Consider the following 136733-nt stretch of genomic DNA (forward strand, 5'->3'; position numbering starts at 1 on the left):
GTCCGCCTGCCAATGCAGGGGACACGGGTTCGTGCCCCGGTCTGGGAAGATCCCACATGCCGCGGAGCGGCTGGGCCCGTGAACCGTGGCCGCTGAGCCTGCTTGTTGGGAGCCTGTGCTCCGCAACGGGAGAGGCCACAACGGTGAGAGGCCCGCGTACCGCAAAAAAAAAAAAAAAAAAGACTCCTTGCAGCCGTGTTGGAAGGGACCATATCAGGCCTCTCCTGAATGAACTGAAACTCGCTTTTGTTCTTTTTAATACATTTACTTATTTATTTTTGGCTGCGTTGGGTCTTCGTTGCTACACGCGGGCGTTCTCTAGCTGTGGCGAGTGCCACAGCTAGAGCGGTGCGCCGGCTTCTCATTGCGATGGCTTCTCTTGTTGCAGAGCACGGGCTCTAGAGCACAGGCTCAGTAGTTGTGATGCATGGGCTTAGTTGCTCCATGGCATGTGGGATCTTCCTGGACCGGGGCTCGAGCCCGAGTCCCCAGTATTGGCAGGCGGATTCTTAACCACTGCACCACCAGAGAAGCCCTGGCAGGTAGATTATTAACCATTGCATCACCAGGAAGCCCAGTGAGACCCCCTTTGACCAGCTAATTAATGCTGCCTGTTCTGGCCATAAATAATCCTTTATATTAGATGTTGAGTATCAGGTAGCTCCTAACGGGAACCAGTGGATTTATGGAACAAGTTTATGACCTTGGCTGTCCCCAGTAGGGAGATTCACAATTGGTTTCCCTTGGTCACTTACTTACAGGCAGCCTTGGAAATAGTTCCTGCCAAGCTGTCAGTCTGCCTTTAGTGCAGGCACACTGGTTTCTATCAGTTTTCCAATGGTACTACCATTTGGCCGTGATATTTAATTCACCTCATGACCCATGAGGAGTCAAACTTTTGCTCTGAACAACCCTCTCTCCCAGTTCAGAGGAAGTATTGATACTACGAAAATGGTTTGGTCCAGAATTTTGGCTTGAACTTTTGCTAATAACATTGTTCCTCCTCCTAGCAATTTAAATGAGTTTGTGGAACTTACAAGGTGATAGTTTCTTGCCTTTCACACTGTGTCATTTGCTCCTACTAAGATAATGATGTTTGAATGACTTGGAACTATAGGTCACATCTATAGTTTTCTATAAAATTATGGACATACACAATGTACATGCAAGGAAAACTGGCTTAAGTACCTTTTTGGACAACTTGGAATTGGCTGTCAATCCTTGACAAATATTCTGCCAGTATAACCCTCTAAAAGAGAGAACCGGGCTACTAGGAGCCGGCATCAAGGGACATGATAGACACTGAGGCGGGCAAGCAGCCCCCTAGCTTTGAGGGACCAAACATTTGGTCACCTAATGCTTTCTGTCAAAAGATTAATGATCAACAGGGGCAAACTGTAAGATACACATTTTATGGCAAGACAAGAAAAATTTAAACAAAAAATCTGTGCGCTTTGGCCTCCTCTCTCCCACCACTGTGTGCTGTGTTATCTGCGTTATGCATTGACCAAACCTTCCCCATCAGCAGAAATTTCCACTCAACCATAAAGAGAAACGTTCTCCTAAGACAACAATTCCTTAAGGGTAAAATTCCTTCTTGATAAGGGGTCACATGGTGCTCAAGTCTGGATTATGTAAATTGTCAATTATATGTCATTTGATGTACAACCCTCCTCTGTCTCAAAAAGCTTATACAACTGTGTCTTGACTTCTAATGGGCAGAACAGTTCTCAGGGCTTTGTGAGATGCTCCTCGTGGGTTATAATCCTCAAATTTGGCTCGAATAAAATTTTGTTTCTTTTTTAGATCAACTGATTAAAGGCACAGGGGCTCAGCAATCTACCATGTTAATAGGAAACACCCACTGGCTTGAAGGGAAAAAAGCCACCTTGGTAAGCCTTGGTCTTCCACAGGGCACAGAACCAGAGGACACTAGCAAGGTCAGAGCCCAAGTGACCAATCCTGGTAGAGCAGGACTTCTTCACATAAGATGCCTGGGTCCCTGAGAAAGATCTACCAACACCCTACACTTCCAAGAAAAAAACCGGAGTGTATGCATGTTTGTTTTCCTGGGGAAAGGGTCCTTCCCTTCGCATAGATCCAAGACTCGGTTAAAATCCTGAGCTAGCGAAAAGCACTAAGCCAGCTGCAAAGATGATAATAAGGAAGCTACCAGATACACCCAGAGCCAGCCAGTCGGAGAGCTCACTAAGCCGTCACGGAAGTTAGAACACAGACTCACAGCAGACAACAGGGCATTGTTTTTGTGCGCTTCTTTCTAATTGTATTTCAAGTTCTTTCTAAAACAAGGCCCTTGGATACCCCAGGTTCAATATGCCCCTGGGCCTGGTCCACTGCTGTCTTGTATTCATATGTGGGTATTTGTTCGTTCACCAACACTAAATCCCAGGATAGGTGTGATAAAACAGGACTCCCTCCTCCATGGCACAAGTCCTTTGCTGGTTTGAGGTGGACGGCGGTCTTCGCAGAAAACACACAGGAACTTTTTCTTGGAACTGAAGTGGGATGAAAAGTGCCTGCCCTGAACATCACCATCTTTTCCCTGACCCTTCCCCTCCAGTTTCTGAAGATACAGCAGAAAATAATCTTGCTTGAAGATACTGGGTAACAATTCCATAAAACAAAAACACATGCTTCCAATGCACTGTGCTTTCAGATGTGCTGAGGAAGAAAAACACAATTTCATTAATTCAAATGCAACTTGGCACCTAAGAGTAATCACAATAAAGAGCAATTTCCAAGAATTAACATTCCTTCAACAAGTGATGATTTAGATCTTCAGGTCCTTTTTGAAATTAGTTTTCAATATTATTCTCTCTCCACCTCCAGCTAAATGACCACAGCAACACAGAAGGTTTTCTGGTTAGTCAGTGTTTTCTATCCTGTAACTCTTGGGGTACACAAAACCCCATGCCCTAGCCAGGCATTCACTGTTCCAAGTATCTCCATCCATTAGACTTGGGAATACCAGCCCCCCTACCCCGAGTTATTCTCATACATTCGTAAATGCAAAAAGATCTTTTAAGAGGCAAGGCATAGCCCATCCAAAGTCAGCCCAAGGGCAGTTTTCAGCCCTGCCTTACCTGGGTTTAGTTCAGCTGCCGGATGAGCTGATTGATGCGTTCACCTCGATAGCCAGGTGAGCCCACTTCCTTGAGGAAGCCCACTCTATTCTTGGTAGCGTGACGGGCTACTGAGAGTTGGAAAGGGCGCAAGAATCCTGAGACCACCTGAAAATTCTTCCCCGGAAAGGCAATTTCGTGAATGAGGTCTTCCAAGCAAATGACACCAAACTTCCCTAAGAAACAGAAAGTTCAGATTCCTTTATTCATTTTCCCAGCACACACAGTGAGGCTCTTATATGCCAGAGCTCGGCACTCTGGCAGGTTCTTGGGACTCTTTCTGCTCCAACTCCTAAGGTGTTCACTTACCCAGGTGCTCCTCAATCACCGTGTTGTCTGTCAAAGGGATGATTTTATTCTTGACCTTGGCTTGTCCACGTTTCAAGATGAGTTCCCGAACTGACTTCAAATTTGGAAATCTATGTGTGGCAGAGTAAAATACAACCTCAGCCACCTCCCCACGGCCACCAGGCACACTGTATTAACTGGCCACACAGTCCAGCAGCCTGGCTAAGGATTCTACCAACCCCCCTCCCCAACGTGTCCTGCAACATGCTGCAGCTGGGATGCCTGGAAATTCACCTGAAGGAGGTGAAAAACCCAAGCGGCCCTATGTAATTAGAAATTAAAATTTATGCATACAAACGCTCACCAAATAAAGATTTAGTTTCCAGGCAAAAATACGTCCTGGCTTATCGTCTAGGACTTTGGCCTTAAGTGACCCTATTCAAGAGTTTGAAATGAAATCCAAGGCTTTTTTGGGTTTTACTGTTTGAAGGAATACTACCTAGCTCTGCTTCAAGATTCCAAGAATTAATCTGTCCTCTACTCGTCTTACTCAGCCTTAGCCTACAGCTGACCAAGCCCTGCCACAGCCCTGTTCAGACCATTATCAGCCGCTCTGGGAACCCCCGCTCTACCCGCCCCGTGTTCTGAGACTCTCAAGGCTGGCAGCTGATTCCTGGTGACTATGGTCACAGCAAAACGTCCCCTGGACACGGCAACATGAGCACTGGAGGACAGCACCCTGTGCCTCCCAATGTTCTCAACCTTCTCAAACATGTGAATTCACACAAAAATCCATACTCACCCCCAGGTCACATAAGGTTCCACTATACGAAGCGTTTTTATGGTCCGAGGAGTTACTTGCATAAAGACACCACTGAAAATCTTACTCAGGCGAAGTCTTGCGATGGTCCTCTGCACCAGTAAACTCACCCCATTAATCCTGAAATGAACACCAGAGCAAGTCAGGCTCTGTCCAGCAAGCACCCATGAAATGTCTGCCACTACTGGGCACCCAGAGGGTAGGACACAGACTGTGACTTACAAAGTGCAACTGAATGGGAAGCAGCTATGTAAACAGGTCATTTCCATGCTATGTGGAGCAATACCCGAGGTGCTAAGGGAACAGAAATGATCCCTGAATTTGTGTGTGTGTGGGGTTGAACACATCAAGCTAAGGAAGCCAGGCTTGCTTCTGTGAGCATTAAAAGCTATGGAAGATTTTAAGGACTTCCCTGGTGGTCCAGTGGTTAGGACTCCAAGCTCTCACTGCCGAGGGTCTGGGTTCAGTCCTGGTCAGGGAACTAAGATCCTACAAACCACACAGCAGGGCCAAAAAAAAAAAAAAAAAAAAAACCCAGAAAAAACCAAACTATGGAAGATTTTAAATAAAGGAGACATGATCAGATTTGTTTGGCCATCACTGAGGGAGCATATAAAACAAAATAGTGCATGACACCAGAGTCCGGGAAACCCAGCTAGAAAGCTGATGTGATAGTCCAGGAAAGAGATTATGGCAGTGGTAGGAGACTCATACATATTTAAAACCCACGGGTGACTGGGTAGGGAAACAGAGGCAGAGCTGTATGTGCTGATAGGAATAAGTAAGGTATCACTAAACGTGGAAAAAGCTTTCTGTACTCTCCCCAGCACTGAACATGCTCCATCCACTCGACCCTGGTTCAGTTCCTAGAAGATGCCTTGATCCCCCACTTCAGGACTTTTTCCATCTGTGCCTGGAAAGCCTTCTCCCAACCCTTTCATGTTTGTAGGTCTCACCTTCAAGTTCCTGCTTCCCAGTGTCCCAAACCATGACACACCACACCGAGGGCCCCTTGTCCCCACATCCAGCACTTTACCCTCAAAGCAGTCAGTGTATTCTCATGTCTGTTTGCTTAAGCTCAGTCTCCCTAATCTTGAAGACAAAATCTATGTTTTGCTCAACCCTGAATTCCTAGCATAACTTCCATTAATGGCTTAAGGCCTACTATCTCATGTCTCTAAAAAGGGCCTAAAGCTGAACCAATAGTTTGCCCCAGCCTCATGAAATCCAGCAAGTTCCCTACCTTTCGATGCGTAAAACAAAGGCCAAGGAATGTTTATCTGGCACTTCCAAGCCATGAGGTTTCACTTCTAGTCGTCTGAGTCGCACCTTGTCACGTAGTTGCCGCCAGGAATCATGTAGGAACCATTCTAGTCGCTTAAACTTGATCTCTTTTCCTTTCCTCTGCTACAGAGAAGGCAAACCATCACCGTTTTATGCCTCTGGTCATCTTTACTTCCACAACAGTAATTCATTAGTCACTACTGATAAAGCTTATTTCCCCCTATGTTCTGGAAAGGGGCGCAGACAAACATTCTCTATTCCTATATAGTGGGAAAACCAAAATACCCGAGTGAAGGTGATGTTGAGAAAACTTGGGAACTTATTGGGAAAAGTCCCTGCTAAATAAACAAAAACCCAATTAATTTACGTGCTGTCAGCCAATGTTTACCAGCAAGTGTTTATGGAACCTAACACTATGTTAGGCATCATAAAGCTCACACTTCTTTTGTTACCTGCCTCCAATATACGTATTTCTCCAAAAACATTTAGCAAATAGCAAAAATCGTTTGGTATATTAAAAAAGTTTTCTTTCAGGTACACAAGCATGTTTGGTCTCTCAAGTCACTTGGTATGAACCTGGAACTCTCCATTCACTTTTTCCTTAACAACTTTATGCCAGTATTTTGTTCGCTGAAAGTGATACATATTTGCTAAGCAAAGACAAGAACCCTATACCTTGCATAATCCAACCGATGGGAGAAGAGACTGTCAGTACCAAATCTAGTTCAACACATGCTGGATAAAACTCATCAAATACAAATTCTAATTCCCTCCACCTGGTTCTCCACCATTACCTCCTTCCTTTGCAAAAGCGCCTGCTTTGCCTGGGTGGCTTTCAGGGCCTGATAAGCCTTCCTCTTTTTCAGGAGATTTTCTGGAACCAAAGGGATCTTTTTTCTTGGCCTGACACAGAAAATGGAGACAAACGATAGTATTAAGTAAACAAATCTTCAGTGGATTTCCGAAACATATCCTGGGCTTCGGGAAACATTACTGTCTTCAAATTACTAAGGACTGAGGCGCCTCTTAAATCTGTGGTTTCTGGCTCCAGTCTTCAAAATGGACCTCTCACATTCCCTCGTCTCCAAAACCTTTTAAAAAGTCATGAACCCCTTAACCACTGGTCCTCATATACGTCAACAGAGCTTTTAGTGCCACAGCTTTACAGACACCATCAGCGATGAGATTCGGCCCCGTGGGGCTGGGACGGGTGCAGACCCATCTGTAGGGGTAACACTTAAGCCAGGCTGGAGTAACCCACTCTTCAGCCCCGCTGCCTAAAAGTCAATCCTCTCCCCTTGAGGTAACCCGAACTCGACCGCAGCCCCCTCCGCCCGCCCACCCACCCAACCCCTACGGCTCCTTACTCCTCCCTCTGTAATCTGGAACCTTTCCTATTCTCTCCCTTCAGTCCACAATTATCCTTATTTTCCGCCACCGAGAAATAAACACTGTGGATGGCACCGGCTGCTCGAGACGCCAAGCCAGCGGCTCACAGCCCCCAAAACTTACTCTCCCTCCGCCATCTTTCCAACTCTGCGACTATTGCTCATGCGCAGCCCCACCGCGTGGGGAAGAGAGAAACTTCTCTGTTTACTCGACCATAGAGACGTCTACTCTAGCCCATGGAGGGGCGGTCCGGGCCGTTTTAGCGGCAGTGAACAGCTGCGGTTTTGCTAATCCCGATTCCCGCCAAAAGTTGCACAAAAATTCCTTCGCACCGCTTCGAAGCTTTTTAGAGCCGTGTTATCTTCAAAACACAGCCTTTTTTATTCCAGCTGTACTCTCATAATGCTGGAGGCCACAGTGTAAACAAACAACGAAACGCTTCCCACAATGCACCGACTTCCGGTGGGGGGTGGGAGCTGCTCCTCCAATTTCCGCTCGCTGGGCTGCACGTTTCCTTTTCTGGGTGGGGAGAGCTGGGGCTATGGTTTTGCCTCTCACGTGTGGGTGGAGCTGTGTATGGACTACCTAGGACGGTGAAAAAAGGCAACTCTGATTCTGTCGGCCTGGCTCCGTCAGTGGGTCCCTGAGCAAGTTCTTTAATCCCTCTGTCCCTTAGTTTCCTTTACCCATTAAATTGACATAATGATGGATCTTGCTATAGCCTTAGGCGAGTTATATGAGCTACTCCATATAAAGCGTTTAGCACAAAGTCTGGCAGTAAGCAGTTAACACTTTGTTAATTATTATTGAACCGAAAACTAGAAATTCCAACTTACCAAGTCAGGACCTTCCCTCATATAGTTCTTAACCACCTGCCATATGCTTCCTTCTTTCCCGGTCTTCATAAAACAATGAAAAGTCCCCTCCTGTGTTTTTCTGAAACCTCTAGAGCAGGCGCGTCTCAAGCATTAATGTGCATAGGAGTAACCTGAGGATCTTGTTAAAACGCACATTTTTTATTCAGGAGGGGGCGGGGTCGCTATTCTGCACTTTAAACATGCTTCAAAGTGATGGGGATACTTCACGTCTGTGACCAGCAGAGTTCTTGAGTAGGCTCTATCCTTCTGAATTCCTTCAGCAAGTTGTTATATTTTTAACATTTCTTCGCCATGATACTAGGAGAGCAGAGATCATGCCTGCCTTGCTCATCACTGATCCTAAGAGTCTAGCACAGGTTTTTCAGTCTCGGCACTATTGGCATTTGGGGCGAGACAATTCTTTGTAACGGAGGCTGTCCTGTGCATTGTAGGATGTTTAGCAGCATCCCAAGCTTCTACCCACTGCATGCCAGTAGCATCCCCACCCCAGTGGTGACAACAAAACTGTTTCCAGGCATTGCCAAATGTCTAGCACAGTATGTATATTTCTCTTAAGGTCTAAGGCAATGTCATATTTTGACAGTGCTTACAGGCATATCCACAGACTTTATCCTGTATTGTTTGGCTTGTTTTTCCTGATTAGACTGGCTTCTCTGGAGGCTGAGAAGTTGTCACATACTTCTCTGAATCTTCTACAGCACCTCTGACAACAATGGGCACCTGCAGGGGCTTGTTAACCATCTTAAGCGCAAGGCATCGTATTGGTATGTGCTATGTAATTAGTTCAACCAGAAAGACAGTACCTTGCGCAGAGCGCAGTAGCTGATGAATAAACGTCAAAGGTCTACATAGTCTTCAGAGTCACAGGCTATGGCGTGAGCCTCATTTTTACTCGCTCTTTCAGCACCTCACCATGTGTCTTACTTTGTGGAAAGGCAAAAACAGAAAGGTTGGCAAACTGTAAAGTGTCCATTAAATAGTAAACAAGAAACAAAAAAAGTAAACATTTTGTAACTTCCCTGTCTACAGATAAAAGGTAGGTTCTGTGCTACTGAAGGTATTTCAGAGTTATGAACAATACAATACTCCTGGCTGAAAGACTCGGAGGCGGGGATTCAGGAAAGGCTTTCCAGTGCCAGCAGATGGTGCTAGAAGAGCACTTATTCTCAGTGTGGAAGCCATCGTTCCACCAGACTGATCCAAAGAAAAAAGAGACAGAGTCCTCCTGAACCCAAACATGTTCACTAACTGAAAACATGCTTACTGATCATTGAGCATATGCCCTGGGCCCTGGGCAAGACATGAGATTTTTAACTGACATTCCCGAATGAGGATGGGGCAGGGCCATTTACAGCCTCAAGAATCTTATTCTTTTTAGCCTGTCCTCATAGGCCTCTGTTCTCTTTTTTCTTGACCATTTCAGTTGTCCATCATTAGGGAATAGTTAAAAAATGTATGGAAGACCATGCAATTATACGGAGTGAGGTAGGTCTTTGTGTCCCGAAATCTCGATGGGGAGTATTTTTTATTTTTTTGCCCACCGACATCCATCCATTTCTCTTTTGGACTGATCGCTCCCTCATTGAATAGTCTTTGGAGGGTGGGGTATCTAATCCAAACACACTTGCCCTCCCAGTACATAAACTGAAGGGGTCTTTGGAAAATCTTTTCAACTCCTCCCACTTCTCCATAAGACCCTCTCTTCCAGGTTTTGAATCTTCAGCAGAGTGACGTTGGAAGAAGAGGAGGAGACTTCGGTTTTGTTTTTTTTTTTGCGGTATGCGGGCCTCTCACTGTTGTGGCCTCTCCCGTTGCAGAGCACAGGCTCCGGACGCGCAGACTCAGCGGCCATGTCTCACGGGCCCAGCAGCTCCGTGGCACGTGGGATCTTCCCGGACTGGGGCACGAACCCGTGTCCCCTGCATCGGCAGGCGGACCCTCAACTACTGCGCCACCAGGGAAGCCCAAAGGAGGAGACTTTTAAGGATTTCCACCTACTAAGACCTCTTGGAGTTTTCTTATTCCTATCTTTCTCAAGCCCTTTTTTTTTTTTTAATATTTATTTATTTAGGCTGTGCTGGGTCTTAGATGTGGCACGCAGGATCTTTGTTGTGGCATGTGGGATCTTTAGTTGCAGCATGCATGCAGGATCTAGTTCCCCAACCAGGGATCAAACCCGGGTACCCTGCATTGGGAGCTTGGACTCTTACCCACTGGACCACCAGGGAAGTCCCTCTCAAGCCTTTAAGTTCTTCAATCTTCCCTTTAATTTTTATCCTTCCTATAAAACTCCTTTATGCTGGTTAACCAAGCAGACTGGTCTCTGATGCTTAAAACCAAAGAATCCTGACTATAAAACTGCAGATATTTGGTTACATTTGAAAACGCAAGATACAGAAGAGAATAGGGTGTTAAGAGAGTGGTTCCCAGTTGTTTTGTTGTTTTTGTTTCTTGGCTATAGATGTACTTGTATATAACAGTTTTGGAAGGATGTACAAGAAAGAGTTGATGGGGGTTATTTTTGGGAAATGGGAGTGGGTCCTGGAATGGGAGGAAGACTTACAGTTGTGCTTTGCCTTTGTTTATCACTTACGTATTAGTTTAAGAAAGCGTTCTCTGGGTAATTAGGTTCTTGTGATTTGCCTGTTTTAGAAACCACTTGACTATACTTTTTTTTTAAAGACTCCTTTCAGGACCAACATTTTGTGGTTCTTTGAATTGACTCCAGGATCCCTTTCCTAACATATCCCACAATAAGTTATTTCAGTATTGTCTGCATTTGGGGATTATTTGGAATCCATGCCTTCTCGGTAAGGCAAAACCACCACACCCCACACACCGAAAAGGGGGCTCAATTTGCAATTTCCCATCTGCCCCAAACCTCTTTCTTGGATTATGACCCTTCTTGCAGTTGACTTCGTTTTGCTTCAAGTTTTCCTTGTTGCTTCCTCAGAGAGTGATGTGGGTTACCAGGAGGCAAGTGGGAAGAGCAGCCAGATGAGCCTGGAGTCAGGGAAGACAACATGGACAACAGCTTTTGATCCTGATGCAAAACGAGCAAAGGGAGCAAAAGTGAGAAGGAAAAGGAGAGAACAGCTGGAGGGCAGCAGCCTTCTGAGGGTCGAGGGTAGACACAGGAGAGCTAGGGTAGGAAGGAGACAGTGTGCAGTAGGTAAGAATAAATGCAAAATGGAAAAAACCCAAACCTCTTCTCAATTATTTCGGGGATAATGGAACATTAGCTTTTCCTACCTTCCACACTTCTTCAGTAAGACTTCATTTTACACCCTAAGAAGTAGAGGGTCGGGACAAGTCTTCCTAGTTTATCTGCAAGGAAGCTGAGGCTGAGAGTAACTTGCACAAAGGTGTCTGATGATGGGTTAGGTGAAGTCCTGGGACCTGTTTCCAGATTCTGCTGCCAAAGGCACCTTCTGCACCCGCCCGCCTCCCACCCCCCATTGTACTGCTTTCCTTGACCTTCACAGACACGATTTTTCCCTAAGGATCTCACCTTTGAAAGTGTTTTCAAAGGCCAGGCTCCAGCACATGCCTAAAAGGAATATAGATGAGGGACTCATACAGGCCTTTTACCCGCAGCGGTGTACATACAGGCTGTTTACAATACAGAATCCACTTTATACTGCAAATGTGCTTCTACAATTTGTGTGTCCGCTGAACCAGTTTTCTCCACGTAGTTAACACTATAAAATTCCTCTATCTTCATTCCTGTGAAAAGTGTCATACTTTTTTTCTCAAACATACCTCAGGAAGTTTCACTAAGAACCATGGAACTAAGCGGGGCACAGGAATAGAGGTCACAGCTCTCTACCAACTGGCAATCTGGAAGAATTTTAGCCCCAGTTTCTTCTCTCTTGAAATGTAGTTAGTTATGTGCTTGTTTCCTCTCTAGACTGAGCTGAGAGTAGAAATCATACCTGAATGATCTGTAGACTCCTAGTGTCTAGCACAGCGCCTGTAAACTGCTCAATAGTTCAGTGCTTAATGCCAGACACCCAGGAATCCTCCGCCTCAGAGCACAAAGGCTGAAGCAGAGCCAGAGCCCAGATCCAGGGCTCAGCCCTCCTGAGGACAGCAGAGCTCGAGTCCTGCCTGAGCAATGCTGTTTCAGCGTCCCCAGACACTGGAGTTTCTTTCTTTTCCCATTCCTTTCCCCCCAGTAAAACCCTGGCTACTCTCTCCACACCAGGCAGTGCTAGGGCCCCTCTCCTGGGACATGGCCTCCTGTACACAGGCCTGAGGGCTTTAACCATCCTAGGAGAAGGTGCCTGGTCTTTCCTCTGGGCGTGCCTCTGCGGAACACACAGACTCTGATCCCCATCGAGCGGTCAGATGATCCTTCTAACTCTTTGTTCATGGGGCACACCCACTGCAAATGGCCTGAAGAGGGGCGAGACAAATGTGTGTCATGTTGGACACACATCTGTCCTTAGCAAGGAGAGAAGCTTGACAGCAGGACACCACTGTAAAAGACATTAAGGGATCCATCCACTGATGTAATTATTCTAGCCATAATTATTCTAACTTCTGTTAGTTATATGAGGACAACTTCCACTTTATGTATCGATTACTGAAGAATCTTGATATCCTGACTGCTACTACCTTATTGGTGGTAGTGGAGAGCAATTAAACCATAAAGTAGGGAGTCTAAAAAAATAAAAAATAAAAAAATAAAAAATAAAAATAAAATAAAATAAAGCAGGGAGTCTAAGTATAAATTCTAGGCCCCGAAGGAAAATTTAAGGAGTCTTATACCCTTACCCCAGGAAGTTACCCCTCTGTTAGTTTCCCTAACAATTTGCGTAGAGTCACACTTGTGAGGGCAGGAACTCAAACGGGCTCAGTGGGGCTGATTTTACAGATAAGGTTACAATTTGGTCAAACGTGTGAATCCAAAGAGAAACATGTTAATTCTGGAATAAGTTTTATGTAAAATAGGTTTTTATTTTTTTCATTTCTTACCTATCCCTTAGCCTTCTCGTTCCTGCAGAAACAAAAGAAATGTAACGATTAAAGAAAAATTCCTGCAGATTGAGGCACATTTATCTAACTTTTAAATGACCTCATTTTTCCTTCCTCAGTTAAGGGCCCATGTGAGGGGAGCAGGGAGGGAGGGCGGAGATGTTCGTGACTAAACTTTCTCCTTGACCAATTTTGTTTAACTTGTAATTCAGAAAGGCTGATCAGTTAAAATCCTACCCCCTCACTGGCAGGGGTATTCTTTGGTAATGGTATTTGATAACAGAACTCCCACTGGACATTTACTTACCCTTTTCTTCTGGGAAAAGCAGCCATTCCTCTTTGCAAAATCAAGACAATCACAGTTGCACATTTTCCCAAATCTTTGGCTGTATTGCAATGGTTGTTTCATTTTGTAATCTCCAACTAAACATTTCCTAACCATGGATTAACAATATAGTTACTGACTGGTTTCTTTTAACAGTATTTATCCAACATAACAAAATAAACTGCAATTTGTTATACTTTTTTTTTACAAAACATTTTATAAATATTTTTACAAAATGTATACAAAGCAATTTCAAGTGAGACATACTATACAAATGAAGGTATTTAAGCAAATAAAGCCCACACCACACTGACAGTGAGTGACGCGTCCTCTTTAAGTCAAGTCAGTCTGTAAGGCCTCCCTAATCTAACAAAGTCTGCTAAATTCTTCAGCGCTAAAATAGTTCTTTTTCGTAATTGCCAGTTTAAAATTTGCTTTATCTTTAGGCAGTACTTAAGGACACAGAAAATCAAATGCTTAATAACAAATTCACACTTTTCCACAACAGGAAAAAAAAAAAAAAAAAAGAAAAGAAAATGATTTTTGTTACTGAGTATGAGTAGCTCTAAAACTTAACTTTGACTAATGAATCTGAACAACTGAATGTTGGCCATCCGAGGCTGAGCTCTCACCCTCCACCAGAGGGGCCTCGACATGCGAGTTATGACCTAATCACAGGAGTAAAATACATTTCATAATCGTCATTTGTCATTATCTAGAATCTTTCCTCCATAAAAAGTAAACTTACATACAAGGACACAAAAATTTACAAGTTTCATTTTGGTAAATTAGGCTCTCCGTTTTCTAGACAAGTGTCAAGGCTTAAAAAACCCTTTAAGATGGTATATCGAAAAGTTGGGACTGGGGTAGCAGGGCAGGGTAGGGAAGAAAGAGAGGTGACAAACGTACATGGAGCTTATCTTGTCTCTTAAGCATTCCACTGATTCAGTAATTAGTGTAACTCATTAGTAGCCTCCGTGAAGGCTTCTACGTATAAATTTCCACAATGAGAAGAATTTGATCAGGAGGGACCATCTTTAAGTCTCGCTAGGAATTAGGGGAGCATGAGCCCTAAGAGAAGAGCCTATGAAATCATGGGGTTCAGGGCAGGGTGTTACCCCAGGGCTACCCAAACAGAAAGTTCCAACTGGCAATACCAACTTATCTTTCTAATATGTTACAATACAGGAAGAAGGGGAAATCTGCAACTTGGACATTGGCACAAATAAGGAAAACATGGTCACCGTAAAATGGCCCAGATTTTCCAATTTCTATTGGCTCAGGGGTGGGAGTGGGGAGAAGGTATTTTGCTTTTGTGAAGACTGGCTGTCTCACAGGGTTTCTTTGTTTGGGGGACTAAGGAGCAGGGAGAGTCTAGGTCTTCTGTTACTGTGTTTTCTAGTAATCAGAAGCCTTCCTTTCCATTGCAGGCCAACCTGGAAGAGAAATGCCCAACATGACGACAGGGGGGTCATCCCCATTCTGGGGATGGCCAGAAGCGGATCTTGGCAACATGTTAGAGTGGCGCAACATGGGTTGTGCCTCTAAAGCCAGAGAGATGGACAGAATAAATGAGAGCCCGTGCACATAACAGGGAGGGTGAGCGTGTACACACTGTCGCCAAAATGACCTCTGGATCTGAACAGCCCAGACACACGCACGCACACATGTATGTAAGAGGGTACATACAAAATACCATATGTAGCTTTCCCAATGCTAGGAGATACTGATGGTTACAATGACATTGAGAATGAAAGTGTCAACAGAAACGGGATGACCTGGGGCAGGTATACAAGAAAGGAAACTGGGGAAAGCTCCCTGAAAAGAAATATAAATAAATAAAGCAATAAATCACGTTCACGAACATGAACGTGGGCCAAACACAAACTATGGCAGGGAATGTCCTTTGGCTCTCAAGTGGGAATCCCGGGTCTCAGATCTTTCCTCTCAGTGGTGGGCTGGCTGGTTACCTTTGGTTTGTCTGTGTTTTGGTAATGATTGCTGCCAGGGGTGACTACTGTTCTCAGACAACAAGAAGCAGAAACAAGGCCAAAGTCCCCTTAACGTTTAAACTGAAAAATTACAACATAGTTTTCAAATGAAAATACTTTTGACGCTTGCCTATTTGTTGTGGGAGGGGTGCAAAGAGAGGTTAAATGCAACAAAACCCAGCAACCAACAAAAACATACATTGTATGCTGCCTAGATCCAATTATAGAACGCAAAACCCTTGTTTTTTCTCAATAGTTAACATATATATGCTTTTACATATATACATATTATAAACCTCATGGCTCTATCCTGGCCTCCCCTGTACACTGTGCCACTTAACTGGTTTCCATTTTCTTTTATTTCGCCTGGTGAGATTATCTCAAGTCGTGCTGTCGCAACTCAAAACAAAGTATTCCCTAGATGAAACTCAACGCAGATATGCTGAAGAGGTGAGGTTTTGCTCCGGGAACATCAGAAAAGCACTTGAACGATGAACAGGAAGCCCTGCTTGTGCGCTACAGGTGCTCACGCCAGGGCCGTGGGTCCTGGCAGAGCAGCCAGGACTAACTGCTCGGAGGCGGCCAAGGGGAGAGCCATGTGGTCTCCCGGCCCATGACACCCCAAGAACCCCCCAAAGCCAAAATTTGGAGATGCAGTGGGATTTCTTTAGAAAGTATCTTCTATCAGTCCTGTTTGATTTCCTTTAATAAGTCTGTTCTTTTCAAATGACTTATGATTGTCAGAATTTTACCCAGGGCCTAGTGTACTGTGATCTCATTGAGTTACAGTGTTTAAAAAAAATAAAACAGATAAACAAAAACAAACAAAAAAATGACTATAAGCACTTTCAAAACACTTGAAATGTGTAGGGCCCATCAGACTGCTTTCTAACAAGGATCAGTTTTACTGAAGGATCTCCCTGTAACCACGACGAGTATTGCTCTTAAACAAAGAATGGGATTGAGATTAGAAAGAATAAGCTGTGATGAAAGATCAAGCAGGCTGGAGACAGGAGACCATTTCCATTGCTTTTGCCAGGAAAGAATGTAACTTGTCCGGGGCAGGGTCTCAGGGGCAGGTGGGGGAGGACTGCGGCTATTAACACTCTAGGATACTATTTACAGCTGCTTCTAAAATGGAGTCAGTTTCTACAATGCCTTCACTGTGGTCCGGGATGAACTTTTCCAGGCAGTTTTCCTGCGAAGCCATTGGAGAAAAGTTGGGGAAATCTAACTCAACAGAGCCGCTAACCGTGGGGTCACTCTGGGGCTGCCGCCCCGCCTTTTTGAGTTCCAAGATGTTCTTAAACGTTGTTTCTAAACTCTTAGTGAGCTGGAGATCAGGCTGGGGCTCGGCTGACCCTTTCATGATGTCTGTGTGTAAAACTTCATTCTTTGGAGAATTCCGCAGAGTCTTGTCCTGGAAGGAGCTATTACACGTCATCTCCAGGTGCGAATCTACTAGGAGGCTTGAGAGTTTGCTCTCAGGACCGTGATCTGGTCTGGACGAGTTCTTCCGGTGCCCTTCAGGGCCGGGAGAGCACTCACTGCCTTTCACGGAGTCCTTCCGGCTGGTTTTCTCTTCAGACGCACTCCGGTACTGAACTGAGCCCATTTTGTCAAATTTCAGTGCTCTGCCGAGGCATTCGGTTTTTTTAGCAATGTTTCCTTCTGCGGAGACCACGATGTGATTAGGCACTAGATGAAACTGGTCGTGATTTGTGGGTTCTGCCGCGCCTGCTTTGGCTCTGTCTCTGCTCTGGGCCTTGGCCGTCAGATGCACGGAACTGGCTGTTTTACTGCCGTGCTGGTCACTCCTGCCAAACTGCGTCTCATGAGCAGCTTTATCGAGTTTGAAGGAACAACAGAAATCAGCCTGAAAGCCCTCTGGAAATGGGAACAAAAAGAACGTTAATGAAAGAATGAGACAGGACTAGACAGTGGCCCCTCAGTGGGTCAGGTGCAAACCCACCCCACCCCACCCCACCACACCGGGTCAGCTGTTCATGGCCAGGAACGTGCAGAAGCACAGTACTTGAGGGGCGTCCTTGAAAAGGAACTGAGGCTGCGGGGCTGCAGCTTCCGGAGGAGCTTAAACCTCTTTGAAAAAGGAGCTGCTGGATGACAAATGGGAAAACCCAATGGGCAAAAAGCTCCACTTTGTCTTGGTCTCTCACTGTAGTTTTGGATCAGTTTTTTATTAACGACTGCTTTGAAACAGTCGGAAAACAGCAATCAGATGTTAGTATCAGCCTCGTTTCTTCCTTGGAGCAGAAGGCCCTGAACAGAGGCTCTGGCGGGGGGCCGGGGAGGACACAACTACTTGTCTGTGGGTGATCGCACTTCAGTCCCTCTAAACGCGTGGCAGGGGACCTGGCATAACTGGTGGCACTTTGCCAGGAACACAAAACGAACGATCAACATGCACCTTAAATGGCATCTGCTTGGAAGGGCGGTGGGGTATGGAGGAACCGGGTCTGAGGGTGAGTGCTGACCTGTGCCAGGCTTGAAGAGCCAAGGATGGCGAGAGGAGTGTTAGTGAGGATTTAGCGGGTGGGGGGTACGGAGGGAGGGAAGCAGGTTGCTGTTATGCAAGGGCAAAGAAAGTGTTCACTCTGGAAGTAATGAAAGTGAAATAGAGCTTTGGTGATACCTATAAAGCCACAAACGTGGATTTGTTCACTAAATCCCAAAATATGAGATCTAGGGGACACAGCCTTGAAATCAAAAAAGGCGATTCCCCCCAACAAACACTGTGCACGTACAATACAGAGGAGGACGGAGCATGCCCCTGCCCACGTGACACCAGGCCTGAGGGGCTGTGACAAAAGAGGAGGGTTTATCCCCAAAGCCCAATTCACCCAGTGGCAATAGGGGATTTCACGTTCTAAGAGAGAGGGGCAGAAATATATCTCACATTGTTCTCTTGTTTTTTGGAAAGATTTGAGGATCCTCCTAGGTATACAGCAATTCCTTAGGACTCTCCCTCTACACTGAGTATAAGGATCATGTATTCTCTTGGAAAACTTCTTAAGCCCCATCAAACACAAGGCTGAACCTTAATATTTAAGTATCAGAAAAGATGTTAGAAAAATAGAAGTAAAGCCAGAGGAAAATAATATTCCAATAGGAGGGGAATGGATTAGCCAAATTATCGAATTAGTATATTAAAAATTTATTAAATATTATTTTGAAGACTATAGCAACAGGATAAAAACTTCAGATGTGTTAAATGGAAGAAAATTAGAATAACAAAATCACATCTAGCACATGACATATGATTATAATTATATTATAAGTGATGTATGCAAATGGGAACCATAACTGGAAGAAACCTTGGAGAAATAAAAACATTCCTTTTCTAGGATGGTAAAAGTCTGGGTAAAAATTGATATTCCACAAATTGTTATGTTATTCGATTTAAGAAATTTTAGACGCTAGAAAGAAGTACAGAGAATTCATTTTTAAACGGCAGAATGTGGGTTGAATCTAGCACAGATGCAAATGGCAGGAAGCTGATGGGGTGCGGGAAGAGTACCAACAAGGAGCACTACAATCTACTAGAGCCTGTGGGCAGGGACCATGTTTCACTGATTCCCCCCCAACAATGCATTGCACATAGTGAGAAAACTCAATCATTTGCTGAGGTTTAGTTGCTTCTGGGAAGGCTTCTGACTTACTTTAGTTCTCAAAAACTAGGGAAAGATTGATAAGTTTGAGTTTACAATGGGGAAGAAGAATCACTTAACTGAATGTAAAATTCCAGTTTGGATTTTGCAGAACAACCTTTTCAGAGTATTCATATCCTGCTCTCAACTCTGGATTTTTTTTCTCCCCAGAATTCAGGATCTACCTTCAGGTTTCAAACTCCAAGGTCACTTCAGACAGTCTCCGCAAAGCCATAGTCCCTGAACCCTGGCGGTAGCTCTCCTCTGCTTTTACTCTGGCGTTTCTTACCGGGGTCTACAAGTGCCAGACGCTTGTCCCGGGACAGAGAAGCTCTTTCCTCTTGGTTGAACATTCTGTCGATCATCACCATCTCAGCGGAGGGATTGATCCGCTGAAAATGAGAAAGCCTAGTCATTTCAAATGCCCTTTAACAAGTGCAAACAGCTCGCTGTGTTTTGGGGACAAAGGAAGCAATCAGAAAGGAGAATATGTTTATCCTTGACATACTTTTTTGAATCGTGTTTTTTGGGGAAAGGTAATTTACCACATTGGTACAAACTTCAGAAGGTACTAGAGGGGATGTGGAAAGTCAGCCTTCCTTCTTCGCCTCCCCTGTGCACTGCCTTCCTCACCCACCCAGGGCCCTCCCTGCAGGAACCCTCGTGCCAAGCAGTTTAATAAACTCTTCCAGAGATAGTTTATGCACACACACAAATTTACGTTCTTCGTTCTTTATTTTTGCACACAAATGGCAGCAACTATACACACTGTTCTGTACTTTTCTTATTTCCTCCTCTGCTTAATATGTGGGAAATCTTTTCATTAGGATAACCTTTTACTTTATATTCTGCTATGCTATAATTGTGTTGTGTTTTGACCATGCTGCATGGCTTGTGGGATCTTAGTTCCCCAACCAGGGACTGAACCCATATCCTCAGCAGTGAAAGCACAAGAGTCCTAACCATTGGACCTCCAGGGAATTCCCTATAATTATGTTTTGTATTAAGGCTTTCCTTAGAATTATTTTTTGCTGTACAGAATCAAATCTTAAATTATATTTCTGGGTCTTATTTAACATAAAAATTCATGGCAGATATAATTTGTCCAAGTAATTAGTCCATTTGTCCAAGTCTGTCCAAATGGTCCTTTTCTCACAAATGATAGAGTTAGTCTTTTTGATATCACAGAGTTTAGTTTCAGAAATGACTGTCAATATAAGAACAACTATTTCAGACTTTGGTGGCACAGTTTTAATATACATAAGTATAGGCATATCTCATTTCACTGCGCTTTGCAGGTATTGCATTTTTTTTTTACACATTGAAGGCTGTAAGCAACCCTGCATCGAGAAAGTCTATTGGCACCACTTTTCCAACAACATTTGCTCACTTCATGTCTCTGTGTCACGTTTTGGTAATTCTCCCAATATTTCAAACCCTCCACCAGCAAAAAGACTACAACTCACTGGAGGCTCAGATGATGGTTAGCATTTTTTAGCAATAAAGTATTTTAAAATTAAGCTATGCACATTGTTGTTTTAGACACAACGCTACTGCACACTTAATAGACTGCAGTATAGTGTAAACATAACTTTTATTTGCACCAGAAAACGAAAAAGTTCATGTGAATTGATTTATTGCGATATTCACTTTATTGAGTGGTCTAGAACTGAACCCCCACTGTTTCTGAGGTATGCCTGTAAATATATACACGTTAGTTAAACACAAACACACACACATACATATTTATACTATATTGCGTACGTGTATAATGTAGTTCAGCTAATCTCTCAAGGTACATTTTCAAAGCTGATCTCAGATTAAAAGCCACTGGTAAGAGACCAATTTATTAAAGTCTGTATGATCTTAGAACTGCTTCTAAAATCTCAGCTAGGTTTGGTCTTTCCATCATTTTCTGAGATACCTTACTCCTTTCTCTAATTATCTGGTGTTTTAAAATTAATTTTAGGGGAGTTCCTCAGCGGTCCAGTGGTTAGGACTCAGCGCTTTCACTGCTGTGGGCTGGGGTTCAATCCCTGGTTGGGGAACTAAGATCCTGCAAGCCATGCGGTGCGGCCAAAGGGAAAAACAACAACTAATTTTCGTTTCTATTTGGGGTGCTGAAAATGCTCTGGAATTAACGAGTGGTGCTGCTTGCACAGCCTTGTGAATATACTAAAATCCATCAGGTTGTACGTTTTAAAATTAAGCGTGATTTTTTTGGGGGGAAATTATTATTGTAATATATGACAAAAGAGTCATATTTATTTATTTTTTTATTTTACAGTTATTGGAGTATAATTGCTTGTTGTGTTAGTTTCTGCTGTACTACGAAGCGAATCAGTTATATGTATACATACATCCCCATAACCCCTCCCTCTTGAGCCTCCCTCCCACCCTCCCTGTCCCACCCCTCTAGGTGGTCACAAAGCATCAAGCTGATCTCCCTGTTAAGCATGATTTTTATGACATGCTAGTGATCTCTCAATTGAAAACAAGACAAAACTAACATTTTTTTTTTTTTTGGCTGCACCACGTGGCTTGCAGGATCTTAGTTCCCAGACCGGGGTGAAAACCCGAGTCCTCGGCAGTGAGAGCACAGAGTCCTAACCACTGGACAGCCAGGGAATTCCCAAGACAAAACTAATTTTAACACCTGTCACCACCTCATCTTTTCAGATATTATTCTGAACAATATTCAGCAGAAGTGTTGCTGGTCCTCTCCCACGTCTTCTGGTTGGTGAGAGGCAGTGGACAGCATCGGAGTGCGGATGGGGGTCAGGTGGTCCTGGTCTGTATTCTAGCTCTGCTAATTACACTGCAAACTTACTGGCTGTATGATGTTGGGCAAATTACGTAACCAAAGCCCTAGTTCCTCATTTGGAACCAGGAAAACAATAGCACTGACTCAGTGCGATCAACCATGGAAAGCATAGCAGATATAGCTGCTGTTAGTAGAAGATTCAGTCAAAGGTAAGTTTTTCTACAACTTTAAGTATCTGTGCCTTTTAAACTATGTTGGCAAAATGTAATTTCTTGAAGTTTTTCTCTCTGAATTAGTAGCTGTGACCTGTGGAATTTAAGAAACAAACATGCTTGGTAGTGGAACTTTACCATGGCATCTTCCAGGAGCAGGCATCTGTACTTGTTAAGCATAGCTTGGGTCCTTTTTAGGAGCTGAGTGGCAACTGTTTCAAATTCATTGTCAACTTTAAAAAGAGAGAGAGAGAAAAAAAAAAAAGTAAGAGTGCAAATCACTCACTAGGTCCTTTTTTCCTTAGGACTGAAATGAATTATTCCTCCATTTTCTCTTCTTAGTTTAGTTCTCCCTTGGTTAAACATCATCCTTCTGCACTCCTGTCCCTCACTATTCACTGGAATGTGATCACAGAAACTCATTTTAATACTAGCTTATTTTCACTCTAATCAGGAAACTAAAAACATAATGCCTTTAATTAAGATCATTTATAAAAGAAAACCACGTTAACACAGACCAGCAGCAAATATCAATGAACGGAGAACGATCTACTAGTAGGTGACCTAAGCCTCCACTTCCTTCCAACAGCATGAAAAACTGAAACCGCTGAGACAATGAAGTCCTACTGTCCGGGCTGGGCAGACCAGTTTCACGTAACGACACCAACTCGTCCGTGGCATCTCGCAGGTCATGGTCCTGTGGCTCTGTCCTTTGTCTCTCTGTCTCCAAAGGTCTCACGTTTTCCACTTCACTCTTCTTAGAACCTCCACATCCCTGTTTAATGCTGGATGTGGACACTCTTCCCTGGTCCTCCCAGGGAAGCTCACAGTGGATTGACTGCTGCACTCCCCTCAGAGACCCTGCTCTGGACTCACTTTGGAACCTCAAAGAATGCCTTTTGGGAACTACAGGATCTATCTAATTCATAAAAGTGATGGCAGCAGCTCAGGGTACCTATGCATTCTATCTAAACGCAAGGACTGTGCTTGAATCACCGTGCACAGCACCTCGTCCAGGGCCGTCCTGTCTGCAGCCAGCGTCCACACAGTGCTCTGGATTCACTGCCCTCAAATGCGTCCATAAAATATTCGGACATCTGGGTATCCCTCCAAAGAATGCTGAGAAAAATAAGTCACAACCCTCAACGTGGACTGGGAAATCAAGTAAATTGGGAAGAAGGTAGGTCTGCAATGAAAAACAGTAACCTGGCTACCATCTGGGGGTGACGAGGCTCTGGTTCTCCTGTGGGGTGAGTCCCCAGGAGGGCGTCCCTAGGAGGGTGTCTGGTGTCAAGGTGGCACTCTGGGGGTCCAGCCTGCTTACCTTTCTTCAGGTCTTCCTCCGTGGGCATGGAGCCCTGGCACACATGGTAGGAGAGCAGCCTTTGCACTGCGTCGCTGAGTGATCGGAACTGACTTTTATCAGGTGTCACCGTGTGGGTTTGGTCCCTCTGTAACTGCTGGAGAATGCTGTTAAAGAGAAATCACCAATGGCAGTGTTGAGTCATGTGAAGAAATCTAATCACGATGGTTATTTGCATGCAAAGACAATGAGAGACACAGGAATGTTATTATCCAGAGTATAGCAGGTCTTTTTTCCCCTCAGTTTTTTTGGTTTTTTTGCGGTACGCGGGCCTCTCACTGTTGTGGCCTCTCCCGTTGCGGAGCACAGGCGCCGGAAGCGCAGGCTCAGCGGCCATGGCTCATGAGCCCAGCTGCTCCGCGGCATGTGGGATCTTCCCAGACCGGGGCACGAACCCGTGTCCCCTGCATCGGCAGGAGGACTCTCAACCGCTGCGCCACCAGGGAAGCCCTCCCCTCAGTTTTATACTTCATACATCATGGTGGGTTTAGAGTTTAGTCTAACCATCAACACAGGGGACTCAAACTATGCCCCTGGCCTCAAAAGCATGGTGTTCCCCCCAGCCATTCAAGTGTGGGCGCTCACACAGACCTTGGCAATGCCTGACCACTGGCCAGCTAAGCTTATGGTAATATTTCTGTTCTGAACATAGAAGTTTATTTTTTTTTATTTTTTGGACTAATAAACATCATTGATAGAACTTATTATAGACGAATAACCAAACAAAGTCTGTGTCTCAAAACCAGTGTTAAATCAATCTCAGGGCTGAGAGGAAGAAAAGGGGAGCCTAAAATCACAAGAAGTGCAGACATCTCCTAGGATCCCTGTCCTTCTGGATCCACGCTCCCTTCAGGGTCTTCACCATCATCCATGTTCTCTGCCACTGGACAAGCTTGCATGATATTGTCTTCTGATACAGAACAAATCATCCAAGGTTCACTGGGATTTCAGGAGAAATCAGATAGCTTGGCAGTGTGACCACCATGAATAAACAACAGCTCTGCTGGCCCATCTTCTGCATCGTCCTGGGATTGTTCCTCTCCAATTTTACTTAAATCCCAGACATTTAGCCTGTGATCAGTATAACTGCAAGCCAAAATGGTCTCATTGTGAGGCGACCACTGAACCTGGAATATTTCATCCTTATGTGATTCAAAGGAATGCAACTTAAGTTTCGGATTTCTCAGATCCCACAAGGCAACAGTCTTGTCAGCTGATCCTGTGGCAAGAAGGAACTCACTAGAAGGACTGAAAGAAAGGCAGTTCACTTCAGCAGTGTGAGTACCAACTGCGCGGCTTGGTTGGACATAGGACTTCATTAAACCTTGCTTCTCCTCAGAGACCCTCAGGCCAATCAAAGGGTATGTGGTTGCTAAAAAAGACAAAGAACTATTCTCCTTAAGAACAAAAGGGTGAACGGTAGGCTCAAACTACATTTGAGATAGATATAGATATCTCCTAGCAGAAATAAACTATAGGGAAAGATTTCCAAAGTATACTTTAAAAAATATGTAGTATCATAACCTGACTGTTGTTGTATATTTGTTGAAGGTTAGGAACCTAGAAAAATGTTCAAAATGGGTCATTTCCGAAGGTAACTCACAAAGCTCCTTTCGTTAGCTGTTTTGCAGCAGGCCTCTTTTGTCCTCCCGAATGACTGTCCACCTAAAGACAAAACACACCTCTTATTATTCCCTTTTGTAGAATAAGCAAAATACAGTTATACATAAGGGTCACTGTGTTTCCAATATTTTCAAATCCTTATCAAGAGCAGACTCTAAGCATGTAGCATTTGCTATAATTTGCCAGTGTTGAAAAATGAAACAAAGAAACCCACAGACCCATGTAGCGAAGTTGCACTGTGTCAAGATTATAGAAAGCTGTACTATCAGCTCCTTGGAAGGACTTAGCTGTACCCTAAAGCCTGATTTCCCAACTCCCTCTACAAAGCTTCATTATATTTTTGAAGAAATATATTTTAAGTAACAACTCCATCAACATCTGAAAATTCAGTAGACGGTCCTTAATTCATCCTCTCAGTGGTAAATAAGGGAGCAAACACGTCTGAGCTCCTGTCACATACAGTCCAGGTGTGTGACCTAGCAGAGGGCATTTCTTGGATCACGGTAAGGAACAGATACGCCTTACATCAGAACCTGAGAGCTGAACCAGATCCTTCGCTGAGTATTCCAGGCAGGCCCAGACCACCACAGATTTCATTAAGCTATTATAAGTTTGATGGAGAAGAGACTAAGGCCTTAGAAAACTGAAAACAAAAATTTTTTTTCTTCTTTTTCAGACAAGTATGGGTTAAAAGACCATAGGGACTGACTACTTCATACACTCCTGCAGGAAAAAAAAATCTCTAGTATAACTAAGAGGAACAGATTCACTTTTGATAGGATAACAATCATTATCATTCAACAGTAAACTACATTTTTTGAGTGCCTATGATGTGTTGGCTGCTGGTATACTATTAATTCATGAGGAAATGAAAGAACTGTAAACATGTGAGAAATAGAACAGACACATTCATCCTATAAACATTAACATTACAAGGCATGGCTCTCGGGGAAGGTCTTCAGTGAGCACTTTTGTGGGCACACAGGGTGACAAGGCTGACTGTGCAGGTGATGCCAGACAGCCACTAGCAAACAGAAGGCGACGCGACCACATTTTCTGTCAGTCGTGCTGAACATTGAGAAGAAGCTGTGCAAACTGTTTTCTACCTGCACAACTGGCTGGCCAGGAGATGATCCAACGACTTTTTCCTGCTGTGGTTGTGTGGTTCCTAAGGACACCGGTATAGCTTTGCTTCCAGAATCCTGTCCTATTAGAATGAACACATGAGACGACGTTCAACAGAAACAGTAAATCAGGCCCATTGTGTAACCCCTAGAGTCCAATGTACACAGATTACTGAACATTCTGAAAGGGATTTGTTTATCATGGGTGCTGGCTGTGAGGAAGGAGAGCAGGAAGTACACTTATCTACCAAAGCTCTAAAGACAGAGGTAAGGATTATTAAAGCTTATTTAGGTAATAAATAGAAATAAACACATAAATAAATGGTAATAAATAAAAGCTGTCAATGCTACAGTTTCAAATTATCTAAGGTCTAAGGAATAGGCCTCAAAGCAGTGATCTGTCAGTATTACAGAACCCCCGAATACTCACAACTTAAGAAAGGGAGGCCCAAATAGAAGACTGGCTAGGAGTGTTCATGCCGTCATCTTTTCTAGTACTTATTGAACAGTGCGGGTGTTCAAAGCTTTAGAAGAAATGGAAGACACGGCCCACCGTATTTTTTGTTTTTGGCTGGGGTGGGGGAGTGTGGGGGGGAGATTCTAAATATACAAATACAGGATAGTCACAGAGTCGCATGTGCCGTATGATACTAGGTTTCATTGTTTCTAAGCAGCACATTTTTTTCACATAATTTAATGTGTTGTAATTTAAACAGAAGTGCTTTTCTTTTCCTCATTAGTATATAAGATACTACAGATGCAACATGGTACATTATTTGGGTGGAAAGGATACGGAAAGAAGGAAGGATCAGAGCGGAGGTGAGGCTGAGTGGAAGAGATGCAGGATGAGGGATGCGTGAAGAGTGTGCCCTGGTGCTGGGAGGACTGGGACAGACCAAGGAGAGCTCACAACAGGGGCTCCTGACCTGGCAGTGCTGTGCTCAAGAGGCCTGGGATGGGCGCTTGTCTCAGGCCATCTGCAGTCTTGGAAGCAGAAATGGGGGAAGTCTGATTCAAACTTTTTTTTTGAGCCTGTGAAAAAACATTGCCAAGATGGAAAAATTAATATCATGATAAAAGCTTTAATCGCTTAAAGTGCCAACCAAGTCTGTTAACGAGTCTCCCGCATCACCTTCGGTTTAGCTTACAAAAGTTTAAAAACATTATTCTCCTATCGCATCGGGAGAACTGCAAAGAGTACCCTTTAAAGTCTACAAGCCTGCTGAATTTTCTTGACGCCATTCAGGAGGGATGACTGATCCCAGCTGAGCTGATTGATAGCCTCTGCTTTCTCACTCCTGGAACTCCTGTGTTCATGGTGCTCAGATGCAAAGCTGAGCCTGAAACCAGTCTCTACCCCCAACAGTTTCTATCCTCAGTAATGCAATGTCACGCCTGCAAGGATTATGACCCTGAGTATCAGTTCCCATGTGGGGTCTGCAGGGATGCTGAGCACCCGGTCAGGGCCCAAGCACCAATCCCAAATCTACTGTCAACATTCGCTGTCCACTGTGTGGATGATCTAAAGGAAATCTCACCCCTGCCGTCTGGGATGTCTCTAGTTCATGTCATGATAACCTCAGGTGCCATGTAATTGGGAAATGTAAATTCAACTGAATATTAGTCTGAGCAAAATATTATTAGAAAATTTAATCTAATGTTTAAACTGTTGCGTGCTTCCTTTCTATAAATAAGGAAGATGAACTGGATGATGTTTAAGGACTAACAAATTCCTTTTAGCTCTAAAAAAATCTGTTATCTCTATAATGCATTTAGAGTAAGATGATAAAGGGTTTCTAAACTACTCCCAAATTTTAATCCTTTATGTCATTACTACTTCACAGTGCAGTAAGTTTTCAGTTTTTCCTTCAGTTTTATATTTTGTATACCAGCAGGTGATTTAGAGTCTAGTTTAACCATCTCCTGTGACCTTGGCCTAAGCAAAATGTTCCCACCAACCATTCACATGTCGCCGCTCACACAGACCTTGGCAATACCTGGCCATTGGTCAACTAAACTCATGTTAATATTTCTGTTCTAAACAATGAATTATTCTAAACAATTAATTATCTATTTGGTCCTTTTTTCTAATACAGAAATGGAGATGGATTTGACATCAACCAAGAAAGACTGGAGGAGGTCTTTGCAAAGTTGGAAACAGTCACTTTGCTCATCCTTCCATTAGCAGGGAAGGTCGGACCTGCATCTCTTAGTGAGAACACCACGGGGGAAAATCTCCCGGTCTTCACAGCATTTGCCCTAGAAGATAACTCCACACTTTCCTACTGTAGGGAAGCTCTTCACAAGAAGGACACCCGTGTTGTGAGGAGGCCTGGGGTGAACAGTGAGCACAGGCCTTCCTCACAAATATTTCCAAGGGACGAACACTAAGGGCCACCTTGACCTAGTGGTTAGCATTCCGGGCTTTCACTGCCATGGCCCGGGTTCAATCCTTGGTCGGGGAACTGAGATCCCGCAAGCCGCTCGGTGCAGCCAAAAAGTAAATAAATAAAAACAAAACTAAGGGCCACCTTGAATAAAAAAACAAACAGGTAAAAGTTGGAAGAACGTGGTCTAACAGGGCAAGGCTATATTCTAGATGGGACTCTGAAATAACGAGATCAACAGATGAATAGATGAACCAGAATGAATATGTTCAAATGACCAAAATCCTCATAGCAGTGTTGCAGGGACACAACATTTTTGGAATTTCTTTCAATATGCCTAGTTCACATGAAACAGAAGAGTATCATCCTAATTGCTTAAGAGCACACAAGTTTGTTTTTTTTAAAATAAATAAATGTCATTACCCAGCCTGATCTCCCACCTTATTTATCAGATATCACCTTGAATGATTCCTAGCTATTGAACAGACAGATAAAACAAAATCCATGCATACAGAAGTAGTAAAACTGTAAGAACAGCAAGGAAGAAATCACCATAAAAGTCAGGAGAGGGGCTAGGTTAGGAAGGTACATGGAAGGGGGTACGTTCTGGGGTACCGATAATCTATTTCTTGAGTGGTTACCTGCATGGGTATTTGCTTTATAATTATTTGTTAACTGTACATTTATGTTTTCTGTATTTTTCTATGTGTTTCTTCATAATACAGAAGAGTAAAGAGAAAAAAAAATACTCTGAACAATGTAATCTAATGTCAAAGCTTGAAAAATTGCCATCATTTAAGGGTATAAAGTACTGTTGTGTCTGAAAACAAGGTTACTAACTGTAGGGACACCTCTTGTTTGAGCAGGTTTTTTGTTTTTTGTTTTTTTTGGCTGCAAGGTGGTCTTTCTCTAGTTGCAGCGAGCGGGGAGCTACTCTTTGTTGCGGTGCGCGGGCTTCTCATTGTGGTGGCTTCTCTTATGGCAAAGCATGGGCTCTAGGCGTGTGGGCTTCAGTAGCTGCGGCACGCGGGCTCAGTAGTTGTGGCTCGTGGGCTCTAGAGTGCAGGCTCAGTAGTTGTGGTGCACACGCTTAGTTGCTCTGAGGCTCGTGGGATCTTCCCGGACCAGGGCTTGAACCCGTGTCCCCTGCATTGGCAGGAGGATTCTTAACCACTGCGCCACCAGGGGAAGTCCTGAGCAGGTTTTGGTGTAAGTGTTTTACAGTCCCCTTGCCCACACCCATGTGGGGGTTGAACACTGGCATCAGTGCATTTTCATCTTTCAGCTACTGCCAGTACCCCTCACTGTGTCCCTCCCCTTGGGACTGGAATGATCTCCCCACCTCTTATGCTATGAGGGTAACACAGGTTGGGCGGGGCGGGTAGGGCCAGGATGGTGGTAGCATTGTAATCCACTGGGAACTTGGTTTGGTGTCCCCACTGGAATCTCCTCCATTCACTAGGTCTGTATGTTTGGAAAGCGCTGCTGCCCGAGGGATCTGCTCTGTGCCCAGATGTTCGCTGGTCACTGGTCACTCCCAGTCCCCTGATTTCAGAGCAGGACTTTTGTGTGTCTGGTTCACTGCTGTATCCCCAGCACCAGAAGAGGGCCTGACACCATAGTGAGCGCACAGTAAATCATTGTTAAATGAAAATAAGTGAGTGAATTCCACTGCGGCATTAAGTCATAGGGGTCTGTACTTCCTCCTAGTCCAATGCCCCTGCCCAGGAGCCAGCAACTTTCTCTCATTCCCCCCAAATTTAGGTTGCCCCCGAACTGACAATCTTTTCCAGAAAGAAAATATATCATTCAGGTTTTTTTTTTTCTGAACTCTTAGAGAAGACTTTTAAAAAATTTTATTTATTTATTGCGCCGGGTCTTAGTTGAGGCAGGCAGGCTCCTTAGTTGCGGCATTTGAACTCTTGGTTGCGGCATGCATGTGGGATCTAGTTCCCTGAACAGGGATCAAACCTGGGCCCCCTGCTTTGGGAGCATGGAGTCCTACCCACTGTGCCACCAGGGAAGTCCCTCTTAGAGAAGACTTGCTCTTGAAATATATTTTCTTCACAAATAGAGAAGTTATTTAAGGATATTTTGTTGAGAACTTGGCTCCAAGAACTCTGCTCATATCAATGTACAATTTTAACTCTTTAGACCCTGTATTATCTTGATACCACGTGAATATACAGAAATCCACCAATGGATCAGAATACTCAATATATCCCTATCCCCCTCTGTGGTACACTTTGTAAGAAGCCAACGACAAACTAGGAAGATGATATTCGTCAACTGACAGGCATTTGCTGGGTGAAGGAGGCCATCTGGGATCTTCCCAGCCCATAGTCTCCTCTGGGAATTGCCCCACTGCCATAGCAATGGGTTGGAGCCAGCACAGTTCGACACACAAAGGTCTGTTACCTGCTAGAGGGCATTAAGAGCTAGAATCCAGGGAACGAGCACCTTTTCTTCCCATGGAAAGTGCCAAGCCTGTCAGTGAGCAGCTTCTCTACCCAGAGGGGTGCTTTTTTCTATTTTGGCTCAGAGGGGCACTTTTTCCTAATTTGAACAAAGGCTCCATATAGAGCATCAGCTCTATATGTATAGAGCTCCGTATAGAGGCCCTGCGTGGCCACTTCCTCATGTTCCCCACGACTGGCTCCTCTGGTCAAGGGTGACTGAACCACGGGTGGGCCAATCAGACTCTCTCTCCTTGGAACTGAGAATTGGGGGAGGGGGAGGGATACCTAAGGGCCGCGGTTCTCAAATGCAGGTTTATAGCCTAATTGCATCAAGATCACCTGGGGGAGCATCTGAAAGACAAAGTTTCTGGGTTCATTCCACAAAGATCGATTCAGAAATCCAATGTGGGGCTTAGGAATCTATAAATTTCAGAAGCTTTCCAGTTAATTCTGATACATTGCTAAGTTTTGGAAACCACTGCACTTGCCAGTCTGTTTTTGTTTTTTTGTTTGTTTTGTTTTTGCCAGTTTCTGTTAAACGCTTGGAAGAGTGAGAGAGGACCATGAAGGAGAGAGGTGAGGCCATGCTATCTTGAAGAGGCCAAGGGAGGAGCAGAGAGCCTGGTTCTGACTCTTATAAAGAAGCTCCACTACACGAGACGTTCTCCTTTTTGCTAAATGTGTTAGGGTGAGCTTCTAGAGAGCTGCAGCCCGAAGTACCTTGACTAAGACATTCGGGTGTTCACTGTATGCACAGCACCATGGTAATCACAGAGAAGGCAGCTGAAGGATACCACACACAGTCTTTGCCCTCTGAAAGTTTACCATCCAGAAAAAAACCAGGCCCACCCAAACACAGTGTACCATATTATGGTGTCCGACCTCAGGCCCTCATGCATGACCAGCAATCCTCTTTTTCCCCTGGCGAGCTCCTTGCTTATTTTCCACTGAAGCCTATTTCATTATCTTCAAACCTGTAAGCCAGGTGAGAATTCATTCAACTTTCTACCACCAAAGCTACGACATCACCTGCAACCCCATTCATCCCTTCCCGCTTCTCTGTTACAGTGGAAGAAGCATCCCCCAATGCTTTTATAAAAAGAATCCCACCAACGTTCTGGAATTCATATCCTTCTCCTTCACATGAGCTTGGAAAAGAGCTCAAGCCTTTCCCGTTTCTTATAAAAACCACACCCTGACTCCACACATCCGTGGAGCTACTGCAGTGTCAGTTACTGTCATTTTTCTGGAAGTTGTCTGTGCTTATCACCACACTCCCCTACTCCCCTTAATCTATTGCAACTGGCTTCTGCACATATCACTCCATGGAGACAAATCTTACCAAGGTCAACAACTGCCTCATTGTTGCTACATGTGTCAGAAACATTCCCATCCTGACTTCCACCCACTTCCCAGCAACACTCCACTCTGTGGACACCATCCCTCCCGTCTGCCTCATTTTCCTTTCTTAGCTTCCAAAACTAAGGGTTTTACACCTCCTCTCTGGAATATTCTGAGTCTTACCTGTGGACCCCTCTTTCTGTGTCCACCCCCTAAGTGTGTTGGTGCTTTGGGGTTCTCTCCCGGCTGCTCCTCCTCTCCTGACACACTCTTCCTGATCCGTTTCATCCACTCCCACCGCTTCCATCACGATATATATGCTGGTCAATCCCACTTCAGCTCACAATTCACTCTCTGCTTCAGCACATGTAGCTGTTGCCCATACAACTTGGTTGTCCCAAAGGTACCTCACCCTTGACAAACAACCTAAATTGAACTCAGAACTTCCCTTCAAATCATGATTTCTTCCCATGTTCTCTATTTCGGTGAACCTGGGTGTCACTGCCAGAAACTTCTGTGTCACCCTTATTCCTCCACTATAGCCAATCAATCAGAAGTTCTATCTAACCTGCCTCAAATCCATTCACTTCTCTCCATTTCTTCTGCCACTAGGCTCAAGTGGGTCTGCACTATTTCATGCTTACGTTACGACACTGGCTCCTGCGCCCGGCATCAGCGTCCTGTAGCGTTTAGGGCTCGCTTACCTTTCCCACCTAAATCTTCACATCTCACTTGAACTTGTTTTCCTTCTCCTGCAGAACCACGTTCTCTTCTCTCTGCAAGGCTCTGCACTTGCTGATTCCACTGCCTGAACATTCTTTACTCAGACCCTCTCTTGCTGGATAACCTCCTTCTCCTACAGTAGGGCTCAGTCAGAAACCACTATTTCGTGGAAACCTGCTCAAACCATCCCATCTTGGTGAGAGGCTCCTTTTCGGAGCCTGGTGCCCTGGGCTGCTTCCACCAGAGCACTTAGAATACTGTCTTGTGGCTGTCGGCTTATCTGCTGCCTCCTGCTCTGCAAAAGACTGTTGCATCCCTGGGACTTGGCCCAGGGCTGGCCCCGGCAGCTACTGATACACTGTTGAATGAATGAATCAGTGAAGGAAATATTGTACCTGGTGGGCAGTATAAATAAAAAGTGCGGAGGGGAGATCAGTGGAGGGTCCGAAAAAGGCTTCATTCTTTTAGGGGCTTTGGGTGCCCTGAGGGAGGAGAAGCATCTAGGCCAGATAGGAAAGGACATTCAGTGAATGCCCATCAGCAAAGGCTTGAGGCTCACGATGAGTCTGGCCTGTTCAGGGAGCCATGAGGGGTCCTGCCTGGCTAACCCGGAGCAGCAGTTCAGCTTGAGAACCTTAGCGGCCAGGCTGGGGGTTGGTACTTTCTCCCGTGCAATGGGAGGCTCCCAGATGATTTGGTTCAGGTCACCAAGCAAATGTTTTAGGAAGATAAATGTGGTGGAAGCCAGACTTTAGGGAGAGTCTGAAGGCAGATTAATCACCCCGACAACTGTTACAGCTGTCTAATTACAGTACAAATGGGCCTTGGAAAACATCTACCCAGCGGTCCATTCTTCCTCGTTTACACTTCAGAATCACTTGGGGAGCTTTTGAAAAATGCTGCTGCCTAGAGCCTTTAGTCTAGACCATGTAAATCAGAATTTATGAAGGTGAGGCCCAAGCATCCATGTTTTTCCAAAGCTCCCCAGATGGTTCTATTGCATTGCTAGGGTTCCTCACTTTCAAGAGAAAACTAGGGCTCAGAATGTAAGATAGGAACTTAGATCACAAAACCAGTCACTGGCAGAGGAGGACCTGCAAGTGAGCTCTGACTCCTATTCCAACTCTTGTTTTCCCCATTATACTGCTGTCCCTCTTAAAGTCTAGCTCAGGGTATAGATGTAGAAAAGAGAGAAATGGGAAGCAGTGTGGTAGAGACAGCTAGCTGGTGGAGTCTGCCTTTACAGCAATTTGCCCATGCTCTGAACCTCCATCTCCTTGACTGTGAAATGGGAACAGTAATGCTACTTGTAGCCCCAAAGAAAGGATTAGAAATAATACAGATAGCCCCTGCATGTACCAGTTGTTAATAATATGATCATTATTTTCATTATTATTGGGAAGAATGGATATAAGACATTCAAAGAAGAATTTGTAGGATTTGTAACTTATTAAAGGTACAGAGGAAGAGGAAAAAACAAGAACATCTAGATTATGAAGTCTGGGCGTCTGAAAATACAGTGCCTCCACAGTAAGGTAGGCAGGCTGAGCTGGATGGGGAAAATTAGGGAGGGGCAGGGCAGGCTGGAGACTTCAGTGGTAATTGCTTTGGAAATCTCACACGGCAAAGCGCCGCAAAGCACCAGTAGGTGCTGCTCTCAAGGAATTTAAAATCTAAAACTTTTAGTGATCTAAAGAGATTTGGACTTAAAATAATTTGTTTACTTTTGTTTGATAGGCTAAACTCTTGCAAACTGCCTTCTTTGTCACTAACTTTTGAAATATTAATCCATTTAAAAGAGAGTTTAAATCCTGGAAATGACTCCCTGCATTAAGAGGTTTAAATTCACAGGGCTCCTCAGAGACACGGCTGATTCTAGGTCTGTGGCGAGGTAATCACAAGACATGCCTACAATATCCTGTGCTTCAAAGTGCTCAAAGGAGGTGGGGATGTGTCAGAAGTGTAGAAGTCAGCTTAAGTAGGCCTCCACTGACCAAACTTGGGACAATATAAGCATCAAAAAGAATAATGAAAGCAATAAATTGCAATGTTAACTTTAAAGAGAATACATGGCCTTTTGGAGATATACACTAAAAAATTACAGATGAACTTATATGTCTGGTTTAGCTTCAGAGTAATACTGGGGAGGGGAGACTGAGTGGGGGTATGGATGAAACAGGAATAGCCATGAGCTGGTAAGCACTGGAGCTGATTGAGCATGGGGGCTCATTATACTAACTTGTCTTTGTTCGTGTTTAAAATTCCCTGTAATAAAGTTTTTAAATTAATGCAAAAAAACAACTATGATTTCATAGTGTTAAACACACACACAATGTGAGAAGAAAAACCTCTTTTTTTATGGAAAAATCCCAGTCAATAACAGTAGATAGGATAATATAACTAGAAAGTCATTTTGCAACCACTAATGCAATATATACCAATGGATTCAAATCACTGGGTGAGAGGCCGGGAAACAGGAGAGTCACGTGGTCCCAAAGCACCATCCTAGAGATCATTTCTTCCTTATGTGGGAACAAGATACCTTTGAATACCTTGAGGAGAAACCTGGCAGGGGGCCACCATAACCAAGTGCTCACATCGGAATCACCCATAATGGGAAAAATCGACATTATGTGCCAACCATTCAGCCAGAATCTAATCACGAGGAAACAATCAGACGACACACTGAGGGCACCCTACCAGACAACTGGTCCAGGCTGCTGTAGCCTGAAGAGATGTGACAATAAATGAAATCAGTGTTCTCTGCTTTCTAGAGGGAGGCATTGTCATAAAGGACATTACTGGGTCAGCTGGAAGAAATGTGATATAATGTTATTATGTTAATGTTAAATTTCTTGGCGGTGATAGTAATACTGAGATTGTGTTGAAGAAGGTCTTTGTTCTTGGGAGATACCTGCTGAAGAATTTAGGGGTCAAGGGTCATACCATTTGCAAGTTACTTTCAAAAGGTTCAGAGAAAAGAGTGTGTGTGTATGTGTGTGTGTGTGTGTGTGTGTGTGTGTGTAGAGAGAGACACACAGAGACACACACAGAGCAAATGTTGCAAAACATAAACAACTGGTGAATCTAGGTGAATAGGTTCACGGTACTCTTCCAACTTTTCTGTGGTTCTGAAAGTTTTCATAATGGAAAATGTGGGGTGGGGACTTAAGTTCGCTCTTCAAGAAGCTGGTTACACTGGTTGCCTGCAGGCAACTGCGTGCCTGGGGAGCAGGAGGAAGGAAATTTTTCACTGTAGTATACACCTTTCTGCACCTTTTGAATTCTGAACCAAATAAGTGTATTATCTATACCAAAAATAAAGTTGATATTTAAAAACTCATTGTTCTCTAATATTAATGCTTTATAGTATCAAAACTTGACATATTAAATTTCTCCAAATAGATAAACACTGTAGGCCCCTGATAATGGTATTTTTGTTCATTACAATGTTCTATAAAGTAACTTATACAGAAATTATAAAAAGAGTCACTGCAAATGTCTCTGGATGTCCTAGGAGTTTAAATGTTAGATGACACCTCAGCACTATTTTTCCAACTTGTGTTGCCTCCAAGGCTGTGTCTTCCTTACTCCAAAACACCTGATGCTTTAATTGTTCTGGAAAACCTGCAGCAGAACACACAGGACATAATGCAACTGATCTAGTTCCCAATACTCTTTGGCATTCAAAGTCACAAAAACTACTTTGGAGCTGCCAGTGTAGGCTTCTTGTTACCTTGGATAGTTGAAACTTTGGGGAGTCAGAAAGACAGATTTTTTTTTTCCCCCTCATTGAAAAAAAAAAAAAGGAAAAAGAAAGGAAATGACCATGCTGTGGCTGATTATGTATAATTGATTAAAATAAACATAAAGCAGATCAATATATATAGATATAAAGTAATCCTCAAGTTCTATAATTAAGTAAAAACAGGTATGGTGTGTTGCAGAGATAAGTATATATGGGACGTTTGTGCTGTATATGCAGAGGACATATCTGGGGCAAGAGAAAGAACCTAGAAACAGTGGTGGCCTCTGGAAGAGGAAGGCTTACTTTTCATTCTGAACTATTTTGGAACTGTTTCTAGTGATTACCAATGGCATGTTTTACTTATTTTTGAAAAATGCATCACTATGTTGATAAATGCTGTCCAGGTATCACCTCCTCTACCTGGGGTAAGTTTTTAAAACTAGAAGAAAACAAGAGTATCTGTAATTCCACCACCCAGAGAACTGCTGTTAAGGGAGCAGTACATTTCCTCCTAATCAAGTTTCTGGTTGTTTTGTAAGCAAGAGGGTTTTCTATTTTCTAGCTCACCATATTGTCTTTTAACATTTTTCTAAAAGAGAAAACAAATTGCTTATTAAATATTTTACAGTTAAATGTGCATTTTAAATATTTCACATTTAAAATGTCACTTAAAATGACTTTGTAAGCCTTCCCCCAAATCTTTAATTATTTTTCAGAAACATTTAAAATGGCTCCATAATACTTCATTATATCCAATAATCCTCCTACTATTGGAGAATTATTATATTGGGTTTAGAACACTTTTTTGCACCCAAAGTATAGAAGAATATCTATCTATAGTATGCTATATTTGAGTAAGAAAGGAGGGGAAATAAGAAAATATATATGTAAGGAAATAAGAAAATATACATGTATCTGCTTATCTGTGTGAAAAAAAACAGAGGATAAATAAAGGAGAAACTCGGGCTTCCCTGGTGGCTCAGTGGTTGAGAGTCCGCCTGCCGATGCAGGGGACACGGGTTCGTGCCCCGGTCCGGGAAGATCCCACATGCCGCGGAGCAGCTGGGCCCGTGAGCCATGGCCGCTGAGCCTGCGCGTCCGGAGCCTATGCTCCGCAATGGGAGAGGCCACGACAGTGAAAGGCCCGCGTACCGCAAAAAAAAAAAAAAAAAAAAGGAGAAACTAATGATATTGCTGAAAATAGGGGATGGATGAGAACTGGCAGGAAAGGATGGAGGGAGGGGTGGGAGCAGGGAGAAAGGCCAGGGAGGAGGGAGACTGCCCGGCACACTTTCTGCATAGCCCTGACTTTTGGGACCATGCTAATGGTTCACTCATTCAAAAGAAATTAAATAGATAAAATCAACAAGGGTAGTGGGAAAAGAATTCTAAAATGAAACACAAACAGAAACAAGCAAAAGTATAGTTCAAAAGAATAGCATAACCATACCAAGGGAGGAAAAAAAAAGTACTAACTCTAGTAACTTTTGAATACAGTATTTTTAAAAAAATTTTTATTGGAGTATAGTTGATTTATAATGTTGTGGTATTTTCAGGTGTTGAACACAGTATTTTGACTATACACCTTTAGGTTAAAGACAGAATGTAAACCAATACTGGAGTCTGAAGTAGGTTTGTTTTTCACAGTGCTATGAATTAGCAATTCTAAAACTATTTTCTTTGTTTTCTAGGATTGGGCAAATAAGCAAATATATTGTGGGGCAGGCTTTCTCACTGTTAGAAAAGAGAGCTACAAATATGGAAAAGGAGACTTGAATAATGAACCTGGTGGTACTGGATTAGAATTGAAAGTATCAGTATGAACCCATGGTTTTTAATATAGATAGATGGACAGCTATAGATGTTGAGTATGTGTAAATACATATAAGTCCCAGCTGAGACAACCTCAGTAGCAATGAATATGTAGTGCTCAGATCTTGCTTCTAAATATTGTTCTCCACTAGAAGGAACAAGGTCCCTCAAGTGGTTGATTCCAGGGCAGGGGCAGGGAAAGTGAAAGACGAACGTGGAACATCATGTTTTGCCAGAAATTAAAGGAAGTGCTCAAAGCACGATGGAAACATGTCAGAAGGACCAGCAGCCAATACGGAGGGGTGCCCAATGGCATCAAAGCAATTTGAGCATCAAAATAAATGATTGTAACAATTTTTAACACATTAAATAAAATAAGAATCTATGTGTCCATACTGGCATAAGTAAAAGGGGGAGACAGAAAAACTCTTCCTTAGAGTAGAATGCCAACAATTAATGTAGAATAAACAATGGAATTAGAAAGTCTCTATTTGGTGACTGTCACAGTAACAGCTGATTTAGTAATAACTGATTCAGTCAGGAATTATCAATGAAAGCTTAAACTAGTGTGTTCAAGTTTGACAAGAAATTGGATATCTACATAATCTCCATGTAACTCCCCGAAGAAACTTATTAACTATGCATCAGACACCACATGAAGCAGACACCATCTTAAGCAAGTGTTCAAAGTTAACATCACCAGGAATGCGACAAGTTCACATCGTGAGGACACATCCATCACCTCTGTGGCAATCCTACCAAAAATGTATAACCTGAATCTAATCATGAGGAAACAACAGAGAAACCCAAATTGAGGGACACTCCACAAAAAAGTTGGTTTGACTCTTCAAAACAAATCAAGGTCGGGCTTCCCTGGTGGTACAGTGCTTAAGAATCTGCCTGCCAAGGCAGGGGTCACGGGTTTGAGCCCTGGTCCGGGAAGATCCCACATGCCATGGAGCAACTAAACCTGTGTGCCACAACTACTGAGCCTGTGCTCTAGAGCCCGAGAGCCACAACTACTGAGCCCACATGCCACAACTACTGAAGCTCACGTGCCTAGAGCCTGTGCTCCGCAGCAAGAGAAGCCACTGTAGTGAGAAGCCTGTGCACCGCAATGAAGAGTAGCCCCCACTTGCTGCAACTAGAGAAAGCCTGTGCGCAGCAACGAAGACCCAACACAGCCAAAAATAAATAAATAAATAAATAAATAAATAAATAAATAAATAAATAAATAAATAAATAATCAAGGTCATGAAAGACAGCAAGATGAAGAAACTGTTTCCAGGACTTCCCTGATGGTCCAGTGGTTAAGACTCCACGCTTCCACTGCAGGGGGCGTGGGTTCGATCCCTAGTTGGGGAAATAAGATCCTGCATGCTGCGCGGTGTGGCCAAAAATTAAAAAAAAGAAAGAAAGAAAAGAAAACCTGTTTCCAATTTAAAGACATGACAACAGAATTAGGCAGTGATCCTGGGTTGGATCCTAGACCATAAAAACAAAACAAAATATAATTTATTCTCTCTTGCTATAAGGGACATTATTGGGAAAATGGACTAAATCAGAATAAGGTCTGTAGATTAGATGATAATACTGTAATAATGCTGTTTTTCTTGGTTTTGATGACTGTACTGTGGTTATGTAGGGGAATGTCCCTGTTCTTAAGAGATACACACTGAAGTCTGAAGTATGTAGGGGTCAAGAGGCATCATGCCTGCAATTTACTCTCAAAACTATGTGTGTGTGTGTGTTTGTGTGTGTATGTGTGTGTGTGTGAAAGAGAGAGAGAAGGATAAAACAAATGGGGTAAAAAGTTAACATCTGGGGAATCTTGGTGAAGGATATATGAGAATTGTTTACACTAGTCTTGAAACTTTAACTTTTCTATAAGCCTGACGTTATTTCAAAACACAAAGACACACACACACCTTTAACACCAAAAGTAATACAATGAACAGCCTTGATCATAAATAATCTTTGTTTCCTTAGGATTCTTAGTGGAATTACTAAGTCAAAGGTATACAGTTTTAAAAATATTGATATACATGGTAGAGAGAAGTTTCTGAATTCTTCTAAATGTGGAGAAGAAAGGCAGGGAAAATGGAGGAGTAAGGAGGGTAGACCACCGGCAGGGGGTTGGTGGGGAATTGGGTATGGAGCTGGAACTACAGAACATGCTAAGAATGAGTGAGAACCAAAAGCCAGAGGAGTTCAAAGATCGGCAGATGGGGTGAAGGACCAAAGCTGATGACCCTTTGAAATGCTTTTCAGAAACATAATCCTTGACAGATTGCCCGCAGTCATTTACCGGCACAATGCTCTGGTAAGAGTAGGCTCAGGTACTTGGTCAAATCCATTGCCCTGGATCCCTCCCTCCATATGCATCCCTCTGTGCAGGCCAGTTACCCACTGCTGAGTCTCACTGAGTCCCGGAGCCTTTCCAGTTGGCACCCAAGAAACAGCTGCGACTTCCTACCCAGTCCATCCAAAACAAGCTTTCCTTTTAAATGCCTATAATACATTCCATCAAGTATATGTCTTAATATTGGCTCTTATTAAGTATTTGTCATTTGCCAGGGACTTTGCTAAGTGCTTTATATAGATTATCTCATTTAATTCTCCCAATAATTCCATGGGATAGTAGTATTACTATGTCCACTTTACTGATGAAAAAACTTAACCTCTAGAGAGGTTAGTTAAGGTAAGACTTGCTCCACGTCATTAAGCTTAGATTCAAATCCATGAGTCTCCACTCTAGACCACAACACTATCCTGGATAAAACATTTTAGTTAAGAAGAAAAAAGGCAATCAATAGTACGTTGAACATCTTAAGATAATAAATTGGGAGCCTAGGATGAAAATTATATTCTATCAGATACTCATTCCACTCTTCCATTCCGTAATCAACCGAACATTTGTTTGATATTATCATTTGTTTGATAATATTACCTGACAGAAGAACTGTTGCTGGCTTCCTGCTCCAGGTGTGTTATTGAAGGTGCTAGTAGATTTGGAAGAAGGAACTGGAAGACGATGAGACACACTGACCGGTACTGGAGTCCTGTTTGGCTGGGTCAGCTGATCTCCCGTAAAGTTTGATCCTGATGCACCAGACTGAACCGCAGCCCCAAGACTAGGATGGGCAGTGCTGGATGAGCTGACAACAGGGAACCGACTAGGTCCTGACATGCTTGTCACCGAGGGCATGGCGGCGAAGCCAGGTCTTCCTTGGGAGACGCTGCTCTGCCCAGGGGACAGGTGCAAGACGGTTGGCGATGCCTGCTGCAAGGGCATCTGCCCACCAACGATCTGAGGAGAGGCATGATTGACTATCACTGGACTTCCAGAGGCGGCGAACGTCTGCCCAGACACTAACTGGACGGCAGTATTCTGGTTGTTCAGCATCTGTCCAGAATATGGTTGGTTGGTCCTGAGCATGCTGGAAGAGTTTCTGTTCAACATGACATGCTCTGAGGTCACTTGGCCAGAAATGAGCTGAGAGGGTTGAGTCTGAAGAAGTTGCCCATTTATGGTCTGGACGTGGTGTACCGAGTTGGAACTGACGGAAAGGCTTGTAGGTATGAGGAACTGACTCTGGGGTGTGTGAGGCTGGCCCATGGGAGAATGAATAACGATACTGCCCCCAGCGCTGCTCACGGCCTGCGAGGTGACTGGCTTCCTTGTGTTCTGTTGGTTTACAATGTTCACCGACATGTGCGGACCAACCACTGAGCCCTGGGGTGAGCTCGCAGAGGCGAACGAGATCCCTGGCTGAACATGGTGCTGCTGTATTCCCAAATTGTTCACATTGTATGTGTTTTGCTGACCCATTTGGATAGGCTTTGGCTGGATATTAATTGGGACTTTATTTGAATTTGGTGCAAGACCCCTTTGTATGATGATGTTATGCACAGGTAAAGATGTTTGGAAATTTGTGCTATTAAATGGAACGGTAACAGGCTGTGCTGCTGGGCTGGAACTGGAGCTCCCAAACAAGGAGCTGCCATTAGGAGTCTGTCTGTGGACCAGAAGCCCTCCACTCACATCTGATGGGGCTTGTTGCCCACTACCCTTTAATATGATTTGAGATCCATCTAGGTTATTAATAGTCATCATGGAAGGTTGACTACCAAATGACCCAATTAACTGTATTTGACCAGAACCACTAATCTGACTGTTATTAGACAAATGCTGGCTGGGCACACTGATCCCCACGTGGTGCATAAAGCCATGGTGCACACCCACTGTATTGCTTGCAAACGATGTGCCAACAGGCACATGAGTCACCCCTATAGGCTGCAGCGTCTGACCTGAGTAATTAGAAATATTAGAAGCCTGAGTAAAGGATGCTGATGAAGAGGGATGAAGCTGAGCTTGTGCAAACTGTTGGCTTGAACCTATACTGGCGTCCAGATATGCCTCTTCTGCCAATGTCTGTTCAGTGATATTGGCCTCCTGCAAGGATTTCTGAAGAATGTCGAAAGGTTGGTCCTCACTGAGATCAGGAAGAGGAGAAGACTCAAGTTCATCTTCAAGAAACTGAAGGCTACTTGAAAGTGGCAGTCCATCACTGGGCCCTTCTCCAAGCTGGCTGCTTACAGCTTTGAGGGATGACTTAGGATCAGCATTCTAAAAAAATAAGCAGGATGTTACATGGCATATCTAACCTTGGAAAGAGATTCTTAAACAAAAATCTCATCTCACTTTTGAATATGAATAAAGCATAACAGTCTGCTTTTCAGGCACAACTCTCCAAACTGCTCACCTCATTCTCTTTTTTTAAAATAAATTTATTTTTATTTATTTATTACTTTTGGCTGCGTTGGGTCTTTGTTGCTGCGCACGGGCTTTCTCTAGTTGCGGCGAGCGGGGGCCACTCCTCATCGCTGAGCGCAGGCCTCTCACTGCCGCGGCCTCTCTCGTCGCGGAGCACAGGCTCCAGACGCACAGGCTCCGCAGCTGCGGCTCGTGGGCCCAGCTGCCCCGCGGCATGTGGGATCCTCCCGGACCAGGGCCCGAACCTGTGTCCCCTGCATTGGCAGGCGGATTCTCAACCACTGCGCCACCAGGGAAGCCCTGCTCACCTTATTCTGATACTTGATTTCCTTAGGAATGATGTTTAATGTTGTTTTTGTAAGTATATGCATTCACTGCTCTGATAAAATTATTATAGGAAACAGATCAATGATGCCAACATACTCATGGCTACCTGGAGTTTAGCTTTATTTTTTAGATAGTGGCATGGCTTAATTTTTTTCAGGATTGCTCCCAAGTCCAAAGCTTGAGTGGGACTCAGCCTAGGGTATGTGCGTATCCAGGACACAGCGATGTCTAGTTTTTTGTACCACAGGAGTAGATGTGAGTTTTGAGAGTTCCGAGTGTGGTTCTACTAGAGGTCCAGAAGGTATCCCAGATCCAGGCTTGACTTTAAAGGTTTCTCGGAACTCCCCTAGTTCTAACCTGCCCCACTCCAGGCAAAATCGGCCTGGATAAAAACAAGCTTCCCATATGAAATGAGTGAATAGTTATTTGATTTCTTAGAAGTTATCAGCTTATTATGATGCTTTAAAAACCATTTCAATGTCCTATTCAAGAGTAAAAGTTGGTCAACATTTGTCAAGCGCTCACTTCTGCGTTTGTGTCTGTCCGTAACGAGTCCTTAAGGACTGCGCATTCCAACTAGAGACAACAACACAGGCAAATGAAGGGAACTGAACACAGTCACTGACAAATAAGAGACACGATGCTGGCCAGCAGTTTATCATGGGATACGTCAAAATTATAAAAGAAAAAAAAAATGGAATCAGTCGTTATTTAACATAAGGTGAAGACAATGTGAATATCCTTAACACTACTGAACTGTACACTTAAAATGGTTACGATGGTACATTTGTTGTTATATATATTTTTAACACAATTAAAAATTTTAAAAAGATGAAGAAAAAAATCAAAAATAGATCAATCAAGTATAAACAGTCCAGGACTTCCCTGGTGGTGCAGTGGTTAAGAATCTGCCTGCCAATGCAGGGGACACAGGTTTGATCCCTGGTCTGGGAAGATCCCACATGCCGCAGAGCAACTAAGCCCGTGCGCCACAACCACTGAGCCCACGCGCCGCAACTACTGAAGCCCACGCACCTAGAGCTCGTGCTCCGCGAAAAGAGAAGCCGCCACAACGAGAAGCCCGTGCACCGCAACGAAGAGTAGCCCCCACTTGCCGCAACTAGAGAAAGCCCGTGAGCAGCAACAAAGACCCAACGCAGCCAAAAGTAATAAATAAATAAAAATTAAAAAAAAAAAAAAGAAAACAGTCCAGGGAATTCTTGGGGGTCCAGTGGTTAGAACTTGGCGCTTTAGCTGCCAGGGCCTGGGTTCAATCCCTGGTTGGGGAACTAAGATCCCACAAGCTGCATGGCGCAGCCAAAAAAAAAAAAAGAATGAAGAGTCCAACTTTCAAAACTATACAGATTCTCAGCCCTAGGTTAATAAGGTGTGTTGGGGGCTAGATGATGGGAAGACCCAGGTAGAAAAGCCAAGACTAGTTCACTTGACACCCAATCAACAGTTGAAACGGGACTAATGTGGCCTCAGTTAGGTGGACACCACCTTAGGACTTGAAGAGTCATTTGAAAGGAAGTGGGAAAAAGCAACTGAAAGCAAGGAGGTTTGTTTGTTTTTGCAGAGAAATATCAAGGCAACAGTGGATTATCTCCTGAGTGGTGGTACACAGTTTAATGTTTTTACAATGCACAAATTAACAGACCACAGGTTTAAAATTCCATATTTTTAAAAGCTTTTAAAATGTTTTACTGACATGATGCAACTCAAGTTTACAATAAATACACCCTGAATGAAGCAGCCTGAAGAGTTAGAATTAATACTTACGTGGAAGTGGGAGAGCTGGTAAGTAAAAATCATTAGTGTTGGCAAACAGGCTCAGTATCTACTTTATGGGTTTAATGGCATCACATGCAGTTATTGCCCACGCAGAATGAATTTCAGCATTGCTACTAATTCATAAGCCTTACAGGAAATCAGTGCTGTGACTTTAAAGCCACCCCTAGCATGTGGAGGAGTCTTGCATGTTATGATCTGACATACTTTACACATACTCAAATACTTTAAAGAATTGTGCATTCCCAAGGACTTTCTGAATACTATTCCATTTTATGGATGAAGAAAATAAAGACCCTGACGATGACGATAAGTTGACATTAACTGAGCACTGTGTCAACTGATTTCCATGGACTAGTCCATTCATCTTAACCACCCTATGAGGTAGATTTATCATTCTCCTGGATTCACAAATAAGGAAACTGAGTCTTAGAGATTTAGTGATAGATGCAAGGTTATAAAGCTAGTAAGTGGCAGAGCAAGGATTCAAACTTGGGTGGTTGGACTCTGGACTCCCATCCATGGCAGAACAAAGCAGTTGAAAAGATTAAAGTAACATAGGCTTAAACACAACAATCCGGATATAGTTTCCAGGCAGGACTTCCCTGCCCTCAGGTCAGATTTCTTGTCTAGATGTTCCTAGAGCTTAAGAACCTGCGCTCTGGAACCTGGTGGCCTGGGTTCGATTCCTAGCTTGCGACTCCTGGCTGTGTAATACTGGGTAAATACCAACCTTTAGTTCTCTCATCTTTAAATATGGATAATGATAGAACCTACTTCACGGAATTATTGTAAGGTTAACGAGGTTAATATGTGTTAAGCTCTGAGTGCCAAGAACATACCGAGCGCTCAGTAGGTGTCAGCTACTTGATCTTTCTCCTTGTTTAAGATGAAAATGATTAGAAAGTAACCACAATACAGAATGATTTTTTTAAAGCTTATGTAACAACATTCAAAAGACTCTAATATAAGTTTCTCAGGCTATAACGTTTCTGAGGCATTTTAGAAAGAAAGTTGAAACCTTAGGAAAATGGCAAAGTAAAAATCTTAATAGACTAAGTTAAAAGTAGAAAATGTCAACAAAATTCAATAGATTTTCCTTTGTGTCAATTACAAAAGACAAAGTAGGGATTCCCATTATGATACAAAGGCAATTAAAGCTTCAATTCACTAGGCATCAATGAGACAAACATTTGATCATTGCATTCAGTTTCCAATACTCACACTAGAGTTGGCGAAAATTGAATTTGAATTGGCTGCAGAATATCCTGCATTAGTCAAGTCCTCATTGCTCTGCAAAAGTACAAATTCAAAAAAGTGATCACTTTGACTCTCAGGAAGAAACAAAATGTATGCCTACGATGGTCTGAGTATTACTTACCGATTTATTACTAGGTCCATGTAGAAAATAGTTCAATGCCTGTGGGTCTCTAGAAAACAACAGCCAAAAAGAGAAAACAGCAAATAAATACATTACTTATATTTAGGGTTCATTTTTACAGGGGAAAAAGAAAGTGATGTATTAGTTTGAGTAAAATCCTCTCCCTGTTTTAAAACTATTAGTAGTTTTTTTTGTTGGTTTTGTTTTGTTTCATTTTGATGTTCCATTTCCTATCATCACTCATTTCTGCCTCCTAGGATTTTTTATAAAATAAATTTAATAAAGGATTACCTAATTATGACCCCTATGTTAATCCATGTCACTTCGTCTCCCTTCTATATCTATGATGATTATTTAATCTTTATTTTAAAAACCCACTTGGTTTTAATATGCTTATTAGGTTGTTTTAGTACAGCAAACCTCACACATTTGATTTACCCTTATTTTGGAATGAGCATCTTACCCAATAAGATCAAGGAGACACGAGTCATCATCATCATCCATGACAACTATAAAGAAAAGGAATAAGAAAGCACTGTTTCAGCAAAGCAGATTAAAGTCAGTAGCATCAATGCAACACAAAAATATACCTTATACTTTCCTAGATAAATAACTAATTCATGTGACTTTTCCCTCTAATTGCTTATTATGAATGTGACTTTTAAATTTTTGTGGTCATTCAAGAGATGAAGTATTCAATTTACATTGTTTTTATTGAACACAAATCCTTAACTTACAAGTCAAAAAGCAATCTAGACAAATCAAGGAGAGTTGGCAGCAACCACTCACACACAGATTCCTCAAAGGGGCGGTAAACCATGAACAGTAACTTCCTCAAAACGTACACAGTGAACAAGAGGAGAAATCGTATTTTTGTTTTAGAAAAAAATCTCATGCATACAGAGGTCTTTGAATTTTGCGACTGGATATTTCCAAACCTGGTGAGCAATCTGGATTTCTAGCCATATTCTGGCTATCTTTAGGAAAACAGAAAAGTCAGTTGTCCCTACTTTTTGAGACAGAAGAGGCACCATCGCCCCAGGCAGTACTGCAACAGGCTCTGCCCTGAAGGTCCCAAGTTCCTCCCTCTGCAGCAGTAACGCCAACTGTTCAATTCCAAACAGTCTGCATCCCAACACTGGAATCTTTAAAGTAGAAACCCTCAACCCCAAATTCACCCCAGCTCCAAGCCCAAATCTCTCTCTCTCCCCAGCCATCGACAGCATCCAGCCTAACCAGCGCAATCACTGTGCTCTGGCTGAAACAATAACAACTGTATAAATTCCAAGAGCAGCTCTCCCCCTTTCTTTCTCCTCCCTCCCCCCGAGATCCAGCAAACTTACACTAGTGATCCGACACCTGGCAACACTGCTTCGCACCCATTTCGAGCCATGCAGTGGAATAATTTACATCACGGAATGCCAAGGCCAAGAGTTCTGGAGCCGTTGGAAAGGGCAGTTGTGAACGGCAGTTGGACGGAGGAATGAAATCCTGAAGAGATGCCCAGAAGAGGGACACGCCCGAAGAAGGCAGAGGCAGAGTTTCTACTAAGTTTTTTTTCTCCGTTAAAACTGCCATCTCCTCTCCACTTCCCCTCAGCTTCCCATCCTATCAGTCACAAGGCCAAACAAATATAAAATGTACTCCTGCCACATGGAAGGAAACTTGCTCTCTTCAGGAAGGGTCTGGAAGGGGTAAGTATCCCCCCATGTGGGACCTTCCCGTTGATGGGAGAATTGGTTCAGCTGCTGAATGATCCGGACGATTACAATCCATTTGAGTGGATCATCAGTGGAGAGGAGAGGTGATGGGTGAGACAGGAGGAGGTCAGAGTGGGGAAAGCCTGTCAAAAGGTAACATCCATGGCCAAAACTGTGAAAGGCACAGCAGGCTAAGTGAAGTCTGCATCTAGCCCTCAGATGTCCAGGTGCCCAGGGGCATGCGAGGACGACTCTACTAATATGACTTTGAGGAGTGAAAAGGGACAGGAAAGAGAAAGAGGAAAACTATCATTAAGTAGATATGTAGACATCAGTGTGAAGAGCTTCCCTTAAATCATGATAGTTAATATGTAGAACTGCACTAGCTGTTGTTGCTCATTACCGTATCCTGGGCTTATCTCCCAGACAGCACACTCGCATGGACTAAATTAGCCAAATATGACGTATAATTAAGCCTATAAAGTGGATATTATTTCTTTACTTCAACGTGACCATTTAAATGGAGTTCCACTGTATCCTTTGTAAATTTATTTTTTTTAAGTGTCTAACAGTCTCTGGAACAAACTAATTAATAAAAACGTACGTGAAAAATAGCTTACACCAAAGCAGAACACTTTCATGCCTCTCCCACTTCCCTCACTGCTTTACACCTGTACCCAGCTCCTCCAGTGGATGAGATGCCCAAGGGTTAACACACACTGAGGGAGGGAGGCAGCGTCAGTCACTCCTCCGAGGAGGTGTCACTGCCACTGGGACTTTCAAGCACAGAGAACATTTGTTACCCCAAAGCTCAAAGTGACAAGCTACTCCTTGAGTAGCCCAAATAAAAGAACAATTTTACAATACTGAATGAAATTAAAAGCCATTGCACATCCCCCACAGCAAACCAAGCAGACCGCTCAAATGCTTGACGAAACGCTCCTGGGGGACATCTGCCCTACTCGGGGGCATCAGTCCTAACAGACAGACCTCCTCCTCCAGGCCTCCTTGGGTAGAACTCTACGAGCCTTTATCCTCAGGGGTACCCCAAGAATTCTGCTTTTTAAAGGGCCGCACTCTTTTCTGACTATAAACAGTTTCAAATTAGAAGAGATGACTCTTATCCCTACATGCCCAGCTCTACAGGGTGCCAAAACACAGTCCTATTACAGCCCGAGCCAGTAGTCCTTTCCCAGGAGGACACACGGCCCACCAAAGCAAATCTACCAAAGTAAAACTGTAGAAATTGACTACGATTCTAAAGTGGGAAGACAGCCTGAGGATCAGAAATGGACTCAAAAGTGAAGAGCTTAGTTTTTTTGGAAAAGATTCGCCCATTACTTCTGGACTCTTGTTGAGGCTCTTTTCTCATTAAAGTAACAACCCTGGATTCACTAGATGGGCCTCTGGCCACAGGTGAAACCTATAAGGCTGTGTGAAAGTTAAGTCCCCCCTCTAAGGGGTTAAAAACTACTTCTTGGTTCAGCACACTTGAGCAAGACACATCCCCTAAGTAAGAGCAGTTTACAGCAGTAGAATTTGTCAGGGAGAGAAGGGGATTGCAGTTCTTACAGAATCCTCATAGGCACCCCAAGAGATCAGAAATCACTGCCCCAGACACCTGACTACCACTCTCAAAAAGTTAAATCTAATATTTAAAATGGCTCTTACTATTCTTAGTCAAGAGGCACTATGAAAGTGACATTTCCAATCAGTGGGGGAAAGATGTTAGCCTTCTAGAGAAAAGAAGGTGGAGCCGTACCTCACATCTTACACAAAAATAAATTCCAGGTGGATCTAAGAGTTAAATGGGAGGGAGGAGGAGAGCTTCAAGTACTAGAATAACATATGGGAGAATTTTGTTTTTATAATCTTGGAGTAGGGAAAGGCTAAGTATGTCACAAGACGCAGAAGTCATAAAAGAAGATTGCCAAATGTGATGACAAAACATTTTTAAATTCTGCATGATAAAAGAAAAAAAAAAACATGAATAAAGTCAAAGACTAAAAAACCCCCAAAAAACATAGGACGGGAAAATACTTTCAATTCATATCACAAACAGCTTTTCTCCTTAATACATAATTCCTATTTTTAAAAAGTCAGCTACCCTGCAGAAAATCAAAGGGTATGAAAAATCAGTTCATAAAAAAAGGAAAGACAAGTAGCTCCTAAACATGTAAAAGTAATCACCCTCACTTAGAATAAGAGAAATGAAATTAACGTTACAATGAGATACTATTATTTGTCAGATTGGCAAAGATAAAGAAGTTTGGTTAAGGACTATGCTAGTCAGGAAATGGGAAATAGGGACTTTTATACCCTGGTAGTGAGAGTGTAAACTCACGTGAGCTCTGGAGAGGGCAATTTAGCAGTCGCTTTCAAAGTTTTAAGGGCACACATCACTTCACCTAGCAAATATTTGCAGGTACTCGTCCCGCAGATATTCTCCTACATGTGTGAAATGATATGTGTATAAGCATCTCCAGTGCAGCATGATTGGTTTTAGCAAAAGACTAAAAACCTCGATGTCAGGGGTAGGGGGTTTCTTCTTAAGGTGATGGAAATGTTGTGTAATTAAACCACTGAATTGTACACTTTACAGGGTACATTTTATGGTATTTAAATTCTATTTAAAGCATTTTTAAAAACTCTATGTCCATAATGAAAGAGGTGTGTACCTTTCTTGTTCCTTTGATCATATATCTTTCTAAGTCAGTCTGTATAAATATGCCTCATTTTTCTTTGTATTTTATTTTTTACACTGCAGGTTCTTATTAGTTATCTGTTTTATACATATTAGTGTATACATGTCAATCCCAATCTCCCAATTCATCCCACCACCACCCTCCACCCCCGCCACTTTCCCCCCCTTGGTGTCCATATGTTTGTTTTCTACATCTGTGTCTCTATTTCTGCCCTGCAAACCAGTTCATCTGTACCACTTTTCTAGGTTCCACATATATGCATTAATATACGATATTTGTTTTTCTCTTTCTGACTTACTTCACTCGGTATGACAGTCTCTAGATCCATCCACATCTCTACAAATGACCCAATTTCATTCCTTTTTATGGCTGAGTAATATTCCACTGTATATATGTACCACAACTTCTTTATCCATTCATCTGTCGAGAGGCATTTCGGTTGCTTCCATGACCTGGCTATTGTAAATAGTGCTGCAATGAACACTAGGGTGCATGTGCCTTTTTGAATTATGGTTTTCTCTGGGTATATGCCCAGTAGTGGGATTGCTGGATCATATGGTAATTCTATTTTTAGTTTTTTAAAGGAACCTCCATACTGTTCTCCACAGTGGCTATATCAATTTACATTCCCAACAACAGTGCAAGAGGGTTCCCTTTTCTCCACACCCTCTGCAGCATTTGTTGTTTTTAGATTTTCTGATGATGCCCATTCTAACTGGTGTGAGGTGATACCTCATTGTAGTTTTGATTTGCATTTCTGTAATAATTAGTGATGTTGAGCAGCTTTTCATGTGCTTCTTGGCCATCTGTATGTCTTCTTTGGAGAAATGTCTGTTTAGGTCTTCTGCCCATTTTAGGATTGGGTTGTTTCTTTCTTTAATACTGAGCTGCATGAGCTGTTTATATATTTTGGAGATTAATCCTTTGTCCATTGATTCGGTTGTGAATATTTTCTCTCATTCTGAGGGTTGTCTTTTTGTCTTGTTTATGTTTTCCTTTGCTGTGCAAAAGCTTTTAAGTTTCATTAGGTCCCATTTGTTTATTTCTGTTTTTATTTCCATTACTCTAGGAGGTGGATCAAAAAAGATCTTGCTGTGATTTATGTCAAAGGGTGTTCCTCCTATGTTTTCCTTTAAGAGTTTTATAGTGTCCAGTCTTACATTTAGGTCTTGAATCCATTCTGAGTTTATTTTTGTGTATGGTGTTAGGGAGTGTTCTAATTTCATTCTTTTACATGTAGCCGTCCAGTTTTCCCAGCATCACTTATTAAAGAGACTGTCTTTTCTCCATTGTACATCCTTGCCTTCTTTGTCATAGCTTAGTTGACCACAGGTGTGTGGGTTTATCTCTGGGCTTTCTATCTTGTTCTATTGATTTATGTTTCTGTTTTTGTGCCAGTACCATACTGTCTTGATTACTGTAGCTTTGTAGTATAGTCTGAAGTCAGGGAGTCTGATTCCTCCAGCTCCGTTTTTTACCCTCAAGACTGCTTTGGCTATTCGGGGTCTTTTGTGTCTCCATACAAATTTTAAGATTTTTTGTTCTAGCTCTGTAAAAAATGCCATTGGTAGTTTGATAGGGATTGCATTGAATCTGTAGATTGCTTTGGGTAGTATAGTCATTTTCACAATATTGATTCTTCCAATCCAAGAACATGGTATAGCTCTCCATCTGTTGGTATCATCTTTAATTTCTTTCATCAGTGTCTTACAGTTTTCTGCATACAGGTCTTTTGTTTCCCTAGGTAGGTTTATTCCTAGGTATTTTATTCTTTTTATTGCAGTGGTAAATGGGAATGTTTCCTTAATTTCTCTTTCAGATTTTTCATCATTAGTGTAGAGGGATACAAGAGATTTCTGTGCATTAATTTTGTATCCTGCAACTTTACCAAATTCATTGATTAGCTCTAGTAGTTTTCTGGTGGCATTTTTAGGATTCTCTATGTATAGTACCATGTCATCTGCAAACAGAGACAGTTTTACTTGTTCTTTTCCAGTTTGTATTCCTTTTATTTCTTTTTCTTCTCTGATTGCTGTGGCTAGGACGTCCAAAACTATGCTGAATAATAGTGGTGAGAGTGGACATCCTTGTCTTGTTCCTGATCTTAGAGGAAATGCTTTCAGTTTTTCACCATTGAGAATGATGTTTGCTGTGGGTTTGTCATATATGGCCTTTATTATGTTGAGGTAGGTTCCCTCTATGCCCACTTTCTGGAGAGTTTTTATCATAAATGGGTGTTGAATTTTGTCAAAAGCTTTTTCTGCATCTATTGAGATGATCATATGGTTTTTATCCTTCAATTTGTTAATATGGAATATCACATTGATTGATTTGCGTATATTGAAGAATCCTTGCATCCCTGGGATAAATCCCACTTGATCATGGTGTATGATCCTTTTAATGTGTTGTTGGATTCTGTTTGCTGGTATTTTGTTGAGGATTTTTGCATCTATTTTCATCAGTGATATTGGTCTGTAATTTTCTTTTTTTGTAGTATCTTTGTCTGGTTTTGGTATCAGGGTGATGGTGGCCTCATAGAATGAGTTTGGGAGTGTTCCTTCCTCTGCAATTTTTGGGAAGAGTTTGAGAAGGATGGGTGTTAGCTCTTCTATAAATGTTTGCTAGAATTCACCTGTGAAGTCTTCTGGTCCTGGACTTTGTTTGTTGGAAGATTTTTTATCACAGTTTCAATTTCATTACTCGTGATTGGTCTGTTCATATTTTCTATTTCTTCCTGGTTCAGTCCTGGAAGGTTATATCTTTCTAAGAATTTGTCCATTTCTTCCAGGTTGTCTGTTTTATTGGCATAGAGTTGCTTGTAGTAGTCTCTTAGGATGCTTTGTATTTCTACGGTGTCTGTTGTAACTTCTCCTTTTTCATTTCTAATTGTATTGATTTGAGTCCTCTCCCTCTTTTTCTTGATGAGTCTGCCTAATGGTTTATCAATTTTGTTTATCTTCTCAAAGAACCAGCTTTTAGTTTTATTGATCTTTGCTATTGTTTTCTTTGTTTCTATTTCATTTATTTCTGCTCTGATCTTTATGATTTCTTTCCTTCTACTAACTTTGGGTTTTGTTTGTTCTTCTTTCTCTAGTTTGTTTAGGTGTAAGGTTAGATTGTTTATTTGAGATTTTTCTTGTTTCTTGAGGTAGGCTTGTATAGCTATAAACTTCCCTCTTAGAACTGCTTTTGCTGCATCCCATAGGTTTTGGATCGTAGTGTTTTCATCGTCATTTGTCTCTAAGTATTTTTTGATTTCCTCTTTGATTTCTTCAGTGATCTCTTGGTTATTTAGTAACGTATTGTTTAGCCTCCATGTGTTTGTGTTTTTTACGTTTTTTCCCCTGTAATTTATTTCTAATCTCATAGTGTTGTGGTCAGAAAAGATGCTTGATATGATTTCATATTTCTTAAATTTACTGAGGCTTGATTTGGGACCCAAGATGTAATCTATCCTGGAGAATGTTCCGTGCGCACTTGAGAGGAAAGTATAATCTGTTGTTTTTGGATGGAATGTCCTATAAATATCAATAAAATCTAACTGGTCTATTGTGCCATTTAAAGCTTGTGTTTCCTTATTAATTTTCTGTCTGGATGATCTGTCCATTGGTGTAAGTGAGGTGTTAAATTCCCCCGCCATTATTGTGTTACTGTCAATTTCCTCTTTTTAGTTGTTAGCAGTTGCCTTATGTATTGAGGTGCTCCTATGTTGGGTGCGTATATATTTATAATTGCTGTATCTTCTTCTTGGATTGATCCCTTGATCATTATGTAGTGTCCTTCCTTGTCTCTTGTGACATTCTTTATTTTAAAGTCTATTTTCTCTGATATGAGTATTGCTACTCCAGCTTTCTTTTTTTTTTTTTGCGGTATGTGGGCCTCTCACTGTTGTGGCCTCTCCCGCTGTGAAGCACAGGCTCCGGACGCGCAGGCTCAGCGGCCACGGCTCACGGGCCCAGCCGCTCCGCAGCATGTGGGATCCTCCCGGACCGGGGCACGAACCCATGTCCCCCGCATCGGCAGGCGGACTCCCAACCACTGCGCCACCAGGGAAGCCCCCAGCTTTCTTTTGATTTCCATTTGCATGGAATGTCTTTTTCCATCCCCTCACTTTCAGTCTGTATGTGTCCCTAGGTCTGAAGTGGGTCTCTTGTAGACAGCATATATACGGGTCTTGTTTTTGTATCCATTCAGAGAGCCTGTGTCTTTTGGTTGGAGCATTTAATCTATTCACGTTTAAGGTAATTATTGATATGTATGTTCCTATGACCATTTTCTTAATTGTTATGGGTTTGTTTTTGTAGGTCCTTTTCTCCTCTTGTGTTTCCCACTTAGAGAAGTTACTTTAGCATTTGCTGTACAGCTGGTTTGGTGGTGCTTAATTCTCTCGGCTTTTGCTTGTCTGTAAAGCTTTTAGTTTCTCCATCAAATCTGAATGAGATCCTTGCCAGGTAGAGTAATCTTGGTTGTAAGTTCTTCCCTTTCATCACTTTAAATATATCATGCCACTCCCTTCTGGCTTGTAGAGTTTCTGCTGAGAAATCAGCTGTTAACCTTATGGGAGTTCCCTTGTACGTTATTTGTCATTTTTCCCTTGTTGCTTTGAATAATTTTTCTTTGTCTTTAATTTTTGTCAGTTTGATTACTATGTGTCTCGGCGTGTTTCTCCTTGGGTTTATTCTGCCTGGGACTCTCTGCGCTTCCTGGACTTGGATGGCTATTTGCTTTCCCATGTTAGGGAAGTCTTCGACTATAATCTCTTCAAATATTTTCTTGGGTCCTTTCTCTCTCTCTTCTCCTTCTGGGACCCCTATAATGCGAATGTTGTTGTGTTTAATGTTGTCCCAGAGGTCTCTTAGGCTGTCTTCATTTCTTTTAATTCTTTTTTTCTTTATTCTGTTCTGTGGCAGTGAATTCCACCACTCTGTCTTCCATGTCACCTATCCGTTCTTCTGCCTCAGTTATTCTGCTATTGATTCCTTCTAGTGTATTTTTCATTTCAGTTATTGTATTGTTCATCTCTGTTTGTTTGTTCTTTAATTCTTCTAGGTGTTTGTTAAGCATTTATTGCATCTTCTTGATCTTTGCCTCTATTCTTTTGAGGTCCTGCATCATCTTCACTGTCATTATTCTGAATTCTTTTCCTGGAAGGTTGCCTATCTCCACTTCAGTTAGTTGTTTTTCTGGGGTTTTATCTTTTTCCTTCATCTGGTACATAGTCCTCTGCCTTTTCATTTTGTCTATCTTTCTGTGAATGTGCTTTTCGTTCCACAGGCTGCAGAACTGTCTGTCTCATTATTTTTAACGGCTGTGTAATATTCCAGTGTGCATGAATCATGATTTATGCTCCCAAGTGCTGAGTGGAGGCAGAATATATACATGTGTTTGTAAATATTCAGACCCTGAAATGAGGCACAAATAACCAGCAACACCAGCTGCTTCTGTGAGGGAATCTGGGTGGCTGGAAACACAGAGGAAGGTATACACTTCACTTATATGTCCTTTTGTACCTCTTGAATGTTATGCCACATGTGTGAAAGGCTTATTTTAAGAAATAAATACAATTAATATGGGAATTTCCTGGCAGTCCAGTGGTTAGGATTCTGGGTTTTCACTGCCTGGGGCCCAGGGTTTGATTCCTGGTTGGAGAACTAAGGTCCTGCAAGCCACACGGTGCCCCCCACACCAAATACAATTAATAAAACAAAGAGGATGGGGGAGACCCATGAAACACAAGAATCTCAAATCAGTCTCACTCTAGGTAAGCATACCAGAGATCAAATACCTGGAAAATTTTCAAGCAGCCTAGTGGCCTCAAGAATAATCTACATCAGCTATCTGTAAGAAATATCTTCCAGACAGTCTGATTTTCATTAAGATCACAGAAAGATTTTAAAGACCTCTAAGACAGGGATAAAAAGGAAGATGACAGGCTATTTAAAATGTTTTTCATACAGTGGGAACAGTCTGAGCTCTCATATCAAGAAATGTATTGGTTTCAAGAACAGCTATTTCAGGAAAGCTAGCTAAGCAAATCAATTCTACTGATTTAAGATATTATAATCTAGCAGCAGTAGAAGAAAATTTTTAAAGTCATACACAGGATTTCAAATACTTCACAAAATGAAATTTGGTATGTGACTGCTATAACGAATGATTCTCTTCTCTTCCTTATATGCCTCTCTGTTCTTTTTCTTCTTCCAAAAACATTACATAGTGAAAATGACTAGGAAGCTAAAACTTTAAAAGATCACCAAGAGTCAATATAATAGGCTATCTTACCAACATACAAAAAATTACTGACATTTGCTTTATTTGCACTAATTTGGTATAGCATCAGTATATGCCATAATTTCCCAATCATTTACAAACAAATTTACCTTTAAAAGGTGCTGAGGCTAGCAGAGGGATCATTGGGAAACTTTATTTAAGCAATCATGAGCTGTGGAATGGTTGCAGTGTTCTCATGTGATCTGTGCCTGAGCTATTCAAGGTATAACGAGCTGTAGTCACTTTTATTTTTACCCACATATTTACCAGTTCCAGTGCTGTTCGTTCCTTTGAGTAAATCCAATTTTCATCTGGTATCATTTTCTCCCTTCTGAAGGATTTCTTTTTTTAAAAAAATTAATTAATTTATTTATTTTTGGCTGGGTTGGGTCTTCGTTGCTGTGTGCGGGCTTTCTCTAGTTGTGGCAAGCGGGAGTTACCCTTCGTTGTGGTGCATGGGCTTCCCACTGCGGTAGCTTCTCTTTGCTGCAGAGCACGGGCTCTAGGCATGAGGGCTTCAGTAGTTGTAGCACGCGGGCTCAGTAGTTGTGGCTTGTGGGCTCTAGAACACAGGCTCAGTAGTTGTGGTGCATGGGTTTAGCTGCTCCGCAGCATGTGGGATCTTCCCAGGCCAGGGCTCAAACCCTTGTCCCCTGCATTGGCAGGGGGATTCTTAACCACTGTACCACGAGGGAAGCCCCTGGAGGATTTCTTTTAATATTTTTATAGTACAGATCTGGTGATGAATTCTTTCAGTTTTCGTATGTCTTTAAAAAAAGTGTTTATTCTGCCTTCATTTTTGAAATGTGTTTCATGGGACATATAGTTCTAGACTGAGTTTTTTCTTCTCTTTTGGATCTTTAAAGATATTGCTACACTGTTTCTTGCTTGCATTGTTTCCAAATAGAATTCTGCTGTCATTCTTACTTTTGTCTTTTTGTACATGATAGGTCTCCCCTCCCCACCCCACCCCCACTCCAATGCTTTAAACTTTTTCTCTTTATCACTGGTTTTAAGCAATCTGATTCTGATATGCCTTGGCATCATTTTCTTCATGCTTCTTGTGCTTGGGGTTCATTAAACTTCTAGGATCTGTAGGTTTATAGTTTTCCTCCAATTTAGAACAATTTCAGCCATTCCTTCATATATTTTGTGTCCCTACCCCTCCTTCAGGGACTCCAATTACCTACGATTATGCTGCTTGAAGTGGTTCCACAGTTCACTGGTGCTCTTTAAAAAAAATTTTTTTAAGTGTCCTTTTATCTCTCTGGCTTTCATTTAGGATAGTTTCTATTGCTATGTCTTCAAGCACACTAATTTTTTCTTCTGCAGTGTCTAATCTGCTTGTTAATTGCATCCAATGTATTTTTTATTTTCAAACATTGTAGTTTTCATCTCTAGAAGTTGGGTTTTTTTTAATATCTTCCATTTCTTTATTTAATATGTTCAATCTTTCCTCTACCTTCTTGAAATTATGCAGAATAGTGACAGCTTTTTAATGTCCTTCTCTACTAATTCTATCATTTATATCATTTCTGGGTCTTTTTCTACTGATTGATTTTTGTCCTCCTCATAGTGGGTGGTATTTTTCTCCTTCTTTGTATGCCTGGTACTTTTTTATTGGATTCCAGACATTGCTGATTTTACATTATTGAGTACTGGATATTTTTGTATTCCTATAGATACTTTTGAACTTTGTCTAGGACACAATTAAGTTACGTGTAAATGGTTTGATTCTCTTGAGGTCTGCTTTTAAGCTTTGTCAGTCTTTAGTCTAGGGCTAATTTTGCCCTATAGTGAGGCAATACCCTTCCGAGTACTTCACTTGATGTCCCATGAATTACAAGGATTTTTGCAGTCTTGCAGGTGGGAACACAAACTCTTCTCTGCCCTGTGTGAGCTCCAAGTGTTATTTCCTATAATGTTTTTGGTTGATTCTTTCCCATGACTTGGGTAGTTTCCCCACACACATGTACCGATCAGGTTACCAGCTGAAGACTCAAGAGAGACTCTCTGCAGCTCTCCAGGGTTTTATCTTCATGTAGCTCTCTCCTCTGGTGCTCTGCCCAATGAGTTTTAGCCACTTTTACCCCCCAGCTGCATCAGCTCAACTCAGGAAGATTACTAGACTCCATCTGGATTCCCCTTCCCTGCGCTATGGCCTGAAAACTCCCCAGACAGAAGCTGGGGCAGTTACAGGGCTTACCTTATCTGTTTTCTATTTCTCATGAATCCCTGTCCTGTGCTGCCTGATATTCAATGTCTAAAAACCATTGTTTAATATATTTAATCTAATTTTTAACTGTTTTATGCAGGAAGGTCAATCCAATCCCTGTCATTGCATCTTGGTCCTATAGCGATTTTTAAGGTTTTGGAAGAAATCACTTTAGGAGGTAAGAACAGCTTATATGAGTTCATTAGCATGAATTATAGAATCAGAGCATCCTCAAAGGAGGAAAGGAGAAAGGGAGGACAGTAAATTGTAGTTTTATCCCCTGCCTCCTTCTGTTTTCTACCCTGAAGAATAGCTTAGGGAATGGGGAAAGCCGCTTCACTAATTACTACCTTTAATGAACTTGTTCAGTGGTTGAAAAGAATAAGCATTTAGACAACATTTAGCACCCACTATGTGCCAGGTCCTCTGTTAAGGACTGGGAATATCAAATGAGTATGACATAAAATGCAATAATAAATGTAAATACCCTTAACATTTTTGTAGGACTGTAAAAGCAAGGCCAAGAAGTAAATTATTATGTTTAAGCAAACAATATTCTGATAAGTGTCATGATGAAAAAGTTACACCATAAAACAGTCACTTACCCAGGGCAAGTAACTGTTTACGTCATCTAAGATATAAAGTATTTTCATCTTATTCCTTTTACTATATTGTCACTGTTATGGACTGTTAAATTTTATTTTTATTATTTTTTGGCTGCACCGTGCAGCACACGGAATCTTAGTTCACCAACCAGGGATCAAACTTGTGCCCCCTGCAGTGCAAGCATAGAGTCTTAACCACTGGACCACCAGGAAAGTCCCCGGACTGTTAAATTTTGTAATTGCAAGGCTGTGTCAAACTTCCTGGCACAGTTCCTGATTGTAAGGAACTCCCTTTCTTTGGGGAGAGAGATGCAACAATTCATCACAACGCAAGGTAAGAAGTGCTAGAGCTTTTGGCGGGGGTTCCCAAGCTTTTTCAGGTGAAGTCGCTGGTCATTTTTTTTTGTGAAATAATATGACATTTTACTAGGAGAAAACACTAGTATATTTTCACAATTATGCCCATTTGTAAGAAAAAGAAGCTGTCAAACTCAACAAGATGGGCTCTGAGTTTTTCCTTTGTTATTCAACCAAGACCTTCATTCTTTTTGTAACTAGCTAGAGCATACTAACAGCAAGGAAGAAAGGTGGAAAAAACTAAGAACATTATTAGGAGAAAAACTTAGGAATCAAAAAAAAAAAATTCCAGGCCTTAAAGCTGCTTTAATTCCAACTTGGAATGAGGTGGAATAGAAACAAACCTAATATATTAAGCAATCCAGCTGGCTAAACAATGCACTAGAACATGGCGGGAAAGAGTGACCAACCTTGGGGGGTCAGGAAGAAGTCTGGCCAGGCTTTACAGGGGCTGGGGACATGTACAGGTCGGGGCGGGTGGGACACGGAATTTGGAAAGGGCTTGTTCTGGATACTGACATTGACTAGGCTTGTGATTACTGACAAATTCCAATCTCTCAGGGCCTGTTTTCTCATCTTTAAATGAAATTAATAGCCACATCAGTGATTTAAAAACTTTGATCCCCGGGGACCTAGGATTCTCTGAGGGGTCCAGGAGCTGTCTTGGAGGCCTAAAGGTTGGTGGTAGAGGCACTGTAATGCTCCACTTCTCCCCTTTAACTCAGTGATAGAACTCTTAACTGGGAGAAAAAAGTTTGAAAATCATTTAACTTATCCAACTCCAGAACTCAGTGATTTGTTGTGTGCTGTAAAGGAATGACCTTTAATGGTGGTCAAACTGAACATGGAAACACAAGGATCCACAGAAAGCAAGACATTCATGATTATTTTAGCAAGAGAACAGTGATGAATATATCAAACTTCTTTAAGATAAATTCCAACATAGTGCTAACGATCCTAAGTTTACTGACTATAGAACCATTAATCGTACACAGATTGGTGTTTCTCAAACTGGGATTTGCAGAAGTAATCTTGGGTGGTCTGAGTTCTCAAGTTGGAGAAACATCAACAGATTTTAAAACCAGCCAGAAACACACATGCTGAAAATTTTCAGGGCTGATAAAATTTCTGCTTAACATGTTTACTAAAAGCCTCTCAAAATCTTGAGATCTAATGGGAATCTACTGACAGAAGACCTGTGTATGCATTGTCTGACTGATGCAAAGATGGTCCTGGGGAAAACATTTCCAGGTCTCTCTTTATCCTCCTTTAATCTCAACTGCCAATGCTGTGCCAGGCTGGGTAGAGGAGGTCTAAACAAAGGATGGCATCAAAAGAGACTGTGGGTTGGGTCTCAAAAGTCTTTGAGGTGGTTCAAGAGATACCCAACTCTGGAAGTAACAAAGCCCTGCAGCGTGGAAGGATGCACTTAACTGCCTACTCTCTCCCACTGCACAGCTAGTGGTGGTAAAGAACTCTGGGTATTAAGTTATGGCTCAAGTATAGTGGACTAAAAGACTGACTTCAAATCTAAATGTTACTAACAGACTACCTTCTAGAAGCTTACAGTAAAAAACATATTACAGTGCTACCATCAAAAGTAGGAATCTTGTCATATTCATCTTCATATCCCCAGCAAATAGCACATAAACAGGTATAATAAATACTTAATAAATATCCCGGGTTTAGATGTAGGGCAGCTGTGGAGAAAGAGCCACCTGAGTGCTGGGCGAGAGCCTTCCAGGGTTCTTTGGGGCTAGAGGAATCTTGAAACCATGGATCACCTATATATGTTTTGAGACATGCTTTAGATGTTTTTTTCTGGAAGCCCTGCAACTACCGTAAAAATTGAATGTATTGTTGAAAAGACATATGGCCAATGGTGGCAGAGTCTGCATAGAACCATGCTTCGTGGTGTTCCAGGAAAAACCTTTCGGCTTGTTGGTTATATTATTCAGTCTGGCTGTATAACTCATTGTGTTTTTGAATACTCTGGTGGTGTTGTCATGTGTTCTGAACCATCAATAGAGCTTAAAATTCAGAATTCAGATATTGTCTTTGCAGAAAATTTTAGTCGACATTTTTATGGTATCCAAAGAGGTGACACTGTGATTGCAAAAAGCCCGAGTGATCCAAAATCAAATATTTGTAAAAGAGTAATTGGTTTGGAAGGAGACAAAATTCTTATCAATAGTCCATCAGGTTTATTTAAAAGCACAGTTATGTGCCAACGGGTCATGTTTGGTTAGAAGGTGATAATCTATAGAATTCTACAGATTCCAGGTACTGTGGACCTGTTCCATATGGACTAATAAGAGGATGTATCTTCATTAAGATTTGGACTCAATGATTTTGGATTTCTACATGACAGCCCTAATGGCCACAGATTTTCTGATTGGCAAGCATTTATTCTTTTGATTTGATTACTGTCTTCTGTTCAAGTGAATTTATTATTGTCACTAAAACCACGTACTTGCTAATAAACTATTTGCTATTCTAAATAAATAAATAAATAAATAAATAAATGTAGGGCAGCTGCATTTTATGCAAATATTGTGTTCCCAAAGGCCTTGCCTTAAAAACTCACATAATTCTACTTTAATCCTGAAAAAGAAATTTATAATTTCCCAAAGTCCATCAGCATTGAAAATTTGCTATTACATTCTGTTAAAATTTTTTTTAAGGGTTTCCCTGGTGGCGCAGTGGTTGAGAGTCCACCTGCCTATGCAGGGGACGCGGGTTCGTGCCCTGGTCCAGGAGGATCCCACATGCCGCGGAGCGGCTGGGCCCGTGAGCCATGGCCGCTGAGCCTGCGCGTCCGGAGCCTGTGCTCCGCAACGGGAGAGGCCACAGCAGTGAGAGGCCCGCGTACCGCAAAAAAGAAAAAAAAAATTTTAAGGTGTAACAATGAAACTTGGGTTACATTTTTAAAAATAACTCATATCTTTTAGAGATCCCATACTGAAATAGGTATGAATGAAGTAATACAATGTCTGGGATTTGCTTCAAAATAATATGGACTGGGGAATTCCCTGGTGGTCCAGTGTTAGGACTCCACGCTTTCACTGCCAAGGGCATGGGTTCGAATCCTGGTTGGGGAACTAAGATTCTGCAAGCTGCGTGACATGGCAAATAAATAAATAAAATGAAATATAATAATAATAATAATATGGACTGGAGTTAGTTATTAAAAACAGGGAAATCCGTCTCCCCTGCCCCCTCCAGAGATTCTGATTCACCAGCAATCTGGGGTTACTATGGGGTTTTCTCCCTGACCCCCTGAGGTTGGTCACTCTTTCTCCCCCCATGTTACAGCACACACTTGGGCACATTTCAGGCAAACTGGGGAAACTGTCCCCAACTGCAGGCAGATGGGACCTGCAAACAATGGCCTCTGGTCAGCTCAGAGACCCAAATCTAGGCTGCCAACTTTCCAAACTCAGGGGAAAGGTAGCTTCTTGGTAATCTGACTAAAGGAAATGCTGTAGGAGAAACTTTATTTGAGGATTCATCACTCTCAACCACCTTCAGTACCAGTCCCTTTCCACTACTTCCCCTCAAATAATTTATTTCTCCCTTCCTCTCTGTACTGTATTTATTCATATTTACATTACGATGTCAGCTCCACCAGGGCAGAGGTTTGTCTGTTCACCGATGAACCTCAGAATAGTGTCTGGCACGTGACAGGAGCTCAATGAACATGCCCGCCAGTTTTATTGAGATATAATTGACAAATAAGATTGTTTAAGTTTAAGGTGTACAATTTGATGATTTGATATATATCTATATTGTGAAATGATTACCACAAACACATCCATCCCCTCATATAGTTAATTTTTTTTTTTTTTTGGTGTAGTGAGTACATTTAAAATCTACTCTCTCAAGAAATTCCAGGTATACAATATAGTATTGGTAACTATAGTCACCATGTTATACATTAGATCCCCAGAAATTATTCATCTTATAACTGAAAGTTTGTACCCTTTGACCAACATCTCCCCATTTCCCCCACCCCCCAGTCCCTGGCAACTACCAATCTACTCTGCTTCTACAAGTTCAATTTTTTAGATTCCACATATAAATGAGATCATACAGTATCTGTCTATCTTTGTCCAACTTATTTCACTTAGCTTCTGTTTCATCCATTTAGTCACAAACAGCAGGATTTCCTTCTTTTTTATGGTTGAATACTATTCCACTGTACGTATGTATATATCCAACTATCTATATATTTGTATTTATATATAACAATTTCTTTATCCATTCATCCAACAACAGACATTTAGGTGGTTTCCATATCTTGGCTATTGTGAATAATGCTGCAATGAATCTGAGGGTGCAGATATCTCTTCAAGATAGTGATTTAATTTCCTTCAAATATACATATAGAAGTGGGGTTACTGGATCATATGGTAGCTCTATTTCTAATTTTTTGAGGACCCTCCATACTGTTTTCCATAGTGGCTGCATCAATTTACATTCCCACCAACAGTGCACAAGGGCTCCCTTTTGTCCATATCCTTGCCAACACTTGTCATCTCTTGTCTTTTTGATGATAGCCATTCTAACAGGTGCGAGGCGGTATCGCACTGTGGTCAATGAACATTTTTTGAAATGAACTTATCACCCTTTCCAATATGTTGGTCACATGATGGCAAGACCTGCAACAGGATCAGGCATACCAGGGAAAGTGTGCTTATTCCCTTTTTCTTGAAACTTACTTCAGTTTTCCAAGAAAGCATGCTTACTTTGGACACCAGGTTATTCCTATGGGAGAGCAATCTAAAGTGGAAAACAAAGAATTATATTTAAACCTAGAACATACAGTGGTGCTAAAGTTACTTCCCACTATTCCCCTGCACACTATTCTAGCCAAACTGCCACTCTCCTAGCCCCCAAACACAATGCACACTTTCCCAGCATCTGCCCTGGTTCAGGTGACAATTTTATCTGAAATGCTCTTCTTTCTCTCCTACATCTACTGAAATTCCATCCGTTATTCAAAACTTAGTTTGAATCTACCTCTCTGAGTCTTTCTCTGACAACCTTGGGCTGTCTTTTGGATTTTCTACCGAGAATTCTAAAAGCACCAACCATGTCTTTTGACATTGATCAGCCACTGTTCTGTGTGATTAGCTTCATTATACCTATCTTCTGTACCCAACTAAAGCAGAGCCCAAATTTAAACAAAAACAGTATAAAGTGCTACAAGAGTACAATGAATTCTCCCATCCTAAGGCCAAGCAACTTTTAGACTGCATGGCTTTTCGGCATTAGCGAACTTAAAATTCTGGCCCATTACAATAGGCTCTGGCCTCATTTTGTACCTTAACCCACCTCACCCTCCCCTATATGGAACGCTTGTTTCTTCGCCATCTTGACCATTTGATGTCCCCCAAACTTATCATGCCACTTTTTCTATTCTTTGGCTTTGCACTTGTCCCTTTACTTAGAAGACAAAAGATCTTCCCGCCCATCTCCAAGTGGTCAACTGAGAATACCTCCTTATCTTTTAAGGCTTTGAGTAAAATGATTTTGCCTTTCATTTTTAAAAAAAATCCTGGGACCTCCTTATCTTTTAAGACTTTGAGTAAAATGATTTTGCCTTTCATTTTTTTTTCTTTTTTTTGTGGTACGCGGGCCTCTCACTGCTGTGGCCTCTCCCGTTGCGGAGCACAGGCTCCGGATGCGCAGGCTCAGCGGCCATGGCTCACGGGCCCAGCCGCTCCGCGGCATGTGGGATCTTCCCAAACCGGGACACGACCCGTATCCCCTGCATTGGCAGGCGGACTCTCAACCACTGCGCCACCAGGGAAGCCCTGCCTTTCATTTTTAAAAAAAATCCTGGGACTTCCCTGGTGGCACAGTGGTTAATAATCCACCTGCCAATGCAGGGGACACAGGTTCGAGCCCTAGTCCAGGAAGATCCCACATGTGGCGGAGCAACTAAGCCCGTGCACCACAACTACTGAACCTGCACTCTAGAGCCCACAACTACTGAGCCTGTGCTCTAGAGCCCACAAGCCACAACTACTGAGCCTGCGTGCCTAGAGCCTGTGCTCCACAACAAGAGAAGCCACTGCAATGAGAAGCCCGCGCACCGCAACGAAGAGTAGCCCCCGGTCGCCACAACGAGAGAAAGCCCACGTGCAGCAATGAAGACCCAATGCAGCCAAAAATAAAATTAACTAATTAATTTAAAGAAAATCCTGAAGCAAAATTAATTGCTCATTTATTTGTATCCCTAGAGCACGTCTGACATGTTACTAGATCTGACATGTGTGTGACAAAACTTTGCTTTTCTGACTCCCTCATTAGCTTACAAGTTCCATGAAAGCTGGGTCAATTTTGTTCCATCTTCATGTTACCAGAGTTTAGTGCAATGCCTGATACAAATGTGCCAAATAAACATGTTTTACTCTGTACTTAAGTAAAATTTTGGTCTTAAAACTAACTTTTTCAGGAGTGATGTCAGTTCCTTATCATTTGGTTTCCAAGAATATTCAGCTAGGCTACACAGGAGCACTTTAGCACAATCATAAAACACAGGATTCGGATGCAGGCTGGTCATCCATTGTCCAGGATCCACCAGCTTATGCTGGGCCCTTATGTATTTAGCCAGGCATTCCTGCCAGGGAGAAAAAGGCTTTCAAGGTCAACTGATTCCCCATCTGATCAGACAGTTCAGCTCTCTGAGGCATATGAAAATGTCATTTTTTTAAGATCCATATGACAAAAAAATTGTGTATCCTTCCATAATAACCTAATTAATATTTAATAAACCTCCTTAAAACAGGGATTTATGCACTGAACATAAACACAAAATAACTCCTGGAGTCCCAAAATCTTGAGCAGTAATTTATATTAATAATAGTTGTGTTCAGGGACTTCCCTGGTGGTCCAGTGGTTAAGAATGCGCCTTCCAATGCAGGGGGACGCGGGTTCGATCCCTGGTTGGGGAACTAAGATCCCACATGCTGCAGGGCAACTAAGCCCGCGCGCTGCAACTACTGAGCCCACCCGTCACAACTAGACAGAAGCCTGTGCGCGGCAAGGAAGAGCCTGCACGCCCTAATGAAAAGATCCCACGTGCTGCAACTAAGACCCGACACAGCCAAAAAAAAAAAAAAGTTGTGTTCATCAAAAGACTCAGAAGTAAAAGTCTAAGATGAAATCTCTGTCACAGCCATGTATGGCTTTGTGAGGGCATCAACACTAGACCTTTAAAGAAAAGAAAAAAACTCTGCAGTACAGGAAAAACAGATGCTCTGCCAAAAATGTTTTCATAATTTCTTTACTGTGTTTTATAAGAGACAAGATTTTAATGACTATGGAAAACAGTAAACAGGAAATGACTGAGAAATGACCAAGAAATACTGCTGTCCTGATTGCTATTAAATGTTAAATAAAATTAAGTTAAAACTATCTTTGTGATAATTCACAATACTGCACTACATAGAATAATAAGTACTAAAAAGATGAGTCAGTTCTTTTCAGTTACACTACTCAATTTCAAAGAACTCTTGTATTATACTTCCAAATAAAAGGTGAGTTTCTGTTTTAATCAGTGATTGCCATATTTATTACTTTCTTCCACTAAAAATAAACAATCATTCAGAGAATTGGCTCCCATGACAAGCTGACTTAGCAAAAGGAAGCAATGCCAACATTGAAATAAACACTCATGAAGATGAACCTGGTCATGCATCAACCAAAAACACATTAAGCCAAAATTTTAGGAATAGGAATTAAAAACTAGAAAGCCAAAAGTAAGTCTTACTTGCATCCTCTCCATAAAAACAAACTACCTAAATATTAAACACAAACGGCTCTTGACACTTTTTAAATTTTTAGTTTCATTCAGAAAAAAGATATCTTTTATTAAATGGAGATTTAATGAGTCATTTGTGTTTTTTTTCTAATTGAAAGGGATTTCTTTTAGAGAGCATTTTAAATGAAGTAAAAGAACAATCCTCCCAATGCGTTTTTTTCCTGCTTTTAAAAACAATGGATATTATTGCACAATACCGGTCATAAACAGAAAAAGGACTGCTGTTTGCATTTCCATCTTACAATCACAAAATTTACTAGAGTACAGTATGGTAATAATTAAGCTATTAAAAAATAAAAACTGCCTGATCTTTCTCTATATTTCCTCAAATGCAATAGGACACCATTGCTCTGTGTTAGTGCAGTTTGTACATGTTATTGTTTCTATGTATGGAACTGCTTTAAAAAATACTTGGAAATGGCAGTAATTATAAATAAAAAATCTTTTTCTTTTATTGAGCTTTAGTATTAGCAATCTGGTTAAAGTTATCATGCAAACTCTTGACTCTCACTGCTCTCTGTCAATGAGTAACATTCAAAATATTTTGGTTTTACGGTATGTTCCAAGAAAAACAAGCCCTATAAAAACAACTAACAATATTAAACAAAATTCCATTTTACAAAGTCAACGATGTTACCAAGGAAGAGATGCTGAGGATTCTCTTTTATAAAAGCAGGCTCAAAAGGAAGATGTGTGCATGAGTCAATTTTTTAAGGAGAAGAAAATAAAAGGAAACTTTTAAAGCTTAAAAACGATTTAAGAAAGAATACGGGCAAATATATATGTAGCATATTACTCCAAGAAAGATTTCCCAGTTTCCACAAAAATTTTAAAGAAGCTGAATTAATCTCACTCTTCTAAACTCCGTTTAAGAAATATAAACTTCTATCTAGTGTGAAATCTTTTACAAACTTTAAGAAATGCCATGTGGACTGGAATTTAAATTGATAGTTTTTTCTATCAAAAGACCATAAGATACAGAGTTTCAGTTGAGGAAGATGAAAAAGTTCTGGGGAAAAACGGTGGTGACGGTTATACAACAAAGTGAATGTACTCAATGCCACAGAACTGTACTTAAAATGGCTAAAGGGCTTCCCCGCTGGTGCAATGGTTGAGAATCCACCCACCAATGCAGGGGACATGGGTTCAAGTCCTGGTCCAAGAAGATCCCACAGACCGCAGAGCAACTAAACCCGTGTGCCACAACTACTGAATCTGTGCTCTAGAGCCCGCGAGCCACAATTACTGAGCCCGCACACCACAACTACTGAGCCTGTGCACCACAACTACTGAAGCCCACACATCTACAGCCCATGCTCCGCAACAAGAGAAGCCACCACAATGAGAAGCCCACGCACCGCAATGAAGAGTAGCCCCTGCTCGCCACAACTAGAGAAAGCCCTCGCACAGCAACGATGACCCAACACAGCTAAAATTTTTAAATAAATAAACAAACAAATAAATAAAATGGCTAAAATGGTAAATTTTATGTTATGTATATTTTACCACAAAAAAAGAAGAAAGCATCTCTGAATATTCCGACTTAAAAAAATACCCAAAAGGGTTTATTTGAAAATAACTACCTGTACATCTATGATTAAAAATCTTAAAAAATTGCAGAGGAAGGAACATTCCCAAACTCATTCTATGAGGCCACCATCACCCTGATACCAAAACCAGACAAAGATTTCACAAAAAAAGAAAATTACAGACCAATATCACTGATGAATATAGATGCAAAATCCTCAACAAAATACCAGCAAACAGAATCCAACAACACATTAAAAGGATCATACACCATGATCAAGTGGGATTTATCCCAGGGATGCAAGGATTCTTCAATATACGCAAATCAATCAATGTGATATTCCATATTAACAAATTGAAGGATAAAAACCATATGATCATCTCAATAGATGCAGAAAAAGCTTTTGACAAAATTCAACACCCATTTATGATAAAAACTCTCCAGAAAGTGGGCATAGAGGGAACCTACCTCAACATAATAAAGGCCATATATGACAAACCCACAGCAAACATCATTCTCAATGGTGAAAAACTGAAAGCATTTCCTCTAAGATCAGGAACAAGACAAGGATGTCCACTCTCACCACTATTATTCAGCATAGTTTTGGACGTCCTAGCCACAGCAATCAGAGAAGAAAAAGAAATAAAAGGAATACAAACTGGAAAAGAACAAGTAAAACTGTCTCTGTTTGCAGATGACATGGTACTATACATAGAGAATCCTAAAAATGCCACCAGAAAACTACTAGAGCTAATCAATGAATTTGGTAAAGTTGCAGGATACAAAATTAATGCACAGAAATCTCTTGTATCCCTCTACACTAATGATGAAAAATCTGAAAGAGAAATTATGGAAACACTCCCATTTACCATCGCAACAAAAAGAATAAAATACCTAGGAATAAACCTACCTAGGGAGACAAAAGACCTGTATGCAGAAGACTATAAGACACTGATGAAAGAAATTAAAGATGATACCAACAGATGGAGAGCTATACCATGTTCTTGGATTGGAAGAATCAATATTGTGAAAATGACTATACCACCCAAAGCAATCTACAGATTCAATGCATTCCTATTAAATTACCAGTGGCATTTATTACAGAGCTAGAACAAATCATCTTAAAATTTGTATGAAGACACAAAAGGCCCCAAATAGCCAAAGCAGTCTTGAGGGAAAAAAACGGAGCTGGAGGAATCAGGCTCCCTGACTTCAGACTATACTACAAAGCTACAGTAATCAAGACAGTATGGTACTGGCACAAAAACAGAAACATAGATCAATGGAACAAGATAGAAAGCCCAGAGATAAACCCACACACCTGCGGTCAACTAATCTATGACAAAGGAGGCAAGGATATACAATGGAGAAAAGACAGTCTCTTTAATAAGTGGTGCTGGGAAAACTGGACAGCTACATGTAAAAGAATGAAATTAGAACACTCCCTAACACCATACACAAAAATAAACTCAGAATGGATTCAAGACCTAAATGTAGGACTGGACATTATAAAACTCTTAGAGGAAAACATAGGAGGAACACTCTTTGACATAAATCACAGCAAGATCTTTTTTGATCCACCTCCTAGAGTAATGGAAATAAAAACAAAAATAAACAAATGGAACCTAATGAAACTTAAAAGCTTTTGCACAGCAAAGGAAACTATAAACAAGACAAAAAGACAACCCTCAGAATGAGAGAAAATATTCGCAACCGAATCAATGGACAAAGGATTAATCTCCAAAATATATAAACAGCTCATGCAGCTCAATATTAAAGAAACAAACAACCCAATCCAAAAATGGGCAGAAGACCTAAATAGACATTTCTCCAAAGAAGACATACAGATGGCCAAGAAGCACATGAAAAGCTGCTCAACATCACTAATTATTAGAGAAATGCAAATCAAAACTACAATGAAGTATCACCTCACACCAGTTAGAATGGGCATCATCGGAAAATCTACAAACAAATGCTGCAGAGGGTGTGGAGAAAAGGGAACCCTCTTACACTGTTGGTGGGAATGTAAATTGATACAGCCACTATGGAGAACAGTATGGAGGTTCCTTAAAAAACTAAAAATAGAATTACCATATGATCCAGCAATCCCACTACTGGGCATATACCCAGAGAAAACCATAATTCAAAAAGACATATGCACCCTAATGTTCATTGCAGCACTATTTACAATAGCCAGGTCATGGAAGCAATCTAAATGCCCATCAACAGACGAATGGATAAAGAAGAGGTGGTACATATATATAATGGAATATTACTCAGCCATAGATAGGAATGAAATTGAGTCATTTCTTGAGACGTGGATGGATCTAGAGATTGTCATACAGAGTGAAGTAAGTCAGAAAGAGAAAAACAAATATCATATATTAACGCATGTATGTGGAACCTAGAAAAATGGTACAGATGAACTGGTTTGCAGGGCAGAAGTTGAGACACAGATGTAGAGAACAAATGTATGGACACCAAGGGGGGAAAAAACCTTGGTGGGGTGGGGATGGTGGTGTGCTGAATTGGGCGATTGGGATTGACATGTATACACTGATGTGTATAAAATTGATGACTAATAAGAACCTGCAGTATAAAAAAACAAACAAACACAAAAACTAATAGTAAACTTTCTTTGGGTTATTTGTATGGAAATATGTTAATATAAATGTTTCAGACATTACATGAAATTTCTAAAAATCTTATATGTTCTGGTATAATGTTATAAGTCATAATTCTAGTTATTACTTTAAAATGTGTAACTCAGAAATAACTAAATTTCCTTGTCAATTGCATTATTATGAACTTTCATCAAATCTTTAACCGTGGTCATCTTTAAGTCTTTTGTCATTTACAGACAGTTCTGGACTCTGATGCTTTCGCAAAAATGTTCCTATAAAAGGGTTTCATCTTCAAGGAATTCATGGAAAATACTCTGACAAGTACAGGTTTCTGGTAACTGACTAAACTGCTCAACTGAATGAATAAGCATTTTCAGAACTCTAATGGAAAACTGATGAATTCATAAAAGTCTAACAAAAGATCAAGATGAAAAAAAAATTAATTACATGGGACTGAGTGAACTGATGAGGATGATTATAATTTTTGTGACTTTGTTTGAATAAAAAAAAAAAATCCCCCCGCCCCAAAAAAATCTTTCTATTTCTGGAAAAGTATTCTCTCCCTCAAGCTGGAAGCTTCAGGACACATGCTCACTGAGGGAAAATGAGGGACCTATGGCACATCAGTTAAAATTAACCTCAGCAAACAGTGGGGTGAAAGAAGCTGAGGCAGATCACCCCACAACTACCAAGAGGCACAGATGTAGGAAGAAATCATCCCACAAAGGAAGGAGGAGGGTTCTTAACCCTGTTGTGCCTTCTGTCTGTCTGGCGAGGCTTATGGATCCCTTCTCAGAGTAATATTTCAAGATGCAGAGTATATGGAAGATTTTTAAAAAGTTATAAAAATATTTAAAAATTGTAATATAGTTATATATGTGGTTCTTCATCAATGCATTAATATACTAGATGTAGTGGTGAGTCTAGTAACTACTATCATTTAGGAGATAGTAATCTTTCAAGATACCTGCAAATGTAATGTGATAAACAATATTTCTACTGGTAACATTCCCCAGGCACTGTTAATACTACAGTGGCTGGTGGCCTCCACTCATAGATTTAGGAAATAACAAATTTCAATTGGAGTCTAGTGAAGATAACATGCAATTTTTTTCATATCCAAGTTCACGGGCCTCCCTCTCCCTAGTTCTCCCTAATTCTAACCACAGATCCTTTAGGGGTCAGTCCATGGAGCCCTTGTACTGTTGGGGTCCAGGACAGTTGTTCAACATGTGAAACAAATAAACTCAATCCAGTAACAAATAACAAAGGAATTCTGAACATCTGAATATAATTCACAATATATTTTTAAACTTGCTAAGCACACAATGGCCATTTCTACACACTGTTTGGATGTACATTTTTGCAATGCAAAGATGCTGAAGGTGCTGCCAGATGCACAGGATGGTAGCAGCAAGCTGTCAATTTCAACAGTGCAGAAAAGATACTCTTCACTATCACCAAGATACCAAAGAATGCCCTGAGAGAGGAAGGTGAAGTATAACCTAGTTTTCTGCAAGCTTAGTAGAGGGCAACAGAAATGCATTTTACAATTAAAAAAACCTGACACTGCAGTGGAAAAGCCCATCAACATTCTCCACCTTGGACCAGAGTGAGATACAAAGGTAAGTTTCATCTGATAAACATGCAACAGTCCTTTCTGGAAAGCTTAGTCAAAATTCACATCTTTATTCTCCCAAATGTCCACTGTAGAAAATAGCCACATAATCATTTACTTTTCTAGTTTTTACATGAATGCTTGGAATTGAACAGACATGTAAATTAACACCTTTTTGTATACTCACTTCTGGGCTATCCTGCTATAGATTATTGAACCTTCATATAAGAGTCAAGTAACTTAGAAACAGCCTCTGGTGATCTAAGAATAAAACACTATGTTTCGTTTTTAAGGCCAGCTCAGTGTAATTAAAAAAAATTTTTTTGGACTTAAAACCACATCATTCTGAAGTGGCAGTCACATGTGCTAGAAGCAAGTGATGTCGGGAAACTGCGTAACTGGTTTCGAACACAGTCCCAACTTCTGAGAGGTTTGTGCCACAACACAACCCTTTTCCTTAGGAAAGAGGTGAAGACTTTTCATTTAGTTTGACCCTCTTCTATCACTTCTGGGTCATTTAAAATAGGATAGATCCATAGCTCTATTACCGCCATTATTCAGTATCGTTCTTTTGAACAAATTAGAATAAATTTTTTTTGCTTCATTATGTCTTCATAGTCTTGCTTTTAGAACACCTTATTTACCTCTCTAAATATTTAAGTTCTTCAGTTTTGCTTCACCTAGTAAAATTATTTTTCTATGAAGGTTTGTCATTATTTAACTTTTTCTTAAACTTCTAATGAAAGCTTGCAAATTTTGTTAATGAGTCTCATATCATTAATATCATAATTTTTCTTTAACAAATTACATTAAAATAGCATGGGGCTTCCCTGGTGGCACAGTGGTTGAGAGTCCGCCTGCCGATGCAGGGGACGCGGGTTCGTGCCCCGGTCTGGGAAGATCCCACATGCCGCGGAGCGGCTGGGCCCGTGAGCCATGGCCGCTGAGCCTGCGCGTCTGGAGCCTGTGCTCCGCAACGGGAGAGGCCACAACAGTGAGAGGCCCGCAAACCGCAAAAAAAAAAAAAAAAAAAAAAAAGCATGATATATTAAGCAGAACTGTAATTTATCATACTCATGAATGATAATGAGGGCTTGATTCAATGATCATTTATTTATTAAAATAAGCCTGTGATGGAAGGGCAGGGTAGAGGGTTAAAGAAAACACAAAAAAAGCCCCACACAAGTGTGTAATATGTCCCAGCTCTCAAGTAGCTGATAATCTTATTGGAAAGGCAAGACAGCTACATCTGAAATAATCTTCCAAACTGTAGTAAGCATTATCAATGTGCATGAAAATAAACATATACTAGCATGGATATTTACAGTAACATTAAGCCCTTTTTACAATTAATGATTCTTGCTATTATTATTACTATTACCTATTAAAAAATATAAATTAAATTAATATTATTAATATACCAAGGCGTATGATATGATAAAAACTGTAGTGGCAGCTAACATTCACTAAGCGCCTTCCCTCTGCCACACACTTTACACAGTCCTAATCCTTCTAATACAATCCTGCCAGGTATGTATTATTATCCCTATTTTTAGAGAGAATGTAAGACAGTTGCCCAACATTGCAGTTTGTAAGCAGCGAGACAGAAGTTTGAATTCAAATCTCTAATTCCCAAGCCCATGCTTCTCATCTCTGTGGGTGGAAACAGGATTTTTGGAAGGTCTGATTTCTGTAAATGTTTCCCATGCCAAAAAACAGCAGTTGAGAATCTTAAAACACTTTCTCCCACAGCAGAAAACCTCATTATTCCATCAATTACAATTCTAAAATTTTAAATCAACTTATTATAAGGTATTTTTGCTGAGAAAAGTGAAGCACATTATTGTAAATCTATCACTATAAAAAGTAGGGAGGGATTTCCCTGGTGGTCCAGTGGATGAGACTCCGACTCCCAATGCAGGGGGCCCGGGGTTCAATCCCTGGTTGGTGAATGCATGCATGCCGCAACTAAGAGTCCTCATGCTACAACTAAGAAGTCCACATAATGCAACGAAGATCCTGGTGCCACAGTTAAGACCCAGTGCGGCCAAAATAAATAAATAAAATAAGTAAATAATTATATTAAAAAAGTAGGGAGAAATATAAGTAAGGAGAAATACACTGGCACCGGCTTCGAGAAAAGGAGCTGTGGGAGCATCGTAGCTGAGAGCAGCACTTTAGTCTTTTCCATGTAAGACTTCAGGGAAAGGAGTCCTTTAAACAAAAAAGGCTGGCAGAGGTTCCATAATGAAATAACTTTGGGAAGCGTAACATATCACATACCCGTCTCAGTAATTCATGATATACATCAGACCTCCTGCTTTTTATTTATTTATTTTTAAAGTCCTTCCTTCCTTCCTTCCTTCCTTCCTTCCTTCCTCCCTTCCTTCCTTCCTTCCTCCCTTCCTTCCTTTCTTCCTTTCTTTCTTTCTTTCTTGGCTCTTTGTTGTGGTGTGCAGGCCTCTCTCTAGTTGTGGCATGTGGGGTTTCTCTCTGTAGTTGTGGCGTGCAGGCTCCAGGGCGCGTGGGCTCTGTAGTTTGTAGCAGGCAGGCTCTCTCGTTGAGGCATGCCAGCTCAGTAGTTGTGGTGCGTGTGGGCTTAGCTGCCCCGTGTCATGTGGGATCTTAGTTCCCCGACCAGGGATTTAACCCGCGTCCCCTGCATTGGAAGGCAGATTCTTTACCACTGGACCACCAGGGAAGTCCCCAGACCTCCTGCTTTTTAAAAGTCACTGTTTCCCACACTGACTTTGCCACAGAACCCTCCATCCTCTCCCAACTCCACTCCCAACACCTATTAACTCCCGTGGGTCTAGAGCAGCACAGCTGTCCAATAGAAACACCATGAGTCACAAGTGAGAGCCACACATGAGATTCAAAATGTTCTAGTAGCTAAATTTTTTTTTTTTTTTTTTTTTTTTGTGGTACGCGGGCCTCTTACTGCTGTGGCCTCTCCCGTTGCAGAGCACAGGCTCCGGACGCGCAGGCTCAGCGGCCATGGCTCACAGGCCCAGCCGCTCCGCGGCATGTGGGATCCACCCGGACCAGGGCACGAACTCGTGTCCCCTGCATCGGCAGGCGGACTCTCAACCACTGTGCCACCAGGGAAGCCCTAAACTTTTTAAAGTGTAATTTGTTGTAATATACAGTTAATCCTTGAACAATGTAGGTTTGAACTGCGAGGGTCCACTTATACACAGGTTTTTTTTTTCCCAATACATTTACAAATATATACATGTAGAACATCATGAGCAAGACTTGTATGGAAGTGGATAGCCTCTCCTTACATAGGCATAAGGTGAGTGATATTTAATACAAAATTAACAGTGCTTGTTTTCTTACTGTTTTATAACTTTGCTTTCAAAGAATTACATTACTGTGGGACTTCCCTGGTGGTCCAGTGGTTAAGGCTCCGTGCTGCCAATGCAGAGGGCGCAGGTGTGATCCCTGGTTAGGGAACTAAGATCCCACATGCTGTGCGGCAAGGCCAAAAAATTTTTTTAAAAAAAGGAATTACATTACTGTAAAGTATGCCTCTTTCTCTCGTAATCGGAGACCTGCATATCAGCCTATCATAATAGGTAAGTGGTTTTTTAGAAAAATATAACAATGTTTCCAATACTGTATTATGAATATGACTGTAATACTATATGCCATAAACATTTTATAATGAATGATTCATTCATTCATTCATTTTATAATGATTCATTCATATAATGATTCATTCAGCCCACAGAGGCTGGGCTACTGTGAAGCAATCGTACAGGCCACCATAAAGCAATCATATTGCTGCTTTTTCTTTACCAATGCATGAATCACTATACCCATACATAAATATAAATTTCTTTTTCACATTATCTTTTCATTTTTTTTTTTCCTTTTTTTTTTTTTTTTTTTGCGGTATGTGGGCCTCTCACTGTTGTGGCCTCTCCCGTTGCTCAGCGGCCATGGCTCACGGGCCCAGCCGCTCCGCGGCACGCGGGATCCTCCCGGACCGGGGCACGAACCCGTATCCCCTGCCTCGGCAGGCGGACTGTCAACCACTGCGCCACCAGGGAAGCCCCCATCTTTTCATTTTTGATGTCTAGTGTTAGAGATACATGTAACATCTATAGTGTTTTGTATTATATAAGACAATATTGATGTAGGTACTGACAAGACAATTCATCTTGTAAACAGACGTCATAAACTTAATGGTATGGATATATGCAGTATAGTACTCTAAATAATGTATTTTCTCTTCTGTATGATTTTCTTTTCTTTTCTTTTTTTTTTTTTTGCCTCGCTGCGTTACCTGATCAGGGATTGAACCCGAGCCCTCCGCAGTGGAAGTACAGAGTCCTAACCACTGGACCACCAGAGAATTCCCCCATGTATGATTTTCCTAAAAACCTTTTCTTTCTTCTTGCTTAATTTTTTTGGTAAGAATTCAGTATATAATAAGTATAACACACCAAATATACGTTAATTGACTGTATGTTATCGGTGAGGCTCTGTTCAACAGTAGGCTATTATTTAAGTTTTGGGGGGAAAAAAAGTTATATGTGGATTTTTGACTGCATAGGGGGTTGGTGCTCCTAACTGTCACATTGTTCAAGGGTCAACTGCGTTTTATTTTGTCCAGAATACCCAAAAGCTATTTTGGAAAAAATTTAAAAAAAAATTTATTTAGTATTTATTTAATCATTTCAACATGTAATTAATATAAAATTAATGAGATATTTTACATACTTTTTCTCATACAAAGTCTTCAAAATCTGGTGTGGACTTTATACTTAGAGCACATCACAACTGGCGCATTTCAGGCACTAATAGTCGTCTGTGGTTAGTGCCCCCCCATACTGGACAGCTCCCATCTAGAGACTTTTATAGAACTTAGTTTAGGAAAAACACTGGCCTAGAGGCTCATTTCCCCTTGTTAGCCTGTATGGACAGCCACAAGGTGGAAATCTTTAAGATTTAAGAACAGTTAAAGAGGTATGAATAATATTTACCCTAATTATTTACATATGGTTTCCAAGAGGTTTTGTTTGTGGGATTTTTTTTATGGAAGGGGAGGATGAAGGGAAGGGAGTTGCCATAACCCTTGTTTTCAGCAGATTACAACCCCCTACACACACACACACACACACACACACACACACACACACACACACACACACAGATATAATTTGGAAAAGGAAAAAAGTTGAATATTAAGTATCAGTTCCAAAGATAACCCTAGTCTAGCCATTGGACTGAAATAATCCTAATCTTCTCTAAGAAGCAAAGTTAATTTCACATGCTTCTTACATATTTAAAGACTTTAATATATATTTCTAAAAATAAGTTTCTTCTATAGCACAGGGAACTCTATTCAATATTCTGTGATAAAGAATATGAAAAAATATATATATGTATAACTGAATCACTTTGCTGTACAGCAGAAATTAACAATATTGTAAATCAACTATACTTGAATAAAATAAATTTTTAAAATAAGTTATTTCTTCATGTTTGTGTAAAATGATCTTAAATACATGAGAAAAAGATCCAATAGTAAATTATTTGAGGAAAAAGCAAACAAACACTGCTAAAAAGAAACTAAAACTGATGCTGAGAGCTCCTGAACCAGGTACTCCCACATAAGCCTCACAGCTGACAAACAGACCCACTTTTACAAACAGGGAACTTGCTGTAGGCTCTCAATCACCTGGGAGCTTGTTAAAAATCCAAATTCTCAGGCCCACCCCAGACCTACTAGGCCAGGAACTCAGGGGGTGTTAAACAAGCCATCCAGGTAATCCTGAGGCACACTCATGTTTGAGAACCACTACATCAACACAGAACTAGTATTTAAACCCAATCTGTCTAACTCCAAAAGCTATATATTTTTTAGAAGTTTTTTGGGGCCTTTCTTGGAGAGGGGGCTGAGAATTTTTGTGTGTATGTGTGGTAAAATACACATAACATAAAATTCATCATCTTAACCATTTTTAACTGAACACTTCAGTGGTATTAAGTACCTTCACACTGTTGTGCAACCATCGCCACCATCCATCTCCAGAAGTCTTTTCATCTTGCAAACCTGAAACTCTGTACCCATTATATGCTAACTCTCCCTTTCCCCTCCCCCCAGCGCTTGGCAACCACCATTCTACTTTCTGTCCCTATGAGTTTGACTACTGTAGGTAACTCATATAAGTGGAACCCAGTTTCACCCAACAGCCTCAACGGCAGAAAGTTTGGAAAGTACAGAAATGCATAAAGAAGAAAATGGAGATCACTTATGATTCCACTGCCTATAGCAGTAACTGCTGTGGACTGAATTGTGTCCCCCACAAAACTCATGTTGAAACCCTAAGCTCTAATGTGACTGGATTTAGAGACAGGGTCTCTAGGAAATAATTAAGGTTAGATGAGTCCACAAGGGTAGAGCCCTAATCCAATAGGGCTGGCGATCTTATAAGAAGAGGAAGAGAGTCCAGAGCTCCTGTGAGGACAGCAAGAAGGTGGCAATCTGCAAACCAGGAAAAGGGCCTTCCCCAGCCAGCGAACTACCTGGCACCCCAATCTTGGACTGCCCAGCCTCCAGAACTGTGAGAAAATAAGTTTCTGCTGTTTAAACCACACAGTCTATGGTACAGTTGACCCTTGAACAGCTCAAGGGTTGGAGCTCTGACCATCTGTGCAGTCGAAAATCCACATATAACTTTATAGTCAGTTCTCTACATAGGCAGTTACTCTGCATCTGCAGACTCAATCAACTGTGGATCATGAGTACTGTAGTAGGTATTCCGTGAAAAAAAAAAAATCCGTGCATAAATGGACCCATGCAGTTCAAACCCATGTTGTTCAAGGGTCATCTGTATTCTGTTATGGCAGCCTGAGCTAATACTTTGGAACATACTTTTTCAATCTTTTTCTTTAGTATATTTTTATTTTTTAAAGTATGTTTTATATTTAAACGAAATCAAAGCCCATATGCCTTTTTTCACTTTCCCAGCATTTTCTAAACCTCCATTCTGCAGACCAGTGATCAGCAGGACACTGATTTTTGGAAAGTGGGTTTTAGAGTGACATCAGGCTTCTACTGCTAAATTTCTCAGTCTTTTCTATACTAAACTGAGAATGTCAAGATGGGAATTTGTTATATTTGATCTCTAAGTGTTTGAGGGGAGAGCTCTGTATTACATCCCCAGCTGTTCTGATAAAAGTATACCACTGGACAACTAACAGGAATTTCAAGGGGCATTGCCTAGTCTTGGAAAGCAATACTGACTGACAGAAATAATTCACTTAAGACAAAAAGTCAATTTCATTTTCTAAAGGAGCCATTCACTCATTCATTCACTATTAGCAAACTAGTCTAATTAAACACTGCTTTAACATTTTTTTATAACAATAATTTTAAAAAGTAGTGATGGTTAAGCTCCAAATTAGTGAGGCACTGTTAACTCTTTGTATGCATGGTCTCACTTAATCCTGGCAAACTTCCTCCGCAAATCCTCAAGCCAGAGAAACTAAGGCACATGCCCCCAGAGAGGTTACATAATTTACTGGAGACAGCACAGAAAGGAAAAGAGCCAGGATTGGAACACAGATCTGTCTCGTTCCAAGGCTATTATTAACTACAATGCTTCTTTCTCTCTTAGTCAAATAACCGCCTTGCTTGAAAAACTTTATGATTTTTTTGTACGTAAAGAAAAATTCAAATACTTTGGCCTTGCATTGAGTGCAGTTCACAAACTGTTACCCCAATGTCCCATCCCAGCCTTCCTTCTTTTCTCTCTCGTCTTTGAGAAACTTCTCACTTCATCCAACGAAGATTCCCCACTGTCTTGCCCCTCTTATATACTTCTCACTTAATTTCTTTCTTTCCCACCTAAATTCCTCTGCTTTGCCGTCTTCTCCTGGTCAACAAATGCCTTAGGTTCCAGTTCAAATTTAATTTTTTATGTGACCCTTCATTGCTCATTCTCTCACGCCCCACATCCCATCCATCAAGAAATCCCATCGGCTATACCTTCAAAACAGATCCAGAATCCAACCACACACCACCTCCACTGCTACCTCCCTAGTCCAAGCCGTCATCACCTCTCATCTGGCCTCTCTGCTCTCCCTCTTTTACCCCCTGCATCTATTCTCACCACAACCTCCTAAGCAATACCTTTAAAACATAAATCAAAACCCTCCAATGAATCCCCATTTTTCTCATGGTAAAAACCAAACTCCTTTTCTATGTTCAATTGTGAATAACCATTGAGTAAACAATGGCCCCCACCCCCACCCCCAAACCTCTCTGACTTCTTTCTGATTCTAGCCCTTGCTGACTTCCCAGGCCTAGAACTCACCAGTCATGCTCATGCCTCAGGCCCTTTGCACTGGCTGCTCTCTGCCTGGAATGTCATTCTTTAAGATAAGGCTCACTCCTTACTTCTTTCAACTCTCTGCCCCGAGGATCATGACCTACCAGTGACCACCTTCCCATCCCCGCAGCATTCCACATCTTCCTTGTCTTGCTTTATTTTTCTCCCTATAACTTACAAGTTTACCTAGGTATGCTGTCTGTCTTCTCATGAGAGTCGTGCTCATTGAGGCATCTTGGAGCCTAGAATGGCACCTGGCACATATTAGGTACTCAATAATATTTGCTGAATGAGTGAATGGATGGACGCGCTCACACACTTCGGTCAAAGGCTCTCTCTCCTTTGCTCTCTCATTTGGCACTTATCACATGCTGCTGTGTACTTTTCTGCATGTACTTATTATCCACCCACCTAGATCACATGTTCCTGTACCCTCCAAGTGCCCTGCACAAAATTAGCATTTAATAAATATTTGATGATCAATTATCAGTGCAGTGCCTTTTTCTTTCCAAATAGTTACAGTAATAACTTTTCAAAACATGACATTCCATTTAGAAAAGAAACATTCTGGAAAGGAAGAAAAACACCAGAATATTTTTATTTATTTATTTATTTTTGGCTGTACCACGTGGCTTATGGGATTTTAGTTCCCCAAACAGGAGTTGAACCCAGGCCCTCGGCAGTGAGAGCACCGAGTCCTAACCTCTGGACTGCCAGAAAATTTCCAGAATATTTTTAACTTTAAATTAATCTTAGGGCTTCCCTGGTGGCGCAGTGGTTAAAAGTCCGCTTGCCGATGCAGGGGACACGGGTTCGTGCCCTGGTCTGGGAAGATCCCACATGCCGCGGAGCGGCTGGGCCCGTAAGCCATGGCCGCTGAGCCTGCGCGTCCGGAGCCTGTGCTCCGCAACGGGAGAGGCCACAACAGTGAGAGGCCAGCGCACCGCAAAAAAAAAAAAAAAAAAAAAATCTTAAAAGGGTGGAAAATATTTTAAAGGTATATACATACAACGCATATACATATACCAAATCCATGTCATGTTCTGAAAATAAATTATTTGCTTTGTGCCTTTCATGTATATTATATCCTGAAGACATACTTGAGAGTCAAGCTCAAGGTAACATTTGGATAGTAAGGTAATTTGGAACATAGAACATATTTTAAATAATGAGTTGAGAATTTATGTAATGTGTGACAAAAATAAAAGGTTAATGTCAAATAGGTTTTATGTCACATTTTTTGACACAATATCAGTTTTAGTTGGGGAGCATCTAATTGTAATGAAAATGTGTTCTATAAACAATTTAAGTTTACATGTATGTATAGAACTAAAGTATTCGTTTACATGAAGACTTTAACACATCTCTGTATATTGTTCATTTTGTGCTGCATATCCAATGTGCACATTTCTGAAAAACAGTTTAGACAACTTTTTAACATTAGATGCAGATCTTTTCAGTCATCTTGACTATAGCACATGCACTGTTCTCTTTGTGAGTATTGGTGGGAAGACATGTAAACAGACCCCTGCAAGACTTATGGTGATTTCTTAATTGATTATTTATCTCATTTAACCTTAGAACCTTAACATGACAGTGCAAATGAAAAAAGAATGTACAGTAATAATATGGTACTCATAAAATATATTAAAAAGATAAGGAAATCTTCTGCGGTATGCACAGGTTTTCACATGGCACAATGTCCATTTTACATTTCTAGGTAAGTTAAGGCCCTCTCCACTCCTCTTTTTCAAACACAGTTCACCAAATTTCATTTTTCTTTGATTATTCTCTTTGGACATTTACTTTCAGATTGTTTTACCTACGTAATATATGATGTAACAGAAAATAATTCTAAGTATACATGTGACATAAAAATCAGACTAATGAAGAGAAACAAGTAAAATAGTTTTAAAACTTTGGGAAAAAAAAACCCCAACAAAGCTAGAGGAGCAAAGAATTAGGGCAGTAGCTCGAGGGAGAAGTGAGCTCAAAAAAAAAGAAATCAGTTATTCTTTACCTTGTAAATTAGACCAGTAAAGTGAAAAAAAAAAAACTAAAATAAATAAATAAGCAAGCAAGCGATCCTGAGGTTTATGGATAGAGGTAGCTCCAAACATCTCTAGGTGTAAATCTACATCTTTTAAGTATGATCACACCTAGAGAAAAGAGGCTGGACTCTCATGATCTTTCCAATCCTGATTCTCACAGATCTGGAGAATCAGAATACAAATAGGTCAGTTTATTCTTACTTCCTATTCCTAAATATATTTCTTTGCACTTCTAGGAAGTATCAGAGTTAAAAAATCTAAATGTAGCAGCATTCATTTTTATTTTAAATCCTAGGAGAAATACTTCCAAGTTAAAACCACACAATCGAAAACTTTTACTCTCAGTAATCAGGAGAAAATAATCTGATTTTTTTTGTGTGTGTGGATAACAGTCTCTACACATGGAATGAGTTATTTCTAAATCTGAAGACATTTCTCCACATTAAAAAAAAATCTATTTTTCTACTTCGCAGGTTAGGTCCAGTTTAAAAAACTAAACTTTGCTCTAGAAAACTTTCTTTGACAGTAATTTAAATTTTGTATGTAATACCTTTGTTTGCCAAACACAGATATAAAGATTTTAAATTTAATCTCTCAATATGGCATCCAGGTTTCTCCAGCTCTACTACTTATTGAGAAATGACTACTGAAAATAATTATAAACTATCCTAAGTTATTTTATATTCATAAAACTTTCGTGTATATTACACTAAAGCTAAACATTCAACAACTGTGGCATTTTTTTTTTTTTAATTCAGGGGAAATGCTTAGGGCTTTAAAAATTATTGCTAAAAATCAAATGATGGGGCTTCCCTGGTGGCACAGTGGTTGAGAGTCCGCCTGCCGATGCAGGGGACACAGTTTCGTGCCCCGGTCTGGGAAGATCCCACATGACACGGAGCGGCTGGGCCCGTGAGCCATGGCCGCTGAGCCTGCGCGTTCGGAGCCTGTGCTCCGCAACGGGAGAGGCCACAACAGTGAGGGGCCCGCGTACCTCAAAAAAAAAAAAAAAAAAAAAAAAAAAAAATCAACTGATGGTGGTGGCCCTAACACTGTAAAATATTATTCGAAGGAGAGCTGAATACCAACTGTACAATAAAAACCAAGAAATCGGATAAATAAACTGATTATCTTTTTTAAAAAATTACAATAAAAATCTGAAATCACTGCAAGCAACTGTTAAAGATGGGTGATTTTAATACATACAACAGCAGTCTTAACATTCCTTAGTTATGTTCAAAATATTTAGTCTACATAACAAATTTTGAAAGTCTCTCCCATATGACATTTACCACAAGATAATGAAATTCTTCATCTCCCCAAATTAGGCTTACCACTAGTAATAGTGAGAGGGCTGGTTCTCACTGGGAAAGAAGGAAAATTCAGGTTAGCTCTGGGAGCCTTGCATGAACTCATGCACTACCTCAGACTGTTCAGGGACCAACTTAACGATCAAGAGCTGTAGGTCAGCCCCAGTGAACTAAAAACTCCACAGTAAGAATGTTTCATCATCTTTTATTACTGTTGTCCATCAGGGCTCAGCTTTCTCATAGGGTCAAAAAGAAAAGGAAAAAATCCTTCTGACACGTTATTTTACTGGCCTTATATTCAACCTACAGTATGGCCTCTTTAAAAGAATGTTTCCTTAAAGCGAATCACACTTTGTACGTTTTAAATCCAAATCTGTACTTTGATTACACTGACAACATTCCAAGCAAGGGAACAACTTGAGCTGTACCATATCATGTTTAATTAAGGTTCTAAGTGTTCTTTTTTCCAATTAGGATTTTTGCTAAGTGAAAGATATGATTCATAATCCCTGATTGCTCCCAAGTATAGAGCTTGGGAGCAATACTATGCATGTCTGACTCACCACACTATGCAAATAAAAAACTGAATTATCTGCAGAAGGAGCAGAATAACTGCTCTGACCTAAAATTTGACTATCGACATAAGATTCTGGGTTAAGATTCTGGGTTTTTTGATCACCACTTTTATTTATCAATAAAACAGTACTTTTCCCTATTCGTCCTATTGAAACAAAGGTCATCCAATTTTAATTTTAAAACCTCAAAATGTTTAACTAGTAGGCAGTCATTTATAGATAAAATCTTATACATGGGCTTAATACTAAGGGCAAAATGTATCGTGCATGGACATGCAGTATATATTCAACTCCCAGCTCTACCGCTTAGTAATGTAACCTTGGGCAAGTTATTTATCATTTCTAAACCTCAGTTTCATTACCTATAAAATGGAACAAACCTACCTACAGGGTGTTGTCAGAATTTAATAATACTAAACACCCGTCAGGGCCCGAAATAATGTTAAGGTTTAACAATATTCTTTCTCCTTTCCCCCATTTTCTTTCTTGTGAAAATGTTACAGTCACAGGTTGGGACACCTGTGACACATGTTTGATTTCTGATGCTACAAGGAAGCACCCTGGATTTCAGATGAACTGAAATAAGCCTTTCCTAGAAAGGCAATACCGTTCATACCTCATTCCCTCACATTTAGGATTTTTATTTCAGGTAATATGAATGTTCAATGTGTTTGCAAGATAAGCCAAAGAACCCACAAAAACAGAAAATGTTCAATTTTCCAACTTTATTAAAAAGAAATTTATAATTAAATAACAACTATATAAAGTTGATTAGGATTACAGGGAAGGGGAACCTGGGTTTCAGATCTGGTACAGTGAGGTCTCAGGATCTTTTCCTGAGCGGAAGCACATATGAGGTAAGGGGGAAAAAAGATCAGGCTGCCTCTCCCCAAGACCTCTTTCTTCCACGTTCCCAAACTCGGTATGTTGCCAGCCCTGAGCACTTGTGAACTGCACTACACGTGGGCAAGCCACCCCAGCAGAGCCGCCTCCTGGGCCCATCTCCATTCAGCGAGGTACCACTTACAAGGTTTCCCTTTTAGGGCTTTCAAGTCCACACCTCCTTCCTTCTCTGTCAGCTCTCCCACTTCACATTCATTTAACATCCACCCCCCACCCCCCCGCTTTCTGCTAGCCCCCTCACCCACTGTATTTTCCACTTCCACCCTAGAACATTATTGATCACGAGAGAACCATGCCATGCAGATGGAACTGGTATGTTGCTTAATTCACGTTGCCTCACTGCAGCCAAGTACCATTCCTTTCGTCCACCTTCCCCACATCTGACACATTCCACAAATTTACTCCCCTCAAACTCAAAACCTTTTGCCTCTGCCCCTGACAAATGACCTTGCTATCTTCCCAGGAAAGACCACAGACCTCTATTTTGTTTTGTTTTGTTTTTTTGCAGTACGCGGGCCTCTCTCCGCTGTGGCCTTTCCCGCCGCGGAGCACAGGCTCTGGACGCGCAGGCCCAGCCGCTCCGCGGCACGTGGGATCCTCTCGGACCGGGGCACGAACCCGAGTCCCCTGCATCGGCAGGCGGACTCTCAACCACTGCGCCACCAGGGAAGCCCCAGACCTCTATTTTGAATCCTATCATCTACCCTGCTCTCCTCTTCTCTAATTTTACTTTACTGTTACTTATTCTGTAGGCCATTTGGGGAACAGAGGAACCTTATGAAAAGAATGACAGCAGTCTGAGGAAAGAATAGAGAAAGGGAGGTTAGGGAGAGTGCTACAAAGTTCCACTTGGTATTATCTGAATTTAAAAAAAAATGACTTTCCCTGTTTCTCTTCCTTTAATCTGATTTTCCTCTTACCCACAGAGATCACAATGTACTATAAGGCCTTGCTGATTTCTACCTATCTCAAAAATGTTTTTTTCTTTGGTTCCCACCATTCTACTCTAACCTGGGTTGTCTAAGTATTTAGCCAGAAAATGGTTACTAAGTGCCCAGCTTGTTTTAAATGCTATGCTAAAGGCTTAGAATAAGTGCGGGAACAGGGAAACATAAGATTTCATGGTCCTACGCCAGAACCTCTGTGTCTACAGGTGACTGTTATGCCTACTCAAGTTTGGGACCATGATAAGAGGGGATACTGTCTCTTTAGCCTCAATAATTTGAGATATGCTTTCTAAACCTTTCTTCCATAGAAAACATAGTACTTTGCAAATAGTCCAAGGCAGTGTGCAAGTAACATCTGTACCTGCCACAAACCTTTAAATGTTAATTCTTTTTCTTTCTTTTTTCTGGCCGTGCCATGTGGCTTGTGGGATGTTAGTTCACCGACCAGGGATTGAACCCGGGCCCTCCTCAGCGAGAGCACGGAGTCCTAACCACTGCTCTGCCAGGCAACTCCCGAATGCATTTTTTTAAATTGTGGTAAAACATACATAAGATTCACCATTTAAGTGTACAGTTCATTAGCTTTAAGTACATTCACATTGTTGTACAACTGTTGTCACTATCCAGCTCCAGAACTTTTTCATCATCCCCGGCTGAAATTTTCTACCCATTAAGTCACTTTTTATTAACCAAAACTGATTTTCATGGTTAAATTCTTCGCCCCCCACCCTCATTATCCTCTCTTGCTTTCCTACCCAAATAACATCTCAAGGTTCATCACTAATCACACCCTTGCAACCACCCTCAATTCCCTAGCTCCTCTCTTCCTATCACACCTGGGGGGCCAAACGCCAATCTTGGTTGAACTGATCACCTGGCTGCTTTTGCTTCCCTTGTTATAGCTGAACGTTGGTGGCAGAAAACCACACAACTAACTGGGTCGATTGGTTTCACCTTAAATTCAGACCTACCCCCTACCTCCAGCCACTCAATAATGCCCAGCCACCCTATCTGGTGTCTCAGTGAGTTCACTTCCTGCTGTCCAAGGTGAGGTGTCCTCCTCATCTCAAACCATCCACACCCTTTCCTCCTTTACTTTAGGTTGCTGGCCCTGCCTCAGACTTCACTGAGAAAACAGAAGCCACCAGAACAGAGAGCCCTATATTCTATCTCCAATTCCTAAACCTCCTTGCACTTGTGCCAATTTTTTGCCTTCTCTCCTGCTACACTGCAAGATGACTGCAAGTCATCTTGCCCCCACCAAAGGGAAACCCTCTTCTTGTGTTTTGAATTCCTTTTCTCCTTCTGAAGAATTTTGCTCCTTTGGCAGGAATTCCCTGGTGGTCCAGTGGTTAGGACTCGGCGTTTTCACTGCTGGGGCCTGGGTTCAACCCCTGGTTGGGGAACTAAGATCCCACAAGCCGCACAGCGAGGCCAACAAATAAATAAAGAAAGAAAGAATTTTGCTCCTTTGGTAGTCCTATTTCTCTTCTGCATTAGTCTCTCCCTATTAGATATTCTCGCTAGCCTACTTGAAAATGCTCTTCTATTTCCCATCATTTCTTAAAATGCGCTTCCTTGATCACACCTCTCCAACCACTGCTGCGCAGTTTGTCCTCGCTTTACGGGAAAACTTCCCCAACAAGCAGTTTACATTCACTTCACTCCCATTCTCTCAATGCATTCCAACCTGGCTTCCATCCTCATGTGCCACTGAAACTACTTGTCAAGAGAGCCAAATCCAAGTGGAATTTCTCTATCCTCACTGTTTAACTTCTCAACAGTATTTGGCAGAGCAGACCAGTCCTTCTTTTCTTGAAAGGGATAATTCGCTCTCCTGCTTTAATGCTTAACCTTCTCGGTCTACTTTACCCAACCTTTACACACTGGAACTTTAAGGGCTTGATCTTAAGTCTTCCATGATCACAAATGATCTCAACCAGTTCCACGACATACTATCTCTATGATAGTGACTCCCAAAATTTATGTCCACTCCACTCAGCTCAACTTGAATATTCACTGCCTACTCGACTTTCCACTTGGATGTCTCACAAGTTTTTCAAAAACCTAAAAGGTTCTACATAGAACCCACCCCTCACACCTCTCCCTCTCCTAGTCTTCTCTACAAGCAATTGGCACCACCAGCCACCAAAGCTTAGGCCAGGAATCTGAAGGCATCCTTGATTCCTCCTTCTCTCTCCACAGCCAACCCATGAAGAAAATACTCCTGATTCAACCTCCAAAACATATCTGAAACCCACCATCTACTCTGCTCCATCTCCACTGCCACTGTACTTGTCTAAGATACTATCAGCCTTGAGCTGACCATTGCAATAGTCCCCTAACTGCCCTCTCTGCTTCCTCTCTTGCACCACAGAGCAGCCAGTGATATTTAAAAACAAAAACATATCACTGTCCTAATTAAAGTCCTACAATAGCTTCTCATTTTCATTAAAATCTCAAAACTCCCACAAGCCCTAATATAAGAGGCCCTGCACTCTCTCTCTCTAGGTCACTGCATTCTCCTCCTGCTTTTCTCTTTTCTAACACCCGCACCCTCTGGGCCTAAAGGTCTTTGCACTTGTTCCCAGGCCAAGAATGTCTCCCCAGCTTTTCACATGGCTAGCACATGCTCATGTGTCAAGTCTCAGCTCAAATGTCACCTTTTCAAAAGGGACACTCCTTGACTCTTACTAGCCAAAACAGCCATTCCCTACAACACACTCTTTTAGACCCAACAGCTTATTAACTTCTTATAAATTTTCTTAACCTGTAATTATCTTGTTTGTGTTTACTTATTTCCTGTTTTTCCCACTATACTATAAAGTCCATGAGGGCAGAGATCTTGTCTGTCTTGAATTTCACTAAAGGCTACTTTAAAATAAAGAAGCTACTCTTTCCCTCTGAGCAGGTTTATTTTAGATTTCCCCTCCTTTCAAGCTTTATTGGATTTTAGTCAAAGAAAATAATTACTCTGGCATTTACCATGAAAAACAAGGGGAGAAAAACCACATGACACAAATACTAGGACTCCACCCACTCACTAGTCTAGACTGGACACAGACTGCACACAGGTATCCAACAGTTTGCCCCTTATAAAACTTTTCAAAATGTAGAAGGACAGAGGAACGTGGATATACACAAAGATAATATAATTTTGACATCTGCATCAAAAATCAAAGTTTCCAACCATTCCCCCTAGCAATCACTAAACACTTTAGAATAAAGAAAATCTTAGAATTTTAGAATAAGGAAAGAAAAGCACAAAATAACTAAAATACGTAGTCCTTGCTCCAGAGAAGTTAATGATTTCCTCACTGACTCGGTTCTCATTTTGGTCTGGTTGGCTATTCATTACCTGCTCTGGATGTTTCTTCCTGACCTTCTGTTTCTTTAATGCATACTCTGTTCTTATCAAGTCTCATGTTTAGAATAACTTTCCCATCCTACTTCCCAAAACCCCAAAAAAATACCTTCCCAATTCAAAATCAGAAAGAACCCTTCCTTTCAAGGATTTATCTCTAGGTTTTTATTTCAGGGTATTTCCTACCCTATTCCTAAATTCTGTATCAACCCTAGATTCAATTCTATCAATATTTTTGTTGCATAGCTGTCTTGACTAAACTAGATGGCCCGGCTAGACCTAGAAGCCAGTATGTTATGTAACTTGTAATAGAATGAAATTATCTACTTTAAAATATATGCTAAGATTTTAAAGGCTTGCAATACTTAAGTTTTCTTTCTGTAAGAAAATCATTTCAACGATTTGATAAATGGCGGAGGAGAAAAATAATGTGAGCAATAAAACTGTGCTGAGGGCTTCCCTGGTGGCGCAGTGGTTGAGAGTCCGCCTGCCGATGCAGGGGACACGGGTTCGTGCCCCGGTCCAGGAAGATCCCACATCCCACATGCCGCGGAGCGGCTGGGCCCGTGAGCCATGGCCGCTGAGCCTGCGCGTCCGGAGCCTGTGCTCCGCAACGGGAGAGGCCACAACAGCGAGAGGCCCGCGTACCGCAAAAACAAAAAAACAGAAAAAAACTGTGCTGAAACTCAAAATGATATAGACCTCGTCTCATGTTCCAATTCAAGAGAGCCAGCAGCACGGTCCATAGTGTAGTACAGCGATGTTTTGAATGTGTGTCTGTGTCACAATGGAATCACCTGGAGAGCTTTGGAATAACACAGAATCCTACATATTCAGGGGATCCTGGATGAGCCAGAATTTCAAAACTGGAGGGAGTTAGGGGCATTGAGAAGTTGAAAGCAGGAATCTTAAAACTGAGACTGCCTAACACATTAGACCTTTTGAAAAAACCTCAACTGTCCCTGACAAATGGATGTTACAAATCTGTATTTTAAAACATCTCCCCAGTTGATTCTGATGCTCAGATTTGGAAACCACAGATACAGAGCCAGGAACATGGCTTTTGGGATCCACTGTCAATTCTACCACTTAAAACTTCCGAGACCTTGAACAATTCGAATATCTTGGCAAACATTTTTAGTTCCTCCCCTGGTAAATATATACAATTCCTGGCATACAACAGTGTTCAACACATGGTAGGTCTTATAGGGCCTAAAACATCCACTATAGTATTTGTAAACACAAGCACACACCTAATAGTGCCACTATGTTACTTTTATCCACCAGAAATTAACTATTTACTTTCCATCTCGGTGGGCTCCTAGAGAGATCAGAGCTTTACCGATGTTTTTCCTCCTCCCAATAATCTTTTCAGTAACAATTGAAAACAAAGTTAAAACCCACACACACTTTGATAAACAGCTACTACAGGACAGATAAATACTTTTATGAATGCTTCTAAGGAAACACTTTAATGAGTGGGGGAACTGAGAAGTCTTGTATGATCAGAAAGAGATGAACCAAAACACAGTGCTTTTTTGTTTGTTTTGTTTTTGTTTTTAGAAAGGAAAAGGAAAAAAGTCTCCGGGGTGTTTCAAGGCGAGTTTAATTTTTCAGATCAGAGTTCTAAGAAACTATCGTAATTTACTACCATTTGGAATAGGGGATATGAAAGCCAAAAAGAAGTTTCAAGTCACTGGAACCCATCAGCTTCCCACAATTTGACAACTAGAGGAAAGTCTCTCCAGGGTTGTGATAAGACAACCAACTAAAAAAACTAACATAGGGTACCTATACAGAACCACGCTACTAGAAGGCAGGCAGACACTGTCCTCGACTCTTTTTTCTGCAATTTTGTAACCTGGCTCGACTTTACTCTCAAAATGAAGTGGAAGAGGATGAACGAAAAGCCTCCATGCCCTGCCCGAAGCCGGGCCAGGGAAAGCAAAGCCGTCCAGGTTCAAGCCGTAGGAAGACAACGGGAAGCCCTCACCTCCAATTTTGACTGGGGCGGGGGCGGAGGGGGCTGCGGGTTCAGGGAGGGAACCCCTCGCCTGCAAGGCCCGACCCTCGGCCCACTTCCTTCCTCAACGCAAGTGGTAGAAGGAACAAGATGCCGCCGGCCCCAGCCCCTTCCCGCTCCGAGCCGGCTGCCTCGCCTTTCGGGTCTGGGGGCACTGGGAAGGACCAGGCTACTCGGCCCCGGGCCCAAGTACAGATTTCGGCCCCCGGAGCGTAGCCCCCACGCCCCGGACCGCCCAGCGCTGGGGTCGGCAAAGCGTCCCCGAAGGGCGCCGCCCGCGCCGCCAGGTAAGATGGCGCCCGCGGAGCAACTGCGCCACCAGCCCTGGCGACAGGCCAGGCCCAGCGCCATCTTAGCGCCTTCCAGCTACCACCCCCCCACCCCGACCCGAACAACCCCCGCAAGATCCTGCGTCCGGGACGATCCGGGGCGCGAGCCGCGTCGGGCCCGCGCACTCTCGGCCAAAAGAGTGCCACCGAGCCTCTCGTGTCTTCGGACCGGCCGCACAGGCCCCGCAGGAGGCGCCTGGCTGGGCCGAGGGTCCTCCGCGCGGCACAAGGGCTCGTCCGGGCCAGGCCGCGGGTCGTCTGCGGTGCTTTGGACCCAGGCAGCGAAGCGACGGGGAAGGGCCAGTCCTGCCGGCAGGCGCGCTCCGAGAACCGGGCCGGGGAGGCTGACCGGCCCCGAGCTCTCCCAGCCGCGGCCGCCCGCACAAGCAGCGAGAAGGAGGAAGCCAGGATGAAAAATAAACCCCGTGCAGCCGCCGCCTCCCTCCCACCCGCTCCCCTCCCCCTCTCGAGACGCGGGGTCCATTTTGCCGAGAAGAAAGAAAATGCGATTCACACCCAAGAGCTTCCGAGAGAGAGAAGAAACGAGGGGGGGAAAACCGAGGGGAGGAGATTGGAAAAGCTTATTTTTCTTCCTCGCTCGCCGTCACTCCTGGCCCTCCCTGCCCCTGCTCACGGCCCCGCCGCGCCGTCCTCCCCTCGCCGAGCCCCGCTCCCTCCTTCCCGGCTCCCGGCGGCTCCGGGGGGTGGGGGGGGGCGGAAAACACTCGCACTCGCACTCGCACACACAACTAATTTTAAACCGGCTCAATCAATGAGTCATTAAACGGCTTCCCTCCCCTCTCCTCCCCACCACCAACAGCCACGCCATCCCCCTTCCCAGGCTCTCCCTCTCCCCGCTCCAGAAATTTGCATCCGCGGAAAAGAAAAAAAAAAAAAAAGGCGACGGGGCCCCCACCCCGCCTAGGCGCCCCCATCCCGGCCCCGCCGCCCCCTGCCCGCCCGCGCCCTCGCCCGAGACACTGAACTTGGTCTTCCCGGGGCCCGGGCATCGCTGGGAAAGGCATAAACACTCGATTCCCCTTTTCTCCGTGTCCATTAAACATCCACCCACCACCACCATCACCCACCCACAAACCCACCCCCCCCCAAAAAAAAAACACAGCCTTAGCCAATAGCTCTCTGGGCTGAAACCTAATATCCTGGTTTTGGCAACTCGGTGTTTAATTTGCTCCTCTTTCTTTTCTGTCTGGAGATATATCTCCAGCTCCCCCCCTCGCTTTTCCCCTCCCCGAAGGAAAGAGGCAGAGGAAGGAGGTTGTGTGTGTTTTTTTTTTTCTCCTTGAAATTTTTATCACAAAATTATAATACACTCAAAGGGAAACTCACCGTCATGAAAAAGCAGTGCCTTGTCAACGGGGTTTCTGCGCCATCGCACCAGGGGCGGCGGCGGCGGCGGCGGCGGGCGCGGGGCGCGGGGCGCGGGCGCGGGAGCTCCCGGCCGAGCGGCGCCGGCCACACGCGCTCCGCTCTCTCTCTTGCTCACCCCCGCGCCGGGCGGCGGGCGCCCGCTCCCCGCGCCCGCCCGGCCTTCATGCTCTGCGCCCGGGCAAACCGCTCGCCTGCTCGTCTACCTCCAAACTTCGGTTCTCGCCTAGCAAAAAATGTGAAGATTAGGATTTTTTCAATTAAATTTTTTTTTTTTTTTTTTTTTTTAGAAAAATCAAGCTCCAAAGCTGATAATTCCTGTTTCCTTTGGGATTCTTTTTAACTTCAAGAAATGCCGTGGTTTAGTCAAGAAACAGGGTTATTGGCTTTTTTTTTTTTTTTTTGAAGATCTACAAGATGCGTGCTATTCTCCGCAGGCGCCCTACGCGCGCGCACACACACACACACACACACACACACACACACCAGTTTTAGCTGGGGGGGGGACGCCGATGGGGGGGGTTAAAAACAAAAAACAATATTTGTTTAGAACTCTAACTGGAACATGTCCCAGTACATACTTTTTGCATATGCTTTAAAAAAAAAACACACAAAAACGAAAACATAACTTTTAACTTATTTGTCAAATAACTAATTCATTCCAACTTTTAAGTCTAAGCTTTCCTTTGCAACACCCTCTTTCCATTCCAAAATGCAGTGAAACCTTATCTGTAAACCTGTATATTAACATTAAAACAAAAACAACAACAAAAAAACTTTAGCAGCCAAGATGAAGGTGAGGAGCTAAGTAAGTCACTCTCAAAACATCCAGTTCCCACTGCTTTCTCTTTATTGCAGATAATTGTACGGCCACATTTGTAGAATTTTCATGACGTGATCCCCAGTCTTAAAAAGAGAGCTTCCCAAACATCCAGTGAAATAGAATAGGTTAAAAAAGAGAAAGAGAGAGCTACCCAACCTTTTAACATTCTGTAGTCCAAGTATAATTACCACCCATTTTTAATATCAAATCTCAAACTGAGACGTTTCCATAAACCATCCAGCATCCAGAGCATTTAAATAAATGTTAATTATGACTGTGGATTGGGAGTGGGTGCCTTTGTGGTTTAGGTTAATTACATTTACTTTTCCTGTAAATGCCCACAAAAATATAGTGGGGGTTTTGTTGCCTTTTATTTTAAATAAACATCAAGGTAAAAGATAAAGTGAACAAAAATGTGATTCAGATTTTAAAAAATACATACGTAAGCACCAGAAAAACTCTAAAATTATTTTTATTTATTTATTTATTTATTAATTTTGCGGTACGCGGGCCTCTCACTGTTGTGGCCTCTCCCGTTGCGGAGCATAGGCTCCGGACACGCAGGCTCAGCGGCCATGGCTCACGGGCCCAGCCGCTCCGCGGCATGTGGGATCTTCCCGGACCGGGGCACGAACCCGTGTCCCCTGCATCGAGCAGGCGGACCCTCAACCACTGCGCCACCAGTGAAGCCCTCTAAAATTATTTTAAATTAGTTTGTAATGCATATAGCAATGGGGTCCTGCTGATAAACAGGAAATCTCAAACCCATATCCCCCAGATATTTGTTGAGTTCTAAATACAATTATCCCTAGATTTAAATTACTTAAGTAGAATTCGTTAGTTTCTAATATAATAATATCCCCTTAGCATTAAAAAACATAATGGTAGCACACCTTGTTTGCTTTTAGAAGGATACTGTAACTATGCTATTTTATTGCACAAGGTAAGTATGTCAAGGTTGGCATACAATGTTGTCATATTTAAGATAGAAGATCTTCTTAAAAAACAAAACATATCTTGTTCTAGTAACTGCCATTCTGTCACTCACAATGTGTGCTTTGTATTTAGACCTACCTCAATAAATACAGTCAGTGATTTAGTATCACATAGTATCATGGAGGTGTTTTCTTAGATGTGTGTTGTGTTCACATTCAGCCAAGGTCTTCCTGGAACAGTAGTCTTTGCATAAATTTGCATATTTCTCTACACTTGACAGTTGGACCAACCAGTTTTCTAATTGGCTTGGGAAATTTTAAAACCTGTTTTAAAGTGCCTTTGGATTGGCTGGATTTTAATTATAATACACATTTTGAAGAATTACATTTCAAAAGAGTCCATAGATTATTCATTGCAATTAGGGCCCACCAAGCAAGTTTTACAGCTGTTGCTCCACAGCTCCAATGAAATATTAATGGATTTCAGAAAGCTGTTCTCCCAAGTAGGCCAAGACCCCTAAGAAACACAAATCTGACTTTTAAGAGATCACCTAACAAAGAGGTGAATTCAGGAAGAGGATAGGGCATGGCAGGCTTTTTCATGAATGCCCAAATATAAGAGCACTAACACTTATTGAGGGCCTACTAACTGCTGCCAGGCATTATTCTACATACTTTATTCTTATCTTATACATTATTGCATGAACCTTAACACAAACCGATAGAATAATGTTTAATTATCCAGATTTTTGCAGATGAGTCTCCCAGTGGTTTCTGTAATTTGCCTGAGGTCATCAGTCTAATAAGGGCTGGGGGAACCCAGGCATGGTTGATTCCTCAACTCACCCTCTCTTCAAGGCCCAAAAAGGATCCTAGGAACAAGCAGTCCTTGATGTTTCAATATAAACCAAGTTCAGTGGTGTGGTATAGGCAGAGGGGACTACCCTCTAATTGGGGAAGACCTACTTTGAGAATGCCAGTTGTCAAAGGTAATTTAAAATATTTCAGGGGGGGGGTCAAAAAATATTGGGACAGCAGTGGGGAGAATCTCAGATTCACCAGGTAACATGAAAATCGATATCATTTAATAATAAAAAACAACTTCTTAAATTTTTTTGCCTGCAAATAAAAAAATGTAACATTTTAAAAACGGGATATCCCTTCGTACATAAAATTTTAAGTTATGATTTATATAGACAGGATTTTGGTATCTGAATGTAAGATTAGGAAACTTCTAAAGAGGAAAGTTCTTAAAATGGCTTGACTATATGCAAAAGACTTTAATTGTATTGCCTACAATTTAATTATGTACAATTAAATGTTCACTCCTATGATGCTCGTCTGTGTATGTGACCTAGAAAGAAGGGCAACTGGACACAGGAGAAAAAAAAAAGTTGTAATCATAATTGATACATTCTAGCATGTGTTTGGGCCTCTAAATAAAAAGGTCCAATGTCCACATAACAAGTAAAAGTGGAAATGTTTCTCTTTTTCTGTGTTCTTCCTCCAAATGTTCCCCTTGGTTGGTTGGCTGTTCTCAGAGGGGGAGAATGCAAATGCTGGAGATTAAGTGGTGATATGCATGACCAGATGTGTCCAGATGTGACCAGATAACAGAAATCTGAAATATACCTGATAAGTTAGTAAGTGCTCTATACAGTGTTTGTGACATAAAAAATTAAAAGTTCTCAACGTGCATAAATAAGGTAGTTACTTTTATTTGTACCTCTTGAGGTACTTATATTCTGAGACTTAAGGGCACTGGCTGTGTACTGAGACTGACTACAGTTCAAATTCCACCTTTGTCACACACCAGGTGTGTGGCTCTGGGCAAGTCACTTCACCCCACAGAGCTTCAACTTCCTCATCTATAAAACCGGGATAATTATAGTACTCACATCTGAGAGTTATTTTAAGGATTCGGGAACTAGCGCACATAAAATGTTTAGCATGGTGCCTGAAACATAACGAGAGGTCAGTATATTCAGCTAATCTTCTATCGCCTCATTTTAGTTATGTGTCGAGTTGAACCATGTGAAGTCTTCCCATGTAAATTTCCAATGGCAATCTCACATGATTCCACCTAACATATCTCTCTCATGTTCTGTCCAGGATAGGGAGCTCCGCAAAGGCTTTTTATTTTCTAAGGGCCTAGCAGAGTACTTTGTATACAGCTAGCTCTCAATCAGTACTTGTGGGATAAAAGAAAAACAGGCCCAATCCACAAGATGTATAAAAATATAAGAAATCAGGGACTTCCCTGATGGCTCAGTGGTTAAGAATCCGCCTGCCAATTCAGGGGACACAGGTTCGATCCCTGGCCCGGGAAGATCCCACATGCCTCGGAGCAGCTAAGCCACAACTACTGAGCCCACACGCCACAACTACTGAAGCCCGTGCGCCTAGAGCCTGTGCTCAGCAACAAGAGAAGCCACGACAATGAGAAGCCCGTGCACCACAACGAAGAGCAGCCCCCACTCGCTGCAACTAGAGAAAGTCCGCGCGCAGCAACGAAGACCCAACACAGCCAAAAATAAAACAAATAAATAAATTTATTAAAAAAAAAAAATCTGCCTGCCAATGCAGGGGACACGGGTTCGAGCCCTGGTCCTGGAAGATCCCATATGCTGCAGAGCAACTAAGCTCGTGTGCCACAACTACTGAGCCTGCGCTCTAGAGCCTGCGAGCCACAACTACTGAGCCCATATACCACAACTACTGAAGTCCGTGTGCCTAGAGCCCGTGCTCTACAACAAGAGAAGCCACTGCAATGAGAAGCCTGTGCACCGCAACAAAGAGTAGCCCCTGCTCGCCGCAACTAGAGAAAGCCTTTGTGCAGCAACGAGGACCCAACACAGCCAAAAAAATAAATAAATAAATTTATTTAAAAAAAAGAATACAAGAAATCAGTGTATTTCTACCTAGATACCTATATATTAAGAGGGTAATACAGTAAGTCTCCCTGAACCACATAAAACCATTGCCCAGTTGATCACAGGCAGTATCGCCTAATGGTTTAGAAGTTTTTCCTCTCCCTCTCTCTCTCTTCCTCTCTCATCAAGTAGACCTTTATCATTGCCACTTTTTAGCCATGTAAACTTGGCCTATTTTTTTTTTAACTTCTCTCACCTCAGTTTACTCATATGTATAGTGAAGGTGACAATATGTATATCTCGGGTCAGTAGCAGGGAGAGTTCAATGATATTAGGATGCAAAACCCTTGTTTTAGTGCCTGGTATACAGTAAACGTTCAATATTAGTTGCCATTACTGTTGTGGTTGTTAATAGTATTATTAGAAGTAAGTGGGGACTTCCCTGGTGGCTCAGTGGTTAAGAATCTGCCTGCCAGTGCAGGGGACACAGGTTCGAGCCCTGGTCTGGGAAGATCCCACATGCCGTGGAGCAACTAAGCCCGTGTGCCACACATACTGAGCCTGCACTCTAGAGCCCACAAGCCACAACTACTGAGTCCGTGTGCCACAACTACTGAAGCCCGCATGCCTAGAGCCCATGCTCTGCAACAAGAGAAGCCACCGCGATGAGAAGCCCGTGCACCGCAACGAAGAGTAGCCCCCACTTGCCGCAAACAGAGAAAGCCCAGGCACAGCAACGAAGACCCAACACAGCCAAAAATAAATTAAATTAAAAAAATAAAAGAAGTAACGTGGAACTGTTTTCAAAGCAATGGTAAACAAGCAAATTACTGGAGTAATTACAAATGTTTTCAATAACTTGCCTACATTATTATTTTATTCAATACATGAGTATAAACACTTTAAATCATCTTTGTAGAGACTAAGGCTATTCTAGTCCTGACACATTTCAAGCTGGTTATTTTCCTTGACAGACTTTAAAAAAAAAAATCTGAACTCCTACAAGCTTCTAGTACAAGGATAAGGAATATAGCAGATCTGTTTAAAAAAATAGAGGCATCGGCACTCCCACTGGCCTTGCTGTCTTACACATCCAGCCTGTTTCCCCACAGAGTATGTGAGGGGGAGGATAGTCATCAGGTTAGGAGGATGCCACACACATGCCTTGGAGGTGCCTCTCACCAGCTCCCAGGCCCCTGTGATGCCAGAACTCCCAACATCTCCTCAACAGAGCGTCCCTTCCACTCCACCACACCCAGGAGGATGACGGGTTGTAGAGGCAGTGGAAGAGAGGTCTCATAAGCTCAGAATTTGGTGAGAAAGTCAGCCTTCAAGATAGGATACGCATGCAAAGGGGCTTGCTCAATAAATAAATGTCAGTGTCCTTTCTGAAAATGAAAGTAAGAGGTAAGACATCTGAAGAAAGAACCACCCCTAAAAGATGACTTGTAAAAACAAGTCGAATACAAATAAATAAGTAGGTACAAAGCAGGCACCAAGATATATCCTCAACGCTGAAGAAAAACAGTGGAGTAGAGACACTGTATCACCTCCACAAGTACTTCGATCACATTACGTGAGCATAGTAAAGTTAATAAGGCAATTGTAGAGCTCCCATGAAATACCCCTCAGACCATACAATTCTCTCTTTCCTAAATCTTCTAATTACTAGGGCCATTTTCCAGGTACTCTGATACTGAACAAAGGTACAAGTACTTTTGTACCCAAAAAGGTTTAGACACCTCCCTCACTGTAAATCATACTAATCAACCAGCAGTTTGGGTATACTGATCAGTCCCTTGTGAGTTAGATTAACTTGAGTCAGGTCTAAGACAGCAAGGAGGTTGTTCAGAGATGGGCAATCAGAGCAAAAGACATGTACTCTCAACATATTTTAGGATCATGTATGATTTCTTCTTATTCTCTCATCTACCTTAACCCATGCAACCCACCTCCAAAATCTCCCTCAAATCCAGCCCCTTTTCGCCACTAACTGCCTCACCTAAATTCAGGCCTTTACCTCTTGCTTCCTCCCGATTTTACGTCCCTCCAATTAATCTTCTATCTAAATTACTACCCCAAATCACCTTTTGAAACCCCAGAGTTGTTCATGTCACACCTCCATTAGCACCTCACTGCCTGGGGAAGCTTATTAGAAATACAGATTCTCAAGGCCAAACCCATCACCAGAAAAATGGAGTTTCTGGGGAGAGCTGAGGCCCTGATATTTGTACTTACAAGTGGTTCATTAGCTCCACCTGTCTTCCCAGGAGCATCTCTAGCCGCTCCTCTCCTGGTACCCTGCAGTCCAATCACAGAGAACACCTATCCCTGAACAAGAACAAACTTTTCTCCATTTGGGCATATCCTTTTCCCTCTGCCTGGAATATCCTTCTTCTTCTGGGGCAAGCCCACCGTTCTGCAAGGTCCAGTTCAAATGCTACCTCCTCTGGGAAGATTTCCTCCACCCCTACATCAGTGGCTTCAAAACATCGTCTGAGATTCAACTTCAAGAAATAGATTTCACATTCCAATGCAATAGATATATAACTGAAATGAAGGTTTCAGAAAACAATATCTAAACTTACTATGGAGGATGTAACTTGATCTATTTCATCCTATCATCCCATTTTAAAAAATGCTGTTGGCCGCCTTCTACATCATGGATTTCATGATCCACTAAGGGAGGCAACATTCATTTGAAAAATACTGCTGAAAGTGAACAAATGACCCCCTTCCCTATGCATGTGATATGTACTCTATTATACTGTTTATCACACTCTACAATAATGATCTGTTTACAGTCTGTCTCCCACTCCACTTCCCTCCCCCCATCACGCAAGCACCACAAGGAAGTCAGCATATCCTTGGGCAGTTACCCAGCCGTTGACAAATGCGGAAATGAGAATATTGAAGAAGGAATAATTTAATTGCTTTTGCTCATGTCTAATTTTTTTTTTTTTTCCATTTCTGGTTATGGTTCACAGCATAGTCTATCAGTGATTCCCATGAGCCTGGAAATCATATTAGCTTCAACCCTTTAAGTTAACAGCAATTTTAAAAAAACAGCCATTTGTACTTCAATACAATTTAACCAAGGTGTAAATTTTTCTTCCCCTCAAAAATAAAAACCACGTATAGGCAAAACCAACCAGAAAATATTCTGTCGGGTTGCTAGCTTGCTAAGATAGTACAAATGTGGGCAAACAAATCTCTTACTTAAGACACTTAGAAGCAAATATTCAAAAACCTCAAAACCCTCCTTCCGTACCACTTCAGAAAGGAAACCCCCCTCCCTCAGGGCGGGTGCAGATATAGAGGCCTTTCTACCTGTGCTGCCTAAAGCTCCATGTCTCACTAGGCTGTCCCCATCGACCCAAGCACATGCAAAAAGTAGGGAAAAAAACCCAAAAAAACAAAAAGAAACCAGACCAGCTAAAATGAACCACAGCAATGAACCTAAGCGGCAAGTTCCGGTGCGAACTGTACCTGTGAGGGATGCGCGGGGGAGACAGCGGACTCGCAGGGGGAGGGATTCTTTTTCTGCAGCACGTGGCTCCATCGACAGGAAACCTGCCTGCAACACCCCCCAACTCTGCACACCGCTCATTTGCAGCATCGTCATTTGTGTGATGCTAATTTGCTCAATGTCCTCCTAAACGTACTGAGATTCAGTGAAAATATATTGTGGGCTTGGAGGAGCTGGCCCTAGGACAGGCTGGAAGTGGAGGAGGGACCAATTGTCAGTGAAATGTTCTGGGGGCCAGAGGATGGAGCAGGCAAGTCTTTCCAAGGAGAGAGGGGAAGAAGGGTCACTTTAAAGCTGGGTTTTAAAGGATGAATAAGAGTTCTCCAAACCATGTGCGGAAAGAGAGGAGAGAGCTCCAGGTAGAGGAACTTTATGTGGGGGAGTCATTATTAAATATGAATGAGGGGGGGAGCTGCAGACAGGTAGATGGTGAGGGGCTTTGCTGCTCATGGCAGAGAGTCTGTATGACCCTTTAGGCTGCCACTTTCCACTCTGCAGGTCACAATGCAATAGGTTGTGAAATCCATGAGATTGTGACCAGCTTTCACAAAAATGAAATTGCCTAGAATAGAAAATATTTGAATATATTGCAGGCACTGAGGGTATAAACTCTTCTGTGAAATTTGTTCCCAATATAAATGTGTCTATGTATATACTGGTTTGTGATATAAAATGTTATTTCTTACTGTGGTGGTGATTGAAACTTAAAAAAACAAAACATCTGGGCAAGAAAGGGATCCATTGGAGGATGATTAAATAAGAGACTGCTATGAACAGATGTGAATTTCATGAGGATAAGTGTGATAGCTCAGGAGACACATGGTGATGTTTTTAAAAGGTATCCCCCGGGCTTCCCTGGTGGCGCAGTGGTTGAGAGTCCGCCTGCCGATGCAGGAGACACGGGTTCGTGCCCCAGTCCAGGAAGATCCCACATGCCGCGGAGCGGCTGGGCCCGTGAACCATGGCCGCTGAGCCTGCGCGTCCGGAGCCTGTGCTCTGCAACGGGAGAGGCCACAACAGGGAGAGGCCCGCGTACCGCCAAAAATATAAATAAATAAATAAATAAATAAATAAATAAAAGGTATCCCCCACCAGACAGTGAGCTCCTCAAGGACAGAAACTCTGTGTCACATAGCTCTCAATTCTTAGCACCTGGCACACAAGAAGGCACTAAATAAATGTTGATTGAGTATGGTAACTAATGTTCAAGAAGATTCCCAAAGAACCTCATCTCCTGGCATCTCCACCTTTGTGTATCCCCCTCCCACAGCGTACCGGGGTTGGTCTGTGTGACCAACAGAATAGGGCAGAAGTGACTGTCACTTCTGAGGGTAGGTTATAAAAGGCTGCAACTTCCATTTTAGGTGCTCTTTCTGGAACACTCGCCCTGGGGAAAGCCAGCTGCCATGTCCTAAGGATACCCAGCCTATGGAGACACCCATATGGCGAGAAACTGAGGTCTCCAATAGCCAAGAGCCAACGAGGAAAGGAGGCTTTCTCCCTGTCATGGAAGCAAATCATCCCCCAGCCCACCCTTCAAATGATTACAGTCCCAAGGGACAGCTTGACTACAACCTCACGAGCGACTCTGAGGCAGAAACACCCAGCTAAGCGGTTCCTGGGTTCTGGACTCACAGAACTGGGTATATAACATAATAAATGCTTATTATTTAAGCTGCTAGGTTTTGGAGTACTTTGCTATACAGCAAAAGATAACAAATACAGTGAATTATTCATGAAGTCTAGAAAAGCTGAACAATAATACCAGTATACTAGATTTATCCAGGGTTGACTACCTTTTTTTTTTTTTCCTCTAAGAATCTATCATGTCACGTTTTCAGCCTGACTAGATTAGGAAAAGGCCTCTGACCCAACTTGGACAAATGAGATCCTCTCTTCTAGTATTAGTACTTGAGACACAGAAACTGGGTCAGCTGTGAGAAGCAGACTGTAAGTCTGGAAAGACTAGGGGTCAAGGCCACCATTTTGGAGAAGTTATAATGGGGCCCATGCAAACGGATGGGAACAGAAAGGCCAATGTGTCTGGAAGAAGAAGAAAGCAGATTCTCAGTGGACGTGGAGAGAGGGAAGTGGGGAGGGGAAACTGTCTGAGATATTCTAAGTCCCAGGAGGTCTGGCTGCCTTTCTTGTATTAGGGTTGGAAGATTCCCCTTCCTTATAATTATTTCCCATTTTACTTGCTCATTGATGACTGAGTTCCCTTTCTTGAAACCAAAAGATCCTCGAATACGCCTCGGGCCAGCTTCTCCCCAGTGCTGGCAAGGGGAGTGGCTCCTCCTGCTGTGGCAGGCCAAGGATCTCTCCAGAGAAGAGCAACAACTGGCCAGAGACTAAGCTGTGTTATTACTGCTATGCAAAAATGGCTACAGATGGAGTAAAAGGTCCTTTCAGACCATCGAACTCCTTTTGCCTTAACTCCATTTTCACCAAATAATCCTGTGATTATTAATGTACTTCAATTTAGAAAGCTGTGTTCTGGCCAGCTGAATTAATCATTCGAGTGGTTGGGTAGGTTCATGCCCATTATAAATTCACAGATTGGTTTTCAAGTACAAATCATTCTGGAGTAACCTCCATTTCATTTCCACTGCCCTTGGTCAAGCCCTGTCATTTATCCAATGACCCACTACAGTAGCCTCCCATGGCACTAGCCCTGCTCCAGTCCATCCTCTTCAACTTCTCTTCCTAAAACACAAAGAATCCAATGCCTTGCTCTCTGCTCAAAACCTCTGATGGTCCCCGGTGCCTTGGGAATGACTGCAGGTAACAGCCCTATCTTCCACCACACCCCTCGACACTCCTCCTGACTCCTTCTTGCCACGTGGCATTATTCCAAGTTCGTCAAATGCAACTGGTACCCACGCTGCTCTGCTCCTGTTCTTCCCATCGCTAGCATCCCTTTCCTCTGGGTACCTCCCCTGCCTGCTCACTTTCCCTCACTCCTCTCTGTGCCCCTCCTCCCTCTTCCCTTTGTACTTCCACAGAATTTCCTCTCTCCTTTATAACACACACTGCAGTCGACCTGACTTATAATTAGTTGTCTTCTTGTCTATCCCTGTATGGTGAGCCTCAAGGAGACGAGGACTAAGCTTTTTTCATGTTTATCTTTTTCTCGTCCCAGGGCCAAATAAGGCATCTTGCATCAACACTTTAACATTCATTGAGTGTTTTCTGTATCCAGGTGATGGAGGTAGCAGGCACTCAACAAATGGCCACTGAATCGATGACAGTCAGTTAGGTGGCAAGAACAAGTTTCCCCTGGGCCTGATGATGTTCAGGTGAGGTGCCCACCTAGCCTCTGCATGTGCAGAGGTGAGAGAGCAGAGTCAGACTCCTCGTGACACCCACGGTGCAGCAATGAATGAATGAATCTCAGCCTCACTTTTTTTTTTGAATAAAAAGCGAGGCGCTATTTCTCATATCCTGATAAACTAACATGCTGCTCCCCTTTTCTTCTCTTTCCCCCTCTTTCTACAGTTGCAATTATGACTCACAGGCACATTACAGAATGGAAGCTTTAGGTCAACAACTACTGGAGAATGGGAATGGGGGTGACCTCCACAGTTATATAATTTACATGTTCTAGAAGAAGGGCACGTGAGTCAACCCACAAGTGACTTCATTGCCCCTCTTTCAAAAGAGTCAGCATCAACATGTGAAGGAAGAAGCAGAATCTGGTCCTGATTTGTCCACTGATAATCCTTGTCCTGTCCCCAATTCTTCTCTCCCTCCCAGAGTTGTGGGAAGGACTAGCTCTGGGAAGACATGAGACAGACAACCCAGAATCCTAAAGAAAATAGCAGAGAAAGTCACATAGTCATTCCCTAAGCAATGGATCAAGAAGTATCGGAATTAATAAGCAAAAAAACAACCCCCCCCAAACCCATACACATGTTTTCTCCTCTTTCTAAACAAAAGTGAAGATTTCTACATTCTAAATTTCTATCTTCCAGAGGCTATATATTAAATGAATATTGCCTCAAATCAATGCTTACCCCACAGGTTCTAAAAACGCAGCAAAGCATATTGCATAGACCCCTGACAGCCTCTAGAGCTACCTACACAAAGCACCAGGAATCACCAACTTGTAGAACACTGGAATACCCGCAGCAGCTTTGGCTCTCCGGGGAATCACACTTCTGTCAAGAGGCTATCTTTCTCAGCTTATCTTCAGATCCCAAGTTTCACTCAAACTTCACCTTTCACTTCGTGGTCATTCACACAGAAACAAACTTTTTATTACTGTAAGAGAATTGTGCTCTTAAGACAAAGAATAGAAAAACTCTCATGCTCTGTTGAAATGCAGATGGAGGGCAGGGGACGTGGCTCACTCATGAGCTGAATCACTGTCTCTCCCCAGCCACAGGCTTTCTAGGATGTGCTCAGATTTGTGCCCCAGCAAATTTCAACTTATGACAGGTCACGGACCACTGGATCCCTCTCAGAGAGTGGCACTCACACTTGTCAGAGCCACACGTGCCTTATGCTGTAGCTCCCGTACACAGCCACATCCCTGAACTTTATGTGCCATTGTTCCCACAACCAAATTGGCATCTTTTACAAATAAATAAATAAATAACAAATTGGCATCTTTCACTTTTTGCAAGCAAAGGTTCATTATCCTGACAAATGAAGGAGGAGAAAGTATCTGCAGCACAAATGGGTTCCCACTGTGCATCCACATTTCCTTATCCTTATCACATCATAATGACACAAAGACATCGCGTTATCCATGTCAATGAGCATGTTTGAACACCATAATGTGCAAGGCAGCAATCACCAAACCATTTTTTCCAAACTTTTTTGACCATAACCTATAAGAAGAAATACATTTTTATCCTGCAAGTCATGTATATGTAAAATGTATATGTACACTATAAACCTGCTTATGCAGTACAATGCACTCTGACAAATCTATTCTATTTCGTCATTTTTTAAAAAAATGCAGACTTCCACCCACTAAATGGATTTCATGTCCTTACTGGGTTGGAACCTGTGGTTTGAAAACATATAGTATTTCACACATAAGTGGTGTTTTGTAGAAAATAATGAAATCCTATCTAAAGAAGAGAAGCTTTCAACTTTCAGGCAGAAAAGTTGAAGAGGAATACTTTTTTGCTTCTTCTCTAACTTGCAACTGCCAGGACATTTTAAAAGCACTTGATTTCAATAAATGAGCCATTTCTACAGAAACCTATCTCAAAACTTTGTGGGTCACTATTCCCCTTACACTGAAGAAAAAAACTGAGGTTGAAAAGGTATTCCCCCAACCACGTGTATTAAAAATGCACATCTGTTTGGGAATTAAAATTTGGCTGTATCTTTTAAAGAATCTTAAAATTGTGTTGCTTCAAATTATTACTCTCCTGGCAAGGTTACCATGAAGATTAAATGAGATAATGTGAGAGAAGGGCCACGTGGCTCCTGCTATCTTTCAGGTTCTTGGATTATCTTTTCCTGGACATGCCTGAACTCTGTGTGACCTGGGGGCTCATTCACTGAACACCTACCCTGCTGGGCAACGGAGGACAGAGGATCCCACAAGGAGTTTACTGGCTCCATCAATAAGAATAAATATCATCACAAACTAGGATTCTAGAGTGCCTGGGTTGAGTATTTCACTTATTCCTCCAAAAGATAATTACTGTGAGCCTTCCATGCCAGGCATGATCCGCCTGTGTGCAGGGATTATGGGGTATAAAAAATAGACACACCACAGCCCTCACGGAGCCTACAGTCAAGTAACAGCTTAGAGTGTGTGAAAATACTTCACAGTCCATTAATGTTACATAGCATGCGAATGTTTCACACTCCCTTACCTGTAAAGGGAGGTAAGATTAGATCAATGGTTCTCAAAACTGAAGCTATCACAGATAAAAAGGATTTCATAAAAGAAACTGAAAAAAAAGGGGGGGGGGAGAAAAAAAGAAAAAGAAATAATATGATCTCACAACATAATTCTTTAAACTGAATGACTTGTCAGTATAAAAAAAAAAAAATCATTACATAGCCTTATTTTTCCCTTTTACTATATAAGCCAGTTTTTGTCCTGGAATTTAAGAATCCCTCAGGGCTTGCCCAGCTCTGACTTTGTAGGATTCTTTGGTTTTCTTTTGCAGTACTACTTACATGTAAATTCTGACCAAATATCCCCCAGAATTGCAGCAAGGCCAGAGACCTGTTCCTAGGAGAATCATTACAGGGTACTTTCTCAGAAAGTCATAATATATACAGCAAATTCTGGCTCCATTCTTGACCCTGAGCTCTGGGAAGTGCAAAGGGACAAAGGTCCTGGTGACTGGAAGGCAGAAAGGAATACTTGTTGAGGATCTACTACAGGTCTGGCCCAAAACTTGGTACTTTCCCACACGTCACTTTAACATCACAACTATCCCATGAGAAATATATGTTTTTCTTTATCTCCACTTTTTAGTTGGAGGTGACTGAGCTCAGAGAGGTTAAATATCATGCCCAATGTCACACAGCTAGTAATCAGAATTTAAACTCAGATCTCACTGGAAGGAAGAGACAGCAGAGAAAGACATCACACCTCACTGGAAGGAAGAGACATCAGAGAAAGAACAGATACAGAAAAGCTTTAAGAGATTTATGTGCCTTTTGACATGGGAGAAATTTGAAACTATGTTCAAAGGACAATTCAGGGCTTCCCTGGTGGCGCAGTGGTTGAGAGTCCGCCTGCCGATGCAGGGGACACAGGTTCGTGCCCCGGTCCGGGAAGATCCCACATGCCGCAGAGCGGCTGGGCCCGTGAGCCATGGCCGCTGAGCCTGCGCGTCCAGAGCCTCTGCTCTGCAATGGGAGAGGCCACAGCAGTGAGAGGCCCGCGTACCGCAAAAAAAAGACAATTCACACTTTTGGTGGGAATGTAAATTGGTGCAGTCACCATGGAAAACAGTATGGAGGTGCCACAGAAAACTAAAAATGCAACTACTATATGACCCAGCAATTCTACTCCTGGGGATATATCTGAAAAAAAGAAAATATTAATTTGAAAAGATACATGCACCCAAATGATGTTCATAGAAGCATTATTTATAATAACCAAGATGTGGAAGCAACCTAAGTGTCCATCAACAGATGAATGGATAAAGAAGATGTGGTACACACACACACGTGTGTGTGTGTGCGCACATGCACAATGGAATACTGCTCAGTCATAAAAAAGAATAAAATTTTGCCTTTCGCAACAACATGAATGGACTTGGAGGGTATTATGCTTAGTGAAATAGACAGAGAAAGACAAATACTGTATGATATCACTTAAATGTGGAACCTAAAAATTAAAACTAGTGGGCTTCCCTGGTGGCACAGTGGTTGAGAGTCCGCCTGCCGATGCAGGGGACACGGTTCATGCCCCGGTCCGGGAAGATCCCACATGCCGCGAAGCGGCTGCACCCGTGAGCCATGGCCGCTGAGCCTGCACGTCAGGAGCCTGTGCTCCGCAATGGGAGAGGCCACAACAGTGAGAGGCCTATGTACCACAAAAAACAAAAAACAAAAAACTAGTTGTTATTTAGGGGCTTCCCTGGTGGCGTAGTGGTTAAGAATCTGCCTGCCAATGCAGGGGACACGGGTTCGTGTCCCGGTCCGGGAAGATCCCACACGGTGCGGAGCGGCTAGACCCGTGAGCCACAACCACTGAGCCTGCGCGTCTGCAGCCTGTGCTCCGCAATGGGAGAGGCCGCGACAGTGAGAGGCCCGTGCACCACGATGAAGAGTGGCCCCCGCTCACCACAACGGGTGAAAGCCCTCGCACAGAAACGAAGACCCAACACAGCCAAAAATGAATATAAAATAATTAATTAAAATAAAATAAAATAAAACTAGTGAATATAACAAAACAAAACAGACTCACAGGTATAGAGAACAAACTAGTGGTTACCAGTGGGGAGAGGGAAGGGGGGGAAGGGCAAGATAGGGGTAGGGGAGTAAGAGGTACAAACTATTGATACTATGTATAAAATAAATAAGCTACAAGGATATATCATACAGCACAAGGAATATAGCCAACCTTTTATAATAACTATAAATGGAGTATAATCTTTAAAAATTGTGAATCGCTATGTTGTACACCTGAAATTTATATAGTATTATACATAACTGTACCTCAATTTATTTTTTTGTTTGTTTTCTTGCGGTACGCGGGCCTCTCACTGTTGTGGCCTCTCCCGTTGCGGAGCACAGGCTCCGGACGCACAGGCTCAGCGGCCATGGCTCACGGGCCCAGCCGCTCCGCGGCATGTGGGATCTTCCCGGACCGGGGCACGAACCCCTGTCCCCTGCATCGGCAGGCGGACTCTCAACCACTGCGCCACCAGGGAATCCCCAAGGACTTCATTTTAAGCCATCTTAAAATATGAGATATTTTGTACAGTAAAAATATGGAGACACGGAAATATCAAAAAAGGTGTTGGAAGTTCAAGTTTGGGCTCAGGAGAGAAGTGGAAGGAGGAGACAGGGATTCGAGAATCAGTCAGCATAAGGACAGGACGTGGTGCCCTGGGAGGGGAAGGTGAGCTCAACAGAGGAGGTTTGAGGAACGAGAAAAGGGGTACCAGGATAGAAATCTGGCCCTGTGGATACTTAAGGGGTGGATGGAGAGAAACTTATGAAGAAGACAAGGAACAGTGATCAGGGATGGACAGAGAACTGACAGAACCAGGGAGCCATACTTTGAGAAAAAGGGGTCATCCAGTGCTTAGAGCTACAAAGAACAATGGACTTGAACGTTAGGAGGGAACAGGGAGTTTCAAATAAAGTAGCAGAGGCAGCAGTCAGATGATAAGGGGCTAAGGAAGGAATGAAATTGAGAATCTGAACATAGCAAATGTAGATGACTATTTTTGTTTTTTTTGTTTTGTTTTGTTTTTGCAGTACATGGGCCCCTCACTGTTGTGGCCTCTCCCATTGCGGAGCACAGGCTCCGGACGCGCAGGCTCAGGGCCATGGCTCACGGGCCTAGCCGCTCCGTGGCATGTGGGATCTTCCCGGACCAGGGCACGAACCCACGTCCCCTGCATTGGCAGGTGGACTCTCAACCACTGCGCCACCAGGGAAGCCCTAGATGACTATTTTTAAAAGTCTATTGAATCTGGGGGCTTCCCTGGTGGTCCAGTGGTCAGGACTCCACGCTTCCACTGCAGGGGGCATGGTTCGATCCCTGGTCAGGGAACTAAGATCCCGCCAGCCGTGCTGCTGAACCCATAGAAACAGAGAGTAGATTGGTGGCTGCCAAGGGTGGGGTGGGAGGTGAGGAGTTGGATGCAAATGAGTTAAGGCAGTCAAAGGGTACAAACTTCCAGTTATAAGATGAGTAAGTTCTGGGGATATAACATACATCACGGTGACTACTGGAAACAATACTGTAATGTATATCTGAAAGTCTCTGAGAGAGAAAATCTTAAAAGTTCTTACCACACACACACACACACACACAAAGGTAACTATATGAAATTATGCATGTGTTAACTATATGGTGATCATTTCACAATATATACATATGTCAAATCATCACAATGGGTACCCTAAACTCACACAGTGGTATATGTCACTTATAGCTCAACAAAGCTATAAAAAATAAACCTAATTACCTCCCCCCAAAATTTTTTCAAAAAATAAATAAAATTAAAAGTCTAGGGCTTCCCTGGTGGCGCAGTGGTTGAGGGTCCGCCTGCCGATGCAGGGGACGCAGGTTTGTGCCCCAGTCCGGGAGGATCCCACATACCACGGAGCGGCTGGGCCCGTGAGCCATGGCCGCTGGGCCTGCGCGTCCGGAGCCTGTGCTCCGCAACGGGAGAGGCCACAGCAGTGAGAGGCCCACGTACCGCAAAAAAAAAAAAGTCTATTGACAAGGGGCTTCCCTGGTGGCGCAGTGGTTGAGAATCTGCCTGCCAATGCAGGGCACACGGGTTCGAGCCCTGGTATGGGACGATCCCACATGCCGCGGAGCAACTGGGCCCGTGAGCCACAATTACTGAGCCTGCGCGTCTGCAGCCTGTGCTCCGCAACAAGAGAGGCCGCGATAGTGAGAGGCCCGCGCACCGCGATGAAGAGTGGCCCCCGCTTGCCACAACTAGAGAAAGCCCTCGCACAGAAACGAAGACCCAACACAGCCATAAACAAATAAATTTAAAAATTCACGACATATGTCAATATTAAAAAAAAAGTCTATTGACAAGAGAAGGAGAAAAGAGCATCCGCTTGGGTAGATGAAAGGACAAAAGGAAAATTGTTTTAAGCTGAGGGAACTTGCTTGCTCAGAGGTGATGCCAAAGAAGAGGCATTAAAGATCACAAAGAATGAGAGGTTGGAAGTGGCTCGAGGCCCTAGGAAATGGGAGGGACACAGTTCAGGTGGAGGGCTTGGCTTCGAAGAAGAAGGACAAGAGGCAAAGGGGTGGATCTTCACGGAGAAGTCATTAGTGAGATGGAGGCAAGGTGAGGTTCACATCTATGGCCTTTTTTTCTCAGAGAAGAGTAGGTAAGGTCATCTGCTGACAGGCAGTGCAGGTCTTGGAAGAGTGATGTAAATTTCTGAAGATTTTGTAGGGAATGCATGAGGGGCAACAGAAGTCAAGCCTCCAGACTCTTCGACAGAAGCTGCTCTATGGGGATTCCTGCCTTCTGAGGGCCAGGCTCTCCACACCAGCTTCTCTCCTCTGGCCTGAGGGTCAGGCTCTCCACACCAGCTTCTCTCCTCTGGCCTGAGGGTCAGGCTCTCCACACCAGCTTCTCTCCTCTGGCCTGACCCAAACCCAGCTCCTTCCCCTGAGTCAGTCTAGACTGCCGCCTGGAAGGTTCTTCACTCTCCAAGTATTTTCTGAACATACACACCACAAGCCCCATTTTCTCCGGGCAACACGCTCTCCCTCTTCCCACAGGGTTTCCAAACCTTCCCCCCACCTTTGCAGACACCCCCACCCCTTTCGCCCCCACCCACTGTCTACTTTACAGAGCACACAGACACCATCAGACTCATCTGCCAACTACCAAACATGCAAATTTACCTACAGCTGCACCCTCTGCTGCTGATACACCATTTTAAAACTGCCGTTGAACTTAGGGGGTCTTGACCAACATTTAAAAATACAATAAAAAGAATAGAAAACAGCATCTATTGTACATCCTAAGAGTATATACTGTTTCTTAAAGCTTCTGTTTCAATTATGATGCATCTGTTACTATGAGTTGAGGTCAAAAAGTTTGTGTATGTTTGAAAACTTTCACAATAAAAAGTTAAAACAACACTGCCATGGAGAAAGCTGTCCTTCCCTCCATCTACGGCTAATCCTCACACCTGTGTTTTGGGCCCCATCCCCTCCAGGACCCTTATATTATGGACCTTATGTCTTCTTTCTCTGTAAAAAACAAAAACACCTCACTGGCCTCCTCATACCCCCCATTTATTCCGTGTTCCTCCCTCACAGTCAAACTTCTCCAAAGAGTTATCTGGGTTCAGCATCAACTCCATACCCTGCTCCCACCCCTTCGTCTCACCCCTTCGGTGTGCCTCCTGCCCACAGCACTCCTGGGACACGGCTCTCCGCAAAGTCACCAGTGACCCCTGAGCCCACACATCTAGAAGACACTTTCCAGTGTTCATGACTCCTTGTTCATTCCTGCTCTTTCTTCCAGCCTGGGCTCAACCCCTCCCCCTCCCTCCGGAAGGCTTCACTGACCTCCCAACAAGGTCAAACCTCCCACTAGGGGCACTCACTGTTCCTCTGTCCTTCCTAACAGTTGTCAATTGTTGCTGTTACAATTTTACATGTTTTTGTAATTATCTGCCCAGATTAGGCCTCCTCAAGGAGGAAGGGGACTCTGCCTATCTTGATGCCCCTTGGCAGCCCAAGAGCCTCCTGGGCTCAGCGCCGGGCACAGTGCTTAATAAACTGATGTTAGATAAATAATCGGCACCAGCCCCTGTGCCAGGCATTACGTGTAAAATGATGAAAAACGTCCCAGAAAGTGAAGGGTGTTGAGGGGGAGGAGAAAGCCAGGGGCAGAGGTGGAAATAAGGGGCAGCTCCTGTCCTGCTTCCCAGACCAATCTGGGGCCTTTTGCAGAACAGCACATGCCTTCACGGCTGACACGTTTCACTGTCTTTGTGTCAGAAAAGTCAGCAACTCAGGTAGGAAAATTTGCTTAATAGTTCATACTTGACACGCAGAACTCTTAATGAATCCTTTTAAACCACTACATGTTCAATATTTGCCGAAAGATGAATAGGGGACACCTCCTTCTGGCATCGAGCTACTAAAAAACAGGACCTGGATCTTTTCATTTGCCCAGGTGTGGCTGGCATGTCCCACCTGCACAGGGTTCCTGTAAACTCCAGAGAACACAAAAGGCCTCATTCTTTGCTGTCTAACCACACCCAAAGACTATTTTATTGTGTTACACGCTTTCACTACTTGGTTATTGATTTCCTGTGGCATATCACTATACAAATATTCACTTAAAGACTTTAAAAGACCAAATAAATATGACAAGTATTTAAAATTAGAAACATAGTACCGAGATGCAACCAGCAAAATCCAGACTGTGGGAAACTCTATTAAACAAATGACCGTTGTTTTTTTTTTTCCAGCAAAACACTTGGGAGATGGGGGAAGGATTTAAAAGTGATTAAAGAGACACATTAACTAGGCACGTTGTATAGAACTTGTTTGGCTCCTTAATCAAATATAGTAACTTTTAAAAAAGGAAATTATAGGGCTTCCCTGGTGGCGCAGTAGTTGAGAGTCCGCCTGCCGATGCAGGGGACGCGGGTTCGTGCCCCAGTCCGGGAAGATCCCACATGCCGCGGAGCGGCTAGGCCCGTGAGCCACGGCCGCTGAGCCTGCGCGTCCGGAGCCTGTGCTCCGCAACGGGAGAGACCACAACAGTGAGAGGCCCGCGTACCACAAAATAAATAAATAAAAAAGGAAATTATAGGATAATCAGAGAAATGTGAATATAGCCTGAAACTCTGATGATAATGAGGAAATAATCAGCACTTTTTTGGAGTGTGGTAATGGTATTGCAGCTATGTTTTTAAAAGATAGTCTTGATCTTTTTGAGATACATATTGAAATATTTATGGTTTGTAAAATATCAAATAATATAAGGTTTGGGATTTGCTGTAAAATAATCAGAGTGAGGTGGGGTGGGGAAGGTCTAGGGTTGTAGAAGGAACAAGCCTGCCAGTGGGGAATTGTTGAAGTTGGTACACATAACACTCTGCTCTCCACTTTTAAATTTTCAAAAAGTTAAAAAAGAAATCTAACGAACAAACTGAACCATTAAAGTATCTAAATTTTTGTTAAATAATTTTTAAAGTCTGGAACACCTTAGAATTCTTTCACTTTCCAAGATGTCTACAATAGAGCAGTGCTTTGATTCACAAGCTCTGTAAAGTATCTTTGAAAGTGGGATTCAGCACTCACTGGCTGCTTGCCTTTTGCCACATTTCTACTGTAATGTATCACCCTCTTTCCTTCCATCAGAACAGGCAAATACAGTCTGGCAATGCCTTCCTACTGCTTTTGAAATGCAACTTTAAACCCATGTCTTGACCACCTACCTTGGCCTGCAGTTGTGCTGGGGTCTGTCAAGAACTGTCAAACCAATGCTTCATGATGACCATACTCCTGATCCCTGTCCATTCCCAATGGGGTCTCACATCAGTCTTTGAAGGTGCCTCCCACACACTGGGTCTGCAGGGTAGCCTGTCCATTCTTGTCCTTTACTGCTCCCTTCCCATAAAAGTTTGAACTAGCCACCTTAAAATATTCGGAAACTTCCAAAGTCTACTGGACTCTATGCCAAAACCTCTTGTTGGGCAGAAATGAAGTTCTTGAGAGGGTTAACGATCTTCCATTCCACTTCTGATACAGACAACACTACCCCCTACCCATAGGTTCACTATAGCTAATTCAAAAATGTTGCCTAACTCCAGCTGCAACTCTCAAGTCCAATAAACTTTGTTTGGCTACAGACTTTCTTAACTTGAGTAGGACAGATTGAACTGCTGAAAAATTTAAGGGAGGCAGGTCAGATTTTTTTCCCTAGCAAAAATAAATCTTCTCTAAACCTTCCTTGGGTAAATCAACACTTTATAAAATAAAGCATCTACTGCATTCCCCCGGACTACCCAAAGACAAGATAACCAGTTATATTTCATTCACCAGCCTTGGAACCATACCTCATAAAAAACCAAAAGCCTCCATCTATCTCGCCCATGAAACAAAGAGAACAAAAACTTAGACTATATACTACAAGCGCAAGCACAGGATTTTTTTTAGCAACCCCGTTTCCATCAGGTGCACGTCTACCCACACAAACACACAATAACCCTCACCCCACCCTCCCCGTGGAATTTGCCAGTGTGACTTGTGCTGACTTTCAGCGGAGAAAGACAGGAATTTATGTTTAGTTGTGGTTTTGGCTTTCAATGGGAAGGAAAGGAAGAGTGTGGGGCGTGAAAAACTGGAAATGAGTCTTAATTCTCTTGTTTCCTCCCATCCTTCTCTGCATCAAAATGCAGGTATATCATTGAAATTTCAAATGTGTTTCTCGGGCAGTTAAATACCCCGACGGAGTCTGGTAACAGGGGGTGGAGATAAAGGTGAAACCGAAGATTGGAAGGATGGGCCGGGTCAGAGGCCCCGGCGCTCGGCCGGGTTGCACCGAGCATGCGAGGTCGCCCCGCGCCTGCTGCCGGCCGCGCCCTGGTTCTGGCCTGGCCAGCTGTCCTGGGTTTTGCCAGCGACTGCGCCGTCCGGGGTGCCCACTCACACCTCTGGCTGGTCCTGACTTTAGGCTAGGTTCATTCACTTCCGGTGACAAATCCCTCCCACCACTTCTAGAAATAATGTAACATTTCCCCCATCACTTTCCTAACAACCGACTGCCCCTCAGACAGCAGCCGAGTCCGGGTCCGGGGTCTCACCCCGGCGAGACCAGCAGCGCCCAGCTGCGGAGGGAGTGACGGCCAAGGTCGGGGGTGGGGGGAGGGCGTGGGAGGAAGAGGAAGGAGGTGTGGAATCTCACCTCCCCCGCCCCCACCCCTCCGACTGCAGTAATTGGCAAAAAAAATAAGCCGTTTTTAGACTTCCCCAGGGCCCCCTGAACCTGGTTGCAGTGAGGAACCCAGTCTCTCCCATTCCGGTGCCCCTCGCCTTCTCCCGGCCCCGTAAGTGACTGCGGGAATCCTGGAGCCCCAGGCCACGCGGAACTGCAGCGGCGGGGGTGGGGAGGGGTGGTAGGATGAGGGTTTAGGGGCGGCAGGAATGGGTGGGAGGAAGGGGTGGTGGAAGGGAGAAGGAGAAAAACAGAGGCATGCAAAAGGCTCCGTAGCTGTTCCAGCTGCCGCTTCCTCCGGCGCGGGCCGGGCGGTGTAATATTCCCCCCCCTCCATCTTTCTCACCACTACCTGTCCCACCCACCCACCACAGGCACACATTCCCCCCACCAGTAGCGGATCTGCAGCCTGTAAGGGGGTAGTAGGAAGGAGCTGGGGGGAGGGGGAGGCCTGCGAGTTTCTAACCTTGTTCTTATAAACAAACCCACATGTGCAGCTGCCGCTGCTGCAACTCACCCCACAATCCCGGATATAAGTCCTGCCCCTTTAAGAGGAAAAAAAGCTTCCCCCGCCTGCCTTCCACCCTACCCATCCACAAGGACCTTTGTCTCCCCACCCACTCTGTCAGTCGGCCCCGCCCCATGTCCCCGCCCCCTCCAACGCAGAGGAACCAATGGGTGAAGAAAATAAGGCCGGGGTCTGACGTCAGCATGTCCGGCCAATCACAGGGCGCGTTGGTGGGAGGCCTCGCGGAGGGCGCGCCGGGAGGAAGGAAGGCAGGAGAAAGGAAGCTTGAAGGCAAGATGGAGAACGCTAGTGGCTCTGCTACTGCTGTGGCGAGCAGGGACTTGGGATACCAGAGGGGCCGGAGCCTGGTGCCTGAGCGGCTTCAGAGTCGAGAACATGAGCGGCAACTGGAGGTGGAAAGGCGGAAGCAAAAGCGGCAGAACGAGGAGGTGGAGGAGGAGAAGAGCGACTTTTTCGCCGCCGCCTTCTCTCGGGAGCGATTGGCCGTGGAAGAGCTTCTGGAAGGCGGGGAGTCCGTCGAGCAGCTGGAGGAGGCGGCCGCTCGGCTGCAGGGGCTGCAGAAACTAGTCAACGACTCGGTTTTGTTCCTGGCCGCCTACGACTTGCGGCAGGGGCAAGAGGTGTTGGCGCGGCTGCAGGAGGCCCTGGCCAAACGTCGCCAGGAGCTGCAGCCTAAGAAGCGTTTCGCTTTCAAGACCCGCAGGAAGGATGCTGCTTCAGCCACCAAAGTAGATTCGGCTCCCGGCGCCCCGGCAGCGGAAGGCATCCTGGCCTCCCCGCCGCCCTTGAAGGAGGAGGAAGGCTTCGACTCCAGCTGGATCTGCGGCTTCTCCAATCTGCAGTCCCAAGTCTTGGAGAAGAGAGCCGAGGAGCTGCACCAGCGGGACGTCCTTTTGACCCAACTGATTAACTGCACGATCAAACTGTATGGCAATCCCAACACCCTGCGGCTGACCAAGGCTCGAGGCTGCACGCTGCTCTGCGGCCCGGTGTCCACCTCCGTGTTCCTGGAGAACTGCAATGACTGCGTGCTGGCCGTGGCCTGCCAGCAGCTCCGCGTACACACCACGAAAGACACCCGCATCTTCCTGCAGGTGACCAGCAGGGCCATCGTGGAGGACTGCACCGGGATACAGTTCGCCCCGTACACCTGGAGCTACCCGGGGATCGACAAGGACTTCGAGGGCTCTGGTTTAGACAGGAGCAAAAATAACTGGAGCGACGTTGACGATTTCAACTGGCTGGCCCGTGATGTAGCCTCCCCAAACTGGAGTATTCTTCCTGAAGAAGAGCGAAGGATCCAGTGAGACTAAGCAATTGTCACTCTTTTCTTCACTCCTACCAAATACACTCCCTTGTGGGACTGACTCCAGCTAATGGGACCCCAAAATTTCTTGTCACGCTGTCTGTTTTCATTATTTTAAGGCTTTAGATTGTGATAGGCTCCTACTTTCGATTTCCATTAAATTTGTGGCAGGTCTAGCACTTTAAAGAATTTTTGCTATTTTGGTGATGTTTCGGAGCTTTTGTTTGACAGTGATAATTTGAAGCCATAAGGGGAAGAGAGTGTGGTTTTTAATGCTTTGTGGTGTTTAAAACTTATTGCAGAATAAAGTAAGCCTTCAATAAATATTTGTTTAATAAACGAATTCAGTAGGGCTAGTAGGAGCCAGTTAATGTTGAAGTAAGGTATCAAAACGTGTTCAAACTGCCATTAACCAAGAGCTTTTTTGAATTGCAGGTTTGACTTCCATACGTATTTTTCAGTGGGGCGATGGAAATATTCCTCTCTGGTCTTCAGTTACATGTTAGCTTGGGTTTTTGGCATCCAGCTAGTCTTCGACTAATATGGATCCAAACTTTTGGCACGGACCCCAAGAGCCTCATGAGTCTTAATCACCTGTAAAGCCAAAATAGTTATAGCTGCCAATTTTTTGTGCACTTAAAATGTTATCGACACCATTGTAAACACCTTACTCATGTAAACTTATTATAAGTCCTCAAAATATTATGAGGGTAGTTTCTGTTAACTCCATTTTTCAAGTGAGGAAACAGATAAGTTGCCCAAAGGGCACACAGCCCAAGTGGCGGACTGGGATTTGAAATCGTGTAGTCTGGCTCCAGAGCCCACGTTCTTAACCTCTACTAGATATTGATTTTTGAATAGTGTTAATTGAGTTGGAAAGAAAGCTTCCAAAAGTAAAGAGGGAAAATTGCTTTTCTTAAATTCTCAGGCATAATGGCGCTCCATATCTATCATACAAAAAAAATTGAGGCGAACATCTGGCTGAGTCTTGATTTTTCCACCCATTTTGCTGTTATTCGCTACTGTTACAAATTTGGCTTTCTGCTCTATATACTACCACTCATTATTCTTAAATGGAAAGTTGTAAGATTTTCAAAAAGCTTTTCTGGGCCTAGTGGCCTTGTAACTATGGATGTGCTTTTTATTTAATAATTACCACAAGTATTAAGGTGCTTAAATATCTCAAGTATTTATGTATTTAATATTATATGTTCTCTTTTGTTCTGAAAAAGGATTTAAAGTGGCTTCTAGGATATGTGAAATGTAACAAGATAATAAAAACAAATGACAAGGAGGAACAAGGGTAGAATGACAGATTGGAAGCAGAAATGAAGCCAATAAAAAAAATGTAAGCTGCAAAGCCCTATTCCTTAGCTGGACGTGAATCCTGATGCTTTTCCCCTCAACTATTAGCTAACTTGAAAAGGGATCCTAATCAATTTCACAGTTCGCAGCATCCACAAACAAGAGGGAAAATCGTTTACTTGGGAGAGTTAATCCTTATGATAAAAAGAAACAACATATAATGAAATTTTCAACCATATCTTTACATTAGAAACTGACCGGTATCCTAAAGCTGTGCCCCTAGAGGCTGATAGTTTAACACAAGTGCACTTAAGAATAAACCATGCTTGATTTTTTTTTTGGTTGCCCCACCTGGCTTGCAGGATCTTAGTTCCCGACCAGGGATCGAACCTGGGACCCTTGAATTGGAAGCGCAGAGTCCTAACCACTGGACCGCCAGGGAATTCCCAACCTTTTTCTACTAAAGCTCATAATTTTACACCTGTAACTCTGCTGACCACCCGACCAGTTGTAGGCCATCCAACTAGCTCCCCCTGACTGACGTCCCTCAATATTTGAAAACATTTCCATCTTTGCTGGTCTTCTTCCTTACTAGAGGCATATCTCTTCTTGCCCAGAGATTCCTCTTACGCTCGTGCCCATCCCCTCCAACCTCCTGTGGCCTCCCTTTCCACTGGCCTTTGTTCTTTTAAGACACCAGATCCTGAGGTCCTCCACCCTACATGTCACTGAATGATTTTCCAGCTCCTTCCCTGTGTGTCAGACATCTTAAAAGAAAGAATAGCTGTGTCCACATACACCTACATTTTTCACTCTTTCAGTCTTTGTAATTTTAACTCTTCTCTGCTGAAACTGCTCTTTGATGGTATTAGTGGCCTAATCGCCAAATCTACCGGCTCCCTCCCCTCGCCCTCCTCAGCTCTTTTACTCTTGGTACAGTTTACCCTTTTTTGTTTGTTTCTTTGTTTTAGGTACAGTTTACTCATCCTTGAAGTTCTCTCTTTCCTTGGCCATAACCTTTCTCTAACCTGTTTCTCTTATGTCAGCTTCCTTCCTTTCATTGGGATTCTGATGATTTGTAGCCCTTAAATATGAGTGATGCCCAAAGTTTTGCCATTAGCTTATTTGTATTCATTCTCTCAGAGCCTCAGCTCTCAACCTATATGCATAGTCTTGTGTCTGTCCCTAGCCTCCACCCTTATTGGGCTCACCTGCCTTTCAAATTCCATATATTCTTTTTTTTTTTTTTTTTTTTTGGCCACGCCTCGCGGCTTGCAGGATCTTCTTAGTTTCCTAAGCAGGGATGGAACCTGGGCAAACAGCAGTGAAAGCACCACGTCCTAACCACTGGACTGCCAGGGAATTCCCTCAAATTCCATATATCCTTTTTTTTTTTTTTTAATTTATTTGTTTATTTTTGGCTGCGTTGGGTCTTTGTTGCCGTGCGCGGGCTTTCTCTAGTTGCCGCGAGCGGGGGCTACTCTTCGTCGCGGTGTGCGGACTTCTCGTTACAGTGGCTTCTCTTGTGGAGCATGGGCTCTAGGTGCGTGGGCTCAGTAGTTGTGGCACACGGGTTTAGTTGCTCCGCGGCATGTGGGATCTTCTCGGACCAGGGCTCAAACCCGTATCCCCTGCATTGGCAGGCGGATTCTTAACCACTTTGCCACCAGGGAAGTCCCTCCATATATTCTTAAAATCTCCATTTTCACTTCTTTCCCTCCCAAGTTCCATGTTTATTTTAAGGATGTCACTCTTCTCCAGGCACCCAATGCTTACCAGGGCCAGGCAGGTGAAGTCCATGAGTAAGGCTGCTGAGAGTAAGTCGCTAGGGAGTGGGGGACCAGATAACGTGGTAGACAAATTCAGGCATTTAAAAAACATTGGATAAGACAAGCAAAACTTTTTCTGCAGTCTGCCAACTCCAGTCTGGAGCTGGCCAACTTGTAACTAAAATAAGTGATGCCCCAAGTGATGAGTGATGCCCATATCATGTCAGCTCCTTCCCTGGAAGATCTTGCCTATTCATCCTGTCCTCTCAAGTCTCTCTGCCGTTTCAGGAAGATAGACCCTATATGTTTCCCGACGCTTAAACTGGGATGGATTTTTTTTTTGTTTTTTACAAAGACAACAGCAAGACAAAACAAATCTATATTAAAGTCACACCCCTGAATTAAAAGCATTGACTTAAAGTCACTTTAGTAATTTTTTATCAAGCAAATCTAATGACAATGGTCATTGCAGTGAGGGCATATTCACCAATAAGTGTAATGACCATATATTTTCATTAAGATCAACTCTGGAAAAGCAATAAAATTGCATATTAGTCAAGCAATCAGTTTATTAAACTTCATTTATGATCAGGTATGTTAAATACAACTTAGTACAGTATTATCTGAGTATTATAAAAGTGTCATTCCAGGGCTTCCCGGGTGGCGCAGTGGTTAAGAATCTGCCTGCCAATGCAGGGGACACGGGTTCGAGCCCTGGTCTGGGAAGATCCCACATTGCCACGGAGCAACTAAGCCCGTGTGCCACAACTACTGGGTCTGCACTCTAGAGCCCGCAAGCCACAACTACTGAGCCCGCATGCCACAACTACTGAAGGCCACACACCTAGAGCCCATGCTCCGCAACAAGAGAAGCCACCGCAATGAGAAGCCTGCGCACCACAACAAAGAGTAGCCCCCGCTCACCGCAACTAGAGAAAACCTGTGCACAGCAATGAAGACCCAATGCAGCCAAAAAAATAAAAAACCCATTATGTACAATATAATGCAAAATTTTAAAAAAAATTGTTACTCTAGTCTCAACTGCATAAGAATAGAAGAAATGGTCAATTGTAAGTTTTAATGCTGAACTTCTGATTGCAATGCAAGAGTCATTATTTAACAAAAAAAATTTAGTTTTATTTGTGTTAATCAGGCAGAAATAAAAACAGCAAGATGTAAAGATTCAACTTTCTATGGGTAATGTTACATGGCAATACGTTTTATAAACATCATGGCAATTACTGTAGTACCACAGAAATTGGACAGCTAAATTACATTTAATTCAAATGTTTCACCACCAACTCAAAAACTTAATTGCACTATTTGACAATTTTCTTCTCTTATAAATGAGTTGGCCATTACAATTAGACGGTCAGTTATTTACTAGCTTTAAGTTTCAAGAAGGGCAGGGACAATATGACACAAAAGCCATGTTCAATTCAACTAAATAAATATCGGAGCATCCACTATGCAACTTTTCCACGTTGGGTGCTAAGAGCACAGTGGTAAACAAGGTAAGCGTGTGCTCTTCCTTGATGGAGGTTACGGCCTAGTTGAAGATCAGATGAATGAAACAACAATCATGAGAGAGAAACCCTGAGAGCTCCGATAGGGTAGTGCCCTATTATTATCAATATAACCTCTCCTGGTTAGAAGGGACCTTAAGTAAGGCTTCTATTTTAACCACCAACCCAGGGTTTGAATTCCCTGGCTGAACTCAGATCAGCGGCACTCACAGAAGGAAGTAGTTACTATTCAAAGGCCTGCTTTCCAAATTTTCAGATACTGTTACACTCGGAACTTTAAGAACTGACAAGACCAAGCAAAAAATTCAAGGCCATTTACTCACCTGGTAACCAAGCTCAGCATTCTGTGCAGGCATTTAAGTAATTTATTATATTTTGAAAAATATTTTTTAGTTGAGTACCTTTTAGTTGTGTTTATTTCACCAAGAAAGCTATACATAAACTAATTTTTAGAACTGATAACAAGGTAGACGTTTGATTCTGAGATGATAGCGCAATGGATTTTCAAAACAGATAATTCATGTACGGGTACAAAAAGATTAAAATAAAATCTCCCTCCTTCCTTTGATCCCAGTGATTCAGTTTTCTCTGGAGAGCAACCACCCTTTACCTGTTTCCTTTGTATTCTTCTGGTCTATGCATTTACAAACTTATGTGCAATATATCCTTCTATCCTCCCACCCCAGTAGAAGCACACTATGTATACGCTTGGGCACTTTGCCTTTGTCCTTAACATTATATTGGAGATCTGCCCATATAAGTATGGAGTCATCTCATTCTCTTTAACTGCTGCCTAGTGTTCTGTTATATGCAATGTGCCATACTTATTTAACCAGTCTCTAACTGATGAACATTTAGGTTGTTTCCAATCTTTAGCCAGTAGAAAAATGCTACAATGAATATCCTGATACATGAATTATTTAGCATATGTGCAGTGGGTTCTTAGGGGTAGGCTAGGTACCTAGAAGTGGAATTGCAGGATCAATAGGTTATGAACATTTATTATGTTGATAGATATTATCAAATTGCCTTCTGAGGAGGTTTATCAATTTACACACTCACTAGCAATGACTGAGAGTGCTATTTCTTCACATCCTTATTGACATACTGTGCTATCCAATTGTTGGATCTTTGCCAATCTGAGAGTTACAAAATGTTAACTTTCTGTAATAGTAATTGTCTCCTAACTTGTCTCCTCAGCTCCAATTTCTAAAGCGTTCTGCATGCAGCTACCAAATTAGTTTTCTTAAAACATGTCACTCCTGGTCTAAAACCTTCTGAGATTCCCATAGCCCGCTGGACTCCCTGGCTTGGAAGACAAGTCCCTCCACCACCTGCTTTCAGCCTACTGTTCCTACATGATGTTTTGCTGTTTCAGCACACACACTTCATGCTCCAACTAGTCTGAAATAAGTCCCATTAATCAAACACACTGTATCAGTGAGGGACCTGGCAGGAAACAGATGGCACACTTAAAATGGATAATTTAAGAAAAGCCTAACACAGGAGCTATTTACAAAGCTGTGGGCAGAGTTTAGGGAAAGCAATAACAGATAGTGCAATACCTCTTATCACTCCTAGGGCTGAAGGGACAAAACTGTTACCTGAAACCAGAAAGAGAGCACGCTACGTGGCAGGAGCTGTGGCCTTCAGTAGAGGGATGTAGCCAATCCGTTGTGACCTGTGGGCCGAAGAGCAACAGGAATTTCAAAACTCTCTTCAATTGTGCCTTCCGTTGGCTGAACCCAATTAGAATTTTAGGGCAAGGACGTCTGTTTCCCAGTTTTAGGGCAAGGAAGTCTGTTGATGCAGTCCATATGGGCCAGCTCCCAGGACAGCTCCAGGGTGGAGAAAAGTAAAGAATAGATTTGGAGGAACAAATGGAAGATATTTCCTACAAACACCTTCTGCCATACTTTCTGGTCTTTTCTCAAGCAGTTCCCACACAGCTTGAGTCCATGTGCACTTGCCAAAATTTTGCAAAAGCCAATCTGGGAAGTCTTCTGGGATTTCCCTCAGTCTCTTTGAGAACGAAGCCTGATATTTTGAGACAATAAGAGCAAGAAAGAAAAGTGAATGAGCCAGTCTCTGAGGCCAAGTTGTTGCATTCTCCAGTAGAGACAATTTTTGAGGGAAAGAAAAAAATTTGAAGAAAGTGAGACGTGTAGGCCAATTCAGACGACATTCATGTGATGGCAGAACTTTAGAAGGCCTGGCAGCATGATTAGATACAGAGAATCCGGTATGCCTCTGAGTTAAGCAATAATTTCAGCAGTCATTGTCTTTTAAGAAGTTTAAGAAAAGATAAGACATCAAAGGAAAAACTTCTTGGGACTTCCCTGGTGGTGCAGTGGTTAAGAATCTGCCTGCCAATGCAGGGGACATGGGTTTGATCCCTGGTCTGGGAAGATTCCACATGCTGCAGAGCAACTAAGCCCGTGCGCCACAACTACTGAGCCTGAGCTCGAGAGCCTGCAAGTCACAACTACTGAGCCTGCGTGGCACAACTACTGAAGCCCGAGCACCCAGAGCCCGTACTCCACAACAAGAGAGGCCACGGCAATGAGAAGCCCGCACACTGCAATGAAGAGTAGCCCCACAACTAGAGAAAGCCCACGCGCAGCAATGAAGACCCAACGCAGCCAAAAATAAAAAATAAAATTAAAAAAGAAAAAGGAATAACTTCTCAGAAAGACCAAAGAATGACCTCTACAGGAAAGGAAAAAGGGAAGCTTCCAGTGCCAATACAAACGTACCGAGACTTACACAAAAGTTAGCTGTAATCTTTGAAGACAAGGAAATGGAGGAGGGAGGAGAGGGGGAGAGGCATTCACACACATCTCATTGGTTATGGAAATTTCCAAGAAAGATGCCTGGAACGTTGAAAGAGTTTTAAGGTCCCTGAGTAATGAGAAGGCTTATGGACATTCACCAAGAACATTTCATTGAAGCTGCAGTTTACGAAACATTAGCAAACCCAACTTGTGCACAAATTTTCCTCAAAAAGAATATCAAGGGCTTCCCTGGTGGCGCAGTGGTTGAGAGTCCGCCTGCCGATGCAGGGGACGCGGGTTCGTGCCCCGGTCCGGGAAGATCCCACATGCCGCGGAGCGGCTGTGCCCGTGAGCCATGGCCGTTGAGCCTGCGCGTCCGGAGCCTGTTGCTCCGCAACGGGAGAGGCCACAACAGTGAGAGGCCCGCGTACAGCAAAAAAACCAAAAAAAAAAACAAAAAAAAATATCAACAACAGCTTTTTGACCTTATACATACTTAGTTTATGTTTGCTGTATATTCATATTTTACTTTTATTTCTTTTCATCTTCAATTTTGGCATTTTTATGATAGGAAATGTGTTTCCAGCGCTGGAAATATGGGTGAGACCTGAAGTGGCTTGACTTGTAACTGACGATAAGGAACAAATTAACTTGTTCAGTACAGTAGCTCCTACTGACTGGGATATGTCCCCAGGGGGCTTAATAAAAAGTGCTGCTTGTGACTCATAGATACAGAGAACAAACTAGTGGTTACCAGTGGGGAAAGGGAAGGTGGGGAGGGGATTAAGAAGTATGACAAAGGACTTCCCTGGTGGTCCAGCGGTTAAGAATCCGACTTCCGGGCTTCCCTGGTGGCGCAGCGGTTGAGAGTCCGCCTGCCGATGCAGGCGACATGGGTTCATGCCCTGGTCCGGGAAGATCCCACATGCCGCGGAGCGGCTGGGCCCGTGAGCCATGGCCGCTGAGCCTGCGCGTCCGGAGCCTGTGCTCCGCAACGGGAGAGGCCACAACAGTGAGAGGTCCGCGTACTGCAAAAAAAAAAAAAAAGAAGAATCCGACTTCCAATGCGGGGGAGGCAGGTTGGATCCCTGGTCCGGGAACGTGGGGCAATTAAGCCTGTGCGCCACACGAGGACCCCGACCGCACCCCAACGAAAGTTCCCACCTGCCGCAACCAAGACCCGATGCAGCCAAAAATAAGTAAATAAATAAAAACAACTACTGTATTAAAAAAAAATTCTGCCAATGCGTCACTAATCTTTAAAAACATGTTCTAAGACCCTTGTATTATCCTAAAGGAAGGAAAATATACTTATTAAGTTTAGACTTTATTAAATACACATGAAAAAATTTCCAGGATAATTATTTAAAACATAGTAATAAAGTGTATAACTTGTAACCGGTAAAAAGGGAAAAGTTAAATGAGGAAGAACACCTTAACCAATCCTAAAGAAGTCAAAATAAAGGGAAGAAGAAAAAAGAGAAGCATAGAAAAAGTTGGACAATGAAAAAACACTAAATAAGTTTGGTAGAAATAAATCCAAATACATCAGTAATCACAGGAAATGCAAATAGAATAAGGCTTCCACTTAAAACACAGATTGTCAGTCTGCATTTTAAAAATCAACTATATACTGTTTTCAAGAGATAGATTTAAACATATGGACTGAGAAGTGTTGAAAGTGAAAGGCTAAAAATTATCAGGCAAATACTTTTAAAGAAAGCTGGTACAGATCTATTAATATCAGAAAACACAGACTGTAAAGAATAACTTTACTAGGGATAAAAAAGGTCCCTATAAGATGAAAAAGGCTCAATTCACAGGAAGATATAACAGGTCTAAACTTGTATGCCCCATTACAGAGCTTCAAAATGTATAAAACAAAATTTGGCAAAATAGCAAAGAGCAAACAACAAATTCATTGTCAACTGGGAGGATTTTAACCTTCTCTCAGTAATTAAAAGATAAGTAGACAAAATTCAAATATAACATGAAAGATTTAAACAACATTAACAGTTTTTAACAAGAGCATTGCATCCAACTATTATATAAGACACACATTCTTTTCAAACACACATGGAATATTGACCACATGACAATTGGCTACAAACAAGGCCATAAAGCAAACCTCAAAATTTTTTTCTAGGTTTGGTATTGTTACATCATTTTACTACAATGCAACTGAGTTAGAAATCAATTTTTTAAAAAGAGAGAGAAAATTTGAAAGTTATAAGGACTTAAAAGAATGTAACAAAACTTACTCCGTGTGTATTATATGATCATAAGCATAAAAATTCCAAAATAATCTATAGAGCAATTATTAGTGCTAATAAGAGCATCACATTTTTATATATCAGCAATAAACATCCAAGATATTCTTGATGAAAAAGGAAAAGGTGTGTGTGTATGTGTGAGTGTGTTGCCTAATCAAATATGAAGACCTTTTTTTTTTTTTTTTGGCCACTCCGTGAGGCTTGCGAGATCTTAGTTCCCTGACTATGGATCGAACCCAGGCCTATGACAGCGAAAGCCCAGCATCCTAACCACTAGGCCACCAGGGAACTCGCAAGACTTATTTAATTAGAGCAAAATGATGATGGCACAGGAATATACAAAGTGACTAATGGGACAGAATAGGGAACTGAAAAATAGATCCATGCACGTATGGAAAACTAGTTCACGACTGGGCAGTTAAGACTATTGGGAAAAGGAGAGATTATTCAATGAACTGTATGCTGGGACAACTGGTTATGCATATGGAAGAAAATTAAATCATATTCCTTCATCACACCATACACACAAATCTACTCCGGATACACTCAAATCTTAAAGAGAGAAAAAGTATAAAATTTTAGGAGGCAATGGAGGATAGTACCTTTGTTTCTATGTATGGGGTAAGGAATAATTTCTTAAACAAGCACTAGGAAAAGATTGAAAAATTCTACTATATCAGTAAGTACTTCTGATCTTCAAAAGATGCCATAAAGAAAGTGAAAAGTCAAGTCACAAATTGGGAGAAAATCATTGCAACACATATAAACACCAAAGAAATATTATATGGAAAATATAAGGAAGTCAATCAGAAAAATGTTAACTACTGATATGAAAAACGGGCAAAAGACAAGAACATACGTTTTGCAGAGGAAACACAAATGGCAAGTAAATTTATGACAATGTACACAAACTCATTAGTAACCAGGGAAATGCAAATTAAGACCACAGTCGAAACAGGGAAAACAAAAAATTAAGAAGTCTTGACTCAATAGTAATAGTTGGAGAAATTGTGGATGATAAATATTCACTGCAAGTGGGAGTAGAAGTTGGCTTGATCACTTTAGATAATATGTGGCATCACTCCATAAAGGTGAAGATTCATATACCCTACTTCTCAGCAGTTCCCCTCTTTTGGCTACACCCCAGAGAAACTTCTGCTCAGTGGGAGACAGGTACAGAATGTTGAGAGCAGTTCTGTTCATAAAAGCAACACTAGAAATCATTAAAAAATAAACATTAGGGCTTCCCTGGTGGCGCAGTGGTTGAGAGTCCGCCTGCCGATGCAGGGGACATGGGTTCATGCCCCGGTCTGGGAGGATCCCACGTGCTGCAGAGCGGCTGGGCCCGTGAGCCGTGGCCGCTGGGCCTGTGCGTCCGGGGCCTGTGCTCCGCAACGGGAGAGGCCACAACACTGAGAGGCCCGCGTACCACAAAAAAAACAACATTAGAAATCATCTCTGTATCCACCTACAGGAGAATAGATCATACGTGTTATGATCAACATATGATAATAAACTGAAGCTGCATGCAGCAACATGCATGAATCTTAACACATAATGTTGGATAAAAAAAGATACTGGAGACTATGATACAATTTTGTAAATCTCAAAAACAAGCAAGAAAATATATATATGTAGGGAAACACTACATGCTTTTTATATGAAAAGGAAAAGCTAAGGTATTTAGAATAATGGCTACATCTTGAGTGGGAGGGAAGGTGTATTAGTGAGCTCAGGCGCCATAACAAAATGACACAGACTGTGGCTTAAACAACAGACATTTATTTTCTCACAGTTCTAGAGGCAGCAAGTCCAAAATCAAGGTAGTGGCTGATTTGGTTTTCTGGTGAGAACTCTCTTCCTGCTTTCTTGCTATACCCTCACATGTCCTCTTGCTATGTCCTTTCCTCAGTGCCTGTGAGCCGAGAGAGAGCCCTGGTCTCTCCCCCGCCCCACCCTTGTTTTTGGCTGAGAGGCTTGTGGGATCTTAGCACCCACGCCCACAGAAGTGAAAGCGTAGAGTCCTAACCACTGGACTGCCAGGGAATTACCTCTCCTCCTCTTCTTATAAGGACACCAGTCCTCTCGGATTACAGCCCCATCCTTATGACTTCATTTGACTTTAATTACCTCCTTATAGGTCCTATCTCTAAATACAGTCACATTGGGCTTCCACATATGAATTTGGAAGGGACTCAATGAGTCTAGAACAGAGGAGAATGTGATGAGAAGAATCATATATATTGATACAAGTTACGTGTGATATTCGAGTTGTGTGATGAGTGAATATTTAATTTATTATGATGATTTATAACTTATGTTACATATATTCTTTATATCAAAAATTATATTTAAGATTCAATGCATCCTATCAAAATTCCAATGGCATATTTCACAGAAATAGAACAAATAATTCTAAAATTTGTATGGAACCACAAAAGATCCTGAGTAGCCAAACAATATTGAGAAAGAAGTACAAAGCTGGAGTTATCACACTCCCTGATTTTAAACTATACTACAAAGCTACAGTAATAAAAACAGTATGGTACTAGCACTAAAACAAACACACAAATCAATGGAACAGAATTGAGAGACCAGAAAGAAACTCACATTTATATGGACAATTAATTTATGACAAAGGAGCAAATAACACAATGGAGAAAGAATGGTCTCTTTAATAAATGGTGTTGGGAAAAATGTACAGCCACATGCAAAAGAATGAAACTGGACCCCTATCTTCCACCATACACAAAAATTAACTCAAAATGGATTAAATGTAAGACCTGAAACCATAAAATTCTCAGAAGAAAAAATAGGCAGTAACCTCACCAACATCTGTCTTAGTGAAGTTTTTGTGGATCTGACTCCAAAGGCAAGGGAAACCAAAGCAAAAGTAAACACATAGGACTACATCAAACTAAAAAGCTCCTGCACAGCAAAGGAACCCATCATCAAAACAAAAAGGCAACCTACTGAATGGGAGAAAATATTTGCAAACCATATATCTGATAAAGGGTTAATATCTAAAATATATAAAGAACTCATACATCTCAACAACAAAACCCCCAAACATGCCAGTTAAAAGTGGGCAGAGGATCTGAACAGACATTTTTCCAAAGAAGACATACAGATGGCCAACAGGCACATGAAAAGATGTTCAACATTACTAATTATTAGGGAAGTGCAAATCAAAACCACAGTGAGATAGCACCCCATACGTGTTAGAATGGCTGTTATTGAAAAGATAAGAAATAACAAATGTTGGAGAAGATGTGGAGAAAAGGGAACACTCATACACTGTTGGTGGGACTATAAATTGGTGCAGCCACTCTGGAAAACAGTATGGAGATTCCTCAAAAAAAATTAAGAATAGAACCACCATATGACCCAGCTATTCCACTTCTGGGTATTTATCCAAGAATACAAAAACACTAATTTGAAAAGATATATTGCACCCCAATGTTCATTGCAGCTTTATTTACAATAGCCGAGATATGGAAACAACCTAAGTGTCCATCAGTGGAGGAACGGATAAAGAAGATGTGGTATATATACACAATGGAACACTACTCAGCCATAAAAAAGAATGAAATCCTGCCATTTGTGACAATAGGATGAACCTTGACAGTATTATGCCAAGTGAAATAAATCAGAGAAAGACAAATACTGTGTTATTTGACTCATATGTGGAATATATATTAAAAAAAGAGCAAACCAACAAACACAGATATAGAGATCAGATTAGTGGTTAACAGAAAAGAACTGGGTTGGGTGTAGGTGAAATGGGAAAAGGGGGTCAACTGTATGGTGACAGATGGTAACTAGACTTGTAGTTTATATAGACCACTTTGTAGCGACCTCTTTGTACTATATACAGATGTTGAATTATAATGCTGTACACTTGAAACTTACATAAAAATTATATTTAAAGATTAAAAATTAATGAACTATAGCTGTGTGTATTAATATCAGTGAAATTCAAAATAAAATTTTAATGCTGATTGTACATTTATGATATGTGGGCTTTCCTCTATGTACAAAAGATTTAAAAGTAATGTTTGGGTGAAAAATACAAAAGCAACAAGAATACTTACCATATGATTTTATTTATGGCAAGTTCAAAATCATGCAAAACTAAACAATATATTGTTGAAGCACACACGCATAGGTACTAAAGAAAATCAAGAGAAGAATAATTACCAAATTTAGGTTACCTCTGGGAGTACGGAAGGAGGGGCACCCAGGTTGCTCCACGGGGCTGGTGATATTCTATTTTTTATGCTGGGGGAGGGAATATGGGGGAGGGGGAATGTTCATTTGAGCATTATACTTCTTTTTACTCATATTAATTTTAATTAGTCAAAGATTGTATATAATTGGTTCCTTAAGATGACTATTTTCCAAATGCTTATACTCTTCTTTGAGATACATAAAAACGAACCTGTTTAGTTACTATTCTCACTTCTGTCTTCTTCCTGCTTTAGTCTAAATTCAGCAAACAATTAAATATGTGTCAAGTGATATCAAGTGGTGTAATCTCACTCTTCCACTCAGATTGGCACCTGTGGGAGGAACACTGCACTCCTCTGCTATCTTGGAGATGTTTACATTTTGGCTGTAAAGCTCGGGGACATCATACCTGCAAGCCAGCTCCAGGTCAAGCTTTTGGGTTAGCTGGCTGTTGCAGAGGGACACTCAGAGGGATATTTTCTTGCTCTTTAACTCTTTCTGAAATATTCTTTCATAAACAGTCCTTACGATCTTGATTTGTTTGTTCTTATGTGTTGATCTTGTTTGTGTTCATTATGGAATTTTCCATTTTAAACTGGTTCTAATGGCTCTGTTTGATCTTCATTCTGAGGAGTAACCAGGACTATACCTGAAAGAGGGAGGGCAAAAATTCATGAGAAAAGGTTTTTGTTGCTTTGCATTTCCTTCCTCTATTTATTTAATGAGCATTATTCTTTATGCTCTTTATGTATAATGTATTTAACAAGAGGAAAGGAAGAAAGAATGAAGGAAAGAAAGAAAGAAAAAGAAAGGAAGAAAGAAAGAAAGAAAAAGAAAGAAAGAAAGAAAGAAAGAAGGAAAGAAAGAGGGAGGGAGGGAAGGAGGGAGGGAGGGAGGAAGGAAGGAAGGAAGAAGGAAAAAGAGTAAAGAGAAGTCAGGATGACAAGGGAGAGAGGTTAAGAAAGCAAGAGTCGGTTAATTATTCAAAGAGCCAACCTTTGCCTCATTCTTCCTTGGGTGGGAAGTCCAGAGAGATGATCTCTTGGGTTCCTTTATTTTTTTGTTTTAAATGTACAATTTCATTATTTTCATTCCATTATTATAATAACATGAAAGGAAATTCTAAGGAAGAAAAACTAATCACCCCTAATTCAATTAACCTATTCTATTATCTTTGTAATAGATTTATAGCGTCAAGACTTACATCCATTGGTCCAGCAGGGGAGGCAGCCAGCTTTCCCCATCCTCCAGCAGGGATGTATTATTCCTTCCTCTGCAGTCTGTTTTTCTTGGCTCGTTCCTCAGCGTATCCTGCCTTGCTTCCTACTTGAAAAGTTTGGCCAGGGACATTTCTGATGTGTCTGGTCTTTCTCTTTTGCCTTTCTACATAATTCAACATCCTCAGAGATCCTAGCCTGAGAGGTGAAATCTCCCTTTCCCATCCACTGAAGTCATTATACTTTTGGCCACCAGGGGGCATCCACAGACTTGCCATAGACTCAACCCTGCCTCTGGGTCATTTGAGGAGAAAGAGGTCGTTGACTAATTGGTTTATCCCTGTAGAACTATTTTTAACTTTTGTTTCTGTTTTCTACAGCAAATCTTTCTTCTCCTTCCCTCTGATTGTCTCACATGCATGTGTGCTCCTAAGAGATTCTCTTAGACAGCTTCACACTCATTCATGTCCCTTTTCTCTTGGGACAGTTGTCCTCAGATTTTGTGTATATGAGGTACAAATCTGGTCGTACTTCTGGTTGTCTGAACGTCCTCTCTTGGGGGGAGGGGGGACTTCAGAAACTGCAGCACATTCTATTCGATGTCTCTGATGATGAAGAGTTGAAATCCTTTGAAGGTCCAAAGCTACTTAGAAGCTGAATCTTCGCTGTTAGAAGAGTGATCATTCTGGGTAATACTGTTTTTGACTCAAAATGTGGTCTGACAATAAAAAAACAAGACTGATTTCCCCAAATGGCTCAGAACCTGGCCTTGGAAATCACTCTCAAATTGGAGTTTAGACTTGGGTCCAGCAATGGAATACGTGTTTTGTTTTCCGAGGTGACTATGCTGGAGGACAAAAAAATCAGGTCCCATTGCTTTGTTCTCACACCTCCTCTATATGTGGAGAAATACTCCTTCGATTTTACTTAGTGATTTGGAGATCTTAAAGAGGAGTGTGTAGGTGGTGAATCTGGTGGAACCCAACAAACACATAGGGAAGAAAGGAGATTCCAGGTTGGAGATTTGACCCTCTTACTGCCTTGAGCTCATGGGCCTCTTATTCTAATCATGAAGACTTCCTTGGTATTTGGTGGACATGAATTTGAGGACAGGATCGGTTTCTTCTTAAAACGGCTTCTGGTTATACACAGGCTGTTCTGAGAAGTGGAATTGCTGGATCACTGGCCATGTGCATTTTAAATTTTAATAGAGATAGATAAATTACTCTCCCAAAAGGCTGTAAAAACTTATA

At 42.4% G+C, this 136733-nt stretch overlaps 3 protein-coding genes and 1 pseudogene across 5 annotated transcripts; 2 read left to right on the forward strand and 2 right to left on the reverse strand.

Annotated features, from left to right (window-relative positions):
- Positions 1 to 2060: 2060 nt before the first annotated feature.
- RPL7L1 (ribosomal protein L7 like 1) lies at positions 2061 to 7143 on the reverse strand. 2 transcript variants are annotated; one of them, XM_082663417.1, is made up of 7 exons: positions 7048 to 7143; positions 6330 to 6438; positions 5495 to 5655; positions 4234 to 4371; positions 3453 to 3562; positions 3105 to 3319; positions 2061 to 2682 (listed from the first exon to the last, which is right to left on the reverse strand). In XM_082663417.1, exons 1-6 carry the CDS (start codon positions 7086 to 7088, stop codon positions 3111 to 3113), a joined length of 768 nt encoding a protein of 255 aa, XP_082519543.1. In that variant the 5' UTR covers positions 7089 to 7143; the 3' UTR covers positions 2061 to 2682; positions 3105 to 3110. The 2 variants fall into 2 exon arrangements, with proteins under 2 accessions (XP_082519543.1, XP_082519542.1); XM_082663416.1 differs by having other exon boundaries at positions 2071 to 2682; positions 5495 to 5658.
- Positions 7144 to 13161: 6018 nt separating this feature from the next.
- BICRAL (BICRA like chromatin remodeling complex associated protein) lies at positions 13162 to 57641 on the reverse strand. Its single transcript, XM_082663576.1, has 12 exons — positions 57541 to 57641; positions 47062 to 47107; positions 46599 to 46647; positions 46442 to 46510; positions 41273 to 42952; positions 26779 to 26884; positions 25835 to 25935; positions 24709 to 24770; positions 23067 to 23212; positions 21881 to 21975; positions 19056 to 19158; positions 13162 to 16985 (listed from the first exon to the last, which is right to left on the reverse strand). Exons 2-12 carry the CDS (start codon positions 47100 to 47102, stop codon positions 16198 to 16200), a joined length of 3240 nt encoding a protein of 1079 aa, XP_082519702.1. The 5' UTR covers positions 47103 to 47107; positions 57541 to 57641; the 3' UTR covers positions 13162 to 16197.
- Positions 57642 to 62330: 4689 nt separating this feature from the next.
- Positions 62331 to 62873, forward strand: LOC309828224 (mitochondrial inner membrane protease subunit 1-like; annotated as a pseudogene). The gene has a single exon. The product of its transcript is annotated as a mitochondrial inner membrane protease subunit 1-like (transcript).
- Positions 62874 to 119337: 56464 nt separating this feature from the next.
- On the forward strand, positions 119338 to 121736 carry TBCC (tubulin folding cofactor C). Its single transcript, XM_082664192.1, has one exon. The coding sequence runs from the start codon at positions 119356 to 119358 to the stop codon at positions 120385 to 120387; it is 1032 nt and encodes a 343-aa protein (XP_082520318.1). The 5' UTR covers positions 119338 to 119355; the 3' UTR covers positions 120388 to 121736.
- The last annotated feature ends 14997 nt before the right edge of the window (positions 121737 to 136733 follow it).

The sequence above is a fragment of the Grampus griseus genome (assembly GCF_964374135.1).
Source record: "Grampus griseus genome assembly, chromosome: 10".
Taxonomy (NCBI): Eukaryota; Metazoa; Chordata; class Mammalia; order Artiodactyla; family Delphinidae; genus Grampus; species Grampus griseus.

What these genes read in the sequence shown, in the direction of transcription:
- RPL7L1 (XM_082663416.1), bottom strand. Translation starts at nt 7,088, where the DNA reads ATGAGCAATAGTCGCAGAGTTGGAAAGATGGCGGAGGGAGA. An exon ending in GGAAAGATGGCGGAGGGAGA is followed by an intron (nt 6,439 to 7,047) that starts GTAAGTTTTGGG and finishes TTTCTGTGTCAG; the next exon opens with GCCAAGAAAAAAGATCCCTT. An exon ending in CGCTTTTGCAAAGGAAGGAG is followed by an intron (nt 5,659 to 6,329) that starts GTAATGGTGGAG and finishes CCTTCTCTGTAG; the next exon opens with CAGAGGAAAGGAAAAGAGAT.
- BICRAL (XM_082663576.1), bottom strand. Translation starts at nt 47,102, where the DNA reads ATGGATGATGATGATGACTCGTGTCTCCTTGATCTTATTGG. An exon ending in CTTGAGCACAGCACTGCCAG is followed by an intron (nt 25,936 to 26,778) that starts GTCAGGAGCCCC and finishes TCATTCTAATAG; the next exon opens with GACAGGATTCTGGAAGCAAA. An exon ending in CTGGCCAGCCAGTTGTGCAG is followed by an intron (nt 24,771 to 25,834) that starts GTAGAAAACAGT and finishes TTTTGTCTTTAG; the next exon opens with GTGGACAGTCATTCGGGAGG.
- TBCC (XM_082664192.1), top strand. Translation starts at nt 119,356, where the DNA reads ATGGAGAACGCTAGTGGCTCTGCTACTGCTGTGGCGAGCAGGGACTTG.